Below are 142064 nucleotides of genomic sequence, written 5' to 3' on the forward strand. Positions count from 1 at the left end.
CCGCTGAAAATTTTGTTTCACTTTAACAATCCAGCCAAGATGGCGGAAATCTATCTATCTATCCCTCTGTATGATCAAAGGAATCCAACGATAACTTGTTTTTTAAAAAATCGCTAATAGCTAACAATTCAAAAGTTACATGCACAAAGTGACCTACACAACTTTGACCCGTTGGGTGGCACTATACCGTGTTACTGCCAACATGTAACTCGGTGAAATAAAGATACAACTGTCCTCAATGTGCAAAATTCACACACTTTTTAACCATACGGTTTCTATGGCCCCTCTTATGCCCCAGTCTACGGGCCTAGAGCATAACAACAAAAAAGGTGTCACAAATCTTCCCCGAGTCCCAAGTAGTCACTACAACAAGTTTTATGTTACAAAAGAAAAATGGTTTATTTACAAATATCAAAAGTCAAACAACTATAACTAAGGAATCTCTAGGGGTGGACCAAGGTCAAAACAAAACCAAAACAAACGATCTAGATCTAAATCTTTTCCCTCAGAAGAACCAAAATCACTAAACTGGACCTGCCTAACTAACAAAAAAAACGGAGAAAATAATGATCAATCAAATAGCAGTGCCACCCCTACTCTTCAAACAAACACAAGAAAACTTTTTTAATCGCAAACACAGAGGACTTCACAACGGACATGTGGCTGGTTTGGGAGAGGAGGAGGATGTGGAAATGCTGTTGTCCACCTGATGGCTGCCATCTTGGTTTCTTATTATACCAGGTGCTTTCAGCTGCAGCCAATCACAGGCTGGACCACAGCAGCAGCCACGATCCACGAGAAACTGCTGGACGATAGACGCACAGAAAACTCCAGGGAAAGAAGTTTAGTTAGTAACATGCATATTAATGAGACATGTATGTTTACAGATGGTGGTGGTAATGGTCTCACTATGTCTAATGTTGACCGTGTCAGTCTCCCGAACCCAGAATGGGATTTGTTCCACAGAAGAGGAGCCTGATAGCTGAAAGCTCTGGCTCCCAATCTATTTTAGAAACCACAAGGAACCACATACGGTGTGTGTTGTGCGTATAATATCTGACTAACTTCAGTATACTATGTGTGGTTCCAAATGCATAATATCTGTCTGCTCAGTATACTGTGTGTGTTGTGTGTGTGTGTGTGGGTGTGTGTACAATAAATATCTTTACTGCTCGGGATATACAAACAGTATACTGAACAGTAGACATCTTACTAGTGAAGACATACTGTCTGTGTGTGTCTGCCAGTAAATATGTCTACTTGCTCAGTATACTGTGTTGTGTACAAGTAAATATCATTTACTTCGGTATTAATATTTATACATAACATATTTACTGAATTCAGTTATACGATCTTATCTGCTATGAGATACTGTGCTGGTTGTTGTGTTCTGCTAGTAAATGTTACTGCTAGTATCTGTGTTGTGTGTGTGTGTTTACAGTAATATGTCTTCGTCTCGGGGATACACAAACAGTATATCTGAACAGTAGACATCTTTTCACTGCAGACATACTGTCTCTCGTGTGTCTGCAGTAAATATGTCTACTGCTCTAGTATAATGTGTATGTGTGTTTACGTAATATGTATTACGCTCGGGAGTATTTATAAAATCCAATATACTGGAACAGTAGACATCTTTACTTAAGACATACTGTCAGTGGTCTGCACTAAATATGTCTACTGCCAGTTTACTGTGCGTGCTTGTACAATAAATATTCTTTACTGCTCGGATATACAAACAGTTATACTGAACAGTAGACATTCTTTAACTGCAGGACATACTGTCTGTTGCGTCTGCAGTAAATATTCTACTGCTCAGTTACGTGTTGGTGTTGTGGTGTCAATAAATATCTTTACTTGCTCGATATACAAATAGTATACTGAACATAGACCTCTTACTGGAGAGGCATACTGTCTGTGTGTCTGCAGTAAAATATGTTACGCTCAGTATACTGTGTGTGTGGTGTGTGTTTGTGTGTGTACAATAAATATCTTTCTGCTCGAGGGATTACAAACAGTATACTGAACAGTAGACATCTCTTACTGCAGACATACTGTCTGTGCGTCTGCAGTAAATATTTTTACTTGCTCAGTATACTGTGTGTGTGTTGTGACAGTAAATATATTACTGTCGGGATATACAAACCGTATACTGAACAGTAGATATCTTCTGCAGACATACTGTCTGTGCGGCTGCAGTAAATTGTCTACTGCTCAGTATACTGTGTTGTGTGTGTGTGTACAATAAATATCTTACTGCTCGGATATACAAATAGTTATACGAACAGAGACTCATTTACTTCTGCAGACATACTGTCTGTTGTCTGCAGAGTAAATTTGTCTACTGCTCAGTATACTGTGTGTGTGTGTGTACAATAAATATCTTTACTGCTCGCGGATATTACAACTAGTATAGAACAGCAGGCATCTTTAATGAGACATACTGTCTGTGTGTCTCGCTTGAGTAAATATGTCAATACTAGTCTATACTGGATTTGTGTTTCTTGTGTGTGTGTGTGTGTGGTGTGGTGTGTGTGTACAGTAATATCTATATGCTCGTGGATTATACAAATAGTATCTGAACAGTAGACATCCTTTACTAAAGACATACTGTCTGTGTGTCTGCAGTAAATATGTCTACTGCTCAGTATAATGTGTGTTGTGTACAGTAAATATCTATACTGCTCGGGATATACAAACAGTATACTGAACAGTAGACCTCTTTACTGCAGACATACTGTCGTGTGTCTGCTCAGTAATATTATGTTCTTCGTATAAGTGTGGTGTGTGTGTGTGGTTAGTAAATATCTACTGCTCTGGAGGTATACAAAAGTATATGAACAGTAGACATCTTTACTGCAGACATACTGTCTGTTGTCTGCTACAGTAAATATGTCTACTGCCTCAGTATACTGTGTGTGTGTGTGTGGTACACAATAATATCTTTCCTGCTCGGGATATACAATGTATACTGAAAGTAGACATCTTTCCTGTAGACATACTGTCTGTGGTCTGCAGTAAAATATGTCACTGCTCAGTATACTGTGTGTGTGTGGTTGTTGTACAATAAATATCTTTACTGCTCGGGATATACAACAAGTATACTGAACAGTAGCATCTTTACTGAAGACTACTGTCTGTGTCTGCAGTAAATATGTCTACTGCTCAGTATACGTGTGTTGTGTGTGTACAATAAATATCTGTACTGCTCGGGATACAAACAGTTTACTGAACAGTAGACATCTTTACTGCCGACATACTGTCTGTGGTCTGCAGTATATGTCTACTGCCTCAGTATACTGTGTGTGTTGTTGTTGTATCAAAATAATATCTTTACTGCTCGGATAATACAATAGTATACTGAAACTAGAGACATCTTTACTGAGACATACTGTCTGTGTGTCTGCAGTAATATGTCTCTGCCAGTATACTGTGTTGTGTGTGTGGTACAATAAATATCTTACTGCTCGGATATACCAACTAGTCATACTGACAGTAGACATCTTTACTGCAGACATACTGTCTGTGGTCTGCAGTAAATTAGTCTACTGCTCAGTATTTACTGTGTTGTGTGTGGTGTGTGTACATAAATATCTTTACTGCTCGGATATACAAATAGCATACGAACAGTAGACATCTTTACTGCAGACATACTGTCTGTTGGTCTGCGTAAATATGTCTACTGTCTAAGTATACGTGTGTTGTGTGTTGTACAGTAATATTTTACTGCTCGGCTATACACAACAGTATACTGAACAGTATACATCTTTACTGCAGACATCTTATGTCTTGTGTCTGCAGCTAATCATTTGTGCTTACTTCTGGCTTCGTATCTGTTGTTTTTTTTTTTTGGGGTTTTTGACAGGTTTTTTTTTTTTACTCTTTACTGTCTGTTCTTGTTTTGTCTCTCTATTTTTGGCTTCTTATGGCTTGCCGTAATTTGTCTACTGCTCAGATATACTGTGTGTGTGCTGTTTGTGTGTGTGGTGTGTATACATACGTAAATCTTTACTGGTCGGGATTACAATGTATTAGCTGAACAGCAGAACATTTACTGCAAGACATACTGTCTGTGATGTGTGCCGTAAATATGTCTACTGCTCGATACTGTTGTTGTGTTGTGTGTTTGTGTGTGTGTTACATAAATATCTAGATGCTCGGGATATACAAGATACTGAAACAGTAGACATCTTTACTGCAGACATACTGTTCTGTGTTGTCTGCAGTAATATGTCTACTGCTCAGATGTATGTCTGTGTGTGTACAGTAAATATCTTTACTGACTCGGGATATACAAACAGTATACTGAACAGTAGGACATCTTTACTGCAGACATACTGTCTGTGGTCTGCAGTAATATTGTCTTACTGCCTCCGTACTGTGTGTGTTGTGTGTGTACTAATAAATATCTTTAATGCTCGGAATATACACAGTATTACTGAACAGTAGACAATCTTTACTGCAGACATTACTGTCTGTGGTCTGCCGTTAAATAGTCTATTCTCAGTCTTATGTGTGTGTGCGTGTGTGTGTACATAAATATCTTTACTGCTCGGGATATACAACAAGTATTTTACTGACAGTAGACATCTTTTCTGGAATATGAAACATACTGTCTGTGGTGTCGCGTACAATCAATCTCTGTTATGCTCGGGGATATACAAAAGTATACTGAACAGTAGACATCTTTACTGCAGATCATACTGTCTGTGGGTCTGCCGTAAATTGTCTACTGCTCATGTGTGTGTGTGTGTGTGTCAGTAAATATATCTTACTGCTCGGGAGATTACAAACAGTATACTGAACAGTGACATCTTTACTGCAGACATACTGTCTGGTGGGTCTGCAGTAATATGTCTACTGCTTCAGTATACTGTGGTGTGTGTGTGGTGCAATAAATATCTTTCTGTCGGAATATACAAAACGTATTACTGAACAGAGGCATCTTTACTGAGACATACTGTCTGTGTGTCTGCAGTAAATATATGTCTACTGCTCAGTATATCTTTGTGTGTGTGTGTGTGTACAGTAATATTTCTATTGCTCGGGCATACAAATGTATACTGAACAGTAGACATCTTTACTAGAACATCTGTCTGGTGTCTGCAGTAAATATGTCTACTGCTCAGTATACTGTGTGTGTGGTGTACAGTAAATATCTATAGCTGCTCGGGGATATACAAACAGTATACTGAACCGTAGACATCTTTACTGCCGACATACTGTGTGTGTCTGCAGTAATATGTCTACTGCTCAGATTCAGGGTCTCGGTGTGTGTGTGTGTGTGTTACAGTAAATATCTATACTGCTCGGGATTAACACACAGTATACTGAACAGTAGACATCTTTACTGCAGACATTACTGTCTGTGTGTCTGCAGTAAATGTCTATGCTCAGTAACTGTGTGTGTGTGTGGTGCGTACAAAAATATTTACTGCTCGGATTCATACAAATAGTATACTGGAACAGTCGCATTTTACTGAAGACTACTGTCTGTGTGTCTGACAGTAAATATGTCTACTGCTCAGTATTAGTGTGTGTGGTGGTGGTGGTGTACAAGTAAATATCTGTTACTGCTCGGATATACAAACGTATACTGAACAGAGACATCTTTACTGCAGAATACTGTCTGTGGTCTGCAGTAAATATGTCACTGCTCAGGTTACTTGTGTGTGTGTAGCAATAAATATCTGTTACTGTCGGGATATAAAATAGTCAATACTGACACAGTGACTCTTTACTGCAGACATATGTCTGTGGTCTGCGTACTATGTCTACTGCTCATGTATAGTGTGTGTGTGTGTACATAAATATTTTATCTAGGATATAACAAGTATACTGAAAGTAGACATCTTTACTGCAGACATACTGTCGTGGTCTGCATAAATATGTCTACTGCTCAGTATACTGTGTGTGTGTGTACAATCAAATATCTTTACTGCTCGGGTATACAAAAGTATACTGAACAGTAGACATCTTTACTAGACATACTGTTGTGTGTCTGCAGTAAATGTTCTACTGCTCAGTTTATACTGTGTGTGTGTGTCTAAATATCTGTTATGCTCGGATATACAAACGAGTATACTGAACACGTAGACATCTTTACTGCAGACATCTGTCTGTGTGTCTGCAGTAAATATGTCTACTGCTCAGTTACTGTGTGTGTGTGTGTGTACATAAATTCATACTGCTCGGATATACAAATAGTATATGAACATAGACATCTTTACTGAAGACATACTGTCTGTGTGTCTGCAGTAAATATGTCACTGCTCAGTATCTTTCTGTGTGTGTGTGTGTGTGTTCGTGGTGTAATAAATATCTATATGCTCGGGATATCTACACATTATTACTGAAACAGTAGACATCTTTACAAGACACAGACATTAAATGTCTTCATAAGATGTCTACTGTTCAGTATACTATTTGTATATCCCGAGCAGTAAAGATATTTATTGTACACACACACACACACACTCAGTATACTGAGCAGTAGACATATTTACTGTGGAACAAACTACCATTCTGGGTTCGGGAGACTGACACGGTCAACATTAGACATAGTAGACCATTACCACCACCATCTGTAAACATACATGTCTCATTAATGCATGTTACTAACTAAACTTCTTCCCTGGAGTTTCTGTGCTCTATCGTCCAGCAGGTTCTCGTGGATCGTGGCTGCTGCTGTGGTCCTAGCCTGTGATTGGCTGCAGCTGAAAGCACCTGGTATATAAAGAACCAAGATGGCAGCCATCAGGTGGACAACAGCATTTCCACATCCTCCTCCTCTCCCAACCAGCCACATGTCCTGTTGTGAAGTCCTCTGTTTGCGATTAAAAAGTTTTTCTTTTGTTTGTTTGAAGAGTAGGGGTGGACTGCTATTTGAGTTGATCATATTTTCTCCTGTTTTTTTTGTTAGTTAGGCAGGTCAGTTTATTGTGATTTTGGTTTTCTGAGGGAAAAGATTTAGATCTAGATAGTTTGTTTTGGTTTTTGTTTTGACCTTGGTCCACCCCTAAGATGATTCCTTAGTTATAGTTGTTTGACCTTTTGATATTTGTAAATAAACCATTTTCTTTTGTACATAAAACTTGTTGTAGTGACTACTTGGGACTCGGGGAAGATTGTGACACCTTTTTTGTTGTTATGCTCTAGGCCCGTAGACTGGGGCATAAGAGGGTCCATAGAACCGTATGGTTAAAAAGTTGTGAAATTTTGCACATTGAGGACAGTTGTATCTTTAATTTCACCGAGTTACATGTTGGCAGTAAACACGGTATAGTGCCACCAACGGGTCAAAGTTGTAGGTACATTTGTGCATGTAACTTTTGAATCGTTAGCCCGATTTTAAAAAACAAGTTATCGTTGGATTCCTTAGATCATACAGAGTGATAGATAGATAGATTTTCCGCCATCTTGGATTTGTTGAAAGTGAAACAAAATTTTCAGCGGTCACAAATTTTGACCAATTCTCACGAAAACCGGCACAGACTATCTTCAGACCAATCCACACAAAATGTGGGAGACAGATTTTTCAATTTTGCTTTCGTTCGCCCACTACAGCCAATCGGTGGCGAAGACGCCGATTTCTTTGTGAGCTCATATCTCAGGAACGCTTTGGTGAAACATAACGCCGCCAAACAGGAAGTTTGCTCCTATCTCGCCGCCACTTTGACTTTCGAAGACCAAATTTGGTCGCACGCTTTGAGACTCCCTTTGAAGCATGCGGGGGGAAACATTGTGTCATTCGATCACTAGGGGGCGTTGTAAGCAGCAAAAATGCTTTGCTTTTTTCTCTTGACGTGTTTGGATGTGAAACTAAATTTTCATGTCTGCTAATAATGTGGAATGTCGCATATATGGACATTACAAAACTTTTCATGTCATCATAACAATGCAGTGGCATATTGGATTCCAACGAACTATCGTAAGTTACATGATCGCCTGATTTGCATGGGCCCCTCATTGGTGCTTGCAGCTATATTTACATTGTGTGGTTGCTCCTTTTACTAGTAAAGTAAGAAACAAATTGGAGTACTTCTTTCGTCACTGGAAAATACTCCAATAGCCAATAGCTGTCAGCCTCTTACATATCATCAGCATGACCTAAAGATCCAGTGTGTAACATTTAAGGAGATCTAATGGCAGAACACAAATATAATATGCAAAACTATGTTTTCATTTGTGTATATTCATCTGAAAATAAGAATCGTGTTTTATTACCTTTAAAAAAGAGCTTGTTGCATCTACAGAGTCCGCCATGTTAATAATAATAATACATTTTATTTAAAAGCAGGGTACTCAAAGACACTTTACAGAGAACATTAAATCATCAAAACAATATAAGATAGTGCACTAAAAACACATTAGACATTAAACATTGAACTGTTATTTTTCTACAGTAGCCCAGATAGGACACAGTGGCAAACACTGGCTGTAGATACGAACTTTCCTGTTTTTTTAGCAAGTTTCTTCTTCAGGCTTGAAGGTGAGGTGAGCGGTATTCTGTTGGTTGCAATCTGCAACTTCACCACTAGATGCCACTAAATCCTACACACTGATCTTTAATTACTTTTCATATATATATTTCTTATTTATGAGTAATTACTTATCAGCCTTGTGTGCAGGAGCTGCTTTGGAAAGTTATTTTCCCTGCTGTGGGATCATTAGTCTTATTTTATCAAGTACGGTGCAGAAAACACAACTTTTAAATAAGAAGCTCTAATATCAATGCTCCCTACTTGAATTATCTGTAATATAAGTGCAATAAATAATCTAAATGTTTCTGAGGTACAGGTGCAAGTAAAGTTGACCAAATGTTCCAAAAATTGTTAGTCTCTCGCGTGACTTGGAGTGCGTGAGCTCTGCGCAATGAGATCTGCAGGTAGTCCGCCATTGCTGTATGAACAACTATCGGATTTGGCGTTTGGCTGTCAACAATAAACTCGCGGTGCCGGGACGCGGAGCTACGAGGTCGAGTGAAAGCTCGTCGGCTGCTCCATATACCTGTAGTCGCCCCCCGTCCCTCCCCGGAGAATACTTTCATGTGAATACAGAGCCAACGGACGAGGCAACCATGTCCAATCTCAGCAAAGGCGGCACCAAGAAGGACACCAAGATGAGGATACGGGCCTTTCCTGTAAGTGTACGCCGCAGTAGGCGCTCTGTCTGCCCGGCAGGCGGTGACTCGATCACCGTGGTCTGGGCTGCTGGCTAAATGCTACCAGGCTAACCAGCTGAGCAGCAGATATGACTTGCCTATCCGTAAACAAAGTGCAGCCGTCACTCGCCCCCCACTCTTGGTCACTTGTTCAGGTGGCTCCTCTTTTATATCCCCAGCTCATTGTGGATTTTAATTAATCACTTTTATTGCCTTTAATCACGTTTAACTCCCTCTCAACTCCCTGAACGTCAGCTAGCAGATCGGCTCAGCCGTTGCTAACGTTAACCCCGGCTCTTGACACTTGTTGTTTTGTTTGTGTTTGTGTCTCCTTTATTAAAATGCCCGACACCTTTTTGTGTCTGAGCTTTAAATTTAAGTTTACTTTAGCGCCTTTAAAAGCATCTAAATCTCTCTCTCAAAAAAAAAAAAAAAAAACCTGTGCAAGCAGCGTTACTACAGCTTGTAGGTGGAGGCTAACAAAAAAACAAACCGGCTGACCTAACGTTGATTCAGGGTTTGGGTTGATCGCTGTATAAACACTTGATCCAGCTCTTGTTTCTGTCGTTATTTGAGTATTAAACTATGATTTAGGACTTGTCCTCTCGTCCACCTGGCACTCCCTTTGTCTGCAAGTCATTGAAAGACCTCATTTATGAACTGACCTCATTCTGCTTTAAATGAAATTTCAGCCTGACTGTGACTGGCTGAGTGAGGCCGTACATCATCCAGATACTCCTGTGGTTACTCCTCTATGAGTAATGGAGTAAATCCAAAGTTGTGGCCACATAGCTTACCTTGTGTTACAACTACAGAGAGGACCTATGTGTGCCTGTTGAGTGTGGCCCCATGCAGTCGTGACAGAGAGACTTGCTTTTTTTTTTTTCCTCTTCGAGCAGCATCTTGACATGCATGTGTTTGGGCTTGTCTGCTGAGAAAGCAGCACACACTGTTCCTCCTCACCACCGGCACTGGCACATGTTGAGTTCACAGTTAGATTTTTTTATTTTTGGGGGGGTGGGGGTTGTAATCCAGTAATGCAGAACTACACATTTTCTTTAAATCCTGCATTTCTTGACTAAATCTGGACAAATCAAGCACATTCTCCCACATTTCTAGCTTTTAAATGACTTATGAAAACATAGAAAATCAAAGTAGCAGTGTACGAACTCTCGTTCTCGTTAGTAAAACCCAACCCAAACGTTTCAACATGCAAATCAACACTGTGCAGTTTCTCTCAGAGTTCATGCCACATTTAGAAATGTTTGAGGTTAGACGACACAGTCGTTCTGAACCACAGTTAATATAAATGTTTAATATTTATTGACTGACCTATATAAAGACTGGCCTAACTCATAGTCTTTAATTTCACATCATCGACATAGATGTTCTTACCTACAGCAAATGATGCAAACAGTCCTCTGATTGGAGGTGCCTTGTCGCTCTCAGCCACACTTCGTTAAGACATGACGGACATTGAACATAGATTGATAGACTAACCACTGTTCCGATAATTTACTGGATATATTAGGTTTTACAGAAGATGTCTGCGGTACCTAAGATTGAGAGAGGAAACAGGAAGCCTTGATTCAACCTGATTAAGATGGACATTCTTCAACATAACATATAAATATCCAAAGGAATTGAAAGGTGTCCCTTGACTCCTAAAGAGTGCTCAGTATCGTGGATCAGTTGTTACCTTAGGTCTTTAAATCAGAGTAGACATGTGTTACTTCAGGAAAGCATATGTGAAACTGAAGTCTGTGTTAAATGCTAATATCTAATATCTCCTGTTCATGGAGCCGGCGTGTTAACAGTGCTCTTTGTAGCTGTTCTCGTCGCTGTCATGTCGTGACCTTTTTAATGTTAGGCAGCCCCCCCGATTAATTCATCCAGGCAGACCTTTTCTGTCAGGCTAAGTAAAAACTCTTACATCATTTGCTATAATCAGCAGACCCTTAACGCCAACCAGGGGCTCAAATACCAACGCTATCCATCCATACATTAAAGCATATGTTTGGTGTAGAATCTTGAGGGCAGTATACACAGCAGGGGAGGAAGTATTAACTTAGAGTTTCAGATAAGGGCAAAAGGTCCCCTTACCAGCATATGTGCTATTATAATAAGTTCAAAGATGTGTGAACAGCAGAGATGTGGAAGCTTGTTAGAGGAGTGTTCAGGGGAAAATCTCATGTGTAATACAGTGTCCTGTCAGTGGCTCATTCTCAATAAAAATGTAAATATTTAAAGATTATGATTTGACAAATTGACCATTATTCCCACATTATGCCCACATTTCTGATGCATAAAGAATCCAAGGACAAAACCTTGCAGAAGTGGAAATCTATCCGTATCAAGAGGATTTATTTAGAAACAAGATCCTTTTATATAAGTGTTGGTACAAATAATCATAGATTATGGTCATCTTATTCACTATTCGCCACCTTTTGTAGATGACGATGGATGAGAAGTACGTCAACAACATCTGGGACCTTCTGAAGAATGCCATCCAGGAGATTCAGAGGAAGAACAACAGCGGCCTGAGCTTCGAGGAACTATACAGGAACGCCTACACAATGGTGCTCCACAAACATGGAGAGAAGCTGTACACAGGCCTACGGGAGGTCGTCACTGAACACCTTATCAACAAAGTAAGACTAACACAGATTTCAGGCATTTGCAAAACACTGGGCGTGATGCGGGATTACAGATTTTGACGTTCATGACAAGGTAATTACTCCTGTAGTAAACACATGAGTAATTCCTTAAACAGCCATAAAACTTAAAACAGTCCTGCACATAAAGGCTCATTTTACTTGAGAATATTTCTGTGTGGTTTGACAGGCAGATTTGCGTCTCACCCACAGCACTTTTTAAGTTTTAAAGTCATGATACATCAGACGTGTAAAGTCGAGCGGTGACACATTGCTAGCAGAAAGAAATGTAAACATGCTTCATGCTCCTATTTCTTGTAGTTGCTTAAAGTATTTGCTGTTTCATTCATGCATGCAACAGATGATTGTTGGCGCATCCTTGTCTGAAATATAAAGTAGTCTTGCGAATGGAAAGCATCTTCTAAGTAACCTCCTTGATGCTTCACAGAAGCTCCCATAGGTTTCATATTAAGATTCATGCTACTGCTTGGCCTGTGTGTCGTCCTTGGAAAACAGAGGTGATACCATAAAACATGAGCTGTTTCCAGTCATGAGCAGTTAGAAAGCTGCGAAATACAATTTCAGAGGTTGTTACTCGAAGTCGTACGTACTGGATATCTGTTAAACTCTATAAGAATCACTCAGACCTCCTTTTTGACAGATCATTTCTGTGACTGGCTAGTAAGTGCCCAGGTTTGTGGATTGGGTCCTTGAGTTGTAATATTGTTCTGGGTTTTCAGCTGTCAAAGATTCGTCATCTGTCTTTTCCCATGTGTGTTACAGGAGTGCAGCAGTTTTTGAATGACGCCTCTTAAATGTGTCATTTTGTTGTCTATCTACGTGGAGTAATCCTTTGTAAATGAAATAGTAGACGTGTTAGTGAATTGGATAGTGCTCAACAGTCGAGATACTCATTTTTAAATGGATGCTGACAAGTTAGTGAAGCCATCAGAATGTTTTTGCTGTCACTTGTTTTTCTTTGCATAGTAACAAATTAGGTTTGGCCATCGTGTCTGTCATGAATGCTTCTCTGCAGCTTAAAGCGTGAAGATACCCATTGAGCAACATTTCAGCAGCCTGCTGTTGAATACCAGCCAGATGGTTTTACGGACTGATTAAATGCACATTCTCAACTTGGCAGCTCTAGTTAATTAGCAGTCAAGGAATGTCAACAAGCAATAGTTCAAATAAAAGATACCTGAGTGTTTTTATTATCTAATAATGATCCAGATATGTCGTTCATCGTAAGGCAGTAATGATTCGCATGCATACTTATCTCAGACACTTCGACCAGACCAGATCTGTAAGATCTTAAAGATGTAGTGTGAGCTTATTCCTATGAGAACAGTCACTCTGCTTCTCAATTGGGTTTAATAAATAATTTCTAAATTGTTGACAGAGAGTTTAGACACTCAGCTTGAATAGCTGCAGCACACTGCAGGAGGCATGTTTTGAGGCCAACACGAAAGAGGTGACAGATAAAAGTTCCCTTAATGTCATCTAAAGAAAGGGTGAAGAAGAAATGGCCAAAATTTCCAATAATAATATTGAGTCATTTGTTCTACAAAATCTCCTTAATGGTTAATTTGACTTCTGCTGATGTTCCCATTATGACTCCACAAACACAGCCACAAACATTTGGCTCCACAATATCTCATTTCTAGAAACCAATAAATGAAATCACACTTGTGTTGACTATAGCTATTTTCAGTAGAGCATCACACCTCCTGTTTATCATTTTATGACTATATTACATTAATTAAACAGTTTAATATATGTATATTACTGTAAGTTAGGTATTATTTAAATGGTCAGAACACATTAACATATACCATCTTCATCTTATCAGCACCAAGCAACAATAGTAACTTCATAATGACTTGTATAAAGAAGCCATGAGTGTGCACAATGAGTCTTGCACCGAAGAATTTGGATGTGTGTAAGAAGGAGTTAGTGAGTCTGAGAGGGTTGATCTGGTGAATTAGTAGGAACAGAGGTGATAATTCATCATGTCCAGAAGGAGGAGGAAAAAAAGGGGGAGGTCGGTGTGCCCTTAAGAATCTTACTCTACAGAGACATTAGGTTTACAGTGCTGAGTCACACTGCAGTGTTACTATTATCAAGCTGGTTTATACCTGACTAGTAGAGAAATGGTATTAAGGAAACAGCAAAGTATCAAGTTAAATACTGCATTAAAGTGTCTCAGCTTGACGCAGGAGCATTTTCTTTCTCTTAAACAAGCAGCATTTTGGTTCTTGTTCAGGCACTATGTGATCACTAACAATACAGAACTTGAGGTAGTACATCCACATCATGCACGTATGTTTGTCCCCCCCCCAAAAGGTACGAGAAGATGTCCTCAACTCGCTAAACAATAACTTCCTCCAAACCCTAAATCAGGCCTGGAATGACCATCAAACAGCGATGGTGATGATCAGAGACATCCTGATGTATATGGTGAGTAGCTGCTTATTTAACACAGTTACACAGCTTGGCACGTATCAGCGAGGAGGTGAAAGGTGAATACTGGACGTTAGTGTGGAGGAACTTCACAACAGATACTTCTTATTCATGTGTGGCCTGACTAAAGAAGTTATCTGTCACAGTTTTACAGTTTTAGATGCACATGTAGATTTAAACCACAGTAAAATAAGACCTTTGTGAATGCCTCAGCAACATGGCACGACGCCTGTGAGTGTGACATGATTGACTCAACTTCGGAGGGTGCTAACACGTCTATGCAGGACTAAACTTTGTGTGGAGGGATTGCACCCCTCTGGTGAATGGACGGCAGTGGATTATATATGTTGTCAGTGCGTGTGGAAAAAATACACTATGGTCATATTTGCATGTATATCCCAACACAGACATATTTGAAAAATGAAACTGAACCAGTTTTTAAGTGTTGAATCATCACTGAAGAATGAACTTCTTGTCAAACTCGTCAGTCTTGTCAATATTTTAGTTGCTATGTCAATACGTAAGTATATGAAAGCTGAAGGCTGTTGTCCGAGACATCACTGTAAATTTTATATTTTGTGTGTTTGTCCCACAGGACCGGGTGTACGTACAGCAGAACAACGTAGAGAATGTCTACAACCTGGGTCTAATCATCTTTAGGGATCAAGTGGTGCGTTATGGCTGCATCAGAGACCACCTTCGACAGACCCTGCTGGACATGATCGCACGTGAAAGGAAGGGGGAGGTGGTGGACAGGTAGCCCAAAAACTCATATCAGTCACAGGACTGATTGCATGCAGTTGAAAATCAAATTCACGTCCTTCAGATTTAGTCAAAGTAAAGAATGTTAATTCATCAGTTGACAGGGTGCCTGCTTTTGCCATAGACAGTAAAATAGCTCTAGTACATCTTCTACAATTAAATCTGCTGTGAAGTCGTTAAAACACAGATTTTTCCGAGCCTCCTGCTCTGTGGTGTGTTGTTTTTTTTTTAGATTAACAAATAATCAAGAGTTAGTCGGCAGGCACAGTAAGTGTGAAATGTTGAAATCCTGAAATGTTTTTTTATTATTGCATCACTGATTGTACTTGCAACATTTGTTTGCTTCTCCTCTCCATCAGGGGGGCCATTAGAAATGCCTGCCAAATGTTAATGATCCTCGGCCTTGAAGGGAGATCTGTTTATGAAGAAGATTTTGAGGCACCGTTCTTAGAAATGTCTGCAGAATTTTTCCAGGTCTGTGGGTGTTTATCGTTTATTTTGATCATTATTAGTTGTTACCATGGCTACTTTCTACTACTACAACTAACACAGCTTATGTACACTGCAGTGTGTACTGTAGAATTGTGAACAAGCTTTTTTTTACAGCTTATAAGGGTTTCTTATTTTCGTTTAGATGGAGAGCCAAAAGTTCCTTGCAGAAAACAGTGCCAGCGTGTACATAAAGAAAGTGGAAGCCAGGATCAATGAGGAGATTGAACGGGTGATGCACTGCCTGGACAAATCTACAGAGGAGCCTATTGTCAAGGTGGTGGAACGTGAGCTCATCTCCAAACACATGAAGACAATCGTAGAGATGGAGAACTCTGGCCTGGTCCACATGCTCAAAAACGGCAAGACAGACGGTGAGAGTGCTGCAGCCTTATGCTTCATGTCTTTAGCATTTGTAGTTGGTCATTTAGTGTTTGAAACGAAATCCACACAAGCTACTGTTCACTCCAAAAAAGGAAAACATAAATCACAAATGTTCTTTTTTGAACTCTATAACTGTCACTTCCAAGAGATGTATAAATTTTACTGGATCAATAAAGCAGTCTTAGTGTTCCCCTTGCTCATGTCACAGGCAATAAGATACCGGGAATGTAATTTTGATGATTTAGGTTTAGATGGAACTTGGACTGTAGTGTTGTAGCTTCAGTGATGATGGGTGCCCTCGGAAAATATTCTCACACTCAGAAGTATTTTAGTTCACTCTGCACAAATAACCCTTTTTCTTCTGCATATCTCAGCTGCCTAGTGGTAGATTTCTAATGTGTGTGTGTGTGTGCTTGTGTGTGTATTCATGCGTATCTATCACAGATTTGGCGTGCATGTACAAGCTGTTCAGCAGGGTTCCCAATGGGCTGAAGACCATGTGTGAGTGCATGAGCTCATATCTCCGGGAGCAAGGCAAAGCCCTCGTGTCAGAGGAGGGAGAGGGAAAGAACCCTGTAGATTACATCCAGGTAAGACGACGGGTTATCAGAAGACATTCGAGTGCAGCGATGTTATTACTTAGTCTTGTGAATCTGCAGGAGCATCTCCGCTGCTGCAAGAGTAGGCCGTTTTGATGGTGTACATGCTCTGGCGAAGCACACTGTAACCTTCTAAGCACATATATTTTAAGTGAATGCGAGTGAAAAGGCATCAGTCCTAACATTTTACCTTGTTATAGTCATTTCTACTGCCTCACCATGCTTTAGCACACCATTGCGTGCTGTGCTTGAACCATAATGCACTTCCATAACTTCCCTGTAGCGGGTAACTGGTCTGACCCGCTGTGTTTGGTGCCACAAACCATGATGGTCTCTGCACTCAGCCACAATTTGCCGTTGCACTGTACCGAATTACATTTGCCGACAAGAGCGAAAGCACTTTTTTCTCATTAGGTTCATCTTTCAGTACGTTTGAAGCAGCCTGACTCTTTTCTGATGAGACCAGCTTTCCTCTGCTGGAGCTACTGTTGGATCTGTAATCGTTGCATTAAGCTACCGCTAATGCAAACTGCTGCTGTTTTATCCCAATTCACCTCTGTCTCCTTGCCTCTTTCCCTGCAGGGTTTGCTGGACCTGAAGTCACGTTTCGACCGTTTCCTCCAAGAGTCCTTTAATAATGACCGGCTCTTCAAACAAACTATTGCAGGCGACTTTGAGTACTTCCTTAACCTCAACTCTCGCTCGCCTGAGTACCTCTCACTCTTTATTGATGACAAACTGAAGAAAGGAGTAAAAGGGGTAAGCCCTTTTAATGGATAAGAACTTTTCTTTTAATAAAGGAATAGCTAACCTGTAAGATTTCTGACACTGCAACATTTTGTTTTTTGTCCAGTTGACGGAGCAGGAGGTGGAGTCTATACTGGACAAGGCCATGGTGCTGTTCCGCTTCATGCAGGAAAAGGACGTGTTTGAGAGGTACTACAAGCAGCACCTCGCTCGCAGGCTGCTCACCAACAAGAGCGTCTCCGATGACTCTGAGAAGAACATGATCTCAAAGCTCAAGGTGAGCAGGACTGTGACATAATTGTGATATGTTCTTTGGAGCAAATTAATGAGATTCAATGCAAGATGTTGATTGAATGGAAATCATTTAAGCTAGACAAGGAGGTCGTCTAGGTTTTCTGAGTCAGCGCATTACTAACAGGGTGGGTGGTGATGTGATTTGAGATCATTTGTGTGCTCTTGTTAATGTGTATCTAATCTTCTACAGTAAAGATTTAAGCTTGTCCACTGTCCATTCGCCACTGTTGACAAAGATTTGAACATGAATAGCTTTTGTGTAACTAAACTTGATGCTTCTTCTGGTCTTCATTGCTCAGACTGAGTGTGGCTGTCAGTTCACCTCTAAACTGGAGGGCATGTTCCGGGATATGAGCATCTCCAACACCACCATGGACGAGTTTAGGCAACATCTACAGACAACTGGGGTGAGACGTTTCACACCAAAACTCATTCTGTCAAAATAATGAGCCCACTTTGCAATCTGTAATCGGTACACAGCTGCTTGACTGACTGAGCATTGCCGTGTCGCTCTGTTACATGAAAACAATTATGCACCTCACTTTCCATATCATAGGAATACATGCTGCTAATTTGTGGATTGTGCTGTGCACAGGGTGTTTGGTCGCCAGAACATTTGTCACTGAATTTGATTTTCATTCTAGTTTGCTGAAACAAATGTGATTCATGTCGAGCAGATAATTAATTTGTTAACATGAACCATTTTGTTCTTAGTCTATATCTGAAAAGTACCTTTTTATAAAGTAATTAAATCAGTTTTCTCTAATTTATCTAAATTATTATTTAATGAAATTAAGAGATTTTGAATTTGTCGATGCAACGCTGTGATCTGTTTCAGCACAAGTGCCGAGTTTGTGTCGATCGTCGTTAGTAATTCAGTTCTGCCCCGTTTTATCTGTTTCTTATATCTTATTGCACAGATTAAAAAACGCTCTGTACATGGTTATTTAATCATTGACTGAAAACTGATGGTGCGTCTTATGTTTTTAATAACACCAGGTGTCACTTGGAGGGGTTGACCTCACTGTGAGAGTCCTGACCACGGGATACTGGCCAACACAATCAGCAACACCCAAGTGCAACATCCCCCCTTCACCGCGACACGCGTTTGAAGTCTTTAGAAGGTTAGTCACTTGTACACTTCAAGCACAGAATAAGAAGTTAATATGCTTACATGTGTGACTGTGGTTGTATAACCTTGTCTTAGCTGACAACCTTTTTCAGTCAAGGTCTTCTCCTCAGGCCTGTTGCAGAAAGTAACACTGAAGTTGGTTTGATTGTGGTAAATTGAATGTTCTCGGTAGATGTTAACCTAGAGCAATTTGTTCCTGCTTGTAGGTTTTATCTTGGTAAGCACAGCGGCAGACAACTCACACTGCAGCACCATATGGGCTCTGCAGATCTAAACGCCACCTTCTACGGCCCCATCAAAAAGGTGTGTGTCACCTTAAAATGCCATATTAGCACATTGTACTTTACATGAATCACTTTAAATACTTGACTGTATTCTTTGACAGTTTATGTGTTGCAATGATTTACAAACATAAAAATTCAAATCTTTAGTGGCATGTACAGTACAAAATAAATGACCAAGTGAGCCCTCTAGGGATGACTAATTATGACTAAACATCATTTCTTGTGAAGGGGATTTTGAATCACGTTTTTAGATTCTGATCTTTAATCCCAACATTTCAAAAGGAGGACGGGTCAGAGGTCGGAGTTGGAGGAGCCCAAGTAACTGGCTCCAACACCAGGAAGCACATCCTGCAGGTCTCCACCTTCCAGATGACCATCCTCATGCTTTTCAACAACAGAGAAAAATCCACCTTTGAGGTACACAACTTTAATGTCTCACTGCCCTCACATGGTGCAACAGTATGTTACAGTTCCTGCAGTATAACAAATATAATCTGCCATGCTCAGTAACACAAACATCCTGGTGATTTGATGGTGGACAATTTCACCTCAGTAAGGCATTTATCATACAAGTTTCAGATTCCTTATGTCTTGCTTGTTTCATCATGGCTGTGAACTTAATTTCTTCACCCTGTAGGAGATCCAGCAGGAGACGGACATCCCAGAGAGGGAGTTAGTGCGGGCGCTGCAGTCTCTGGCCTGTGGGAAGCCCACTCAGAGAGTTCTCACCAAGGAGCCAAAGTCCAAGGAGATAGAAAATGGCCATGTGTTTACAGTCAATGACCAGTTTACCTCCAAACTGCACCGTGTCAAGATCCAGACAGGTACGCAACATCATCAAGGTTATATGATGTCTTGAAGTAATATCATGTTTTAGTTTTATGTTTAGTTTCTGATGCATAGTCAAATTATTTAAAGCACTTATTAGGGAAAAGAGCATGTTCCTGTTAGTTGCACTACATGTCTTGTGTATTTATTTTTCTTTGTCTTGCATCTAGTGGCCGCTAAACAGGGGGAGTCCGACCCAGAGAGGAAGGAAACACGACAGAAAGTGGACGACGACAGAAAGCATGAGATCGAAGCTGCCATTGTTCGCATCATGAAGTCCAGAAAGAAAATGCAGCACAACGTCCTAGTAGCAGAGGTGAGATAGCTGACACACATTTTTCTTCCATATTAGCATAGTTTATGTTTCATTTTCTTCCCTTTATTGAGTGCCCTAGTGATGAACTTGGGCCTCATGAGCAACGAAGTTGAAACTGAACATCTGAAACAATCAATCAAAGGAAGTCTTACTACGACAAACTGTCCCAATTTAACTAAATAAGATGTAAAATAACCAGAAGTAAAGGCAAAAGAAATAAAACAAGGTGATGATAACAGGATGAAAAGTATGATATACTAATTTTGTTACTGTGTTTGGTGTCTCCACAGGTCACACAGCAGTTGCGAGCACGATTCCTTCCTAGTCCCGTAGTCATCAAGAAGCGCATTGAAGGACTCATTGAGAGGGAATATTTGGCACGAACACCAGAGGACCGCAAAGTGTACACATACGTAGCATAAAACAAGTGAATTCAATGAAAGCTTAACATCGAGTTGAGAGAAACTGAGAGCCTTGGTTTTTTTGTGGACTGCTATGCGTTTGAAAGAACTTGGAAGTGCTTTCATCATTGATTCTGGGAAACACTGGGAAGCTTAACTTTTCTTCCATAAAATGTGTAAAAAAAAAACAAAAAAAAAACATGCAAAAGATGGGGAAGTTTTCTAGTAATATTAGATTTCTTCTGCTGAGAGAAATTAAAAGAGGGGGATCTAGTTTTGTACAAAATCATGTTTCTTGTGGCCTTTGGAGAGGATTGGGCGAGCCTGTTTGCCAATTAACTACGTGCTGTCGAGAACCAGCGTAAACATGTTAAAAGCAAACATGCGGCTACACGGAGACCAAGAAAACATTCAAATTCACTCCCCTGTTTTAAATGTTGATGTCAATGTGTTATGTTTGTTTTTTGTGGCACATTGATGGCTGTACAGGTTGACAGACACTCTTGGCCTTTTCCTCCCTGAGGATTTTAAATTTAAAGACGAGGACAAAGTGTTTACTGGTACAGACCTGGTTTACAACAGCAGTAAAAGACATTTTGAGTACTTGGGAGTACAAGAGTACTTAATCTATGTTGCAATTATGTCTGTTTTTTTTTTTTTCTTTTGTTTTTTTTAGCTAAAATATTTAATGCCATTTTCAATATTTTGGCCAGGTCTGTACTAGTGGTTAGAGAGATCAAGAGCTGTAGCTTCACAGCATGCTTTTATCTAATGGATCAATCGAGGGTATAAAACGCACATAGAAGCTCCATAAATGGTGTTTGGTCTCTCATGACACATTTTTCACTTCAGGCCTGCTGTATGATCGGCCAAAAAGATTTATCTCCTCTCTTTGAATGGAAAGTTACTCGTGGTGCAGGTTTCAAAGAGGATTTTTTTTTTTCTTTCTTCTCCATTCTCGACTGCATTTTGAACGGGTGGAACCAGTCTAGCACCATGTTCTAATGTGTACAAATTGTAAAATAATTATTGTACTCACTGCAAAGGTGGATTGTACAGGGCCTTGTTTTCATCATATTAAATGTAGAATAAAAAAAACAAATGAAGGGATGGGTTTTTCTTTTCTTTTTTTTTAAACATCTTTCATGAAAAGGCCTCGGCAAACATCAGAAATACTTGCCTCTCTAACCATAATTAAAGCTTAATGTAAATGGTAAGCCACAGTGAAAATCCCCGTGATCACAAGAGGAACTTTGCAGCCTTCTGAAGATCATTGTTTACTGCAGTATTTTGAGATTTAAGTGTACCTTTTTTTTCCATCTTAAGAAAATACACTCAGTAAAAATGTTAGGTTTTGTTGAAATAGTTTTAGAGAAGTTTAGATATGAATCTAGTTTGTAGACTGTTTTTTTTTTTTGGTTTCTATTGCGGTTTAACTGTATTGTGTGACACTGGGAGGCATTTCTAATGTTTTGGTATATAAAACAAGTAGGTCAACTTTAGAAACAACACAAGCACCACAAACTGCAGCCTTTAAAATGTTGAGAAAAAAAAGGGGCATTGATTACATCAATACCCTTCTAAAGCAAAACATTGTAAATTTAAAGAAAGTGGAGCTCCAAATGTTCAATATTAAATAAAAAAGGAAGACACTATGAAATAATTAACCCAATATAGAGACAAAATATGTAACCTAAGGATGAAACTGTTAAAGGACCAGTGTGTAAGATCCATCTAGTTTTGAAGTTTCAGATTGCAAATTACTAATTACCGGTCACGTCCCACCCTCCCTTTTCAAGTACAAAAACAAAACCACAACGGCCACAAAACTTAGAATGCATAAATCTTACACATTGGACCTTTACGTAACCCAACATGTTTTCAAAACTCAGCTTATTATGATGAAATCTTTTGTCTGTTTCAGTTTAGTTTTCAGGTCATTTTTGTTTCACAGCAGCTATTTTTATTTCCAAAACTAAATGGTCTGTGAGTTAATTCAGATCAAAAAGTATCTACCCAGCTGGTCTTGATAGACAGACAAAGACTTAATGGTGAAAAGAGTTATTATAAAATAAACCCTTACAGTGGGGAAGAAATGTCATTATGGATTAAAAACAGACTCGGGACCGGAATTAAATTAAATGACTTATTGTGAAAAGAAGCAGGATTTCATCACAATAATGTGGATTTTCAACACTTGCAGGATTATTTTACAATGCGAGTCTCCATGCATGAAGTTATATTTTGTATTTATTTGATGTAACTTTTAGTGACTTTTATGTATGGTCTTGTCACTTCAAAAAGAGAGCTGTTTAGTGAGTTTAATGCTCTTAACAAGGTCTTAACAAACAATGTGTTTAATGTTCAGGTTTAGGGGGTGCCCTCCATACACGTCCTGCACTTTTAAATCTGTCCAGCCCGTCTGGACTGTCTCCTTTGTCCTCTCATATTGTTAGACGCATGCCATCTGCTCCATGTTATTATAGGCGGCTTTAGATTTAAAGCAGCATAACTTCTGCTGCTCCCTTTCGCCCGGTCGACTTTAGTTCACTTCCTAACTATTGTGCAGCATGCATTTGGTCTCTACTTGAACGAGGAGCACTGTCATTTGTACTTATTTCTTACATGGTGCTAAAATTATCCGGAGCTCATATTTTTAACATAACGGTGTATGGTTGCCTGGTGACGTCAGCGTCCCAGCAAGAGTCCCATTTTTCTTGCGGGGCAGGCTGTGGAAAGAAATCAAACAGGATGCTGTTCACTCTCATTACGGACTGCTGCAAACACAGCTTCAGTTCTCACGACCTGATGTGAAAGGTGTAGCGGGCTGATGTTTCGAAGAGCGGCGGTGTTAAAGAGAGCCGACGATGAAAACGCGGACTCCGGAGCTGAAACTGCCGAGTGAGTCAAACTGTTAGCTCCGGGGGCTAACGTTAGCTCCGCTAGCCACAACTACAATGGAAATTATATTGTGAAGGGGCTGGCATTTAAAACCAGCTTTGCTTTAACCTTCCAGGACACTACTTATTTTTTTTAATACACTTTATTTAGTTTTTCTCCTAAATTTGGCTTCTTTTTTTTTAAGCTCATGTTAGCTAACAACAGATAATGGGTTGTCATGGTGACCGAAGTTGGAGGGGCAGGGTTCCAAACCAACCGCCACAAGATGGAGACAGATTTTTGTCTCTCCTCCAGCGTGCGTGAAATAATCACACATGTGCTTTTTATTCTGTGTCTCACTCAGATCTGACTGCAGCAGGATGTCATCGTCTGCCAGTAAGTATTCACCTCACTCACTGGATACAGATGTTATACACTTTTAGGTAAAGGTGAAGGTCCAAGCTGATGAAGCAGAGGTCAAGGTATCATGAGTCAAGTTAAAAAAAAAATCCTAAATGATTGTTTTGCTCTCCCAGCCTTGGAAATGCCCGTTCCTTTCAAACTCAGTGCCACTAATGTGTGATTATAGTCCTAACATTCAAAAATGTGATGTCTCCAAGCCCATGCTGAGGTCTGTTTTGGCACTAAATGATGAAACACATGCTGCACTCGTAACTAATCATAAATGTATGAACTGTGAGGCTGATACTGAAACTAAATATTGCATGAAATTTAAAAAACACACATTTTAAGCTATAATCCAGCATTTTTTATTTTTTATGAATTTATTTCATTTTTCCAAAATTATTTCAGATTCCACCACAAGGAGGTCACGTACCACCAGTGGTACACATACCACAGATTGAGAACCAGTGGTCTAGAGATCACCATGTGACCTCCCTGTAGTGGTACTTGGGGGAATTGCTGAAATACTTTTTTAAAGAATGAAAACAAAACCTTTAACTATGAGATTGCTGGAATACGAATAAGTTCTGCATTTCGTGTAATTTAGTCACAAGCTGCAATGTGACAGCAAGATAGTAAACTGAGATCAAATTAATGGTTCAAAAACTCTGCAAACAGAAAATATGTGGAAGAGAAGTTTGCATCAGGAGTACCATTTTTCTTGAACCAGTGTTGTTCAGGATTCTAAACAATAAATAATCTTGAACTAAATGTAGCTGAACAGTGCTAAACTCTGATCTAGACATTTGTTCTGGACTGTGAAAACATATGCTGCCTCTTTTTTGCATGTGTGAAATATCTACGATTGTGTGTGTGATCCTAGTTGAGCTCATGACCAGCCGAGCCAGGCAGCAGCAGCGGCAGCAGCAGCAGCTCCTGTTAATGAACTTGCATCTGCTGTCCAACCCTGGAGACTCGCTGCTGCTGCAGCACACCCTGGATCGCCTCCTCCGCTGGCTCTGCCCAAGCCTCCGCATCTTCCACGTGTCTGAGAGAGCGTCCCCGTTCAGAAGTTACACTCGCCTCTGTCCTGTGGCAGGTAATTATCCTCACTGTGCAGTCTTGCATTTCTATACAGTTACATACACTTTGTTCTACAGTCAGGTCAAACCCTGCTGTTCCTGTGCATTTAACCTTATTTCATTTTCAGTATGTGTTTTTATAATAATTTCCATATGTGAGAGCAAGACATGTTTACAGAAATTCAAACCATTTTAACTTTCCTTTCATGCCATCTTAACTGAATATTACATTTATTCGGTGCATGGTGTAAACAAGCCATCCCAGAAGAGCTTCCCTTGTTAGAATTACATCTGTTTTTATTTAATTTGATTGCGAATAAATCTTTGCCAAAAAACGTTGCAGGCTACCCTTCTCTGGCCATCACATTCTTTCTCCATGAGGCATATGGAGAGGAGCGAATCCTCAAAGTGCTGGACTTCTTTCAACGTCCACCTTGGCAGTACCACCACACCGAGAGCTGTGGGAGACGAACTGGAGGAATCCACATCACCTCCAGCAGCTCCCCAGCCAATGCCCTGATGCGGCCCTACCTCCTGCCCAGCAGAGACTTTTATAGTTTGGGGGCTGGGATGCCCGTGTGGGGGGTTCGACCAGTGCACTGTGGAGGAGAAATACTACGTGTGACACTGTATAGTGGATATGACAACTATGAGGATGCAGTGCGACTCTATGAGACAGTGCTGCAGCGACAGGCAGAGGAGCAAAAGACAGGCTTCTGCTGGTTCACTCTCCACACTGGTACGAGTGTTTGTGATGTATTTATTCTTAATGTCTAAATCTCTATGTATATATTCTACTTTGTTTTTCTCATAAAAAAAAAGAAAACAAACAGGCAGTGAAGTGATTAAAAAAAAACACTTGTTTCCAATGCAAACCTACTCTACAGAATATCTTTGCATCTAGTGACATTATGTTAACATTAAATCATCTCTAATATTAAATATATTAGTTGTTTTCTCTCTTCTCTTTCACTTTTGTTTACTTCCTTAAAACCATAATTTAAATTTCCTCAACTCATTCCCTTCCTCTCTTTTCTGCTCTGCTATCTGTTCCTCTCACTTCTTCACCTTCCCACGTAGAGCCCGGCCTGTGCCTGCAGCTGGCTTTAAAACAGTTGTCACCAGGGGTTCGGGTGGAGCCATGTAACTCTGCCGTGCTGCAGTTCAGTGTGGAAGAAATCGGGCAACTAGTCCCTCTGTTGCCCAACCCCTGTACCCCCATCAGCACTACACGCTGGCAGACAGAAGACCTGGATGGCAACAAAGTTCTCTTCCAGGTAAGTGCACCCTGAAATACACCTCATTACATCCTGTCAGATATGTTTCATGTTGCCTGATGCCTAACGTCATACACATGATTGTTCAGTTCCTGTTTAATTGTATGCTTTACAAGCAGCCTAATTACTGATGTGCGTTTTTAGTCCTTTAGTCTGTCCCACATTCGCATGTTAGATAGAACTGAGAAAAAGCTTCCCGTTCATTGATTTATGTCCGGTCAGATCATGAGGTTTGTCGTACATCAGTGGTTGCGTCAGTCTGAAGCAGCCCTACATTAACTGTAAACACACAGCAGTCTGGAGGAAGGTTTACTCTGTAATCATCTCACAACATGCAGTCAGTATGGAGTCTGAAGGGCAGGATCTTTGTTCATTGTCCTGCTAAAATGTAGTTTATGGGAGATGTTGTTTTCTGCGTAGCTGCAGTTTGTCAAACACAATTTAAAACAGACATAAAACTGAATGACAGCATCTTTCATTTCTGCTGCTTTCCCTCCAAAGCAAACTCGCTTCTCCGATGATGATTTAAACGGGAATACATCAAGAAGAGGATTTTCTTCCATTCACAATTATTTCAGAATAATTAAATAAATTAAATCTAAAAATGTAAAAGACACACAACATCAGTTTTTGTTTTGTTGATTTTCAGCACGAAAATCACATTTTGTCACTGGAGGGGGTAAAAAATGTCTGTACAAAGAAAAGGATTTTTATTTGAAAGTAAATTTTGTCTGATTTTGTAATGAGAATTAATGTGAATCAATTCATGCACAGTATTATTTTACATCATTTTAGATTAGATGTATCCAAATACAATTATGTACCAAATAATTAGGAGCAAGTCGGGTGGGGAAACTTATGTGTGATAGCTGTTGTTAGTTAGTGCCAGTGTCACATGTTTACACAGACCTGATAAAATACAGTGTAACAGAGTCAAACAGGTTGTTTTGTTGAAACCATAAGGGCAGAGTCAGAACTGTTGACAGCACAGAATAATCAGTTTCAGCTCTCGCCATATGTTGGATGCGTGTATGTTAATTCTGTCAAAGTTACTTAACCTTCTTAAATCTCTGTCGTCCTGTTGTACATCATAATCCCTGTCGTCCTGTCCTTCTGTGCTGCAGGTGAAAACCCCAGCTCAACCTCAGCGACCTCTGACCTGTGCTTTCCCCCTGACATGCCCCAGCGTGTCCCCTCGAGGAATGCAGCTCAGGAGCTCAGGACAGGGCCACAGCCTGTCACCATGCAGCCTCACGACACCACTACCCTGGCAAACACACAGACAGGGTAAGTAAAAACCAGAGTTTAAGATGCTATATTCACCCGTATGTGTTAAATCTGCTGCATATATTAGTTTTCCACAAATTCACAGAGGAGCTCGAGGGAAGAGGCAGTTAGAAAGGTCTCTAAATTACGAGAGCTCTGAGGTAATAAGAATGATCTGACTCAACTCATGACAAGACTATTTTTAATTTTCCACACTGCAACAGTTCCTATTAAATGACCGTTTTTTTATGTGGGGGATTTATTATAATAATGAATCAGAGATATGGAAAGTTTGTCAAGTAAGCGTGAAGCCTTAAATGTTTCCTGTGGAGTCACTGACTTCCAACACCACAGTCTAGCACAACAGTAGTGTTTCATTTCGTAAGCCACATTTTTTTATTATTATTATTATTTGAGAAAGTCGTAGTTTTGTTTTGAAAGTGTTGTTTTCATGCTCCAGCGTCAGATTTAGGGGGATTTATTGACACAAATGGAATCGATTATTCATACGAACGTTTTCATTAGTGTATAATTATTTTGTTACCTTAGAATGAGCCTTTTATATTTACACAGGGTGAGGATCCTCTTCCACGTAGTCTGCCATGTTACTCCATAGAATGAACAAATCAGACGCTGCCTCTTGTTTGCCCAAAATAGTTTTTTCTACCCCTGGGACAGGGAGGGTGAGGCGAGCTGTATTTAGTTGTTTGCAATCTACAATTTTACCACTAGATGCCACTAAATCCACACCGTACCTTTTAAAAGATGTCAGTGCAATAACTTTGGCATCTAATCACTTATCATAATTATTATAAGAAATTATCAAAATATCAGTTTTACCCTCAATGATATGACCCAAAGATTATGTTAAGTTTACCACTATGCGCCATGTTCAGTGTCATTTGAGTATAATACAACAGCAGAGGCTTCTAATTGGCCGTGTTTGTGGCACTGCTTGATATGTCATTGTTTGTCAGCAGGCCACAGACCGCGTAGTGACCCTGTCCTCGAGAAGCTTCATGGAGGAAGTGGTGGAGCAGAGAGCCTGGGGTCAGGAAGCTGCTGCAGCACCCCTCCAGGCAGCTCCTGTTATTCATCCCAGCGCAGCAGCCCTGCACCGCTCTCAACCACCAATCATCCTGACTCTCCTCTGCGTCCATCCATCACCCGTTCTCTCTCCCATCTCCTTCTGGAAGAGGACGAGGAGGAGCCAGAGACCAACGTGGATACAGGAGTCCCCGTCTCACTTCACGCTGACGCAGCAGTCAAAACAATCACTCGCTCCTCCTCAATGGATCTTTTGATGAATCTCCGCTCTGAGAGACCTGCAGCTGTCGGGGCTTCAGCTGCTGAGAGTCTGGCCAAGGAGCTGATTGAATGTCTGCCACGGACACACATGCACCCTCAGGGCCCTTCCATGATGTGGAGCTCCGCTGGTTGTACAGATGCAGTCAGAAAGGGCTGCGACAGCAGGACTGTGGGAGCAGGACAAAGCCCCTCCAGAGGGCCCGTGGTGGAGAACAGGACTACTGCTGAGCTGCTGTCAGCGTGCACAAACAATGAAGAGCATGTCGATGAGTTCTTCATCTAAATTCCTGCCGCTTCGCCACATGCTGTGATAATAATCGCAGTGCAATTAAAAACATAAAGAGGTTGGACGAGATAAGAACCCTTTTAAAGAAGATCTGAAGTCATGCGGGACAGAAAAAAACCCAAAGTTCAGCTGCAGGTGACACTTTCCGCTCAGTTTGACTTGTCCCATTAATTTTCACGACATAGAGTAATTATCAAACTCTAACAGACCTCCCAGCGGACTGGTACAAAGTGAATGATATTTGAAGACTGTGCAGGTAATAATAATATTGTCAAATGTCTAAATCACTTTTATATTTAGATCCAACTAATGATTTGTGCAGCTATTGTGCTAAAATGTAGCCCTGTGAACAGCAAAACATGTCTCTGTGTTCAATGTTAACTGTCAGGGTACTAATGCCACTCTAGGTTTCTGTGCAACCCCTCAGCCGGGCAAGTAATGTCTTATTCTTTGATTGCCTTTGAAACAGATGAAGATGATCTCAGCGTGAAGTCGCTCTTTGATGTCTTTGTTGATCGTTATTAGAAATCTGATTTAGTCTGATTGCTCTCCACAGTGCAGCACTGTCAAGTCCTGAAACCAGTAGAACGTGTAGCCTAGTGGCTTTTGATTACATTTGTTTAAATGCACTTCAGATGATTCTTGCTCTAGCGTATGTGTTCAAATGTATTGTGGACTAGATCTGGTCAAATTTGATCACATTATTTTCATCAGAGGCTGAATTTGGACTGAAAATGATGTGTGTAATATATATGTCTTAATATTAATCTGACCATTAGTATGTGAGGTGTCTGAAACAGCCCAAATGTGTCCACAAATGTTAATTACTGTAAGGCCACAGTAAGCTGGGGATCAGCAGACAGATTAACTTAAGTGAAAACTTAGCCGATACATTGTGTATTCCAACAGATGGTCGTCACATCCACAACATTTTTGCACAGTGCTCATCATGAAGGACCTGGTATTCACTTGTGCTTTATGGCCAGTGTTTGATCAAATGCATAGAATATGTTATACTATACGTTGCTCATGTGGCAGTGCAGGGCAGCTCGTAGGTGTGAACTGTTTACTAATAATGGGAGTTACTGGAAAGAAGCAGGCGTCAGCTCAGTGTCCAACATGTTCAGTGATGCAGAGAGATGTCTGAAGGTGTAGTATTAAAAGACACATGAATAAAACAGCTTTCTGTTACTGTGTGTGTGTGTGCGTGAGTGTGTCCTGACGTCAAGTTTAATATCAGTGATGACTGTTCAAAATGAGTTAGCTGTAAGGGAAGTGTACCGTGTAGTGAGATGAGTAATCAATGATCTACGTATGCACTGGCAGACCACTGCTCCGCCTGCAGCGCTGGAAAAAAAAAAATCACATGCAGAGTGAGATGGTTGGATAAAAAAGGTCAGAGGTGAACGCCGGAGGTTTTCCTCACCATCATTGTTAATCTGCAACCGTTTCTTAAAATGCATCACACTGTTGACACAGCTGTCAGCTTTGTGATAATCCACCATTCATCGGCCATCATGATACACAGCAAAATGTGATTTCTTACAATGCCGGGCACCCCGGAAGATTAGGTAGAAAATATGGAGGGAACAGATAATCACAGGCGAAGGTAAGTAACATTACTTATACAATACGTTAGTGACATTTCAGAAGAAATGATAAAAACACTTTAGTTTCTCTGTCAGTGTGCAAATACTACAAGAGAGAAGAAGATGGTCTCAACACATTATCTAAACAGTACTAGTGAGGCTATAATTGCACATCCATATACAGTAATATCCATTGCTCTGCAATATACATACTAAATGTGCTTTAATGTATAAACCAAGTGTCTTTATTCATGATGAATCCCTTCATGGCATGAGTTTGCAGAGCTAGGCTCAGTCTGTAACATATAAACTCTGTGGGTTCAGACTGAGCACCTTTATGTTACAGGAAACGCCAACAAATTGCACTTTATCTAGGCTTACAGCTCCCTCTGCTGGTCAAAGGAGGTTGTTGCTCTCAGGAGCGTTGCTGCAACCAGTCCAGCTCAGATCTTTGGCCCACAGGCCCTCTTTGGTGATTCGCACCTTGACCGGGTCAAATCTCCAGAACCGCTGTTCTCTGAACAGGTAGAGGCGTCCGTCTGGGCGGGTCAGCGCCCCATTGGTCCCCTGTGGCACGCCAGTCCAGTCTGTCAGCCTGCGAGGGTAGTAGGGCTCTTGGCACAGGGTTTTTAGGTTAAGCACAGAGTAGCGGGAGCCCTTGAAGACGACCATGTGACCCAGAGGAGCGTAATAGAAGGCACAGTCGGGGTGGCGAGGCAGCCCCAACTCACTGATCTGCCTGGGGAAGCCAGGGTCCAGCACGCTGCCAGTGTAGCGCCACATACGTTTCCCTGCGAGTCACGAGATGAGGAGAAAAGAAGTTATTTTGATATTATATATTATATTTGATCATCATAGCAGCTCCACAAATCCATCCAGTAGGTCAACAGGTCAAACTCAATAGGGCCCCTGCTCTTTAAAAGATCAAAGATATTCATCTAAACACTCAAATGCAATAAGCTGTGCTCCTTTAAAATTAAGTATAACACTTTCAAAAGACAGTAAAGAAAGGTTTTTGGGTTTCAGTGTCTTCAGGAAATGCAACCTGATTCTCATGAGAGCAACGTGTCGACAGTGAGTCTTTGTCAGACAACAAAAGACAGAAAAAAGATGTAGATGATTTATGGAGTATCAGTAAAGCTGTTTGAGAGCGTCTGTATTTTGCATAAAGCTGTAAAATCTAGATAACACTGTGAGGCTTTTGGCATTTATCAGTGAAGCTGGCAGTTACTTGAAAGAAGTTATCAGCCTTTAGCACACAGGTGAAGCTACTTTAAAAACTACAGCTGAGGCTCCATTGCAGTACAGTCTTAAAATAGGCACAACTGGATTTATTTTAGGCCCTTTAACAGACGCGTGAAGTAAAGGCAATTATTTAGGGAATGTCTTTAAAAGGAAGCGTGAGTCACATTAATGAGTTCAGTGAAGCAGCACCTTTGAAAAAATACCACTTGGAGTCCAGCGGGGAGAAGGCAGCAGCCTCGATGGCCGGTGGGAGGTCAGACCAGCGCTGACGGAGAGGCAGCGGGCCACTCACAGCACCTTCGACCGATACAGTCCAGTACACGCTCCCCCGAAACACCAGCACCGTCTTATTCTGGTCTGAATACACAAAAAAGGAAAAGAAATATAAATGTACAATTAAAGACAGTTTATTCTTGACCTTGGAAATAGTAGTTCAACATGGGTAGTCTAAATGTCAGTTTAGTAGCTTTTTCCAGATCTTTCAAGTGCATCCTGTGGTCTTTATGTGTGAAATATTGTTTATAGCTTCAGGAAAATCGAAAAATTACAATACAATAACAAGATTTTCTTCTGTTTTCTGCAGGATTTTATTGTATTTTTTGTTTGTTTGTTTGAAGCCACACCAGTAACCACAGTCATGAAGGATGTGACTGAATGTTGTTTTCTAATAATACTTTATTTGGACCTCACCCATAGTGATGGCATCAAACACACCCTGGCAGTAGAGAGGCTGCCCTGTGGTCTCATGCCCGTTGTGAAGCTCTCTGAACTCCCACTCCTGCAGCGCAGCATGCAAAACCTGGCCCGGCAGCCTCACAGGGCGATCACCTGATGGTTTACCTGAGGGCAACAAAACAAAGCAACAAAACACAATGAGCTAAAAGGCTGCAGACGAGGCCACAAAAAGATTAATCACTTTGTGTTGGTGGCTGTATATCCGGCTTGACTTTCCCACGAAGCATGTAGAGGTGATTATTTAAGACCTACAGTCGCTCAGCACGGATCAGTCTAACTTCTCACGCATGCCAGGAGCAATTTAAGTATTTTGGACAGCATGGGAATAAATGGAAAGACAAACAGTGAAAGCTTCTCCTAAAACAGGACTTGGATAATGTTAACATTAAAATTGTCCTTACAGGATGTGGCTGAGTTGATGTATACTGTTGGATGACATTATACTGGACAGGAAATAAACAAATAAATACTGGAGTACACACTGGAACAAATTTATTAAATTTCTAGCACTATAAAAGAGCCCACCATCTCGTTTTTTTTTTCTCCTGGCACCTAAAAATCAAAAGAATAAAATAAGAGTTAAAGCTGAACTAAAAGAAAAGCACAACACACCGAAGCATGAAGACTAAACGAGGGTCCTTTGAAAGCGATTACAACCATTTCGTTTGCAGGGAGCTGAACAAACATTTGTGTAGGAGATGGATAAAATCAGCACACCCAAGAACAGGAGGAAGACAGCAGGAAAAATAGATCTACACAGACACGGTGTGTGTGTGTGTGTGTGTGTGTGTGTGTGTGTGCGTGTGTGTGTGTACAGAGAGCAGTGTTGTAAGATTAGAGCTGGATGTCTGACTTCACTGTGTTTACATTCATCAGTGGTGGAAACACTATCCAGATATTTTACTTCTGCTCACAGTATGTTACAGCTGGTCGAGCTGACGGAGCTCATTTGAACAACTTCATATCTGGTTTGAAAGTTTAATCTATAAAATTAATCATATTTTACTGAGCGATTGCATGTTTTGTAGCTAAAAGCTGAATCTGCACTGTAACTAATAACTGTAGCTGTGGGATAAATTCAGTCTAATTTAGTGGAGTAAAAGTATAAGTAAGCAAAATACTCAAATAAAGGGAGGGTCATATTGAGGCACTGGATGGGAGGAACAACCCTACCTATTCTGAATGGCACACAGCCCTGTCAGAGGCAGCCTCTTATGAGAGACTGATATACAAACTAACTGGGAATATGGACACTTAAACAAAAACACAGCTCAAGGAAACATAAACTAAGATAAGTCTGTTGTACATTATTCAAAACCTGCAGTGCACCGTGTCTGAGTGGTGGGACAGAGGTGGGATCAATACTTTTAGAATAAAATCCATGCACTCTGTGTGTGCTCATAAGTGAAACGTTTCCTTATAATTAAAGCAATAGTTCATCATTTTTAGGAAATATATTTTATATAAATGTACTATATATTATACTTATAAGTGGTTGCTTATGGTAGAATTGTTGGGTCTCTGTAAATAACTTCTGATATGATTTGCCACTATATAATTAAAGTTGTATTTAATTGAACTGAATTAAAGTAGTTTTACAGTTGATACAATGTAGTGTCAAACAAATGAGCTGTCTGACAGCAAAGTAAAGCATTGAGATTACGTTCACTATAGGGTACACTTAAAAGCAGTATCTTCTGCCACTTTATACATTTCAGTGGGAAATATTGCACTGTTAAACTACCGGACCAACTAACAGACTACCAAACTACAACATTAAAACTACAATAACACTCAGTGGAGCCACGCTGTGATGTTTTTTTAATAATACTTTATTTTTAACATTTGCAGTGCAGGACTTTTACTTGTAATCAAGTATTTTTTATATTGTGGCATTACTTTTACTCAACTAAAGGATCTAAATATTTCCTCCACTGCTGCTGTTCATCATACATACTGTACATACATACAGTACATTGTCTTAAAGGTCAGAGTCACCACATGCGTGTTACATGCCATGAGGGGTTTCAGCAATCAGTGGAAGTCAGGAGCTCTGGAGTATTCAGTATTCAGGCTGTCTAACCTCTGCTCCCTATCAGCTCACGATGCCAACACCAGGAATGGTTTACACACACACACACACACACACACACACACACACACACACTGCCTAAAGCTCATATCTTAAAGCAGATGTAACGTTTTCCCAGCACCGGCAGTCCTGTCAGTTGCGGTTGTCATCCATGTCTGTCTCTGGAGCTGCTTGACATTTACGTGGGAGCAGCTGCAGTCTGCAGAAATTACTGCCACGGGGTGGGAATCAGGTAGATAAGAGGACTTGAGAAACTCCACCTGAGTGGCAACTTAAGAATCCTTAATAACTTTTTGTGAAGCAATAAAGAGTTCACAGACTGAGCTGACGTTTCTTTCTTTAAGCAAACAAGTGGCTTTAAGTGCTGTGGTTGCTGAGTGTAACTGAGCTGAAAATGAAAATGTGTGTCTGAGTAGTGGCTTGGCTGAGGCAGCAGTGGTGGTCAGTTCAAATCTAGAGTGAATAAGGGAGGAGAAAAGGCTGGCAAATACCATTTTACGAAGCATAGGCCAGAATATCTCCAGAGGAAGAGCAGATGGGACTCCTCAGATATTAAACAGAAAAGGAGACATGTGGACGCGGCCTGCCTGCAAGCTTCTGTTGAGCTGAATGTCAAGTTTAGAGTTGAACTATCTAAATAAGCGTGAGACACGCAAAACATTCCTGCAGACTGTTGTGTCTTCACTTGCAGCTGTTTTACACCTCAAAGCAGGGAAAGTACTTTTGCATCTTGAGTACCATATCATCACAAAGGGAGGTCAAGTCTACTTTTGGTGCAGACAAGTTAGAAACACGTGTTCTTGTGCAACCTCTGCAGGGAAATCATTATCGTGGCAGCAGAAAGAAAAACACACAAGCAATAAGAGAACTCAGCACATGTGGAAACCTGCCTTACACATGCCGGGAGGGTCAACACACTCACGGTAAACAGAAACTATTACATTTGTCATACACAAAGACGTACGTAACGCTCCCACACCATGCAATCCATCACAACAAAAGTCTCAGGTAAACATCGTGTGGAGCAGCGAGAGGCTGGATAATAACAATACACTCACAAGCTACTGAGTGTAAAGTACTGTAAGAAACCAGCCCACCTGCAGCTGATGAACTCACTCAGTCTGTGTTATTTTGACGTTTACACCACCTCTGCTGCCCTCACACTAGATCTACTTCTCCCAGCAGCAAAGAGGCCACAGAAGTGAAACTAATAGAACAGACTTCCTCACAATGTGCATGGCAAACTCGACTAAAAACACAAAAAGAGGACGATGTTTCAGCTCTTTGTACAACACAAAGTGACTGTCCTTTCTCTTTTTGTCCCAGAAAACAAGACTTTCTCCTTCACAAACAATGCTGTCATGGACTTAACATTCATAGCTGTGGACTTTGTTTCATTAGGGCAGAAACATCCATCTATATGAAGTGTGGGAACCCTCGACAGGCTTTGCCGTTCTGCTCACTCTCATTCTGTGTCTGCAGCTGGTGGCCTTCAGGGCTATCTCTCTACTCTTTTCACAGCTCAGTGTCAGGACTCTCGCTTTAATGGGCAACAGAGCAAAAATGACTCCCCTTCTGTGTTTCCTCAAAGACAGTCTGGCTTCATAACAAGTCTGTAATTCATGTAATTGGTTCTATGCCTATCCATTAATAGCTCTTTCTAAACTACAGACTAATTTTACCAGCTTTAACTCAGCCGTCCCGAGGCCAGACAGTGAGACATTTGTCATCTGTCCACTAGCTTTTTTTGCCCTCAACCCTCCAGACTTTAAATCTGAGGAACAAGTAGTAAAAATGCCTCCGTGTGTCCAGGGAAGGTGCTACGTTTAACACTGCTCCTGACCAGGAGGACCACACACTTTCCATTTCACAAAGAAAACATGTCCCTTCAGTAATCTGGAGCACCATCATCTCACCATACAGCTGCTGCACTGCGATGATGTCGTCCCAGCTCAGCACCAGGCTGCGGCCCAGTTTCCTGTAGTACGGCGACATTAGGGCATGACGGACCGGGGAGTGCTCCAGTCCCAGTGTGTGTCCGATCTCGTGTGCGGTCACCATGAACAGGTTGTGTCCCTTGTGTCCGTTTAGTGTCCACCTCTCCGCCCTGTCGAAATGGGCCTCCCCACGGCGAGGCAGGAAGGCGTGAGCCAGAGTTCCTCCTGAAGGTCAGAGAGGAGGGAAACAGTCAGAGTCTGAGAGTCGTACAGAGTCAGAGTCATTTTACAGTTCAACAGTCAAATCTGATTAAAAGTTATAAAGTGGGGACTGTTTCCAGATTCCTCAAATTCATCAATGAAATAAGTTGATTAGTTGCAACTATAACTCCCAACCTGGAGGTCAAGACCCTCACAGACAATTACCAGTGAAGAACATAGGAAAACACTAAAACCCTTTTAATTTATTGAAGTTTTCTACCTTTTTACCTTGCACACTATATTTTTCATTTTATTTTAGCTTAATTTAAATTCCTATTCAACCCTGTGTATGTGTCTCTTTGTATTTATTTTTTAACCTGTCTTTTCGACTTTTCATGTCTCATGTAAAACACTGTGACCAAAAAACCATGGATTGCCTCCACTTGTGGCACTAATACACGCTAACCTGATTAGTTACCATGTTGTTTAAGAATTATGTAAACTCTTGTTATTGTGTAATCCGTCCTAGTGCAGAGAGTGTAATCAAACTATTGTCTTAATCTGGTTTAGCCACAGTAATCCAGTTACTGTGGACGAAAAAACTGTGGGACTTGTTAAGCCTTATTTATTCAGGATGTTAGGATCAAGACGTCTTTTGTAAGAGAGACCTGAGAACAAATTAAATACACGAGAACGTAACACACGCAGACTAATTAAAACAACTTCAGTGTTCAAAATGAAAACACAGAGAGGTCAGAGGTTTTCAAAGTGGGAAGCAGACCTCCCCTAAGGGGCTCCAAACTGTTTCAGTCTCACTGAATGGAAAAGAAAAATATTACGAGTTATAAAAAAGAGAACATATACAATAGCCTAAATGTGTATGATTTGTGGTAGTTTTAGGGAAGTTTACTGTTTTTCCCACTTTCCCAGAGTCTTAACCTAATAAATGGCTTTGGACAGACCTTTATGACGTGTTTGGTGAAGTCTGAAGTTACGTCAAACAGCAATATTAGGCTAACAATTGTTAAGTGTTGATGGGATCAAATAATATCATGGCATCTAAGAATCAAAACTAAGTGGGTAAACTAAAGAGGGGTGACTTTTCCAAGCTCTGTCTGAGGGAAAGCCCGCTGTCACAGACTTTAAAAACCAATCAACATGTGGCTGTCCTTAACCTGGCCCGTCAAAGGCATTGCCAGCCCCGTCGTTGTGGTCTCCCTCATAAAAGGCCAGTCGGATGTCTGCGGGACCTTCAGGGGTCTCCTGGAATACCAGGCCCGACACGTTGCTCCACAGCTGGAAGGCAGTGCGCACTGCAAGCCGCACAGAGCCCAAAGACAGGTGGCGAGGCCAGTTCACTATCTGGTAGGTCAGATGGCGTTTGTACCACTTTTCAACTGGAGAACAGAGAGAGAGAGAGAGAAAGAGAGAGAGATAGGAACAGAGATATGAGACACTCAGGTATGAACAATGTTAGTCTTTACAAACTTACAGCCAATACAACGGCAGATAAGCTCAAATCGCCGGATAAACAAAAGAAAACCTCTGGCAGCTTCCTGAGCGAGAATATTTCAACTATTTGGCAGAATAAGGCAGAGGATGTTGGCTCACACAACCATGCAAAGTCAATAAATGCACTGTGTCCAGCTTGTTTTAGCTAAAAAATGACTTTAAAAGTTTAAATTTGTGACTCACATCCATTTTTAAGTCAGTGTTCACGCTAAAGAGATTAAATATTGGCAACGACTGGATCAGGGGAACAATGAAAATATGGTTGGTGGTACAAAACAAATTAAAACTGTCAAACTTCATTTGTAGAGCCACAAAAATTGCAACAAACCCAGATTTTCTGCCATCTATGATGGATGCAGGATATGATAATTATACATTAATATAGACTTTACACATATATTTTGGGATAACTGATCTTAGATTTTTGGAACAATACTAAAAAGGAAATTAACTTTATATCTAGCACTTTATATACTGGTTATTTACCTCCTGATACTGTCAGACAGGGACTTGACTTGTTTACTGAGAATTCTGCTTTCAATAGCACAGAAAACAAATACAGCTTCCTGGTTGAAGCCACAACCCCGAACATAACAGAATGAAGATGCCTCATTTCCTCTTTTCTTTAGCTGAACTTTTTTTCTTATTGTAGTACATTTGATACTAAATGTATTTGGCCAATGCTACATTTGTTTGTCCGATAAAAAATTAGTTTAAAAAGGACTTCTGCAGTATAAATAAATACACTTGAGATTGATAGCCTCCTCAAATTTTGCTTACTGAACGTGCATCTCACAAAGTCCTTCAAAAAGTCCATCCCTCGTTTATATCCAAACTGAGACAGCATGCACTTTGTTTTCATGCTACTTTCTGTCTGTTTGAATGCAGCTTCGTTTGAATGCATGCCTGGTGCTTCTACTAGTTTCATTATTGACATTTAAAGTAGTTTTTATTACTTGTTTAATACGATTTAAAAAGGGGCTTCACTATTCAAACTATTTATATTACTACCTGCAAGAGCGGCTATGTATTTACATTTTGCATATTTGTGTCAGATATCTCATGTTCTGTCATATTTTGAAGTAGAGCTTTTAAACATCCAGGCAGAGCCAAAATGATAGGATGCTAACCATGTAAGCTCACAGCTGGGTAACCTAACAAGCACTCAGAGTACATGCTTGACTAAACAATTTACTTCAACACGTGTTTGTGGTTTTTCAGCTTAGACGTAATTACATGTGTTGCAAACTTCAGAAACGCACATTTGTTCAGTGATAGAGTTCAATTCAGCCGTTCTTTAATTTACAAAACGCTAATCTCTTTAATATATACATAGGATTTACCCAATGAAGCAGTCTGGGCACAAAGCAAACATACACAAGCTCTCAACCATGCAGCATGCATTCACAACAAGCAGACAGAGAGGCTGCCTCAGAGGAAACAGTCATTAGATAATATGAAGCTTTAGGGAGAGGCAGCTGGAGAGGCTGGACACTCACTCTGTACAAGTCCGAGAATGAACTGAAGTGGTGAGCACATTTTGAACTGAAAGATAAATTTTAAGAGAGTGTGCAGACTTTGTGGTAATAATCATCTGAATCATCTGCATTCAACAACATTTCTTAAGGGTTGACTGCTCAACGTTTTGTGGTAAAGAAAACCGCTAACCATTACATACTTTACGTTCTCCTGATTTTTTTCATATCAGCATGAAAATATTTGGAATAGAAGATTGTTCTTGTGTCGCATGCCAAATAAACTTAAAATGCAGGGTGAATACATCTTTAAAATCATTTTATTTTAAATAATAAATAAAGAATTTATACTGAATAATAATAATCCAGTGAACGACAATTGGACTGTATCTCTCAACGAAACTGGCATTTACCTTAAAGGTTCAGTGTGTAAGATTTAGTAGGATGTAGTGGCGAGACTGGAGATTACCATCAATACAACAGCATCAATACAACAGTATGAAAATTAATACGTATCATACTCTTGAATTTTACAAGATTAGTTCACAAATATAGGACATAATATGTTGTCTTAAAGTGTTTGCTCAACCAGAGGAGTAATTATATAACACCATTTTCCGTTATATGTGATGTTTCTCATACCATGAAAATTTCATAGCCTATATATATTTATAACCCCGTATTTTACATAATGTTCATATGGCAGTCTTTAGGTTTACACCTGAAGCCAAAACAAAGACTAAAACATCTAACTACTAAGGGTGTAATGGTATTTGTACTTTTATTGGTAAGAGGGCTTTAAAAGGTGAGAATGAGTCAAATTCACCAACTAATGCACTTTAGATGAATTGCCACGAGGGCCTTATACATTTACACATACCTTCACATTTGAAGCTTAGCCTAGAGTGGTAAAATAACTCAAGAACACTTACAGATGTCAAAATATTTAAAGGTGGCCGACGTATGTTTGCCATGATGGGGAGACCAAATATGAGTGGGAGGTCTGCGCACACATACGTCTGCATTACACACTTCATCATACACAGAGTCGGGTTTGAGAATGTGAAGTTGCCATTAGCGCACGCTTAAATAATATACAGCAGAGAGTCATGTGAAAGATGTGGGCGATAAAGCAGAGGTATGCACTGCATACTGTGAATTGCCATGAGAGCTCAATAGGACCCTGGAGAAAGGGAAATATCTGGATAACTGGAGTCATTAAGACATGGGTTTGGCAATGACATCAGTGTGTGTTTCTGTTTGCGTAAACACCCAAATAGAATTTGTGCTTCAGCAGCAACTCAACACAAAACTCTGTGTGAACTTGAGAGTTGATCTTTAGCAATTTTGCTCCATCGATCCACAGAAATATTAGATGGAGAGAGCCGAGGCGCCAGGGCCTTGAGCACTTCAACTGTTCACATCATTGACTCAACAAACGAAGGAAAGAAAATAAGACACAAGAAGTTAAGATATTCAACCTCAGGAGTAATGTCACTGTTTTTACAGCCTCCATTTTCCTTTGCAAGACTGATTTTACACAATTTGGGATCTGGTTCACTTTGCAGTAGAGTCATTAGGGCACTTGAACACACTCCCTGCCTCCAGCTTCATTTTTCACTCCCAGGTGAACAACATGTATCAGGCGTGTAGCCATATGATGTGTGCAGCTCTGTATTCTCAGTAGAGCTCCTTCGTAGGCGCCTTCTCTCCATCCCCAGACCTCCACCGAGTAAAAGGGTCCCCAAGGACGGCAGAAAAGGCCAGGAAGTTAGATACGCAAGACATTCCCCGACTTCCCTTATGGAAGCAATTACCATGATGCCCACTATAGCAGCAGTGTGGGGAGGGTGGGCTATCACAGAAATGAGGAAGTGACCGAGATGATCTGATAGCAAAAGTTATTGTTTGTGGAGGTTCAGAGAGATTTGGTTTGTTGCTGGTGTCAACTTAGACATTGTTTGACGCAGCTAAATGCTAAAGTGCACACAATGACAATGCCAATGTGCTATGTTGACCATGTTCACCATTTTTGTGTTTTAACATAGCTAATTAACGCTACCGACAAAGTACAGCTGAGGCTGATGGGAAAGTGTTTAGTTTTGCAGGTTGCATTGTTGATATGATGAATGTCTGAACAGAATTTTGTGCCAATCTATCAAGTAGACCAGATATTTATATTTGTTTCAGTTTGGTGAACTGGTGGACTAACATTGCTATCCCTGAAGCCATCGCTACAAATGCCCATCATTATGTCCCAGAATCCAAGGTGGCGCCATGACATGGCTTCGTTTGGACAGCTGTGCAGTTATCAAGACCGATTATTTTCAAATATATTTATCAAAGCCCTAAAATGTATGTTGGTAATATGATGTAAAATGGCAATGAAGCAGTTAACAGTTTCCAGGGCAGGGCACATACTGGACACCAGTGAAAAACACACACACACACACACCTATTGCACTTATAGCACTTATCTTAGACAAGGGTGGTGGAATTTCAGCTCTGTGAATATCAGTGGGAACAACCATGAGATTCAACCACAATTCAAGGTCTGTGTTCAGTTTCCAGGAAGCTCGGAGGCAGCCATGTTCACGCAGAACAAAATGACATCACACCACAGCTGAGAGTGAATAAACAGGCTGACTCATCTGCATGGTACCACAGCCTGCAGGCTGGGTTGAGCAGCCACTGTCAGCTGTCGAGGACAGACAGCTTGAAGAGTTAAGCAATAAGTTTAAGTCACACATACGTAATCCTCAAAGCAGTAAACTACAAGGATGGGCGGATCGATACCTAAAATATCAAGACTATTAATTAACTGTACTACTGTTTTAAGTATCAATACGAGCATGTTGTAGATAACTCCATGTGTTCGTTGCACAAAATCTAAGTTAGTGGAGCCAGTCTGGGACCAGCAGTGGTGTTATATCAGGTGATGAATGTCCAATAAGGGATTTATGGATGAAACTACAGAATGCAGTGGTGAGTGTCATAAGGGTCTCTGGTAATGACTCAGAGAGCAGAATACGATAAACTGAGTCTAGGGATTAGAGAGTGAAAGCAGCAGCATGTCTGTAGATTATATCACCATAATATAAGACTGATAGGAAGACTGACTCAACTATACTTTTCCTACAATGCACAGGGAAGCAAGGATGACACGGTTCTCTCCTATATGATAGTTGGTAAGAAGTAACAGTATTGGTATTGATTTTGGTGATTCTGGCCCTTGAAATATTAGTTACTCAGTGGAAGACAACTTTTGTGGTATTGGTCATTCAATGGGGAAAAAAGAGTTGGACATTAAAATAACGGAATGCCTGGGAAACACAGTCGTCCTCCACCAACTCAGAGACCTCAAGAGAGTTCTGTTGGAAAAACTTGATTCACTTTTTTATCACTCCCGAACAGAAGTCTAAACACAGATATGCTGCTGGGGGGAAAATCATGGCTGATCATGTTTTCTGCTTGTGTTCCTCTTTTTAGACTTTCTGTAAGAAAGGAGCAATAATCATCACATAAACTGTGGGCTTCAGTATCAACATCCACATCCATCTGTCTTGTGTCTCACGGGTTAAGTTAAGTCTTGCTAATCTTGCTGGCAGCGAGTGAAAAAGCCAGAAAAAACTGCCCCACTGCTTCCCTCTTTGTCAATATTGTTAAACACCTACTGTACAACAGATGACCTACTTCATATGACTCTGTTCCTTGCTTTTGCAAGTAAGCATTTTAGTTTAGTTTAATATCCAGAAAGAAGAGTCAAAGTCAGTAGGATTCATTCTCTGGGGCCAATATATGTTTTTACATCTGGGTACAAAATTTCATGTCAACTGTCCGGTAGGTGTTCAGACATTTCAGTCTGTGGTAGACCAACTAACCAAGATTTCCATCCACATAGTTATGCTGTTAACGTGACTAAAAACAAGGGCTGTAGATAATGGAGGCCTTTAAATCAAATGTTAATGCCACCTGAGTGCAAAGTAATTCAAAGTTTGGCTAACAAACTCCATCAGCTGCTCTATCTAAACATAAAACACTCCCTATAAACATTCTTCAAGTCACATGCAGAAACATATCTGCTACCACTAATGTTTGAGTACAAGGCGGTGGTTACACAGGCTCACTATACTACTATTTACAATTAAGCTACAGTATTACATTGCTAAACTACAGTGGATATATAAGAGGTTTGACCTGAGGGTGTAAAAGTATCTGCTGTTAATGCTGCTCTTTGTGTAATTATACAGCTATCTGTCATATGAGTCACATCTGGGACAAGACTAAAGAACAGTCGGTAATTCATCCACATAGTCAGTCACTCATTTAGCCAGTGAGATATCTAGCCATTGAGATATACAGTCTGGAAAACAACGTAACCCAGTCAGTCAGTTGTGGTTGTGTTTACCAGAAGGAAACATGTCAGGTACTGACATGAAGAGGCAGCGGCAAACATCAGCCACCGCTGCATTCCCTGAACATTAGCCAACCTTGTCAGTGACAGGAAGGAATGCAGAGGCTTCACACATTGTGAGGCTGGAGGCACCAGCCTGCTGCTGCCGCTGCTGCTCATTGACAACAAGGAGATTGAGGAATGACAGCACCAAAGAGAGAGACAGTAGGAACAAAACAAGAGATGAAAACACAAGTCATGAAAGACACAAACATCCAGCTTGTAACTCTAGAAGAGGCTGAAAATGGATCCAGAGCAACACAGGAAAATAATAATTTACTCCTGGGCATGTGCCACCAAGTTTCATCCTGAGATATCCTGCTAGACTCCGTCATGAGAGGGTCATCTTAATAGCCAATCCCCCAAATGACGTAAACAAAATCCATTATAGTTAAAAGCTCCACTCAATATCTCCCACGCATATATAAGTTTATAAGAAAGGAGAAATTACACCTCTTGGTAATTCTCAAGGATTTTCTGCAAAGCGCCTCCTTAGCTAGGAGAGGGACGAACTTTGTGCTCAATTACTTCATGCAGTCTGCAAGAAATTTGGCTGCTCAGCTGCAGCTCTTAACCACTGTTAAACACTTTAAATCCTGCAGTCTGTAGCCAGTTCAAATTGCAGCGATCTACTCACCAATGAATGCAGTTATTACTGTGTTTAAAGCAGAAAATTAGGATAATCCCTAACAGGATCCTCCAAAGGACAACCACAGTTTGGATCTACAGAGCCCTGACATCTCCACAGTCATTTTACAAACCGAAAATAACAATGCAGTGGGTTTAGAGATCTTTTTGAACTCCTACACTAAAGATAAAAATGCTATTGAGCAAAACTGAAGTGAGGATGATGTAATTGCAGCTAAAAGCAGGAATCATCCAGGCTGACACGTGCAACATCAGAAGCTCCACCACCTTTAATTACACTCCTCATATCTATTTAGTGCTTTAGTTTACAGAGACAGACCCTCCCAGTTAACTGTTGGCTCTTTATGACCACACCATAACAGGACACACAAAGCCTCCACATACGAGGCACTGAATGGATATTATAGCTTGCAAATGGAGGCAAAGATCCCAGTTAGAAACACACGTACTGTATGAACACATTCACACGTTACCTTGCAGGGCAGAGCTCCTCCTGCGGCGATGTGGTCGTCTCCTTCCAGTGAAGATTGCATTTACCCTCTGAGCCCAGATCTCCTGGCTGCCCTCATCCGACACCCCACAGCGGGGCTCAGACATCTGCCTCAGGGTGGCGCCGTCAAGCTCACCTGTGACGGGAAGCCGAGACAACCACTGGAACTCGCTGCAGAGGGAGGAAATGTTTGCATGATGCTCTTGGTGAAGAGGCTTTTCAAAGACATGATGATGTCTCAGGAGATAGTCACAAGTAAACTGACAAAACCCTGACCCATTGCTGAACAGTGCACATGACTTTTACGGTTGACATTGATCAACAACAGTGTAATCTAAAGCCAAAAGCCAAGATATTTATCCAAAGACTTCATGAAATGAACAACTATGTAACACTAAGTCCAAGCAATAAGTTTCCATTATAGTACAGTGAATATACAAGCCAGAGGGCGAGGTTCTTCAAATTCCTGGATGGTTCAGAGAGGGTTCAGGAGAGGTTTCCCAGTGCAGAGGTGAGGGTGTGTTTTACTGCCCTGCACTGACGTTCAGCCCCGAGGCCTGTCCCAAACTGAGTTCACCCTTCCCCCTGATGAACACGACCATCAGCTAACTCTGATCTGAACAGCGTTTGTCTTTACACCCTTAACACTCAAGTGTTTGACGTCTGATCACCTGTTGTTGTGATTTCTACATTGACAACATGTTTCTGTGATGAAGATCATTTTTGTCACCTACCAGACAGCTGACTGTATCTCAGCTGCATTGTGGATGTGGTTGTCCTGATGGAGGTAGCCGTATTTTTCCAGAAAAACCTGCAGTCGTTAAAACACTTGTTAGTACTGCGATAAACACATGAACCCAACAGAAAACTGCTTTCCAATTATGATTGGGTCCAAGGGCTCCTCTGTGAAATGTGCTCATATTTTAAAGACAGACCTACAATCTCACACTTTCCCATGAGGGAAAAAACAATAAATCATAAAAATGTAAAAAATAATTTTCCATATGTAGCGCTGCTGCCAAAGCGGATGTATAGATCTAGACCACCCATAAGAGAGAGAAACCCCTGGGGTGTCCCTGAAAATTCATAGTTATTATTTCACGAGAAATTTCATGCGAACGTGCAAGCTCTGAAGTTTAACACCAATAAAATACTGTAAAAAAAAGAACCAACTGGGTACATGACAACAGATGTTGTTTCATTGTGGTTTGAGATTAGCCATGTTGATGGTTTAATATTACGACCCCTCAATCACAGCCCTTTAGTGTGTGTGTGTAGCAGGTTTCATGTTCAGACAACAACAGGCGCAGCTATGATTACAGATGTGGTGAAGCTGGGATGGAAATTAAAATTGAGGAGATGACGGATGTGCTTCAGCAAACAAGAATGTGGAACAAAAAAAATGTCCTTTGAAACGTCGCAGGAGGGTTTGTTTTATGTAAAAATATAGATTTGGACACATGTTATAACCTAATGTTATGTGCCTTTACAGCTTTGATGAATGTGTAGCTTATGGACGGCTGTCAAATTAAAGTAGTGCAGTCCAAACCACAAAGACACGACTAAACTGTAAAATCCTAAAACACACTGAGACACAAACAGTTTTAAAAGTGGGCTTGGTCTACTTGTATGTCACTACATGCAGCTACAGTATATGGCTGACATGATCGAAATGTGTCACATTAATTGTTACTGTAGACAAGAAACTAAACATTTAACTTTTTCTGTGTTTAAATATATATTTATTCAGATGGATTCTGTAACATGGCCTGAAGGAAAATTATATTTTTTAAGGGACATAACCCAGCGTTTAACTTCCCCTAGGGTTTCTCCACAACAAAAAGTATGAAACGCTGTGCTAATCACTTAACAGTACAGTCATATTACACATTAAATTAAACATGAGAAATTTTGCTACAAGCACATGCAAGTCACATTACACACAACAATTTTGCTCTGCCTCACTTCATGAGACTCAAACTTGAGATAATGTCCACGTGTTGCTGTGCTTTGATTTAGATTTAGATCTGCAACTGCATCATTTCAAAGAGATACTCATTGTACAAGTGTGAATATTTATTAGGCGGAAATGAAGTCTTTAATTTACGCTGTGTGCCATCTTAATTTACTCTGAGCCAGTGACATACTTGCACATCTAAACAAATGTCACTGTCAATGTCAAGTGTTCCCTTTATTATAACACCTAAATTATTCAAATAGACCTTATAGTTGCAGATATATAGCCCATTAATTTGGGGTATGACATTTTCAAGCAGAGGCCTAAAAAAAGAGGCATTTCCATCCTCATATCACTACTGTATGTGGACAAATGTAAATAATTGCAAAACCATTTTTTCTTGTCTTCTGGACAGATGTAAACACAATATGTAGAAGAGTATTGAAGTGGTAACCATTCCTATTGCCACAAACTCAAAAAGAGTTTGCACACCTGCTGAAGGTCACAAACAATTTGCATAAAGTAGGAAACATTTCATGTTTTGTGTTATATGGGCTATAATACAGTGAATTTATATAATTTTATATAATAATACTGTTACTTTATATAGTGCCCTGTCTTATGTTTGGAGTCAATTATACTAAAAAAAAAAAAACCTAATAAAAGAAATCTTATCTTATTTTAGGTTTAGGAGGTAAAAATTAATAGATATTAAATACTTCAAAATGTGTTTTGTTGTTTGACAGCTGAGTTGTTTTTTTTAGAAAATTATAAAGGCGATGAAGCAATGTCATGTTTGTTTTTTGGGCTGTGAAAGAGGCTCCGGGTCTTAAATATCACTGACAAAACATTAAGGACAATGCTGGTATAAGTTCATGTTACATTATCTTGGTTTATGCTGCCAAACCTTAAAGAAAGTAGTTTTGACAGTACCTCTGGCTCCAGGACCAGCGGTGATCCTTCGGCAGTCTGAGCGGTGATGAGGGTGATCACAGTCAGTATCCAGGCTGCCCTCATGTCCCTTCCAGCTCCACACCGGTCCGGAGGTCGGCGGCTCCTCATTGCGGGACAACCACGCGTCTATCAGCACGCCTCTGCGTCTCTTGCATGGTTTGCATATTTCTCTTCAACTCTTAATATTTCTTTTCATTGCTGTCAGTGAGTGAGAGCATGCTGCTGCTCGCCCAATATCGTCTCCATCCCTGCGAGGAGTGCCGGAGCTTATTCAGGCAGCAGCAGGATCACAGGGGGAGGGCCAGCACCGCCCCTCCGTGTCCGCCTGCCTCCACAGGAGCAGGGCACAGCAGCCTCTCCCTACTCTGAGCCTGCTAAGGGCACTTCAGCATGTTGGGCTGTCTTTATTGGTATAATTTATGGGTATAAACTCACACGAAGCACAGAGAAAAGATCACAGTTTTTAATATTTTGGAGAAAAAAAAAAAGAAAGGAACCAAAGTAAAACATTTTTATTCCGTTCATACAAAAAACAATGGTACGAAGCCTACCTCACAAAACATTTGTAACTAGAATCTGAGAGAAAATTAAAAAGGATGTACAAAGAAATAAAACAAAGCAGGAAAACAAAAAAAACCCCAAAAAAAACAAACATGCCAACAGTGCCAATCAGCCCCAAAAGTCCCGTCACAGTAGCTCGACACATCCTTCCCTCACTCACAGATGAGCAGTAATAGTTGGGATGCACAGGCTACAAAAAAGGTGCACAAATCAGAATGTCTGATCCATCTCCCCTTTTCTCTTTTCACAAAACTAAACCCTCCTTTCATGGCGAACTCCAGGGCTGCAATGGTTTCCATCCGCTCGCCGCTTAGTATGGCCGGTCTCGTCTGTCATCTCTGCGGTCACCTCTGCGGGGAGAGGACAAACATGTCCGTTAGCAGCGGTTACGCACTTGTCATTGAATTAACCGTTATCTGACAGACGAAGACGAGGGTGAAATATGGCGTCGTTTTCTCGTTCACACACCCGTTGCCTTTTAAATATCTGTAAACGGACAACGTTCGCTTTCAACAAAAGGACGCTGTCCTTCCTTTTATGCAGCGATTCACCTTCAGCAGCAATTTATCAAAATATGCAGACCCTCAAGGAGGAGGGAGGTTGTGGCGTGAATGTTTAGACACTAGACATGCTTCTTGGTGAGCAGGGACTTGGTTTACTGGTTGAAGCACTGTCATTCTGACGAGCCAGGACGTCAGGATAATTAACTCATGTTGCTTTTCTATACACTTCCTGCTACACCCTCTACTGGTCACATTAACAAACTACACCAGCAGACATCCACAGATCATACAGGCATTATCTTACAGAAGGTCAGTTCACATCCAAACATCTACAATACGAAAGACAAAAAGAGGTTTCAACGAACCTTCCACCCATTTTGTAGCCCCCTCCGAATCCTCCGCCGCCACCGCCACCACCTCCGTAGCCTCCACGGTCTCCCCCGCGGAAACCACCACCACCACGACCTCTGAAGCCGCCGCCCCTGTCGCCACCATAACCACCTCTGCTTCCACGATCTGCGAACGCAACAACCATGGTCAGTAAAACCAAAAACATAAAGATTACAAGTCTTATGAATGAATGAAAGATACTGGGAAGCTCTGGGAAGTTACTGAAATCAAAGCGCTCACCTCCACCTCCAAATCCTGCATCTCCTGGTTTGGGTGCACCACACTTGTTGCACTCTTGTCGCCGTGCAAAGTTCATGTTGCCACAAGAGCTGAGGACAGAAATCAGACCGGCATGTCACACCTAAAAATCAACTCTTAACGGGGCCGACTAGGCTGTATATCCACAGCATAAAATGCAAAGCAATAAATGCGCACACACCTGTTGGGGCAGGGCCAGTCTCCTCCCTTAATGTCAAAATTGGGTCCTCCGCCACCACGACCTCTGAAACCACCTCCACGGCCCCCTCGTCCACCACCTCCGCTGCCACCTCCTCTCTGTGTGAACTCAGCTCTACGGGTGGCGAATGATACTTTGATTGGTTTACCGTTGAATTCTTTGCCTGAAATGAAACAAAGAGCTCAGCAGGATGTCCAATGATTCAAGTATTTGTGTTTGCTTGGAGAATCTGCTTTGTTCTCACCATCAAACCAATTAATAGCAGCTTTGGCAGAGGGCGGGTCATCAAATGACACTGTAGCTTCTCCCTTTGGCCGCCCGGTGGCCTTGTCAGAGTAGATGTTGATCATTGGCTGGCCAGTCTTCTTGTTTACCTGCAACCACAAAATGATCACATGCGATTGAACACTACAAACCAAAATAAAATGTCAATAACTTGCTTCACTTGCCAACATATGCGACTAATTCACCTTGATGATACCAATTTGCTTGAAGAAGTCGCCGACTTCCTGAACGGTGGCCTCTTCTCCCAGCCCCTGGACAAAAATGGTGTTGTTGTCAGAGTTGTCCTGCTCACCAGCTGTGGAGAAGATTCATAGAGAGAACACGTCAGCAACGATCTCAGGAACAGCTATACACAATAAGCTCACGTGATCGTCAAAGGCGGTCTTACCTGGTTCATCCCTTGAGCCGTAGTCTCGAGATCCTGTAAAACAGAGGAGAGGATGGAGGACAACACTTGAGCAAGGAACCTTAAAGACCATTCGCACTGTTTCACACAAATAATTATTAACTTCGTCCCTATCAATGCATAATGATAAAGAAAATTAAACAAATGTCCATGTTTACAGCTCTCTGATGGGTGTTTTCATACCGTTGCGCCACATACCAACACCTTGCAACAAGAACAGAATTGCTCTGTTTTATTTCTCTTTTTTTCTTGAGCTTACACCAGAAATGAAAACCACCAAAATGTCTCCAGTTTTTTTTAGAAAGTTTTCCTTCTTCGTCCTGGGAACACCTCTCATGTCATTTACAATCAGCCTTCGTCTTCATGCAACAATACCATTATTTTACAACTCAGGCTCCATGTTCTTTACCATATCTGAAGTCATTTATGAGAAATCCTGCTAAGAATAATAGGTGGAGTCCCTTCGGATCTGGACATGAAAATGGTGGCATTCACTGAGTTTAAATCCCCTCTTTTTTTTGCTAACTCAAGTTCTTTCCTCCCCCACCGACACAGTTCTGATGCTCGTCACTTACCACCGTAATTTTTGTAGCCACCACGGTCACCACCTCTGCAGAGGAAAAATTGGAGATATGATGGCTTTTCCTTTGTCCCAACTGAGAGCTCAAAGCTCCCCTACATCCCCATCAGTATGCACTCCTGCCAGGGTGTGCGACTATGGTGGAAATGTCTCACACGAGGAATGCGTTAGTCTTTGACATTAGAGATCAATGAACAGACGACTAAGTAGCTCTGACTGAACAAGCAGGCAGACGACTGAAGACAATTATTAACATGTCACTGGGTCACCATTTACAAAGAATTTGGCACTTTTGTCTTTTTACATGATCGGATTGGATACGAAGAGCTGAAAGTCCGGCTCAATTTGTTTTGGTTTTAGAAACATGAGCAGCCAAATTGGTGTGAAGGGGTGTAGCAACTGATAAAGCAATCTTCCACTTAGTGCGTTTATGAGATCCTTTAACTGAGGTCCAAGTTTTAGTTCAATCACTCTGAATACCTGTAGTATAAAATGTAGATCCATGTTAACACAACACACATGTTCGCCATTGTCAAATACACAACACTTGAATGAAACCTGTTGAATGTGAAGCAGCTGAAGATGTGGGCTCCAGGTCTAAAGGCATCGTTTCAGTGGAGTTTTCATTGTTCCAAAAAATAAAATAAAAACTATACCATGATCAGAGCAAACACTCTGAAACTCAGTTTCTGGGAAATTAAAAGTATGGCTGCTGGAGGATTAACGTCAACTACTACTACAAAAAAAAGGCAGACCAAAAATTCAGCGTTTAGATAAAAAGGTCAAATGACAAAATGTCAGAAAATCTCTTGTTGGAATTAAAAAAGGAGTTTGTCGTAATTTAGGATATATATGATGTACAATAAACAAACATTGTGCCAATTGGCTTCCCAATGTTATCTAGTGGACTAGCGTGCAGAGGTTTAAGATTGTACCGAAGTTGGTCTCCAAAAAAAATAAAAATTACAGATAGATCATTTGCTCTCCTCAGCAATGTGGGCAGTCCAGTCCTGTAGCTATGATCTTTAACACTGAGGTGTCCCTTCCAGTTTTATCATAAAACTGTCAACTGTTCAGTTGCAGACTGGACAGAATCTGCGATAATATGGTCGCACAACCGGGTCTCTGGTTCAGTCTCCATTCGTTAGGGCCCCTGTGATAACGAGTCGATCCTCAGTGGGTCAAACAGCTCATCCCTATACTCCACTTAACCACCACTTGTTTATGTGTGAGGATCCATCATTGTGGATTTAACGACGTGTCTCTGGTGTAAAAACTTCAGGTGGAAAAAAAAAACACTCTGAGAAGGTTCAGGCACCTGGAGGGGTGGTGAATATTACCTATGTGATCTGAAACAACTTTGATGAATTAGATTTTGAAAAACAAAAACTAGAGTTTGAGGATTTGGAGCACAAAGCAGATGAGTGGTGACAATTATTTACGTGGATGGTTTGTAGTTCATGAGTGATGATGTGTCGAGTGGCAACAAGTCATGTCTCATATTTCACAGTGTATAGAGGTACCTTGGGGGCAGTGGCACTATGCAACTTACCCCATACCAGGAGGTCCTCCTCTTCCACCACGGTCGAAGCCACCGCGATCATATCCACCACTGCGGTCATAACCGCCACGGTCGTAGCCACCGCGGCCTCTGCCTCTGAAGCCCCCTCCTTCTGAGCGGTCTCCTTGGTCACGTCCATACCGCCCACCCTGACCACCACTTTCACCTGGTGCAAAGAAAGACGTTGTGAACACCTGAACTTTAAAATATTTGTGTTACATGATGCAGGTATGTTAACTACAAATCCAGATATTTGTACCTTCACTCCATCTTCCATAGCTGCCACCGCCGCCTCCACCACCACCACCTTGTCCGCCGTAGGAGCTTTGCTGTCCATAACCACCTTCTCCTTGCCCCTGGGCACCATAGGAACTTTGCTGCCCATAAGCAGAAGACGACGACTTGTCGCCATACCTTCAAGTGGGTTTTGCAAAAACATTACAGTTAGCACAACAGACGACAAATATCTGAGTCAGCCGATCTGTCTTTATCTACCGGGCAGGTAAGACTAAATAAAATAGAAATTAAATAGTACAATTACAACATTAAATTATACACATTATATAATCAATTGTTTCCATAAATTATGACTAATGTTGCCAAGCCAAAAGGTGGCACAGACAAATCACTGTTTGCACTGCAGGTCCCTGAACAAGGTGATATTAGTGTCTTACCCAGATGACTCCTGTGCGCCGTAACCTTCATAGCTCTGTGGTTGAGGCTGGGCATAACCATCTGACAAAACACAGAGATGAGTCGGAAGATGATTCACAAAATTCTCAAACATCCAACTTCTTTCTATTATTTAATCTTTGCTATGTAATCAATCTACATCAACCATATCTTCCTAAGAAACCTAAAAAGCATCTTGAGTTCTTTCAAGTCAGCTTGGGGGTGTTTTGTTTGTTTGTTTTTTTTTAATTCAAAGCAAGTAATCTAATCTACAGACCTTACGTGACACTGGCTATAAGTGGTTCCTTGTAGTAATTTATCAATTAACTGAAATCCCTTGATGCAATAACCTCACAGCTAGGTTGGCCTAATAAAAAGATTAGCCTACATTCAGGTGAGAAGCATCAGCAGTTTACTGAACATTGCCAAGTTTCTTGTTATGTCTTGTTTTAACCCTCGAGCCAACTATTGAACACACAACCCAACAGGGTTATGTACAAAATACGCACCAACCGCACGACTGTTACTGTCAAAACAATGTCACTTACTCTTACAATCACGATTTCAATGACTGCAATATTTCCCATTTATATAGTACGTCCATACAGTAATACTTACAAACGTTCATATATTTGTTTGTTTTTAATAGTATTGTCTTCTTCGGCTCATTTCTATTCTTGTTGCACACTCACGTTGAGCTGACCGCCTCCTGTTGCCCAACACATTTCATTTAAACCTGAAACTCACTATTAAGTCAGACGAACCATACCTTGTGTCGCGCCTGGTTGTCCGTAGCCGCTGTAACTCTGTCCCCCGTAAGAGCTACTGCCATTCCCTTGACCATACCCCTGTCAGACAAAAAGAAGCCGGCCGGGTTAGTACATGTACGACTTGTGCTGAACAGATCGATGGAAACGTGGTGATGGGTTCTTACCTGTCCACTCTGCTGACCGCCATATGATCCATAGCTGGAGACATGAGACATAAAAGCTCATTAGTTACATGTAAAGCATGCTCTGAGGGATCATCTGCAAACATCTGAGGCGAGGCTTACCTTTGCGAGCCACCGTAGCCTGAATCTGAAAGAGAAACAAAAGTGGTTTAGCATGAGTGTCAGGAGGTGTTTTATGGTGACTAAGCAGTTCACGGAGCTCCAGCAGCATAACTGGGTTAGAGTTACTTAAGTGGGACGGTCACACGCGCACGGCCCGTCCCCACGCCAACCTTCCCAAAAATGGCGGTCAATCAGCCTGGGCTCGGGCTAAGTCATGAAACAAAACCTCCAGACTAACACACAGCTGTACAAAAAGGCCGTCCCATTCAGGGCACAGCCTGCTTTAAATACGTTGTTTTAAAGCAGGTATATCACCAGCTATGTTTGTGGGAGTGTTTGCTCTGCGTTAGGAGGCGAACAAAAGCATCGGTATAAACAAAAGACGCATCGGGCTAAGTTAGCCGAGACAAGGCCGTGCTCAGTCCGCGATGTTTCTATATTTCCTCGATAATGCGCCTCAAATGTGGTTAAACCCGCGCAAACAGTCTAATCACAAAGCATACTCTGAAACTATCGCTGAGTGCTAAAGAGCCGGATAAACGCAAACACGCCTCTGCTGATGAAACATGAGCCATCGTCCAGGAAATAGACGGAGCCCGTCCGGCCTCGCGGTTGTCCGCTAAGTTAGCTCCCCGATGCTAACCGACCCACTTTCTGCTCCCCGACAAAAACAACAAAAACACCACGAAGCACAAACACACGCTGCTTCAAAACACACGTCGACTTACCAGTGGCCATTCTGTGTCGTTATATTAAGTTATAGCTTTTTTTAAAAAAACACAATGAAGTCTGTTTCCTTCGCCTCGCTGATTAAAAACCGGATTGAAATGTGCGCAGCGCCGCAGGACTGAGCCCGACACACTGCGGCACTTCCCTTATGCAGCTTCTTCTTCCTCCTGTTTGAACCGCGGCTGCCAATCACAGCGCGCTGATCGTGGCGCCAACTACCGACCACATGTACAGACACACACACACATATATATATATACATATAGGAATACAATAAACCCTTTTTACAGCTTGTACCACCTCAGCATATATCCTGCTTTCCAAGTAAAACAGACAATAAAAATCAGGGGCGGAAAAGTTAGGACAATTCCAAGGCCCTAAAAAATAGTTAAACACTAATATAAAATGATGAAACCATCATCATTGAGTATATATATTTCAAATATCAAATCAAATCAATTTTATTTGTATAGCCCAAAGTCACAAAGTACATTTGCCTCAGAGGGCTTTACAATCTGTATACCCTCTGTCCATTTTCCTTAGACCCTCGGTTCGAGTCAGGAAAAACTTGCCCACAAAAACCCTTTAACAGGGAAAAAAGGTGGAAGAAACCTCAGGAAGAGCCACAGAGGAGAGATCCCTCTCCCAGGACGGACAGACGTGCAATGGAGGTCACGTGTACAGGACAAATCAACACAAACATATTGTTCAATTACAATGACTGACAAAATGACAATGAATCACAATGAATGATAAAATGACCACAGTAGTAGATATGGTAGCAATAATGACAGTAATAATATATGTAGTGGACGTCGTGCAGGATCACAGCAGCAGCCACGATCCACGAGAACCTGCTGGACGACAGAGTGAAATTATCTCTTTGTTTTTACGTGTTTTAGGCAGTAAAGGTTAAATAACAATGACCCTTAGCACATTTTTGTGGTGGCTTTTAATCTTGCCTCAAATAGTGAACTGTACAAAGCACCAGCAGTAAATATTGTGCTAGTACTAGTATTGAACTACAAGACGCAAAACAGTTGCAAGCCTTTAATTAGGGTTATGTAAAGCTTTTGGTGGTATAGTTAGGTCCTAGAGATGTGGTGACAACAGCTGCGCAGAGGGGGGCCCAATTAATTTTTTTTTGTCATGGGGCCCAAAATTCCTGGCTACACCCCTGATAAAAATACAGGCCCACCCTGTTCAGCTTCATGCAGGAGGAAAGTTTATTCCCTTGAACCAGAGCAACCGAGGTAGAAAAGGTGTATTACACGTTTCAGTGTTTTTGGATGTATTAGTGCTATGCCGCGGACTGTGACATAACCATGGAGGAGGATGATATTGACACAAATTATTACTAACTTTAAGTATCTTTAAGTATTTTCATTCAAATTCTTGTAGTATTGATGTAAGTATCTTTAAGTATTTTCATTCAAATTCTTGTAGTATTGATGGTTTTAAATGTTCAAAAATTCAGAGATTCCTCCATACTCATACCACTCAAGGGAGCTTGCGCACCACAAGTTGTACTTGTACCACAGTTTGAGAACCAGTGCAATAAAACAACCTGAAATAAAACACCCTGAATACACTATGCCTTAAACATGTTAGTGTCATTTTTTAAGTAGGTTTTGGTTTCAGGTCTTTTTTAATGGCAGACACCTAGACTTGATTAACCATTTTGTGGCCCATCTTTTTTATTTACAGAGTGGGGCTAGAGCCGATTATTGATATTTGCTCAAATGTTTGCACGTGTTTATTATAATGCAAGGACAAAAGTCTATTTAGGCGGTTCAACACTCACAGAAGGTTTTGTTATGATTAGGATACGTCTAATAAATGTGAGTCAAGTACCTGGAGAGAACCCAGGCAGACAAGGGAAGAACATGCAAACACATTAATATAATTCTTTTTCTGTCATTAAACAAGCTTGACTAACCTTTTTGTGGCTCATGTTTTCTGTTCACAAAGTGGGGTTAGGGTCGATTGTTACACTCAAATGTGTCTGTACATACTGTGTGTTTATACTAAGGGGTACAAAAACCCATTTTGTCTACACAAACACTTTCACCTCCTATTTGGGGCACACAAAGTAATCCATTACATTTTTTATGATTAAGGTAAGTCTAATAAATGTGAGTCAATGCAAAATTATAAGATGGACTTTATTGATACAAATGGGGATTATTCACTTGCTACAGCAGCTCATAATATACAAGGTAGATAAAAAAGTACTAATGAATAAAAAATAAAACGTAAAAAAGTCTAAAATATACAAGAAAAACAAACAAAATCAGTGTTATTGTAGGCTATATACACCTTCCAAGTATGTGAATGTGCATGTTGTGTCATGTTACACACACGGTGCGTAGCATTATGATAGACAAATTCAATATAACAGGGAGATTATAGAGATTTTACAGAATATAGGAGGGGGTAGTTGTACAGCATTGATAAAAAAAAAAGAAGAATAGCACAATGCAGTAAGTCACAGTGTAGTGTTATTTAAGTGAGATGTAAGTAAGGGTGCATGCGTACAGTGAAACAGAGCTACATCACGTCATGATGATGTTGAAATGACAAAAATAAATCTGTCTCTGTGTCTGTGTTGCGATAGACCCATTGGACCTAATCTGCATGCTATCATGCCTCTCTCTCCCTCTGTGAATTTGTTTGTTTGACCTAATGCTGTGCTGCCTCTGCTGTGTTTGTCTCCACATTGGAGAGGAGGTCATGTGGCTCAAGTCCTAACTATCTGGCAACACCTGAATTTGTCCTCTTGGAATATTACCTTATGTTATACAATCTACATATTTTCATTTATCCTGGGACCCTTCCTCTGTTGCTCTCCTTGAGATTTCCCTGTATAACTTGACATGTTACAACAATTAATAATTATTGTCTGTACTCTGTTTAGCTGTGTCCATTTCAGATTTTGTGGTAGTATACATACATACATACTTGCTCCCTGAGGCAGACATTTAATTGACACATCATCAGTCATCAAAACAATATTAGTTCAACCTGTGCTTTTCTAGCTTCGAGTCAATATGTCTGTCATAAAAAAGGTCTACTGGGCAAATGCAGGCATTTTGTTTTCATAATCTCTATTTTCTGGACTCATATACTGCACTCTATAGACAACATAATAAAGATGATGATTTCTTTGTAATTCAGAACAGGATTTGTCACCTCTGTCTTTTTGAGGACATTCAACAGTTCGTTGATGATAGGTCAGTACACAACAGGCTGCTGATAAGGTTACTATGGGTCATCCATGATAGAAGCAGCTGCTGATTCAATTATAATATCAACTCTCTGCAGCCACATGATATTAATCTCTCAACATTACCGCCTTGTGAATATTAGGAATGATGTAGCTGCAAGCTTGTGGTGACAAATGGCCAACAGATGATTACTCTACTAGAATTCATAGATAACACAATATACTAGTAGAGTAGTACTATACAGATCGTCTTACACTCACAACTATTGTTCACAATACTATACTATATCTCGATATAGGTTTCACATAGTAGTTTGCTCAAATTCTAATTCAATGGTTTCTTTTAGTTTTTACTACTACATTGTTGATTAATACTGAAGACATGAAGGTCGGTCAATCTGGAAAATTTCAACAACTCTGAATTTTTCCTCAAGTACAGTCACAAAAACCATCTGTGATGAAACTGGCTTTTATGAAGACCCCCACAGGAAAGGAAGACCAAGAGTTACCTCTGCTGTAGAGGAGAAGTTCATTATAGTTACCAGCTTCAGAAATCACCAATTGACATCACCTCAGGTTAGAGCCCACATAAATGTTTCACAATTCAAGTAACAGACACATCTGAACATCAACTGTTAGAGGAGACTGCAAGAACCAGGCCTTCATGGTTGCTTTGCTGCAAAGAAACCAAGACTGGGGGTGACCAACCAGAAGAAAAGAACGGCAGAAAAAGATTTTCTACATGTGTGGTTCCCATGGTGAAGCATGGAGAAGGGGGTGCAGTGATGTAGAGGTGCTTTGCTGGTGCACTGTTGATTTATTAAAAAATTAAGGCCTGCAAGGCTACCACAGAATTCTGCAGCAACCTACCATCCCATCAGGTTTGTGCTTAGTGGGACCATCATTTGTTTTTTCACATGACAGTGACCCAAATCACACCTCCAGGGTACATAAGAATAAGGAGAGTAATGGAGTGCTGAATCAGATGATCTGGTCTCCATAACCACCCAACCTAAACTCAGTTGAGATGGGTGGGGATGACTTAGACTGCAGAGGGAAGGAAAAGCAGCAAACAAGTGCTCAGCATTTACAGGAATAACTTCAAGGCTGTTGGAAAACCATTACAGGCAGCGACTCATGGATCTGAATAAAGTGTGTAAAGCCGTAAAGCTAAAATATCAGGCATATTTAGCTTTGTTCACCTCATAACCTCTACAATTTAGAAAATTAATATTTATAAAAAATAGAGAAACATATGAGAAGGTGTGTCTAGTGGTAATATATTTGACTAAAGCCACTGAATGTAAATAAACCGTATGTAGCATCTGTTAAATCTAATTTAATCACAAAAAGTAATCAACACGACAAATTATTCCAATTTTATTCATTAAAAAAATGCATGCCTTGATAAACCAAATAATTACAAAATAAAATAGAATGACATAAAAGTGACAGTACTGTGTAAAGTGACTTTTCTATCAAAATGTAAGCATGGAAGAAAGGAAACCACTGAAGAGACAGTGAAACGTCAGAGTTTTAATGCTAACATAATTATGGCAAGGCAGTGTTAAAAGGCACAGTCTGTACTTTAACTGGTCGGTTGTCCACCTCAAAGTCCATATATTCACATAAAAGTACTGGAATGTGCACTGACTGATGAGACACACAAAATGTTTTAATATTTTCTCCATGTAGTGGTGCATATAATTTTTCTTCTCTAATCACATAAGGTATAACAATCAAACAGAGGTGGTTACCACCACATGATAAACCTATTGATAATCCTCTGCTATCGGATGCATATAAAATAAACAATCACCATTTGGAAGGGCAGATCTGGTTTCAAGGCCAACATTTCAAAATATATGAACATTTTACAAATATAGGACACCTACAGATTTTTCATCATATTTAAAGACAGGCTTTCATGAGAAAATAAAAATGCACATAATCTCATATTCTTCTACAAACAATCTTCCCCCTTTGCATCACTTTGTGCCCCCTCGAAAGGTTCCTGTTACTGATTAAAATGAACAGAAACTTATGCATGAGAGGCAAAACCCTTTGTCAAAATACAAAAGGTAAACATAACTGTACCTACGACATCAGCTTGTTACATCAAACATTTTAAGTACTTTCCAAAGCACCACTACATACGCTCCTTTCATGTCTATAAAGCGTCTTCGAGTGTCCTCAGATTCACTTGTTACCTGCTGTGGTTTTACCGGGCTGCGGTTATATGAAAGTTACAAAGATGGAAAAACTGAATGAGCTATATAGATTTTGAATTTAAATGTCCACAGTGGAATTATATTCTGTACATCTAGAGGTTGGACGCAGCGAGTTGTTGTCTCATGAAACAGATCGGCTCATTAAAACAATGCAATCAAAATTAAATGTAAAATGTAGGTGAATCTTTTTGCATTTACAAAGTACGCCTCCTGATTGATGGAGGAATTTCAAGCGAGCAAGTTCTTACTTTTACATATCAGAGACTCTTGACAGTCCCTGGAAACCAGACAGGGTAACTGCTGTTTGGTCGGAGACCATGGCTCAAGTGAGGATCCAGATACATAATTAAGTGTACATAGGAAATTACTGAATGGGTTTATTAAGAAAACCTGCTGAGGTAGGGTTTGCCTAATGATATTCTGCTACCTGTAGCTCTCATAAACCAGGGCGATGCACAAGTGTTAAATGTTTTAATATTCAGTCCTGATAAAACAGGACATACAGTTAAAAATAGAAAATTTAAAACCACCACTTGAGTATTGAGACTGAGGCAGAGTTGGAGGCTCTTTAACTCCAGACATCTTGCGAGTAGCGTCCCTTGGTCATCAGTTTCTTGATGTAATCTGTGGCCTGGGTGCGCGTCATGCCTCCCAGCTCCTCTGCTATCTCGTAGAAGGCCAACTGCACGTCTTTAGCCATGTTCCTTGCATCCCTAAAATCAGGAGAGATCATTTAAGATGTATGGTAATCTTTGTTTAGTGTTTGTTTTTTTCATCATCAGCAATAATGTTCATCTCAAACATGGTGGCGGTTCTTTGATTTCTAAATGAATGTGATTTTCTTCAGTACATGACATTTAATGTTTCTTTTTCTCAAATGTGTTATTTACCCGCAGACGTAGATATGAGCATTGTCTGAGTGAATCAGTTTCCAGATGTGTTCCTTATTCGTCTTCATCATGTGCTGCACGTACACCTTTATTTTTGAAAATGGGAAGTGAAAACAAGGTTTTTACACAAGTCTTTCCACAGAAAATAATAAAAGGTTTTGCAGCATTATTTATATAGATTAGTGTTTTTATGTAATTTACATTTGTTATTTTATGTTTGTTTACCAGAGTTGCGATTATGATTCACAGAAAACAACCACAGAAAATTAGATGCAACATTCTGGTATAGCGGTTAGATAAGACGGGCGTACCTTCTGTTCCTGGTCTCTGGAGAAGGCAACATTAAGCTGCGTTATAACCTCATTCTTCTCTGCGTCCTGTAGCTCCTCCTGGTAGATAAAATCTTCGTCCTTATGTCTGCAGCCGAAATACAACACCGTCTCTCCGACTTCCTTTCCTTAAAAAGGAAACGACACAAACGCTGATTTTTTTCAGAAAGATAACTGACACAACTGCACACTTTTATCATGTTTTATAAGTAACTTTGTATCAAAATCAACAACAAACTTTATTCAGGGTTAATGCAGGAATCCTGAGGTCAAATTGAATACCGTCTAGTCATATAGCAAAAACAGGATCGATAAATGTTACTGTCAATCCCTTAGTTATTTACATTTAGTCATTTAGCTGACTTTCAGAGAAGATGCGATATCTGCAGTGGAGGTTTGACTGGTGGTGGGACTCGGTTGGAGCGGTGTACTGGACATACTAGCAGCACAGAAATGTGATATTAATGGCTGCTCTCCCATCAAGTTGTCAGTCTGGACACTGTAGATACATCTAACTACATAATCTGAGTTACTACTAGTTGCTACTTGAGTTGTAAAAAAATTAATAATAATATACTAGTTGATAACCAAACATCTTATTGAGAATCATTACAAAGTTCCAGGGCGTTCCCTTAACCATGGTAACTCATGGTAAATGACGATTTTACACAATAATGTCTGGACAAAGTCCAGAGTAGAGTCGTTATTTCACACATGAAGCAACAACAGGAGACTCTCTGTGTCAGACAAGTTCTCACATGTTGACTAAACTTTACAAACCGAGTCTCAAAATGACATGAAGTCCATGCTCCGTGTTTAGATACCAGCCTGGTGTGGGTCACACGTACACTGTAAACCAGTGGTTCTCAACTGGTCTGGCTTCGGGACCCACCATCACCCCTAAAGGACAAGCCGTGACCCAAATTGAGGAAAATTTTCAACTTCTCAAATTTATTTAATGAAAAGATGGTGCAGTTTGGTGGGTGTCTATTAACATTACAAGGCTTTATCGCCACCTACTGTGGCGATTGTGAATAGACGGCACTCCGCGGCATAAAAAATCCACTTCAAAATAAAAGCACAGGATTTTGTTCTTAACATTTTTTTCCCAGGCAAAGGCCCGCGACCCACTGAGAACGGGTCCGCGACCCACTTTTGGGTCGCGACCCACCAGTTGAGAATCACTGCTGTAAACAATACCACGGGCTGTGTGACAATCTGCCAATAAAAATATCACCACACCATGTGCGAAGGCGCAGTCCTTGCTGCAGAAGCCCAGGGTTCAAATCCAATCTGTGGCTCTTTCCCACATGTCATTCCCCATCTCTCTCTCTCCCCACATTTCCTGTCACTCTTCAGCTGTCTCTATCAAAATAAAGCTTGAAAAGGCATTTATAAAAAAAATTAAAAAAACAGTTCTTGAGTTTGAATTTAAAAATAAAGATTCAATGCTGCCCTCTGCTCTAGAAGACCGTTTCACTCATATAGACCATACTAACAGGATGGTAGTAGTATAAAAGCAAATCTGATAAACTTGTAGGGCCAAGACCATTAAGAGCTTTATAAACCAATAAAAGGATCTTAACAGATTGTGAAGCAGACAGACAAACCTACAGCAATGTGCCATTAAAGGTGAAGTAAAGGTGTAATACAGGAAGAGTTTTTTTTTTAATATACATATAGCACCTGAGGTCATTCACAACCTTGACTAGTGCCGTCTGCATTATTAAAAATGGTTATTAAAAATGGCAGATTGGATAATTTTCTGTCTTGATATAAAGTTTCCATTTAAAATTCTTCACATTTGGAGTCATACTGCCAGGCTTCATAAATACAGGCATGATTAAATGGAAATTAAAGTTATTCCGGTTGTCAGGGAATCAATTGTGAGACGTTAAAATTTGATAACTGACCGTTAACTTATTCTTTCTTTTACCACGGCCTGAGTGAATACTCGATTCCGACTGTCTGCTAATATAGGACACCTATGAAGTATTCAGGTTACAGCCAACAGCTTCAATTGTTCCAGAAAGTCATCACATTGGATAGCTCACTATTCCTGTTAATCATACTGTCAAATATTTACTGTTTGGCAACCGTTGTGTACTGCACACAATGTTATTGACTCTGAGTCTAATTAACATGTTTTTTTAATGTTGCATAGCCGAGGCTTGCATAAGCAACAGGAATTAGATATATCTCCAGGCTGTGAGCTGTATCGTATGTAGGCTTGTTTTATTTGAGCAGAAAACAACATTTGCACACGCCTAGTATGCAAATGTATTATGAGAAAGAGTTACGGCTTGTAAAAACCCAAAGGCTTTGATTGTTAAACACATGAAAATGTTAATTAATGGTTTTAATTTTTGATCTATATCCTTGATTCCTCATCAGGTATTATCATACAATAAAAAGCACAAAGAGGAGGGTCACATGAGAGATCAATAAAATGTGCAGCCACTTCTTTATTAACATCTTAGCTCTGTGTGCAAACTAATTATCCATTCAGATTTAACCCACACAGTGACGTGGATTTTAGGTCACATTACCGTGCAATTTATCTGAATGGATCAACACGTCCCCAAACCAATCACACAGCATTTCTCTTCATTGTTAGACATGTAAACAACGTGCTTGCATATTTACACAATACGTGACTAGTCTCACACCTGGTTTTCAGTTTGGTGAACGGATGATGCCGTTAGGCCTAAAGTTTCTCGTTATTTTGTGGCCAGAGAAGGGTACACAAACCAGAAGGACAGAAACAAGGACTTTTCCCTCCTCTTTGTATTCCCGGGGAGGTTATAAAAGGTCAAACAAACACCACACACACACTGCATCATAGTGCACAGCACAGTGTACCATCTACAAATACCTTGCTGTTTGAGCCAGCCCCTCTCCTGGATGAAGCCCATGAAGGGAGCGATTCCTGTCCCAGGGCCGATCATGATCACTGGGTTGGTGGCTTTGAAGGGCAGGCGGAACTGAGACTTGCGGATGTACATGGGAACGGTGGACTTGTGGCCGTTGTCTGTGACCAGTTTGTTCTTCAGCCAGTTGGTGGCAACTCCCTTGTTGACGCGGCCAGTTTTAGTGTTGTACTCCACCACTACGGCACAGATGTGGATGCTGTTGGGGTGAACCTGCAAAACAGAGGAGAGTTACTAACAGCTCTCTATTTTAACTCTCAGACCATCTTTATTGTGCATTTGCTGCTAATCCAAAAGCTATTTATTACCTTAGAGGAGGAGGCGATGGAGTAATAGCGAGCCTGGAGACGAGGCAACAGCTCACACAGGTGGTCAATGGGGGGCCTCAAAGAAGGCATGTCCTCCAGGATGGCGAGGATGTTTCTACAGGCGTCCAACACCCAACCCTGGTAGAGTGCCTATAGAGAAGCAGAAAAAGACAAGAACGAGGTATTAGAGGTGGAAAATAGTTTCCATTTTTTTTAACACAACCAATGAACATGTCTCTGACCTTGCCCTCGGGTGAAGAAGAGGCCATCTTGCGCATATTCTCCTGGTCTTTGGGGTCAGAGGCGTACTGTGCCAGCTCATAGAGGACGTTGGTGCGAGGAGGGTGTGTGATGTCCAGGTAGTGAGTGAGGGCCGTGCGGTAGGTGGTGGGGCAGGGGAATGGGTGCCTCTTGTTGGACTCCTCTGGAAAAAAAAAAAGAAAAAAAAAAAAAGGATTATTTATTTATTTCACAGTTAATTAAAAACCATAAATGTTTACTGAAGTTACCTTGACCTTCTGATAATTTATTTTACAGTAATTTCCTGTTTGATTGGAGGTCACAAAAACACATCTGTGATAACCTCCATCCATCATCGTTAGGCATTTACTGTCGTTTTCAATCATGTTAAACACTGAACAAGCTTCCTCACTCACTTATACAACCACAAAGTACATCTGATAACCATTTGTCGTGACAGGAAACTACTTAAATACAGCAATAACATGTAATTACAGTAATATAACAATATCCAATTCATATGCATTCAGTGAGGCCATACTCTAGATAGATAGGAAGGGAGATCCTCCTGGAGGCTTTCAGGGACAACTAGTCAAGTCAAGGTGTTTCAGGCTTTCAATACCGTACCGTCAAGGTTGTTGAGAGAGATAACCACGTCAAGGTCCACTCCAAGGATTTGTCCCAGCTTGTTCACCAGTGCAGAATCATTTGTAGGGAAAACGGCAACATGATCTCCTGACTCATATCTGAAATCACATAATGTGACAAATTGAGACTTTGACCCGGATTCATAAAACCTCCCAACAGAACATGAATCAGAGTTTTTTTCATCTAGTCATATAGTGTTTATAGGGTTTAAAAAAAAAAAAAAAAAAAGCATGTTACATATATCCACCTGATCCTTGAGCCCGTAATGTCCACTTCCAGGTGCATGAGATGTCTATCGCCACCTTTGTTGAGCCTGCGGTTGAGGGTGACTGTGGCCAGGAAAGGGTTTTTGGAATCATATGGCCTAAAAATAAATAACAAAGCAACACTTAAATGTGAAAATACAAGTAAAAATTGCTGACAATGTGAAGCCATTTGTTAACTTTAATAAGTCATTTATTTATTGATGCTGAATAAATAAATGACTTATTAAAGATGGGAGATGCCGAAACGCAACTCCCACATCCACTAGGGGTCAGAGAGTTTCACAGTGACCTCAAGTAAACTTTATAGTTGGTTATGAATGTAGGTGAAATGTGAGCATTGACCAAGCAGACAGCACTTAAGTGAGCGTCTCTGCTACAACACTTACGGCTTTTGGACCTCAAAACTCTTTAGACGACCGATCTCTCCTGTGAACACTTTGTTCATGTTGACGTCAGTGAGCTCCTTCAGCTCGTACTGCCGTATGCTGCAAAGGAAGATAACTTAAAGTTAGCCTTTTTTTTTAATACATCGCGACATAAACAGTGTAAATACTTTCTACATGAGGTTAATCTATTCAAGGAAGGACAGCTAACCTGAAAATCTGGCTGATTTATCTTACTGAAAAAATAAGTATAATGTGAAAATCTGAAAATTACTGATAATAATCTATTACTTAACTTTTACTTTAGAAGACATTGTTAGTGTTAACATGTTTAAATGCTTTTTTCTATCATCTGGTTAAAGTTCCCTTTAAGAGCTGGTAGACAAAAAGGTTCAATGTAAAGATGAAGACTAACTAAAAAGTAGTGAATTAACCTCGAGTCATCTCCCGAAGCTTCCACACCAAAGTGCTCACAGACGGCTGGCCAGAACTGCTCTCTCCATGAAATAAAGTCCTCTTCCAGACTGAAAGACAAAACCAGCCCAGTCAGCTTGTTCAACAAAGTATACTTCTTATTTTCAATGACAAATAAAATGTAGATTTAATTTTTTAAAATGTGTCCTAAATGAGAAAACACTCCAGGATGATGACAGACAGAAAACAGAGATGATTTTTTTTAATCAAAAATGTTGAGTTTGTCTGGAGAGTAGCATTACAGTGAAGGGTTTGTGTTATTTGTGCTGCACCAAGAGAAACGTCAGGTCACTTACTTGCCATCATCGTCCCCTAAACCAAGGTCAAAGATTCGCTTGGCCCCGAGTTCTTCCAGCCTTTTATCAACATATTTGCCCATTGCATTGTAGTGTTCATATGTCTTGTTGCCCAAAGCGAATACCTGGAGACAAAACAGGATATAGTGAGAAACGTGGTGGAAATGGTGCTGAGTGGTTTACAGTTATTAAAAGTTCTGAACAATTAATCTAAAAGTTGTTTTCAGGGAATTTAGTACAGAATAAAAACATGCCAAACTGAATAACCTCTGTGACTGTAATCTATGTAGTCGCTCTGAAACAGACCAGAGAGCCAACAGATAAAAACGTCGGAGGAAGGACGTGACTGTGCCTAAGAATTTAACTAGATTTCCTACAGTCAAGTTCTTCACTGATATGAGGCCAGAGGCGCTGCATCCTAACAATGACATAACACACAAAGCACTTTCATTCATGATGCACACAAAGACAAAATGAAGCTCATGCTATTGAAGCCTGTGTGCTGTGTCACAGACATGCAAACTGACATAGCATGACTCATAAAACAAAACAGGCTGTGAACATATGTGAGGAATGAAAACCAAAACTGAACTACTGTGAATCCCAGTAGAGAATATGAAGTCTATTAAATCAACTGAGCTCACTTGAGATGCAGCAATAAATGTGTTAACTCAAAGTCATTGAATTAATGATCGAACTGCCACTTTTTTCATAAAAATCTTTTTTTTTTTTTTATAGTTGCAGGTTCTCAATTGTGGGATTTAATAGGGGGTTATGTGTAATATTCAGTTTTCATTACTGTATAATCACCTGAAAAGAATCATTAGGTTTTTTTTTTAGTTTTTGTTAATTTAAAACAGGCTTTTTATATCTACAGGTACTGCGTATCCAACATCCAAGCACCGTGTTTCTACAGAAGTCCAGAACATTTTTTGTTTCGTGGCCACCGTAGTGAAGGCATTGCACTCAGCTAATACACCGTTAGATGCCACTAATATTATTTAACTGAGAAAATAGCTGATAGGTTAACGCACAATGAGTCGTTATTTGCAGCCCTACACCCACAGAACAGATAATGTAGCACAATCTATGTATGGTCACTGACATCATGCACTGTATGCATTTTGTGTCATGCTTATTAAATGTGAAATATAATTCTCTGTGGAGCCCTTAAAGTTTTTATGACAACCCCTAAGGCTCACACAATTCTCTGCATTCATGTAAGCTTGAACGTAACATGACCATAAAGACTCACAGTGTAGTTTAGTCCAGACAGGTCTTCGTCATCATTTTCCTGCAGCCAGTCATAGAAGTCCTGGGCATTATCTGTTGGGTCTCCTTCACCGTACGTGGCCATGCAAAAGATGGCGAGGGAGTTTTCAATCTCAGACAGACGGGACAGTTCCCCCTGAAACATGAGACATCAGAATTAAAAGGCAGTGAGTGCTGAACAGTTAACACTTTTAAGAAAGTTTGGCCTCGATATTTGAATTTAAGTTATTGGATCTTACATAATAATATAAAATGGATATAATCTATGCATACATTGGTTGTCATTGCTGGAAAACATTCTTGGATAAAGCCTGAGGTCTTGATATTGTACGCTTTGTATTATTGTCAGTGAAACAGCATACAGAGCGTGTGAGGTCCTTGGCTTTATCTGTTATTTATCTTTATTCATACGTGTCTGAACAGGTTTCATTTTAGCACGGTAAGTTTAGAGAGATCATATTACCTTGGCAGCAATAACAAACAGTCACATGGCTCATTGAGAATCTGCCATGGAATATGTATTACATCAGAGTTTTTAACACTACAATGATATTTTTCCCATGACACTATGACAAGTCATTGTGACAATCACTGGCAGTTTTAAGTAAAATCCAAAAGAATAAGACTAACAAGAGGCCCATCTCAACTCTGAGGCTTGTCTGTTCTTCCACTGATGCAAATTACCATGTCGTACTCCTCTGGATCGGCAGCCATTCCTTTCATGCCGTACCGCTGAGCGTCTTTGGACAGTCTGTTAGCAAATTCCTCTCCTGTGCCCGTCTGGGAGCCGTAGAACACGATGATGTTTTTGCCCTGGTTACAAACAGGCAAGACAAAACATTTACGGGTCATGTAAAGGCTTTCTTTCACAACTACAACAGAAAGCTTATTTGTCTTTCATGTCTACAGGATGCATTATAAAACACAGACCATGTGTGCAAGGACAACAGACACAGCATCTTTTGTAATTTAAACTAAAATATATTCACAATGCAAATCCTGAAATGCTCATTCCATCAAATATTTGATTCACGTCTACAATGCTGCCGTGATTCTTCATAACAAAGAAAAACAGCACTGGGGCCCGATGTTCTTTTCTGCCACCATCATGGTATCTGAACTATTTGTTGCAAAACCACATGATGCAAACCAAACCAAAAGCTTTTTTTTCCCCCCCTCAAGGCTGGCTCGGGCCATTAAAGTCAAAACAGTTTTTCTAAACGTAGCTCCATACAGTACAGTCACATTAGCAGGGAGACCATTGTAGTCATCATATCATCGTACTACGAGGGTACATTTGAGCATTTTACTGAATGTTGACATGACAGCTATGTGCTGTAGGTGGTCAGGGAATAAAAACAGAAACACAAATACATAAATGAAGCTGTTCAAATGAAACAACTTGAAAGTCACCCTACATGTTCAACATTCTTTATCTGCGACTCCAAATGGACTACAGCCTTCTTTAAAAACAAAAAACAAAAAAAAAAACCTGAGTAATGTTTTTACAGTAGAATGAATGAATTTACAGTACAGTACAGTTGACACCGGATATATATCTGAAGCAGAATGAAAGGTTAATTTACTGTAATGTATGGCTTGTTAAAACACCACTCACCGTTTTCTTCATTTTCTCGATGAAACTTGTCTCTTTCGTGGTGGGTGCTCTGGAAAAGAAAACAGAATAATAAGTCAGCCCCGATAATGTGAGTAAAAACTTTGTTCACCAAATATCAGCTGTAGGAAATACTGTATACATTAATCCAAACGGAAAAACACATTTGATTTTCTTTCCTCAGAAAATAGCTGCAGTCAGATAACCTTAATAGCGGAAAGGTGAAAGTACTCCTTAATGTGTAATGGTCTAAATAAAGCTTTGGTCTGCATAAACTTGAGCTGAATTCATGCCATAATGAAGAGTGAATGCCTGATAATAAATTAAAATATAGGTCTGTTTTCCTTACAGCTTAACAGACATTAAAAATGAATATTTAGTATTTAGCGTAACCAAAGAGAAGGTTAGAGAACACTGGAGCACAGTAAGCTCAGAGTGAGGCCAAGACAATCAATGATGTGTGTTTTAGAGAGCAAAAGGGGGAGAGAATCATGACTGATGAGACAGGTTACATTAAACAAGCTACTTTAGAGAGCTTGACTCTCATTCACTTGACTGTCATATTGACAAAGTGTACAGGGTCAGATTTAAGAGACCATCTGATTTTAAGTTGATACAAAGAAAGATAGTGCCACATATAGATAAGGATGGGGGCTGAAGGGTGGCTTGGGTTAACAATTAAAATGAAATGACGTATTAATTGTGGACAAAAACATGACAAACATTGTGCACACTGCGTTACAAAAACAAGGAAAAGCAGAGCTGTGACTCACTGTCACAGGCATTAGTCGCCTTATGTGCAAGCTCGTAAAAGGCGTGAGCATAGATAACAAAATGCTCAATATTAAAAAGAGCGTGAAGTGACTGACACCTAATCACTACGGGTTACACCTCATGGAAATTCTAAATCTTTATTCAGATCTGTCCAGGAAGTAATTACTGGACGTGAACAGATCAAAAAAAAAAAAGAAAGAAGGTAGACAGGAAGTAAAATCTATTATCAAGCTAAATAAAAGACAACACCGCTTCATTCAGCATCAAAGGTCTGAGTGGACATCTGCACTGAACAAGGGATAAAAACGCGAATGCATGTAAATCAGAAATAGCCTGCTTTTGGATATGTAAAATTTATATTCATCTGGCAGAAAAGAGACAACGCATTCATACAAGGAATGAATTCATTAGTAAGGAGTCACACACAGAGCAAAGTGTGAACTCCTGACTGAAATTTGAGAAAAGCCTTTGCCTCTTAAACTGAAGCAATCCTGACAGCTTTGGCAGGATCAGTGTGAACTGTTATCAGCTGAGCGTCTGCCTCGTCGGCTCCACAATCACTCAGCAGGCACGACTTCAGTTACCAGAGTTAAAAATCTCTGCAGCATCTCGACAACTGTGACAGCAAACACGAGGATCTTCAAAGAAAGATTTTCCTTTTGATCAGTAAACCAGCTCTTAGTCACCACTCCCGAATGTCGTGGGACTACTTTATGCAGCCTGAAAGTGACCAACATTATAAACAGGAATTAAAGATATCTGCCAGGAACTGCTACTTTGTCTGTAATAACATGCAAATGGTCTCATAATCTCGAACATCCTTTTCCATCCTGCACTCGCTCAAGTGAAAACACATGAAAACAAACTTGCGCATGCTGGTATTAAGTCATTGTTTGAGCCAAATAGTTCATTTATGTATACACACAGTCAAATTTTACTTTCCGTTCATTCATTTCCCTTCACCGACTAAACACCAAGTTCAGTCTTGCTCTGCAGTGCAGGCTCATTCAAACGTAGGGGTCTCCTTATGATGCTACAATCAATGACAGGTTTTTCATGGAATGAAATGCAAATTAAACTCATGCCACGACTGTTTACAGACTAAATTGAAACGTATGTGTAACACAATGATGGCTAACACGGTAACAGCATCTGAGGAGCTTGTGGAAAAAAAAAGAGGTGGGGGGCATTATGATTAAATTAAAGTGGGTTTGTAGTCAAACAGATTTTACGACCATCTGTTACATAACATGCAGGAGAAATTGTATTGTATCTTGCCAGTGTGTGCTCAAATAACCCACTGTGTGTAGAGTTAACTGTGGAAACAAGCCACCAGTTCATCCTACAAGAAGTTTCTTCTTAATATCTGGTAGCAATGGTTTTTAATACAATTTCAAGCATCTTTAAAAATCTCTTGTTGTTCCCGAGACTGACCAGTGATCATAACACTTCCACTCACCTTTCAGCAGCATCTCTCCTGTCTTCTGGCAGGGAGAAGACACAGCCCATGGCATGCAGCCCTGTAGCTCACCACTGCCACTAGCACCACTGGCTAGGCCACGCCGGGAACCACCACGCTCAAAATCAAAAGCGGGACGTTAACACTCCAGAACCACAAGATGGAAAAATAAAAACCCGGTCCAGAAAAGGCAGTCGTGGACACTCTCAGTGAGTGGAAGAGCTGTCTGCCTTCACCACAGAGGCTCCAACACGATCTGAACTCTGCCTCTTCCTGTGCTGCTCTCTGAAACCAGCGGCGTCTGTTCTCCACACACGCACGCACGCACACACACACACACACACACACACAGCCTACAAGCCCTGTCAGTGTCTGGCAACCACTGAGGACACAATGGTGGGAAACTGACTTTCCCATAAAATGTAGCCGAGCTGCAGACCCACACTTTTGACTCACACAAACACACACTGAAACACTCTTGAGCTGAAAATGCCTTCCTCCTCATCCCCGCCCCTTTTCCTCTCCGGTCTGAAAGGTGTTGGGAACGAAAAAGTCTACAAGATCCATTCTGAGGATTTTTGGCTGGTTATCAGAGCAACTCCACGGTGGACCACTGAAGAGTGTGTGTGTGTGTGGAAAGAGGGGAGGGGGGCGTCTGTGAATGGTAGTTTTTTTGTTTTTTTTTCTGAAGTATCCCCCGCCCCCATCTCACTGGAGGAGAGAGGGGAATGTCATTGCTATGGCAACCTCATTTATCATAAAAGGATTCCATTTGTGACACGGCCCTACTCCAATGGCAGAGCAGCTCAGCCCACACACACACACACACACACAGACACACACACACATACAGAAAAGAAAAACAGGGGAGTGGGGAAAAGAAAAACTCAGGGAAAAGAAAGGGTTGCTTGTCTTTTGCTTCAACTTTCCACCTTTGGAGAGGGCTTACAAAAGGAGCTTGGCTCGCCGTCTTCGCTTGCTCTCCAGGGAACTTTCAAAATGGGTTCAGGGCCAAAAACAAAAGCACAGGAAAGACATGGAAGACTACGCCCCCTTCATAACAGTTAGGTAATCACTGCTCTCTTTAAAAAAATGGGAGGGGAGACCAGCTCTATGCTCTCTTCCTGTATTCCCGCCCTGCACAGATACACACTCTTCCCCAAGGCAACACATGCTCTACAGGGGTCTTTCGGCCCTCTTTAGCCAACCTCTTGCATTCACACAAATGGTTTGGATCTCCCCCGCTCAACCTCCAACACTGTCTCCATTCACACAACCACGCAAGACCTCAGCCACACAGCGAGAGTGGCTGCCGCTGCTGCTGGCCCGTGGCTTTTACTCTAGTGACCAAAGAAAATTGTGTTGTGGTTGGGGAGGGACTAAAATCGTGGCCAATGGACGGAGAGTCCATTGAAACTAAGCCAGGCGTCTATAATTCCACTGATATGCGACGAGGGGAGGGAACAGAGAAAGAGAGGCTTACATGCACCAAGAGAAAGAGGCAGGCGGGGAAAGAGTGAGATCAGATAAGTTTCGGTGACAGAGGAGAGAGGGAGACAGACTGTGTTAAAGAGCACCGCAGGGGGAGAGAAAACAAAGGTCACTAGTGGAACGTTTACAATCCTTAAGCCGTGCACTCTCACACACTTCAAGGATCATATAGTGACAAAAAGTACACAGAAGTTGATGAGTTTCTTTCTAACTGTAATGTTCTTGCAGTAAAGACCTATTCTCACCAATCTTCTCTGTGCTGAACTACAGGCAAAGCCCAGTGAATATATTTAAAAAAAAGTTTTATTTCATAGATTTTTAACATCTACATTTAACATTATTTTACGCATATTTAGTGAATTGGCATTATTTAATTAATGATGAGCTTTTGCGTCATTTAGAAAAGGAACTAGTAAATGTTACGATACATCTTGCCTGCAATGTGAGGGATGGTTACGACTGGCGGGGTGATGTGAGGCCAAACACTGAGGTGATGTAACTGTTGAAGCAGACATTAAAATGAAAAGTCACTGTGCTTTTTCTTAACCCACAGCCCGAAACTTATTTAATTCAGTAAAAAAAAAAAAAAAATAAATAAAAAAATCAAGTTTATAGTTAACGCTAAGAGTAACCAGTCTTACACTATAGTATAGACAAAGATACTCAATGAAATATAACATGTCTTTTGCTATTCCATATGACTGCACAGTACTTTATAGCTTTTACATAATCTACATAAGTGAAAACAATTACTTACTTGATCTCAAAGTATAATTTTAAAATAAATAATACAAACAAAACACATATTTCCAAAGTAACAGGTCTGAAAGCAAACCTGTCCCAAGTATATGCAGAGTGAAAATAGGACGTCATCACTAATGCTGGGTTACAGCTCAGTGGAGAACCATGATGTCACAAAAATCTTCACTCAAAGTAAATATGACGCTTCTTTGAAAAGTTTCTTCAACAGAAACTATTGTCAATGGTGTAAAAAAAAAAAAAAAGTTTCTGGATGAATACAAGGTGCCATGTCAGCTAAGGTAAGGCTGCCCCTAAATACAAGATTAGAAAGTATGAGGGGAAATTATACAGATCACACACAAATAATTACACTTTTGTTTTTGCTCCCTTTTTCCCATGTGACAATATACTTTAAGAGATTTCTCACTGACACAGAGGAACTGTGTCACAGTAAAATTACACAATTGCGTCACACATCCACATTCATGAGAAGTGTGATTCCTAAAACGATGTCATCACGACATAGCTGCCCGTAGGAGCTTACAAGTATGACTCAGTGATGATACAGCATGGAGGAGGTTATTTTATCATTATTTCATGACCCGTTCCAACAGCCCGGTGTCATGCAACAGGAAAGTAAAAACAAGTGTTAAACACCAACTTCCAGATGTAAAAGGTAAGAGAGTGCATTTTTGAGAAATTGCTGTTAATGGCAGCCAAAATCTGCAACAACAACAACAAAAAAAAAGTGCGTTCAATATATCTTCTCTCAAATAATATTCCAAGAGCTGAACCCAGACTTTGATCAAACTTTGTATCAACAATGAATCTGTAAAATCAACACAACACCCGAACGCTATGAGATCTTTTTATTGACCAAAAGTAAAAGTACACACTATATGCTCAAGAGGTTCAATTGTTTCTCTACCTTTGCGCAGCCTTCCTTTTATCCTCCAAAACTGAATAAAAACCATGTATAACACTGAAGGGTACTCACGGTGTTTCGAGCTTCTTGAATTCGGGAATGGGCTCGGGCTTCTTGCGGGACATGAACCAATAAACGAGGAGGCCGGCAATCAGGGAGAAGAGAAAGAGGTCCAGGTTGCCGAAAAGAGGCTCCTCCTCACCCACCATGGGCTCGCTGTTGGCGGCGGTCTCAGCATCCATCTCGGTCGTGTCGGCACGCTACATGGGAACAGAATGAACACGACAATTAGACCTTGCGAAATAAATTTTAAAAGATTTACACTGCCAGAGGGGTTGTAGTTTGCAGTGGTAGTAAACTGGGCTGCATTACAATAAGAGAGGGCCATAATATTAGAAACATATTTCAGTAAAATGCGTGCTCAACAAAACTGCGACAACACACATGCTGCATGGAGCAACATAACTGCAAACATATGTGAGCACTATTCTACATGCCATACAATGACAGCCTTTTTTTGAAAGCATTACTGAACAACTGGCTATACATACTATAACATCGTGACCCTCTGCTTTCCATACATGAAGAATTTCTTGTGCATCGACAGCAGCTCTTTTCACACGGAGCAAACTTCATGTTCTGAGCTCTCGAGTTTCAGTTTGGTTCGAGGAGTGAACAGAGCGAGATCGGGCTATTGTTGTTCTGTGGAACTGGCTAATCCACAATGAGAAAACAAAATGTGACAGCCACGTCAAAGATTACTAAACAAAAAACACCAGCTTGTTCACCAATAAACTGCTGAGTCACTCTAAACATTAAGTAAACGTCTTCAACTACTATGTACAGAGGTACCTGCGTGTCAACCCTAGTACGTACATAAGTCACGATCACTTCAAGGGTAGAAAAACCTCACATCAAAAACACTTTCTGGTAACTGTTAAATAAAACATTTCAGACAAATCAGCATACTGCATTTGATGTGTAACATTTTCTCTAGTCACTTTCAAACCAAACCAGACACTACATTTCAGTTTTTAGGCCAATACTGACACTGACAGTTTTAACAATCTGGCCAATAATCACACCTTTTTGCATTAACACACATAATAAAACTAAAGTGAAAAACATCCTGATCAAAGGTGTTTTAGTTTAGAGTTGTAACATCATTTCTAAATGACATCTAGCATTTCTGTACAGACACAAATGTCTCTCTATTAGCTGACAGAAAAGATAATATCTGTGATTATCAGCCAAAATGTGTGTCTGGCCAACTTATAAACGGAGGTTTGAGGACTGACCTCGGGTGTCCTTGAAAGCAGCAACCCCACGCTGTCAGTTTATTAGGTTCACTTAGCTAAAACATCACTTTTTTTTATATTAAACTACAAATATAACGTCCATCCAATTTATATCAGAGATTATTGCAGTCGATCAGATGATTATTATGATATTAGTTGCAGGTAGACGCACCTACTAAACTGCCACGCCATGTTAAGTTTGATTATCCAGGAGCTAAAAGTATCAGTCTGATCCACTCTGTTGTGATACTATATGACACTAGTAACGTGTCACTAAGCACAACAGTCACCATGGATGTGCGTACTGATCTCCCTGCAGGGTTAGTTAGCAGCTTAAACTCCTGCAATGTGTCATATACATGTATATGGTAAGTATCCATAACAACAGCACAGCACAGGCAACTTGTATCTCATCATTTAATGACTAATTGTATATTTTCGGGTTGGTTTCACACACTCTAGTGTATTAAATTATTAAATAAGTGACTATTATTGGTAAATGGCCCTAATCTTATAGTTACAGTGTTCCTCTTAGGTTTTCCTGGTCTGGACAAGCAAGTAGTCACGTACCACTGTGGTTAAATCCTCCCACACTTGGCTCATACACTGTAGGGTACTCAAAGTGTTTCTGCCATGTGAGACTTTGGTTAGTTTCTAATAACGTCATATTATGGACAGGTCTTTAACAGGTGGTGCCTCAGGGGGAGTTGTGAATGATCAATGAATGAGACACACTGAACTTTAAAGCAAATAGTTGTGCAACCGTCGACACGGCAGAGGAGACCGGTTACACATGCCATGTACACACTAATTAGAGTAGTTGTGTTGGAGTCCAGTCATAGATAATCAGCTAATGAGTCGTTTCCACTTAGTAAACAATGTTAATGCTCAGACAAACCACAGACAGACAGCGGGGGAGAGGGGACTCAGGCCCCGGACTAATGTTACCCCCTTGAACCGTGACAACACAAGCTGAAAACATGATGAACTAAAGCATGACAAAGCTCGTCAAAGTTGGCGTGTTTTAACTCACACACACGCCAAAAACAAAACACATGATTCATGAAGTTAGCGTCAGTGTGCGCAACGCCGGAGCTCAACGCTTCACCGATGGAAAACTCAATGTCCCCTCGGGTTTTTAAAAAGTTTCTAAGGTCGGTGTGAATCTATCTTTGCCTAGGTGTAATCCCCACAGACTGCCAAGTGCTACAGGTCTGTGTAAAGCAGGTAAAAGCAGGTATGTGTCTTACCTTTGCCTCCCCTCTTTGTGTGTCACGCTCACACTGCTTGCTCGACGCGGAAGGAAACTTTACGCCATGGAGGGTCGTACCAAGTCGAGCCTAGCGGCGGGGGTGGACTGTTCCACTTTGAACGCCCACTCCATAAAATGTAGTCAAATTTTTGTTTTGTTTTTAACAAAAAATGCTGTGTATTTTATTTTATTTTTTTTTAAAGAAACGCTACTGTTAAAATTAAGTGTAATTATTTATAATTTCGATGTACGCGTGTGTAATTTGGACCGGTCTAGAAAGTCATTATCTAATGACACTCATGCTCATGTAACCCGGTACAACAAATAACTTTCAGCCATGGCTGTAGGCTGGGGTTCATGGTTATGTAATGTCAGCAGGAGAACAGACTGAAAGACAGACTCATCAAATGAGTCCTTATCATCTTAAATGGTGTTCATGTTCACAGTACCAAGGCTATATGTTAGATAGGCACGCTCAGATGTCCTGTGGAAGAAGACATTACTAAAAGACAAACAACAAACAAAAATAAATACATTTAGTGATAAAGGATGTTTGTAAGTTTGTTTGTTATCACAATGAAGTGCAAACATACTAGGAAACAAAGAGACAAAACAAAAAAGCCGTTGTGTGTTCTCTGTGTGTAGGTGGGCATCTGTTAACACAGTTACAAAATATATATTTGTACAATAAACAAATGTTGAACTAAAAAAAGTATATTTGTACAGTAAACAAATGTTTAGCTAAAAAAAGTAAGAGCTGTTGAGACGTCTTGAGGGCCTCCTCTGTGCTGAGATATAGTCAAGAAAGGGTTGCCATATCTGTTTAAACCTGCTTGCCTTCCCTGACAACTCATATCAGATCTTCTCCATGTGCAAAGTGCTAGATAACTCTTTTGCAATGATCAATCATCCCAATGGAGTCTGTGTATGACCTTTATAATGGATTAAGTGATGTCTTGAATTGATTTAACAGGAGTGTATACTCTGAAGACATTTCGTCTATGCTACTTCAAATATTTACACACTAATTTCATTCTCCCAGGCTGTCCTCAGGTTCAGCTGTCACTAAGCAGTAAAGTTTGTCAGGAGGGTTATACAATGTTCCCTCTAACATGATTCCTGATTTATTTAAAAGTTGAATGGCAGCAGTGCAAATCCATCCTGAATCTGATCAAATGAGGAAACTATATTTATTGGTTAATTACCAGACGTTTTCTTTTCTAAGCTAAAAGAACAATAACTAGCTGTGAAGGAGGGAATATGTGATTGTAACACATGGGGGATAAAATGCAAGTGTTCAGTAATTGAAGTGCTTTTTTATTTGATACCAAACCTTTAATGAGTTTTTGATGAGAAAACCAGTCCCTATAAATAAACCAAGAGGCCTTTTGGACTTATCTAAATTTACATATGGCCATATTACTGACAAAGGGGAAGTTCTCCAGTAGTCAATATCATTCATGAGTTTATCAATTATAATTTTATAGTTGAGTTCATAAAACAGCCTTGAATGTTCTTTATTTAGTCAGTAACTTTAACTGGAAGACTGCTGTGAAACTCAGGATCCTCACTCAGGGGCAATAATTCACAATTCTGCCAATTTATAGTGTAATTTATATTGTTAAATAAAATAAAAGTCCAATTCAGCGTAAAGAAAAAAAGATGCACAAATGCAGTTTTTAATACCTGCAGGGAAACTACACACCCACACATAATAACCCAGGAAAGGAATCAAAGTATTCACATACATGTATGCACAAGTACAAAATATGTAGACAGATTAAAAACACTTTCACAGAGGCGTCTAAGGTTATGAAATGATACATTTTATTGGAAAGTGCTCACTGTCTTTTATTTTCACTAATTATACAAAAACAAGAACATGGCGATACTGCAGAGCATAATTCAACCTTTAATGACAAATGAATAACATTTTTATATTTCTACTGTACATGTATTAGAATTAATAGCCAATACATGTATAATGATTTGAAAGCAAAACATAGCAGTGACATAGCAGTGAATGATGATATGAGCCTATTTGTAGAGGAGCATGCATTTAGACATGTTTTTATTAGTAAGTATCACAGTGTCTTTGATTTCCTGCTCTTGAGCTTTTGACGAACCACAGCGACGGTGGTAAAGAAGTTTCCCAGGAACAAAACTAGGAAGCAGAGCCCACACATCAAGACCTGGCATCATGTGAAACAGAGAGAACGTTACATGAGTAAGCATAAAAGCTTTACTGCATGATCATTTTCTTGATATATGGAGGGGATCAGGTGGGGATAATGTGTTCAGCAGTAATGCAGAGATACTTTTAAACATGTAAATACAAATACTTGAGGATCATCTCATAGAGAAACTATATTTACACAAAAAAATAATCAAAAAACAATTATGATAGGAATATAATAAAACATTTTAGTGGAGTAAACATACAGAATACACATAATAAGAAGTGTCAGTGCTGGCTAGAACCGGGTGAAATAGTTAAACTTGGTCATCATGAAAGTACTGACCTGCCATTCCTTACAGTCTGGGAGCTGAGCCATCCTGAAGAGGCACAGGCTATTGAAGAGCTGCCAGAACTACAAACACAAAACATGAAGACCTCATGAGGGCTTATTTTGTGGAACATGCTCTAGAATGCAACACAGAGACACGGTAAAGGCAAAACTGTTGCCCAGGAAAACCTAAACATTGTGTCAAGTCATGTCTACATTTTAGTCTAGAATGACATCAGCATTTTCAGTCAGTCTAAACCATGACAAAGCATGCTTTTTGATGCAAACTCAGCAGTAGTTTGAGGATAATTTTGAGTGATTTCAATGTGTTAGACTGTACTCACATGACCAAAAAAGAGGAAGGGCAAAAGAAACGTCAGCCCTTTCCACATCCAGGACTGAAATCCTTCTAAAAAAAAAAGGAACCAGAGAGTTCGAATCACTTTCTTTTTTACACCCACAGTTGTTGATGATGGAGACACATCCGTGACTCATGGAGCATCATCAATTCTCAAAACCGAACATTATTTTAGAAAAGATTTAATTATGCTGTGTCTGACTAAGTTCATCTGTGTTCTGTGTCCTTGGCCGGTGTATCTCACCCACGGTCAGATCCATGTTGTGTCTTTCTCCCAGAGCTCGTAATCTGTACAGACACCCGCTCTGATAATAGCACTGTAGACACTGAACAAAGCCTGTGTGTTTCAGATGAAAGAAATGCTGATGATTTAGAAAACTGAACCACAAATGTATTTCAAATATTTTGACTTACTTTGATACAAGGTGTAGGCAAGGAACTGGTTCCTGAATGTCTTGTACAGAATCCCATCTGGCCTTGGGTGTGAAAGGGTGGAACAAAATGCAATTTGAAGAATGTGTTTTTAGAATCAGCGGCAAGCATCATGTGACAAGAGATTTATTTTTTTAATGAATGAATTTCTTATACTTCCATTTCTTCTTAATCTATTTATGTTTTTTATCTTCTTCTACTCACCATGTTAGCATCACACCAGACAAAAAAGCTGAGACATAGTGATGAAAAACCCACCAGCCTTTGATTCTATGATACAGAACATGTTTTATTAGATATTTATACTATGTTTTGACACTTTTAAAGATGATCAATGACTAGATGCTTTTAATAATGTAAGAAGAGAAAGATCAGAGAGCTAAAAATATGTCTTTATGAAATATAGTGGCATTTTTTTTAGCACTGGCATGGCTGACCTGGAGCCGTTGGTGATGAGGATACTTTCCCTGATAGTTAGTGTACAATAGTACCAAACCAGCAGGAAATTGAGAATCGCATCAAGAAATCTGAAGTCAGGAACATAAGACAATTATTGAATTTAGTTATAGAGTGCATACAGTGTCTGTATGCCCATATGCTGATGAGACTTACCTGTAGCTCACAAAGAAATAGCATATGAAGGAGCACAGCAGCAGGAGGACTGTGAGGCACAGCTTGAACTTCTCATATTCATCTTTGTAGGCAAATCTAAAAAGGATGTGACAAAGCCAGATTTCATATACAGAACACGATTGTTTGAAATGAACAAAGAAAGAAATTCATCAGCCAAGGAAATGTTTGCTTTGGGCTATTGGAATCAGAAAATCAGTGTTGGCTCTGACGGTCGTTGCTTACTTTGACTGCTTGCTGAGAAGAGTCACATTCACATTTCCAAGAACCAGACTGAGATACAACCTGAAATATGAAACAATCATATTATTTTCTCATTTCCTTTCATATAAGGCAATCAATGAATCTATTTAACTTCTGGTTTCGATTAAATAGACATCATCACCCATTTTTCTGTGGAAGAAAAGCTTCCATTTCAAAGAAAGCATTTGGTCGCGTCTTTATCTTCTCTTTGATTTCATCCAGGGTCTTAGCATCTTCTTCTGATGGTCCTGTGCTACATCTGAAGGATGATATAAATGCATTAGAAAAGTCCACATTATTAACACAAATCCATGTGTTTGTGTGTGAGCTGAGAGAGGCCCACTTTATTCCACTGTGTCTGTACGTACCTCTTCACGAGGTGGGACACCTCCTTTAGTTTTCTGCGCTGACTGGAAATGGAGGAAGAGCAGCTGTTTTGTAGTTTGGAGATTTCATTCAGCTTCTGCAAGTACATTTGGTGTTTCTCCTGGACGAGAAGAGCATGAGGTGAAATAGATCATGTAGAATACAACAAGCGTTTAAACTTTTTGAACTATTTTGGAATATGGTACGTTACAATATAGAGCACAAACAAGATATTAAAGATATTAACAGGTATGTGTTAGTTCAACAAGAGGCTTCCTGGATATTGAAAACATTTCATCACAAAAGAAAACATTAAGCATGTCATATACAACTGCTCTATGTAAATAATCAGATACGGTAAGCTGGTTTAGGTCAATTTCTTACCTGCAGTTGTTGATACTCTTCTTCCAGACATTTCCACTCCTCCAGAATGACCGTTAAACCTTTGGACATTTTGTGAACACTAATCTTTCACTTAATTTACACTGCTATACTAGCAGAAAAGTCTTTAACCACCAAGAAAGGACTTGCACATAATGCTTTGTTGAAGTATTTCTCTCCAGGGTGTGTATCACATCTTCATGGTCGGTTTATTGCATAAGATGAACTTTGGCTGGGCCGAATGTGCAAGATTTTGACTTGGACATTGCACTGTGTAATCCCTCTGGTTAACATATTGTTCAGTAATCACTCACAGAGTTAAAAGCTATGTTACACACAGTGCAAGGACTAGAGGTATACATTTTTTTCCCTTTTCACCCAGCTTCCTGTGAGCTAGATGTTGTTTTGTGCATGCTATATCTATCATTACATGCTGTTTGTCACTTCCACAGTGGTACATTAGCGACATCTAGTGGATGAAAGGTCTAAATCTGTGAGCAACTCCCTTCACCATATACAGACTGGAGTTGAGTTGCAAGGCACAAATGACAAATTAATGGAAACAATAATACATTTAAAAAATACATATATATGTTTTGAATAGATTAATATGAAAATACTATATGTTCTTTCAAATAATAAATCCTGCACACAATAGACTAACAACAGCCTTGCACAGAGGTGTCGTTAATTAAACTTAACAAGCTGTAATCTCCTGGCATGTACAGCATCCTCAAATTAAAATTTAAACTTAAGATTTCGAAAAAAAACAACAATAAAAAACACATTTAATAATCATTTTATCCATGTATGGTTTGTAAACCTAAGTAAGGCATACTGACTAGATAGGGGTGTATAGATACAGGTAGGCTATACAGCATTTTCAGGCATATATGTATGTACATTATGAAATATGTTGTGTATTTTTTTAGATATTTTATTTCCTGGTGTAATTTCAACCGCATTGTTTATTGTTAGACTGATAAATAAAAAGAAACTGGAAGTGTCAACTGTACATTTTACATAAGATAGATAAGATAAGAAAGCCTGGCTTTTATTTAAGTTGCCATCTTATTCACTGCCAAACTTTTAAGTCTTGATCATCTTCTCTTGTACTTTTTAACCCCTGTATGTATGTATGTATAGCTGAATTGCTCTTTCATTTCTATTCTAATTGCTCTCAACTTCTTTTTCTTATTTCTTCTTATTTATTAGAACATTTTATAAATGTACAACTTAATGTTATTTATGTATTATCTATTTTGATGGATTAAGTTCATTGTTATCTATGTCTGTTTTTTAGTTGCTCTGTGAAGCACTTTGGGCTGCATATTTTCATTAAAGGTGGTACAGTATATTTTCAGCCGAGGACCCTTTGGATGAGAGACGAACAAAACATGTCACATTTTAATCCTGGCCTATAATATATATTTTTTATATTTACTTTATTCACCTTTTATTTCACCTTATTAACCTATTTATTTATTAGCTTATGTGTTTATGATTGAAAAAAAAAAGTTAATGCATAATTATTATTGGTTATTAAATGCCAAGAGCCAAAATGTCGACTGATTCGTACAAACGGAGTGCAAATGCCTCTGCTGTTTGTAGTTTCCCCCGATTATCTGCACTCTCACATTCACCTATATTTTGGTGAAAATTGTCAATGATTATGACAAGAATTGAGGGAACCCCCTGCAGTACCTCTGCGAACCCCCTAGGGGTCGTGGACCCCTGGTTGAACAGACTTATTAGAAGAGCGAGCTCTGTCCTGGACTGTCCTCTGGACTCCACAGAGGAAGTGGGTGAGAGGAGGATCATGGATACCACCTCTCACCCCCTACATGACACTGTGGGGTCTCTGAGCAGCTCCTTCAGCAGCAGACTGCTACACCCACAGTGTAAGAAGGAGAGGTTCCTGCTGCTGTCAGACTTTACAACACCTGCACCTGATCATGTTGTAGTCTCCTGTTCATGTCCCATTGCAATTTATTTCTATTTTATTTCATTTATACCTTGCAGTTATTATTTATATTAGGGTCACCACTCTTGCAATAATATTATTATTTGTATCATGGTCACTTTCTTTGCAATATTTCTTACACTATGGTCACTTTACATTACAATACTCTTTTTATATATCATGCCACTTTTATCCTCAGCACTTGTCTGTTTTGAAGGTTTTTTTATGTTTATTGTGTATGTTATAGATATTTCTGTCTGTTTAATGTTTTGTTTTTTGCCTTTTCTACTTTTTTCTAATTCTGTAGTGTATGCTACACTTTCCTCTGCTGCTGTAACAAGTACATTTCCCCGTGGTGGGATGAATAAAGTATATCTAATAAGTATATCTAATCTAATCTGAAGACCACTGAAATAAAGTTTTATTTTGAAATCTTCCAGCGGAAGTGCCTTGTTGACGCTGACAGCAGCCGGTGCGTGTTGTGACGGGGGGCAGTGTTGTAGCTGTAATGTAGCTGGGAGCAGAGGCAGGTCGGTGTATCTCCACACAAAGCAGCCTGCTCTACAGATTCCTGGACACTAACTAACTCATATTGAGACTGCTGAGACTAGTCCACTCAGAAAAACAGAGAGAAAAGCCGGAGGAAGGTAAGACTGATCTGGATTTACTAGCTCAGCAAACGTTAGTCTACGTTAGCTGTCGTGCTATCGTCAGTAAGCCGGTTCATGTTGTTGTTTGTGTTGATGGGAAGAAATGATGTTAATGTCAACTAATATATTAATATAAACAGTTAATACAACACTGAAAACAGCCCGAACTGTCCCTCTGACAATGAATGAGTAGACAGAGACAGTGTGACAGTAAACTAAGATATGTTTGTGCCTGATATATGAATAAACCTGTATTATTATGATAATAATAAACCTGTATGATTATGATCTAAGAATGACAAATCATTGATTGCAGTTATGATAAAGTAATTGTAAAGTATGAAAACCTCTGCTTGGTACAGTTTGTCACTGACAAAGAGTTATCTCCATTTATATCAATGTAAATGTGTTACTTTATGATTCAGGGCAGACTAACTAAACAGTTATTTTATTATTTTATTAAGTGATTAGTAACTTTGAAAAGTGGCAGCTCTGCTCTAGCTCTATCTAGTCTGTGACCTTAATGTTATCTAACATATTAATATAAACAGTTTCTCAGCCACAAAATAAAAGCCCACTCCACATACATCAACATAAATGTATTATTTTGGGATTGTGGCTGTTGTTTTTATTTTATTTTATTAAGTGATTAAGTGATGCAGTATCAGGAACAATCCCAGTGCGACACCTGTATATTATAAATCATTATTAACATTTATTAACATGTTCTTTCAGTATGTAAATATCATTACTTACATGCAATCTATTCATGCTGTGCATATACTGTAATATCTATGTTGTCTATACACAACACAACCTGCTGTATAATTCATATTTCACGCTTTGCACGATTGTCTGACTGTCTACAAATGTTAACATTGTTTCTATACATACAGTAGATACATATAAAATTATTTATATGCTTTTTATCTGTACATAATTTTTATGTTTACCTGGGTAGCTCCTTGTTTTTTCTAACTCTAAATGCTGACATCTATACATACATGAAAAGCGATGTGTAACCAGAGTCAAAGTCCTTGTGCAGGTACACACACCTGGCCAATAAAGTGATTCTGATTAATAACTTGGAAAAGTGGCAGCTCTGCTCTCACTCTTCCTGTATCTAGACAGAGACAGATGCAGACAGTGATCTAATATTAACTTTGAGTAGGTTGTGTTTGTTTTCCTGCAGATTGATAGAAGATGTGTGCTGCTGTGTACGTCCTGTCAACGGTAACGGGCTATGTGCTCACCTCTGCCCTGCTGCTGAAATGCCCCACACTTTTGCACCGGAGGAAGCGAGAGACTTTCCTCGGCAGGCACATTTCCCATCGTGGAGGTAAATCCATCGCTCTCATCCTGGTTTCAGCATGTATCTTGTTTGATTTTTGTTTTTCTTTCTCTCAAAATAACCCCCTTGAGTAAAAGGGTGTATGCCAGTATATTTAAAACTGTTGTTCAATAGTTAGCATGGTTATTATTCAGGAAGTGATGAGTTTGTATGAGTTTAGTTCTCACTGAAAGCTCATGTACAAAGTAAGAATTAGGCTGTTGACATTTATGTATATGTATTTATGTATATATGCATTTGCATGGTTTTGGTTATATTACACTGTTTTTACAGCTGTGCTTCCTTCAGACAGGAATTTCATTGTAGTTTATTATCTGTCATGCTGCAGTAGTTACTACAGGAAAGTTACATATACACAATTACTTGTCCAGGTATGGCTATGGGTGTTGCTGTTTGGCCGTTTCTAGCAGTGAGGGCAGTGTTCCTGCTGTGGGTCCCAAAAAATGCAAATATATGTTTTTAAAAAACGTTACCACGCTTCACATTTTTCTGTCTTTTCAGGAGCAGGTGAAAACCTGGAAAACACCATGGCAGCTTTCAAGCAGTGAGTAGAAACCGTCACAATGACAAAGCTCCTTTGATTTTCGCGTGTATGTGTGGTGCTTATACTTGTGATTGTGGGCAGCGTGTGTCATATGAGCTTGGAAGTGATCTGTTTGTGGTCCGTTTTGACTTCATCTTCAAGAGACAGGCAGCAACGCCTTAGATAACTGTCCATGTCAAAACCTCAGACGGCATACTTCTGCATATTGATTCCCTAATGGAGCCTGAAGTGAACTTCTTCATGATTTTATTGCATTTATTGTATGTGTTTCATAGTCACTGTTATTTGCTTGACCTCACTGACCTCGGCGTTTAGATTAATGATCAACAAATCCCCTCAGGTACAGTCATAAATACAGTATGTGTACTGTCTGTTTGTTCATGCAGCGCGGTGGATCTTGGCACTGACATGTTGGAGTTAGACTGCCACCTGACGAAAGACGAACAGGTAGTGGTTTCGCATGACGCCAACTTGCGGAGGTCCACCGGCATCAACGCCTACATCTCCGATACGGCATATGCTGTGAGTTACTGCGGTGTCCCCTCAGTCCCTTTCAACTCCAAATCTTGAATTGTTTTCCTGTCTTGTTTGGTTTTTCTAGGCAAGCTGAAAAAGTTTTATCATAATTGAATCTTGATTCGATAAATGAATTGGATCTTACAGTCTGAATTAAAGGTTTCCGTGTGGAGTTTTAGACCTCTGGCAGTGCTATGAGTACCTGGCTGTTTGTGTTCAGTTACACCAGAAGAGAAAAGCAAGACTGTTAGCCAGTAAACATTGATATAGACAATGCTGGAGTTAGACTACTTAAGGAGTCAGTTTTGCAGATGTTCTATAAAGGAAGGAAATGTACTCGGTACATTTGTTGAACGTCAAAAATACAAACCGCAAACAAAACCTTTTAGGTCCCTTTAACACGTTAAAGACATAAGGGTATGTTTGGAGCTACAATTTGTTTGTGTCTAGACTTTGTGAATGAGGCAACAGCACAGATGGATCATGCTTTGATCATGTGAGATCTATACCAAGTCACCTGATAGGTCACATGATGACCTTTTGCCTGATTTCAAAACAATCTGAACCATCAGATATTTTTGGTGAGTCAGCGCATTAATCTGCGTTGCTCTGTTCCCCACATCTTGACGGGGCTACACTTTTGTTTCCCATGAAGAACTTGATATCACACTGATTTGTGGAACGATAAGCTTCACAGTTTTACTGCTCTGTGGCCTTGTAGTACAGAGAAGCCTTTGTCGTACCCTCGCTGGGCTCCTACCTTACACCTTTTAGTCACACCCATGTTACATCCACCGGTTCTGACTATCAGCAGCATTTCCTGTCCATTAACCACTGCTGACTGCTGTCAAAGTCAACTTTATTGTCAATGCTGCTATGTGTACAGGACATACAGAGCATCGAAATTGCGTTTCTCTCTTGTCTAAAACAGTATGGACACAAGTGTAGTAAAAGATGTAAAAAGAAAAGTATATAAAATATATATATATATAATAAAGATGTACAAATCTAAAAAATATATACAGCAAAAGACATCTGTGAGGCAATATGGTTGCTATAAATATAAGTATGGTGATATGGTTTACATTATATATGTACAGTCAACAATAAAAAAATATTTGAAATATTTAAACATTAGACTGTACACAGTGCAAATGTGTTCTCTTTGCAGGAGCTCCCTTCGTACCTCTGCAAGCTGGGTGTAACTTTTCAGAGGGGTGAGCATCACATAAACACACATGGCTGCAAAATGCAAACAACACCCACATACAGATGCATATCAGCAACATCAGTGATCGGAGTGTTCCTCAGGGATATCACATAAATGTTGAAGTTTTAAGTTACAAAGATCTACTGTGTTTATTCAGCAGATAACATAGTTTAGCTTTACAGTCTTTTGGAAAAGAAAGGCCACAGTTAAAACGATACATACACTTTGGGTCAGCGTGCCCTCACTTGTCATTCTCAGTATGACATGAAGCTGCCTGAACTTGCCTAACTTAACTCGTCCTTGTTTTTTCAGAGTGTTTCTGTGAGGGGGGAGAAGACAAACGCATCCCTCTCCTCAGGGACGTTTTTGATGCATTTCCTAATACGCCTGTCAACATCGACATCAAGGTCAACAATGACACACTCATCAAAAAGGTTTGTGTGTGTGTGTGTGTGTGTGTGTGTGTGTGTGTGTGTGTGTGTGTGTGTGCGTGCGTGTGTGTGTGCATCTCCTCCTGATTTTTTTGGTCCTTCAAACCGCTTTTAAAACAACATTTTCTCTCCGTTGTTTTTTTTTTGCTTATTTCCCATGTCATGTCAACAGGCAGGCGTTAAAATTAAGATCCATCCTTCACTGAGTTAGAAAGTTATGACAATATCTGGAGCAAGAGGAAGGTCAGGCATTAGAGAGGCAGCGGGGAAGCATTTTTAGATTCAAAGATTTTATTTGAACCAAACCAGAGTTTTGTTGAAACAGTGGAAAGACAAAACCAAAGGTTTTGGTGAATTTTAGTTTGTTTCTGTCGAATTTGATTGACACATTACAAAATAGACTTAATGTTTTCGTCAATGCAGTCTGGTTGCTGTGAACGCAGCGATATATAACTGCTGTTTCTGGTTAAACAAAAAGTTTTTTCTCTGTTGTCAGACACTTATCCTAACAGTCTGAGCCTGTCGGTGGCAAAAACAAGCACTTTTAGTGGACGTACATCAACACTGCACAGTTGCTCTGGATTATGTTTCAGACAGTTTCATGACTGCAGCACTCTCTTTCAATACTTTCAAACCTAACTGCATGCTCCTCAGTCATCAAAAACAGTTGGCCGTATTGAATGACACCATAACAATTTTGATTTGTGTTTCTCATCAGTGCTTCATGTTTGTTTCTGTAATAATGACTGACTGTTAATTTACTGTTGCAGGTCTCTGAGCTGGTGGTTAAGTACGACAGAGAGCATCTGACTGTCTGGGGCAACTCCAGCAACCAGGTTGTAAAGAAGTGTTACCAAGAAGTACGTATACATGAAATTTAAAGCTCAGTTTACCTTTAAAAACACTTGCACTTATTAGTATTATCTCCATCTCGTGGGCCTTATACGGGCATTTCTATGCTATTATAAGTACTAAATCTGTGATATACTGTAGGTGTCTCACTGTCGAATACATTTCAGACATGTAGAGTATAGATTCATTCACTGAATTCAAGAGAGAGGACCCTAAATTCAGGTTGTATGTTCGTGTTTTGCAGAACCCTCGTATTCCAGTCTTATTCAGCCTTCCCAGAGTGTTGCAGCTGTTAGGCCTTTTCTACACTGGTCTCCTGCCGTTTGTTCCCCTCAAGGAGCAGTTTCTGGAGATCCCTATGCCCTCTATTATCAACAAGTAGGTATACACACACATATACCCATAAAAATACCAATAGGATTCAATTAAAAAAAGAGATGCACTTATAGAGCTTTTTGGGGGAACAAGTTCGACACTGGTACAAGTCCTCTACAGTTCTCGTTTGTCAGTATGATACAGTAACACAACACTCCACCACAGGTGATCAGTGTCAGTATACAGGTACACAACATTTGATAGCAGTAGGTCGGTAGGCTTTGTCCTTCTTCGGTGTGGCTCAGGTCAACAACCAAACTCTAAAACTCGGAACAGGAACATAGCTATTGTTAAATTGACAGTGCTGGTCAAAGAGCCGTGTCACAGATGACTAAATTCCAAGATCTTACCTAAAAAGGTAAAATTGGCATTGACGACACTTTTTATGGCTGCTGCTCATTAATTAGCCAGAGGTAATAGTGCCCTTAATGTCACAGTTTGATCTCTGTTGGTAGTTGAGTGGTGATAATTGTTTTCGTCAGAGGGAACAATTTGTTTAACTGAGCTTTAAGGTTCATTATCGACCTTAGACACACGGGAGTTTGAGGCAAACTAATGTCAACACAGTGTCTATTTGCTGGAACATTTCCTGACCTTTCAGCCACATCTTCATCAGGAGATAAGGACAAACCTCAAACCATATTTAACTGTATAAGTCAGCTCTATGTGTTGCTGAAGGCCAAGAGATGTGGCTGAAAGCTCTGGAAACGTTGATGTCGACGCAATAGTGATTTTTCATTGTTCTCTTTAATTAAACGTCCTTGTACTAAAAATGGCAAGAGCTCCCCAACTTCCTTGGCTCAGGTGTACCCAGTTCACCGCTCGACTCTTTACTCTCTGCTTTGTGTCCTTTCTGTCTCTGTTATCTAGGCCACGATGGTGTTTGAAAGATGATCTCACTCACTAATTAAGTCATTGAAAGAAACATTTACAACCCTGGCCTGTAGACGTGTGTGTTAGTGAGTTGTAAACATAAAGGTCATAGAGCAGATTAGACATGCTAAACATTTGTTAGGGATTAACAACAACTGCAAGTCCATCCACAAACACTCTCACAGTCTTATTTTACCTACACGTATCACCAAACTGTGCTCGACAAGTTCTTATGTCATTATTTTTTGTTTGACATCTGTTTGGTACATTTTCTCCTCTGGCTGTTGCATTTGCATCTACTTTTGTCATGTCTGTATCAATTACGCCGGAGGGATGTCACACTTTGCCTCATTTACTTTTCATGTTTTTTCTTTCAGACTTAAGGATCCCAGCAGATTAACAAGGAGTCAGCGAATCATCACCTGGCTGGCAGACACGTAAGTCACTAATTTGTCCTCTTTTTGTTGATGACGGAGCATCTGTGGGTCACTATTTTAAACTTTTGCACCTGTATAGCCGGGCTTTTTATTTGTGACTACTACTCTGAACATAGACACTGGGGTCTCGTTACAAAATAAAACACACACACGCTTTTACAACTATACAAGTAAACTTCTGTCTAGCTTTGCTATGCTTGCAGTTTTTGCCTGCAGTGTTTATTTTTTCTCTTGCAGTTTGCTGATGAGGAAAGCTTTGTTTGAGCATCTAACTGCCCGGGGAATACAGGTAAAGCTGCTTTTGTGTACCTGTTGTTATATAGTACGAGGAAAGCCTCTATATATGGATGATAAAATACAGTGTGTGTGCAAAATGATGAATGTACATAGTGTAGGAGTAATAACTGTACTCTGTTCTCTGAGCTCCAGACCTCTTTGCTTACATTATAGGGTCTTTTTATATACAACGCTGTATCCAGTGTTGACATGAACATAGCAACTACAGACATATAAATGTGACTTTATCTGTTTTATCTTCCAAGAATGACTTTTCATAGTATAAAATATCAATACCGAGCCTGTCTGCATGCTGAGAGCTGTTTGTTGTGGTTGCACTGTTACGCTGTAGTTAAGAGCAGTTACTGGGAAATGTTCCTGCACATTCAAAAATAGGCTAGAGTGGCTGCAAACGCTGCTGTTGGACTACAGAAGCATTCTTGAGCCTCGTGTGACTCCCTCTGCCGTGATGTGATGTGTGCGTGCGTGCATCTGGTTTCAGGTCTACATTTGGGTGCTGAATGACGAGGAGGACTTCAAGAGGGCGTTTGACTTGGGAGCCACGGGAGTTATGACAGATTTTCCCACCAGGCTTAAAGACTTCATGGACAGGAATGGCATTTCTAAACCCCAGTGACCTGCCAAAATCTACCTCAACCCTCCCCCCACGCCAGTGATTATCCTTCAACCTGACTTGACCTGCCAACAAAACCACCCCCCGCACCCCCTCCGCGCACCCACTTTCATGCATTCCAGCAGGGTTGCTGCTCTCGCACTGCGTATTACAATCGGTAGGGATCTCCATCACGTTCTGCATCCTGCGCTGGTTTAAGGACACTCTCCTGTATCTCCTTTTAAGTGGTGTTCTTTCTAGATTCTTTGTCCCTCACGGCACACCTATCAGTATGACAGTGCTGCTTCAAATAACACAATCTCATAAAATGGCCATTCAAATATAGTGTTTGCAAGTCTTATCGGTCTTGAATTTCACAATATTGACTTGTTTTAAAGTTTTACTGATGTAAAAACATTGATTTCGCAGAAAATAATGTTTGCAGTATTGCTGCATTGGGCCAGTAAAAACACCAGCAGCTACATTTTTTTTTTTATGTTGTCATGTCATGTTAATTCACCAGCAGCTCTAAAGTTTTTGTTTTCTTGCATTTTTGTTGGCACATGCAATAATTCACTATTGTGTTGTAAAGTAACCTTTCTTTGTGTGCCAGATCCATCCAAAAAGTCATAAATAACAGGGTGTAGACACAAGTCCTGGGTGGGTAGAGCCACTGCTGCATATTTAAAATTGACCTTTTTCACAGCACTTTGATATGAAATAGTAGGGACAGCGCTGTTGTTACCAATGATACTAATTAAAGTCCAGTGAGCCGACATGCACCACAGCAGCACCCTGACTCTGTTTGACCTGAATGGAACTGAACCTTAATTAGTATCATTGTGTTTACTGTTTCATGTCTAAATGGCTGCTGCTATTCAAAGGCTGTTTAAATCACTGTTTTTATATATTATTTCTATATATATATCTATCTATCTGATCTTATATATATATATATTATATATATATAATATAATATTATATATATAAATGTATATATGTTGTTCTTCTGATGATATGTTGTATGTTATATTGTTTATGTGTGGTTACTTAGTCTCTAGTTTTCCTCTGAATCAAATCAAACGGCTGAGCCATTGTTTGTGTATTAGAGAGATTTTGCACAAACTAAGAAAGTTTATAATGTTTAAGTGATGATTTATACATTCGTAAGGTGATCCTAAACAACTTTGAACTTCATATTTTTGAGAAATATGAACGCGTTGAATGCGCAGGCTTTAAATTGTATTAGCAATACAGTAGAAGCACTGACACGTGTTGATTGGTTGCTTCATTGCAGTGACTTGAAATTGAAATATATTAGAGTATATAAGACAGTGGTTGTTTTGCAATTCCTGACTGTGGGTGTCACAGTTTGAAAAGTGTAAAGATTATTCGGGATTATTATAATCCAAACTTGTGACCACACACTGAGGAACATTAATGAATGTAGTATTGGATGAATGTATTGATGAATGGTATTTTACAGTCAAAAACAATATTGCTGTTTAGTTTTCTTTGCTTTCTTGTGGGACAATGTATAGTAGTGCTGTTACTGGATGGTTTTCATGTGTGAAATAGTGTGCAAGTATAATTACTGATTTGACAATGTTAAGAGAACACTTGCAGGTCCAAAGATAATAATTATTTTTTGAAAAGAAAAAAAAAAGAAGACGTATGATCTGACATTAATGAATATATTGATTATGTTACATGTGCTGTACTGAATGGACATTTGTTTTGCATGCTTAGATGAATATTTGTTAAGCTGTTTGAATATGTTGTGAAGTTCAAGTTCAAGTCAACTTTAGTGTCAATGCTGCTATATGTACAGGACATACAGAGTATTGAAATTCGTTTCCCTCTTATCCCGTGCAAACAGCATAAACATGACATATAAAAATGCCTTATCCCACATTAATACTTTATGGAATTAAATGTGATTTGATAGTTATTGAACAGGTACTTTTCTTTTCTTCTTTTTTTTTATCAATAAACACTGAAATATTGTGTATGTATAGTATAATAGCAGCTTAGATAAATATTTGATGAACACCTGTAGACTGACAGGAGATGGCGCTGCAGACTGGAGGGATTTTTTTCCTCAATAAAGGGAAAAAGTGAATGATACTGGACCTGTTTTCTTACATCAGCACCGATATTTTTGATACTCATTTCTACGGTAATTGATAAAGTCTTTGTGCTCATCCCCAACTTTGGTCTTCTTTCATAAAACTACACACGCGGTGCACAATCTAGAGAAGTTAGTAAAAAAATAAAAATAAAGTGAGTTTCCACTGAGCCTATTGGTTAATCGCTTTTTACCGTCGACCAATAGGCTCAGTGTTGCTATGCCTTATCGGTTAGCTGATTGGCTGATACGGCTGTCAGTTATCCATCAGGTCAACGGCTTTTCTTTTTTTTTTTCTTTTGGCCAACTCGTAAATTTGAGCGTCAAGATAGTTCACGTCCTACAAGTACACTTTATATTAGTGGCTGGGCTCCCTCTACGAGCATTAAAGTAATAATAATATTTAATATATTAAATACTATTTGATCAAAATACCGAGCAGGGTTGTGGTCGTTAGCAACCGTGCTGCTGTTATTTGAATGCTCTTGTGATAGTGACCGTCTTGTTTGAGCTGGTTTCGTTTTTTATAAAAACCGCGAACACGACTCAAGACAGCCATGACTAACAAAAACAACACAATGACAGCAAAATCCATACAGAGTTCATTAACTGACTGTGTAATTAATTCATATTAAAATGTAATATAAGTAATAAAATCAACAAACGGCTATGGCAAACATCCGCCACTAACTCACACTGAGCATGCGCGGTACGATGTTTTGCCATCATAACTTAGTGTTTGTACGTGTTTACAACAGTGTACGTTTCAAACAACGTCGCTAAACGCCTTAAACGAAACATAAGGAATCAACACATCAATGCACCACGCCATTTGTAATCAAATAAGCCGTCCTAAAGCGTATGACGGGTGTTTGTGCAAACCGGGAAGTGTTGAGGAGTGAACCCTCTCGCTCCGGCTGGTCGCTTCATCGCTCTCATCCTCTCTGTCTCCTCTAAACTCTGCTGGGCATCATCGCGCGTCAAAACATTGCGTCTCTGCAGGACTTGTCAGGGCCAGAGAGGAGAGGAAGAAGAAGAAGAAGAGGAAGAAGAAGAAGAGCAAATTTGCCAGGGAAGGAATGCGAAAGGGGGTTTAAGGATTGGCACTGCCACGAGGAAAAACGAGGAGGTGCGACATTTCCTAGGCTACGTGGAGATCCGTTTTTTCTCCCCTCCAAAGGTAAAATGTTTTCCTCTGCGTTATTTTTCACTGTGGTGCATATTTGTTTTTGTGATGAGGCTCATTCCTGCGTCGATGCTGTCATACACAGCTTTGTGCAACACTTTTTTAAAAACCCGAGGTAACTTTTAATACAGACTGCAGGTACGCATGCTGTAATATCACAATAATAACAACTTTATTGATTTGTTTATACCATGACTGTCATGACTATATTTCATGCCTGGGCTGGTGTTTTCTCCCTGGATGGGATGCTGAGGTCCACTCCGCAGTGGAGCTACAATATCTAGTGGTTATTATTAGGACACATGCTGTTTGTGGTGGCAGTCCCGCACGTATGCGCCATCATCCTCCTGTGTGTGCGCGCACATAGCCGTGATGGCGCACGTCAGCGGCGATCAATGCGGTTTATCGTGTAATACGCTCATGTGATTATAAACTCTGACGACAACCACCTGATTGTCATCGATCTGCCCAAGTCACTGCAGATGTTAAAGCTATTTTTTCATAGTGTGTGTGTGCATGTGTGTATGTGTGTGTGTGGGTGTGTGTGAGTAAGTGTGTGTGTGTGTGAGTGTGTGTGAGTAAGTGTGTTTGTGTGTGTGAGTGTGTGTTTCAGCATTACTGAGCTGAGGCATCCCCGCCATCTGTGCTCTGTGTGGTGGCTGAAGTTCTGCCCCAGATGAAGTGCGCCACTGCCTGTGACCTGATTCATACCAATAATCACACACACACACTCACACACACTCACACACACACACACACACACACACACACAGTGTGTTGATGTGTATTTACTGAAGTGTTGAGGCCTTGCCATCCCACAAAATGCTCCATTTCCGCCACCAAAACATCTACTAAATAAAGTGAGTCCATATAGACAGTTTAAGAACAGGCACTTTTATCAAGTCACAACCTTTGCTCTCTTTGCGATCTATTTTCATTGCAGGGCGTGCATGCAGATAGTTAATGACCACGCGAGGAGTCGATACACAGAGATCGAAGATGTTGTGTTCTGGGAGTTGCAGAGCAGGCCTTGAAACGGGATCTTTCACAGGCATAAACAAAAGTTGTGTACAGTGTGTCCTGCCTGTAGTTTCTCTCTTTGACACATCGCCCCCTTTGTTTGTTGTCACTTTTTATGACACTTTCACTGTTCACTTTCGTCTGATAACCGCACACAGAGGAGGGAGATACAGAGCTGCTTCTTCTTTGTAGAGGACGAAACTGAGACAGACTGAAGAAAATTAGAAGTGAGTACAGATCAAACATAGTAACAGTAACCAGACACACACACCTGGGATGCAGGAGCATCGCTTCATCAGTGAGATTTGATATGGAGAGGGGGAGGAGAGAGGAGTTTTATTTTTTTCCTCCTCTACTCAGTGATGTCATGCTGCTGTATTGGCCTTGGTTTATGACTGAATGGAGAGCAGCGTGAAAGTACATGAAGTACAGAAATCGTAGCTCGTGGACAGTGTTGCACTGATGAGACAACACACACTCTTCCATCTTTACTCCTCTGCTCGTTTCAACTCCCCGTCCCTGTCCGACTCTCATCCCCTCTGTCTTTCTCCTGCTCTCGATCTTTGTCAGGAGCAGCATCAGCAGCGGCAGCATCAGTGCGTTACATAACAAAGGTTTTTTTGTTGGGACACAAGGGCCCTTTTGGCTGTTGAGACTCGTGGCACGTAGCCTTTTGTGATGACACCCAGAAATGACCAGAATGGACAGCTCGGTGACCTCAAACCACCCGTGGCAGTGCCGATGAATGGACAGAGTAACAGCAGACAAAGTAAATATACAAACAGGCTGGGAGGCGTAGAGACAGACGAAGAGAAGACACACGCAGGCAGGCTGAAAGATAAACCGAAGGAAGAGGGACACACACTGAGGTTGTGCAGACAGTCTCCATCCTGATAACATTTTCCTGCTGTTTGGATCGTCGCGATCAGTTCCTCCAGTCATCTGATCATTTATACGATTTGTTATTCTGTCAAAGTTTTTCTTTTTTTCAGTGCTAAGCAGTCCGGATTGACTCTTTGCGTCAGCGTTTTACAGCTCGTCAGCAACCTCCTCCCCACAAACAATGTTGCCTTGCAAAATAACGTCCTCCCACTCCAGACGAGTGTTTGTCTCGTTCTTGGAAACTAATTGTTGTAAAATGTCAAACAGCGTCACAGTTCAGCCTCAAACAGGTCCAGGACAGTTTTATGTGTTTAATGTGCTACTAAGTTCCTGCTCTCTCTTTGTACTTCATGTTTAGTGGCCTTCTCTTTTTCACAGTTACTTATTTTCTTTGTTCAATGTTGTGAGTCAGCCACTAGAAAATGTGTGCAAATTAAACCTAAAGAAGCTTCTGATTGTGGTAACATATAGGCCATAATGCTGAAACTGCAAAACTGCAGCTTAATTAAACATCTCTATGGTTATTTTCATTATCACTCACAGGCTCTCTTGGCTTTTTTGTCCGTAAAATGTCAGAACAGATTTTGTCAGGAGTATCAGAATGTCTTGTTTTGTCCACTGACGGTATAAACAATGGGCAGCCTATGCGTGATGTCACCCACAGGTTTCTGAAGAGCCATACTGAAGCTAAAAATCTGTGGTGCCGCCATCTTGGCAGCCCTCTTCTGCCTCCCAGCTAATAAAGCAGCTTAAAATCGGCAAAGACATGGATCATTGGCGGACCAGAGCCGAGCTGAATGCCATCTGGGTGATCATATAAGCAATCTGTAAAGGCCCTGTCAATCAAAATGTTCACGCTGTTAATTATATGTAATTTTAAGCCATAATATAATTTGAACATGTGAGTTAAATAGAAATTCAGCTGCAGTACAGTTGTCATGAACAAGGAAAGTAGCTACAGAGACTCAAACTGTTTTTCTACCAGGCATTTTAATATGGGGATGTATGGAGATTGACTCCCTTCAGGAGCCAGGATCAAGTTTTCAAGATCAGTTTTTGGCACTTCCACATTGGCTTCATTTCACAACCACAGAGGTTGGTGTTTGGTTTTGTCCGACCTAAAAGATGTTCAGCTTACAGTGATAAAAAAAACAACAAAAAAAACAGCGAATCATGACAGAGGAACTAATGCGTGGATATTTTTATGACATAATCAATAAACTGATTATCAGAATATTTCATCATACAATGACAATATTACGTTGTATTTTTAATCATATGAGTAAGAGGTATCAGTTTTCATCTAAAGCCACTGACCAGCCCTCTGTTGTTATGGCAGTAATAAAGTGATTCTTCAGAGATAATACACGGAGAAGACTCCACATGGATTATGTTTGACCCATGACGAAGTGCAATACTATAATCCAGCACCACTGTAGAAGATAGATTAGTACCATGATACCGCTATACATCGGCATGCTGACAGTTTAGTGTAACAGCATCCTGCAGAGCTCTCTCTACAGCTGAGAGTTCAAGTAAACATCTTGCCAGGTCAGCTGTGATGGACAGGTTCTCGTCTATACATATCTATCTATACACATTTACACTGTTTAGATGGTCATTTATATCTTTAGTAATTGTAGCAAGTGCAGTGGTAAGGCCTAGAAGAAGAAGCTTAAATTTAATGTAAGTTAAAGTTTGAAGCTTCCCAGATTACTTACAGTAACTAGTACAGTACAAAGTGTATCAAGACTAATTACTGAGCTATAATCAGGCAGCTTTATGCAGATTTTCTTGATTGTTTTTTCGATAAAATTTCTTTATATTGTTTTTTGGTCTGACCAACAGTCTAGAAATAAAATATATTAAACTTACTATTACATAAAACTCAATGAAGCAGCTACATAGAAAATAATCTAAAAGATTTAAGTGGCAAATGTCTCTAATTAGATCACAGTTGAGGTGTCCATTCTGTATAGCACTCAAATCACAGAGGACTGGAGGCTACATACACTTCCTTGTCCTCAGTCCTGAAACGACCGAGAGGATAAAACATGCTTTGGGTTAAACATCAGTGTGTGTGTGTGTGTGTCAGAGGTCAATTCTGACAACTGTACTGAGCGTGTCTTTGTGCCCCAATCCCACGCCGCTGGCACCGAGTCAGAGGAGAGAAAACAAGGGCACGTCTCACTGCCTTATTTATTTATATCCTCCCCGGTCCTTCCCATCAGCACTGGATCCTTTATCAGCCTCTGTCCGACACTAAAAACAATCATATTGCAGAGCAGTAAAGTAAAGAATCTCTCTCTCTCTCTATCGTGTTTGTCTTGAACTCACTCAGGCCTCCTGCTCCCATTCAGTATTTTATTAGTTTTTCCAGATGGTTCAGTAAAGACAGACAGGAAGTAGACGAGACAGAACGGGACAGCGTTATGTGAAGGTGATGAAACGGCTCATAAAAAACAACTTATAGAAATTGTCATTGTTCTTTATACTGTAGAGAAAAAGTCTGTTTTAAATCAGGTAAGAACAGTAGCTGAATGTAGACAACATAATATCCTGTTGTGGTGAGGCTCCTCAACAACTTAATAGAAAGTAGCACTGGGGAATAAAACTAGATTACATTTTGTGATAGGTTGTGTATCAGTGCTGAAATCACAATTAAAGTTGCATTAAGCAATAAAAACACACTGCAGCATAAGGTAGAGGAGAGCCCCCCTGAAGCATTTAGTCTGTCCTGTACAGTTAGTCAAAACACACTCCTGCCCTCCTGGCCCCGAGCCTTTGGGATGGCTTCCCAGGCCAGCTCACTAATCTTCTCAGTCACCAGGGCACACCAGCAAAAGTATTTTAAGGGCTCGGTCTATTTGGATATCATGGAGCGAGCAGAGCACGATCCTCACAGTTGTGCTCGGCTAAGCAGATTATCTCAGCAGCCTCATAGACTTAAACACAGAATGAGAGCTAGCCCTGCTGGCAGTGTGCATTATACAAACTGGACTCAGTGCAGAATGGTTTTTACCACCAGCTGCAACCAATCATTAGTTTTATTATCAATTGTCTGCCATATTTTCCTTAGTTAATTCATTCATCGCTTGGTCCAAGCTGACATTTAAAAATGTCCAACCAACAGTCCAAAACCCAAAGGTATTCAGTTTACAGTGATATAAAACAGAGGAAATCTTTAGGTTTGAGAAGCTGGAGCCAGACAATGTTGCTCAATCAAGACTAATGCCATGACATAATCCCACTGACATAAAGAATGGACTATGTATGGGTTTTCTTTATTTTTATTTTTTAATTTAGAAGAGATACAGCACATTATATAAATACATAAAAAATTAGTTTTCTTTAACCTTATTCAAGATTTACATCTTCTTTACCCCACACACCTTTCTAAAAACATATTCATGAACCCAACATCAAATGTTTGTGCGATAACAAGCCTAGCATAGTTTAGCATAAAGACAGCTTGGTTCTGTCAGATGCAAACAAAATCCGACTACCAGTGCCTCTAAAGTTCACCAACACGTTATATCTCATTTGGTTAATCTGTACAAAAACCAGAAGATGATTTTGTTATGTTTGGACCAATGACCACAGTATGAAGAATGGACCGTATTCGAGACTTCCCAAACAGGTTTCCGAAAAGACGCTTTGAAGCTCAAAATCTGTGGCTCTGGTTGCTGCCATCTTGACCTTTTAAATGTGTTAAAAAAATTCAGACTCAGTTGTCATGAACGGGGAAATTAGCTATAGGTACCAAACCAGGCTGTAAACATGTTTATTTCTGCTGTGAAGTTGGACATTTCGGAGAGTGTGTTATGCTTGACTCGTTCTGTAGCCAGCGTCAAATGGACATTTAAGGAACTGCAGTTTTTGACACTTGGCTTTACTTCACAGACACCTCCAAAAAGGAGGACTGGACATTTGGTATCTATAGAGCTATGCGGCTAGCATGCCTAAAATTACTTAAACTAAGTAATTAGATAAAGTATTTATCCGTTAGTTTTTTGTCTGTTTCAGCTTTGATGATCTGAACTGTTGTCTCGACCAGCTAGGACTTGTGTTTGGCCATTTGCTTGAATTTCTTCTCCGTTTTCAGCTTGAAAACTAAAATGTGAAATTTAGTGACTCAGCCTGAAACACAGGCTCATTAATAATGCATGATGTTTCATCACACCCCAGCTTTTTGTGGTTTTAAGAGTTTCACAGCAGACTGTAATCCCTTCAGCAATTATTCACCTGTGGCTCAGTTTGCAACACCAGCTGTTACACAACCATGTAACCATTAGCTGCACTTTTATCCTCCCTGTGCTCAGGTGTTCGCCTCCCAACCCACCGCCCACCACGGCCCTCACCTGTGTGTTGCGGTGCTTCCCTTGTGAGCCGACCTGGGCTGGCAGTCCCTTCTTGCACCGCCCGCCAACTCCGCCCATGGTCAGAATGACGCGCTCCAAGACCTTCCAGGCGTACCTGCCGAGCTGCCACCGAACCTACAGCTGCATCCACTGCCGAGCTCACCTGGCCAACCACGACGAGCTCATCTCAAAGGTAACTGGTGGCAACAGCGGCACTCCACTCCGATGACTTGACTCATCTTACCATCAGCGTTTGGCCATGGAAACCATTAGGCCAGACCAGAGCTGAATGGAGTTCAAAGGCAGATGCATTTACACAGTTAATGTTGTTTTACTTCCGAAAGAAGCAATTTACTGCGTTGTTTATGTTTCTTTCAATTTGTAGCAGTTAATATTACAGAATATATAGTGTACGAGCATCAACTGCAATAAAAAAGACAAGCATTGACGATTAAAAAAGGGGGAAAAGGATGAGGAATTATTCAAATAAACACCTGTATGTCTATCACGCTATCACCTGTGGATGGATTATGTTACAAGCTGGTTAGTGAATTGGATTATGAATGCACTGTCACTTTTTCCACGTGCGATCACGAGAAGACTTCTCTCACCTGTGTACAAAAAAGCCCTTTAACCGGTTGTAACACAGCTGCACGGCACAGCTTTTCGTGTCGTGGCAAATATAGGTCTGCAAGAAAATGACTGCACCGCCTGTCATGACGCTACTTATGCATTAATTAGCCATGATGTTATCAGTAACATATGGGCTGTTACTGGGAGACTGTGCACCATTTTAAAGTATATGTTAAAATAGATTTTCTCCACAGCTTTTAAAATAAGCTTCTATTAAAGTAAAGGCTGGCCTCAAATCAACATGTAGGCGTTTCTATAAAGGAAACCAAACCAGGCATCTCATTTGACTGTGGCATTATGGCAATATAATAGCATGCCTATATGATTTAATAGACCATATGAAAGGGTAGATTCTTGTTCAGCCTTTTCATCTTCGTCTCATCTCGTCTTTGCAGTCGTTCCAGGGCAGCCAAGGCAGAGCCTACCTGTTCAACTCAGTGTGAGTATTCCTCTAACAGGTATTTTCATGATTCGTTTGTTTGTAAATTACTTTGCAGTTGACGTTATAACTGTCCGGAGTCTGAATTTAAGTACATTCAGACAGAATTGGGCGTTGTGGCAAATCACCACAGGGTTGTGCAGCAGTGTGTCTATTTGTTCTGAGCGTAACTGCTGTGAAACAATCAGGAAATAACTTTATTTCGCTCATTAACAGCTTTATCGATGCCAGCGCTCACTCACTCTCATTCACTGTCTGTGTCTCTCGAACCACTGCTTGCTAGCTCTCTCTGAAACCATCAGATGCCACCCAAATTAAACTTCTTCATGTCACTATTTTCAGCGTGACTCAGATTCGGAAGCTGGTACATGAAATAAACAAAGCCAGAACAAAACATATAGATTATCAGAGTTTAGTCCATGAATCCAACTGGATAGTCTCAGTTTCAGAGACATGCGCACCGCTGCAGCCAAAACGGACAACCTCCACTCAAATAAATGGAAATACCAGCGATTTTGCCACAGCCCAGGATCCTGTCTGATTGCACCCTTAGACAGGAGACAAATGATCTAACATACTCAGGTCTTTTAAAATAGGGATTGCATATTGTTCCACACAGTAGTTGTGTAGCTGTTGAAGCCCTGGTGTACACGGAGCTAACCCGTGCCTAGGAGCTCTATTGTTATCAGCTGAGTGTGAAAATTAGGCTGTTTGAATCTGCAGCCCAGCGGCCTATCAGCATGTACTGTGAGAGTGGGTGTGAGGCAGTGACTCACTCTGAGCACATCACACATTACACCCAACTGAACCACTTGAGCCACTTGCACAACACTAATTTTTTAACTTCCGTCTCCCTGTCTCTGCTTGTCTCGTTTCTCTCTACTTTCCTTCCCGCATGGCAAACCCATCGCCCCTTGATCAGGGTGAACGTCGGGTGTGGCCCAGCAGAGGAGAGAGTTCTGCTCACAGGCCTGCATGCTGTAGCAGATATCTACTGTGAGAACTGCAAGACGACACTGGGCTGGAAATACGTAAGTGTCCTTGGCTGATTTGATGCACGGCACCGCAAACTGCATCCAAGGTTGGAGGATGATAAACTGGGAGGTTGTTATTATAGCGCACCCTAATTTTATTTGCACCCTAATTATATTTGGACTTCCTCTTCTCTCAGGGTCAGTGCAGTGGTATGTCTGTGGGCTGAATTAATTATGAGATGGGAAAAGAAGGAGAAGTCTGTCTCTGAGTTTTTCATGTTTTTAGACGTAAAAACACTTGGATCAGCTGTATTTGTCACTCAAACCTGAAGATTTGCATAGATACAGTTTATTCCTTAGGTTAGTTTCAATAGATGTCGACCATTGACAGTATAAAGAATGGACAGCGTATCTGTGACGTTACCCGTAGGTATCTGAAGAGCTGTTTTGAAGCTCTGGTGGCTATAGTCGCTGTCATGTCTCTTGGCTAATCTAAAAATTGGCAAAAGCGAGAGAAAGAACAAGCCATCAGCACTCACTTGTCAATCAAAGCGGCAATGCTGTTAAGTATGCATAGCTTTATGCATAATATACTCTGTACAGTTGTCATGAACTTGGAAATTAGCTATAGAGACCAAAGCTATTTTTTGTACCAGGCTGTAAACATGTTTATTTCTGCTGTTAAGTTGGACATTTTAACATGGGGGCTTATGAAGATTGAGTCGCTCTGTAGCCAGCCTCAAGTGGCTGTTCAGGAAACTGCAGTTTTCCACATTGGCTTCACTTCACAGCCATGGAGGTTGCTGCTTGATGGCAGCTTATACTCCACTTCATAAGTCTGATTTAATCACAGCTGTCATTGCTAGATGTTAATAAAGTTGAGTGAACGTATACAAACTGACCATGTAATTCATTTTAACAGCTAACAAGTTGAGCTGTGATATAGCATGTCAAAATACACGTTCGGGATCTATTTAGTCTAGTTTGACATTTTAGATACTGATCAGTATCCACCCATGTTAGCTGTCCTTGTATATCAACAGAGCTGAGCATGTGCAGCTGTCACTGGTGAGGCCTGTCAGCATGGAGGTGAGAGTTTACACTATAGGGCACGTGTCAGTATCCTTAAGGGGTTAACACACACACGTACACACAGTACCCTTATTGTCTGGCTTGAGAAGGCGCCATTGACCAGCAACCTCTAACCGTAACATTGATCGCCACATGTCAAACCTTAAATCTGATTCTTTAACCTTCCAGCCTAAAAATAACTATTTTCCTTATGACGGCTTGTAAACAACTGGTAAACCAGGGTTAAAAGTGGATACTTTTCTGGGTAGTCTCTATTCCTGTCAGGACCCCACAAGGCAGAGAAGCCACATGCATGGACAAGTGCACAGACATTAGATAGGACTTAATGGAGGGCTGCCATTAATATCATTTGCAGCAGTATTGGTTTTCTGCAGTCGTCAAAGTTCTATTGAGAGGCCCGCCTGACCTACTGCACTTCTAAACCGAGAAATCGGATAACGTACCTCTGCTCAGCTTTGAACCAAAATAGCCAAAGACAAAACAAGGTACAGAAGCTCCACAGTGAAAGAACATTTATATCAGCCGCCTCTGTGACAGTTTTAAGGGGAGAGTTATACAGTGAGTGAGCACAGACTTGGACTGGAAACACATATTTTTTTTCACACATTGTTTTTTTTCGGCATTGATGAGCAACTGTGCTGATAAACAAGAGCCGTGGTGAAATGACTTAAAGGTTTATTGCTCGCTGCTATCACTGTAAGTTACTGCCACCAGAAATACCTAAATTTAGAGACATGGGAGTGAACTAGAATAAACTGAGGTGGGATTATCAAGCAGCAGCAAAAGCAGCTGAGTGTGATCACATGACCACCATGAGAGACATCTGTTAATTAAAAACATATGCGCTCCTAACACACTCCTGTTTCGACCTTTAAATCTTTCAGCTCAACATGAAGACACACGTTGGAAGAAGGAAAATTAGCTTTTGGGGAATTTCTCGTAGAACAGTCTGCAACAGCTCAGTGGGGCTGTACTTCATATATATATATATATATATTCGCTATGTTAGTTTAGCATGTTAGCTAACGTTATTAACATTAAACACAATGAGCACGCAGCTGAGGCTATTTATCCATTAGCCATTTGACAAACTTGCCAACTTTGGGGTCAATTATTTTGATTTTTTCATTTCCATAACTTCTTGATTACCTTACTGGCTATATAGTATCTTAGTAAGCTATCCTAATGATGTTATGCTTTTCAGGCGAGTGCCATTTTGCAGTCAAAATATGTATGCAAAGTTAATTAAAGGGTGAAAATGGGTGCTTATGAGAATCACTTCAACCTCTAGTTGTTATACCCAATGGCATATGACAGCTACAGTGACTAAGCTTGGAAAATAGCAACATGGGGCACTAAATTTGATTAATTTACTGTTTATCAGGATTAGGTTGGAAAAAATAATTGTTGCTATTGGAGTGGAATATTTCGGGGTACTGACTACTGTAAAAAAAAGAACTTTTATAACTTAATTTACTATCTTTGATGAAACTGGGTCATATTTTACGGAGAAAATAGTTTCTGGGCTACTTCTGGCTGCAACTTTCAGTTTCCTGATGAAAATATTGCTTGATAACGTTAGCGATTAACTACTTTAGCCACTAACTGCTGCTAACTGTGGCCTTTAGCCATACAGCTTACGTTAGCCATCCTGACATTACCAACAAGTCAAGATATATATCCATCAATAACCAAAAATCACCAAGAGTTCATAACGGAAAAAGCCCTTTCTGTGAGACATACAAAAATCTGGTTATTTGAAACCTTGGCCATGTTTAATATGAATATCCGACGTTATAACATTATATATAACAGAATAGAAGGGAACACATTGTATGTCCCCTTGAATGACTACGGAGTTAATGTATTTCACTGAATTAAACAGTACTAAGTGGAGCTAATAAGCTTTTATGTAGCTCAGCCTTTCCTTCCTGGCGTTTCATATAAATCCCATTCATATTTTCCAGGAGGAATTTTGGATTACACACCTAACTTAACAGTACAAATACATGTTATAGCCTGCAAAATTAGAGCAGACTCTACATCTGTGCTGGCTGTTGCGAAGCTCCATCCTGTGGCTTTTTTTGTTTTTGTTTTTTTGAAGTTTATTAGTGGATAGAGACGCATTTGTGCCAGAACGGTCTGGTCTGACGATCCAGTCTGGTTTTGGTTCTGCAGGGTCCTCTGCAGTGTTTAGTGACGGACGGTTATATAACCAGCTTCCAAAGTGAGAGCCAGTCGCAGGGACATGCCAGGACTGAGTCAAGGATTTTCATATACAGCTGAAAAGGCTGTCATGAGTAGGTTTTTTTTTTGCCACTTGTGTCTTACTCTCTGTCAAAGATGTCATTAATCTTTGTCCATCTGTCACTCTCCTCTCTCCTGTCCTCTGCCACACCCTCCAGGAACATGCCTTTGAGAGCAGTCAGAAGTATAAAGAGGGCAAGTTCATCATCGAGCTGGCCCACATGATCAAGGACAACGGCTGGGACTGAGAGGGACGAGCAGCAGCCGGGACACGAACGCAGCGAAGGGGAGAGTGGGGTGAGGGGGGTGGGGGACTAGATGGATGGACAAATTCATGGATGGGAGGGAGGGAGGGAGGGAGGGAGGGAGAAAGGGAGGGGAAGCTCATAATTGGTGGGTGAGTGTGTGACTTTGGTTTGGCTGATTTCCCATTAACCTCTGTAACTCTCTGCCCATCCCTCCCTACCACGCCTCTTGATGTAAACACACACAAACACACACACAGAAACACACACATCGAGGTCCCAGACATCCCAGCTTGACAGAGAGACAGACTTAGGCAGGCTTGTGCGCAGCTAGCAGGACTAGGTGGCTGGCCGGCAAGACAAAAACGTCTCATTTTCAGTTTTTTTTACTGAAACATTTGAGAAGGTATACCTGCTCGGAGAGATCATCATGCGACAGTAATGTTAAAAACAGGTCACTCAGTGGAAATTCAGCTAGAAGGAGGCGAGCTGGGGCGACCCGGCAGGGTTCATTGGCCCTGGTTGAAGAGCTGATGGGCATTCACTGCGTCTGAATGAGATGACCTAAGATGATTATAGCAAATCCAGCTGATCAGGGCCATGCCAGCTGGGCCAGTGATGAGGCCTGGCGCTGAGGCTTGGCACGGAGGCCCGAGCACATGGGTGTTGAGTTGGTGCAGGGGTTGCCGCCCACCAAGCCATGGTGGGGAGAGGAAGATCCTGATAAAGTTATATGCAGTGGCTTCGATGGCTTCTGGCTGGGATCCACTCCGTGTCTTGCCAGCAATGCAGCTCAGGGTGGACCGAGGGAGAAAGAAATAGCCATCAGCTTGTCCCTAAAAACCTCACAGGAATTTTGCCCTCGCAGCAGCAAAGCAGCTACCCTTCGATACGAGTCATGTAAAGTGATCTGCTGATCCGTCCCCTGTGTATGTCTGGTGTCAGTGGACGCATCGCTGGGACCAACCTTTGTTACTTGGCCAGATAGAATTACACAACATAAGCGTGTCTCAGGTGAACAACTTTGGCTGGGATTCCCAAAGGTTTTGCGAGCACTGTGAGCATCTTTCTGCTGTTGTAGGTCAATGAGCGAAGGTGACGAGGCTCTGCGGGCTTGGTGGTGGTGGTAATGGTGGTGGTGGGGGTGCAGCTGGTGATCACTCAGACACAAGCACAACCCCCCGGTAACATGCAAATAACAGTTTGATTTGAAGAAACTGACAAACAAATGGCCAACGCATGACTGTTTTCATGGGCCAAGGGAAAAGTAAGTTATTACTTTTACTGATGTAACGAGGTATATATATATATATATATATATATATACACACATGTCCACAGAGGTTTGTACTGTAGATGCATATGTATAAACGGTAATCCTATCACTCTTAGGCTCTCTTTCAGTCTGGGATGACTGCTGTTCAACTGCTGTTACACTGATCTTCACAATACATAATACATACGTAACAAACCTACTGGGCAACATTACAAAGCATTGTTTATTCTTTTGTCCCTTAATGCACCAGCACATTATCTTTAGGTTTTCTCCAACCTCGGTTAGCTTACTAAATATTCCTCATGCATCATGGGCCTGTGAGTTATTCAATATTTGAGGTAACATTAATGGGAAGCACTGCTCAGGGTGCCTTGATGCTAACTGTTCTTTGCTAAGGCCAGGATAATGTGCTGGATATGTCATTCTCTGATGGAAATGGTATTATTTTTAGATGAGAGAATACTTTACAGCTGCCTCCATTATGTAGAAATGCAACATCAATGCATGCACGTAAAACAAGTTCAGACCAGTTTTGTGCTCGGTCCTTTTTGTGTAACAAACTTTGTGCTGTAATACAACATCTTGTTTCAGTTTCATCTCTACAGAAGCCCTAAGAGGTCATACATTCATACATTTTATTTCCTCTGTCTTCTCGTGATGACGGGTTAAGTTAATTTGTTTTCGAGTTTCAAGTGTTTGTGGGTTACTTATGTCGTTAAATAAAATAATGGGAGAACGATATAATGAGAATAATGGATAGTTTTCCTGAGATCTAAAGTTAATGATACATTGCTTTCCCGAGATAACAACATAATTATTTCAAGATCTCAAGAAAAAATAAAAATAGTTTACATATTAAATCGTTGCAATTGCAACTTTCTTCTGCTCCTCTGAAATTGCTACACTTAATGATGCTCCCTGCAATAACATGAGAAAATGATCCCTTTATCACGGGATAACAACATATGACGTAAATAACTCGAGATCTCGAGAAAACAATTGAAATAAACTTTTGTTATCCTGAGATATCTCAAGATAACGAAACTGTGTTTTCCCAAGGTAACAACTATAATTAATTTGAGATCTCGAGAAAACAAAAGAATAGTCTAGTATGTTAAATCATTGATTTAATGTTTGTTACCTCAAGATTTCAAATTAATTACAGTTGTTACCTCGGGAAAACACAGTTTCGTTTTCATGAGATCTCGACAAAATGATCCCATTATCTCAACATAATGACATAAATAACTTGAGATCTCGAGAAAACAAATAAAAAAAATGTTCACAAGAAAACTGACAAAAATAAATAAATAAAATGTACAAATGTATGTCTATTCAGGGCTTCCATACATCTCAGCACAAAAGCATTACAGATGAAATGCGATCCTGGTTTAGTAAAGTAAAAATTAGTTGCCCGGTTTGTCACACATAGTTTACCGTTACGTTTCCTTAAAGAAGTTGCCCTGTATATGCCGAGTCCAGCTCAATACTTTCCGGTTACAATGAAACCTAAAGATCTAACTCTCTTCAGTAACACTCAGCAGCTGATAGCTCAGTTGGAGGCTGCAACATTAAACCCAGCACAACCAAAGAACCCACCCATCAACAATAAATTGACTAAACAAAAGATCTCATTTTGCTCGGGCAAACGAGGGGGTGTGTATAGCTGAAAGCCAAGGTTGTGGATAGCCTTTCTCTGTGGTTATATATAATGCATTATGATTTTGTAAACAAAAAAACTTAATATATGAATATATTCTATTTACTGTATTCACCACGAGGATTACCATTCATGTCAACCTCTGTGTTACAGACTGTAAATAGTGTTAATGTATTGTGTTTTATCTATGATCCATACGATGATGAATGAATATGATTTAGGTCATGTCATGCTTTCTCTCTGGTACCCCACATTGGCTGTACGATACTACTTTTTTACTGAAAATGTTTCAATTTTAATGTCTTTTGTAAAGGAGGATGCTGATGTTGACTATATATCATTGGATCTTCATCTAATAAAATGCACCTTGATATCTGTATGGAATATAAACTAGTGTATGTTTCTTCTCTTGCAACCCTCTTGAATCTTGATATTGATGGTGATGCACTTTAAAGGGGCACTACAATGATTCAGCATTGCATCTTAATTAAGTTGCATGACTCACAAGAGGCAGATTTTTAACATTTACTTCTAAATTTAGTCATTTAGCTCAGCGGTGGCCAACCTTTTTTGCTCCATGGACCAGTTTCATGTAAGACAATGTGTTCACAGACCGCACTTCAAGGTTTGGGGGATGAATATGATGGAAAAAAATGATACAACTGACATAAAAACAAATATAAAGTGCATAAAAAATACAACTCACCATTACACTGAATTAGTTGGAGCCCTGAGCTTGTTTCTCTGCATCAAGCTGGTCACATCGAGGGGTTTTATGAGACAAGGACACCCGAAGTGTGTTCCTTATGTCCAGTCTACTCCGTAATTTTGTTTTGGTTTTTCCAAATAAGTTCTCCAAAGACGTTTGTTTTTTACTCATTTTTGTTAACCTGTTAGTTTTGTTAGTCTTAATTAATGTCATTTCCATACATGATTTGTAGCAGGTGAAATCATGAAGTCCACTAAAGTCAAACCCTGCAGAAATGGTAACCCTAACCGTTCAGATCAACTTTGACCAAACATTAAAAGTAGGACTCTATTATCCAAAGTTAGCTAGCCATAAACGTTACCAAGGCTGTGCATCAAGTTATGTTGCTTACAAATTCAACCTTTACCTGTTAGAGAAAGTGTTATTGAAGATTATGATGTGTTATTTCTTCTTTCAATGGTTATTATATATTTACACGAGCATCACATGTAAAACTGAAGAACCAAATTTGATCATGTGTGCATATTACCACCTTGTCTGTGACATAGATAGCTCAGTTGAACCCTAGGTAACATTTTGTTTGTGTGAACTGAAGCATCATCAGACAGCGTGGGCACAAATTTTCTGCAACTCAACTATGATATGTGATGGTGCCATTTTATTGTCCCCATGGTAACAAATGCATCATCTGTTACTAGTGAAGGGGGGGGGGACAACAGCAGCACCATATTACAGAAAATAACATGCGGATGATGCTGATTTGACGACGTGTGTGTGTGTGTGTGTGTGTGTGTGTGTGTGTGTGTGTGGAGGAGGGTTATGAGTGGGCGGTATAAGAGTCACACCTGTTAGTCATACATTAATCAGTATTCTCGTCATGCTTACTTTCCTACTTTGGTCATGCTTTCTTGCTTTTCTTTTCACCATTATCACATCGTCTCCTCCCTCTGTCCACTGTCCTCCTCTGTCTCTCCCTGTAGCGTTGTTTCCAGTGATCCTCCTGGGTTGATTCTCTCTCTGTCCGACTTGGCTAACCCACTCCAAATATCACTGCAGCAGATGGTGCTGTGTTTGCATTGGGCCAGGTCTCCTAGCAACCCTGTCTCTCTCTCTCTGTCTCTCTTTCCTAAAGCAGAGCGGTGGAGGAGTTGGTGTCATGCACTGTCTGGGTCTGCCATGCCCACCCCTCCTCTGTCTCTCTGATTGACCCGACTGCTGCTCGGTGTTATGTTATGTCTATGTTTACGTCTGTGCTTCTGTCTCGCTCTTTCTCACTGATGCAAAAGTTGGACAGGGGCTGACTGTCTGGATTACAATATACGTGTAATGATTAAATTTGATACAAAATAGTCAAATCAGGACACAACAACCAATGTGATTTGAAACCATGTGACCTAGATTTTTACAGATGATCATTTAGGTTGCAGGGGAAGATCAGATCTGGGTCATTTTGCCACAGTACCTTCCTCTCTAGCTGCTGAGTATTTCAAGTATCATATAAATATATTATATAAATATTTAATAAATATTAGTATTTTCTTTATCATCCCAGAATCCAATGTCTAAAAGGCTTATCATCACCACCCTGGGAGGCATGCTAATGAAAACACACCATCAGGTCTGCATGGATACAGTCCACCAGGCCATGACATACAATTTGCTCTGCCTGCACACACACACTGGACTGGCGTCCCGACAAGGCATTGGTGTTTTCATGCTGACTCTGCCCTGAAGTCACACTCGCTGGTTTGTCTCAGTTTATTGTTTTTAATTAAGAAGACATACAGTAGATAGATAATCATATATGAACTATATATTTATATATATATAAAGGTAATGTATGCATTTAAGGTTTTCTTCTTCTCAAATCTATTCATGAACACATGAACACAACATCAAATCTTATAAAACAATAATCAGATGAGAAGATCAAAACAACTCTCATGCTTGTGCGATAATAGGCCACCTAGCATAGCATAAGCATAAAGACAACTAGCCTAACAAAATACGACTACCAGCACCTCTAAAGTTCAGCAACACTTCTCATTTGTTTAATCTGTACAAAAAAACAAAAGTTGATTTTGTTACGTTTGGACCACTGACAGTATGGACAGAATGGAAGAAAGAATGGACAGAAAGAATGGACACTGTATTTGGGACGTCCCCTATAGGTTTCCGTGTTTGAAGCTCAATATCTACCATGTTGGCAGTCCTGCCTCTTCCGCCTCCCGGCTAATCTGAAAATGGGCAAAGACGTGGATCATTAGAGGACCTGAGGTGGGCTAAATGATGCCTTGGTGCTCAAACAAGCCATCTGTAACAGCACCTACCTGTCAATCAAAGCAGCTATGCTCCTTATTATGTATAACTTTAAGCCATAATATAATTTTAACAGTTGAGTTAAAAAAAAATATTCAGACTCAGTACAGTTGTCTTGAACAGGGAAATTAGCTATAGAGACCAAAACTGTTTTTTGTACCAGGATGTAAACATTATTATATTATTATTATAATTTTTGAAATGTTGGACATTATAACATGGGGCCTTATGGAGACTGACTTGTTCTGTAGCCAGCCTCAAGTGGACGTTTGACAAACTGCAGTCTTTGGCACTTCTGCACAGACTTCACTTCACTATATTATGCTAAGCTAACTAACCAGCTGCTTGCTCCAGCTTCATATTTACCGACCGGGCTTGAAAAGTTACTAACTATTGTTATTCTTGGCAATAAATCTCAGCAAGGAAGTGAAAAATAATATATCCTCAAGCTCTTCCGTTAAACTCTTTGTGCTTATGTTTTTATTGTGGCAACATTTGGTCCTCACAAATGCAGAGGTTCAGGAGTGCGCTCACACAGACGCCTCTAATGGCTCACAGAGAAATCATCCATCATGTACAGACAGACAAACACAGAGTCACACACACACACAAACCGCCACCGCGACACTTCAGTATAGCTGAGGGAAAAAAACACAATAGAAATGGCAGCTACATGCCATCTTATGATGCCGCTGTCCCTGATTAATTGCTTTAATTTACTTTTCCAGCTGCATCACACAGACAACACAAACGCTTAATCATTCTCCTTGAAGTCTGTTGACTCGCAGCACAAAGAACAACAACCCACTCCTTGCACTGGACAACTTTTTGTGTATTTCAATGGATAAAAACACGCTATCTCACTTCTCTCGTTATACACCTAAGTGGCACCAGATGTTGATAATCGATCGGGTGCTCAGTCTACACCAGCATCTAAAAGCTGCTCTTGCTTCTTTTTGAGGGGAATCATTGGCCCCTGTGGGAAGCAAAGAGCCGCCTTCTTATTTGTTTACTTGGGTAGAAGTGCCCACAGGCCTCTACGGAGAGGAGAAGGCTTTTTTCCCCTCCTCAATCCTGTGACCTCATATCTGTATCAGACATTCAAACGGCAGGCTGGAGAGCAATGTGCAAGGCAAGCACAAAACAACTAATTCAAAGCCCTTCAGTGAAGGCAACTTGAGTGATGACACACTTCTATTCAGATAAACTCTAAAACAGTAAGAGATTATAATGCCAAGGTTGTTCCTTTCAGGTATCCGTCACAACCTGAATGCCTCTTCTTCATCACAAAGAAACTGTTACAGCAGCTTGATATGTCAAAGATCCATGAGAGGTCACCAAATTATCGATAAAGAATCAACAAAATAGAGCTTTTTATCAATTTTCATGATGTTTTCTTAAGAATTTATGCCCATCCACCAATGATCAGTCAACAAAGAAGCTGCTTTTGTTGAAGAAGTTGCATGTTTTATATGTGTGAGGGAGTGGCTCAGACATCTTAAAGCTATGCACAAGAAAACAAATGAAATATGCAAAAATGAAAATTCAAGAATCGAGAAAAAAACAAATGCTAACTCACTAAGCTGCCAAAATGGGAAAGTTTCTTTATGCTCTCTTTAAAGTCCAACTGAAATTAGAAGGAGACTAAAACACAACATTCACCCCAGCAACACAAGTTCACCCTGCTGTCATCTGCCAAGCAATACAGAAGTATCTGCTGATAAACTACTTGACTACAGAGCAGATTCTTTCCTCAGACACTCCTCATAGGGGAGAGGTATCCATAGATAACCTTATTATCTGACTTATAAACATAAACACATGTCCTGTCCTGCAATCTGCAGCTTGTTAAACAAGCCGCCAAACAAACATTATGTGCATTTCTAGTGTGAGCTTGCAGGCCAGCGCATTAAACATCATGTAAATGTACCTGCAAATGTCACTTGTCATGTCCAGACCTTTCCTCAGACACTCCTCAACTTATCCTCTGCAATTTTTTTTCTTCTTTATATCATGAAGGGCTACAACTTGCATTCTGTTGTACAAACAAGTGTTGCAGACTGACAAATAAAGTAATCTTGAACATCATTCGGCCCAGACTACTGATGATCTACATCTTTGCTGATTTTTAGAGACGGAAGAGGCTGCCAATAGGGCAGCAGCCAGAGCTGCACACATACACTCGGAATGAAGTAGGAGACATTTTGACATTAAAAATGAACAAATGTCCTGGTTCTCACGAGATGAGAGCTGGAGCGGCTAATAAATATCCTCGGCAAGTGTAGAGGATGACTTGTCTTGTTTTTTTAGGGAGCTATTTTTGATTTACAACTCCTTAAAAAAGCTGAGGCAGCATGTTATTTTATTGGCCTTGACTGAATGTGGTTTGGTTTATTTGGCTTCCTAACACAGTAATCCATTGTGACCAGGAGCAATTTCAGTGGGAAGGATAGACATGATCATCGAATGTAATCCACAGTGCTATGTGCCACTTCAAATTAGGTCTTATAAAATAGACAGTTTAAATGTTTTGTCTCGTGGGCTACACCTGTACCTTAACTCCATGACCAGGCACACAGGTGCTGATAAAAAGGCAATAAATTACAATGAAGATAACTCCTGTATCCAGTCTAATTCAGTAGTAACGGTGAAATGATCATCAGGGTCTGTAATGTAATCCAAAATCCAACAATCATTGTAAGGAGAAAGCTGAATAATTGAGTGTACAGTGTGAAATAATGTTAGTCTGAATCATGCTGCAACAGTAAAATCAGAAGATTATGTTCAATACCACAAGTATTTACTGTACATCTTTGTTTGCTGAAACTGAACGGGTTGCACGTTGGAGCCAAAAATGTTCTCTGAAAATGTGAAGAAAAAAGTTCTGATTTATGTTAGATAAAGAGTCAATTATAGATTTTGAGAAAGTATGCCTACCCTGGTGTTATGTGATCATGCTCCTGTTATGGCTGCTAGGATATGCTGGGCCTGCTGACAAACGCAACACCGGGTCACACGACCACAGAAATAAATTATGTAACGCAAATATTTTCTTTGTGGTTTCATTTTATCCATTTTACTAAAATCTACTTCTTATCAAGTCATGTTTGTTTGTTTGAGGCTTTAAAGTCGGAGTCAACTTTAAGTTTCAGTGTTACTTTATTCGAGTGCAGCAACCTACTAACTTACTTAACACACTTATTCCTGGAAATTATCTCAGTGAAATTAGAGCTTTGTCCTTTTTTGATGAAAATAATATTTCAAGGACTCGATTTTAGACAGAGAGGACTTGATGGGATGGAGATTTCATTGCTCTTAAATTACATTTTAATAATTTAAACCTGATTTGATGGTTTTAGAGTTAGCAGACCCCATTGTGCCCATTTCACATCAGGGGAAAAATCTGTAATACATGGAGCCTTCAAATGGAGAACTAATATCCATCTATCTGTTTTCCATAACCACTTATCGTTATCAGGGTCACAGGGGGCTGGAGCCAACACTAGCTGACAGTGGGTTGAGAAAGGCGGGGTACACCCTGGACAAGTCACCAGTTCATCAAAGGACAGACACAAACAACCATTCAAACTCACATGCACACATAGTTTTAGACATTTCACCAGTTAACCTATTAACTTGCATGTCTTTGGACTGTGGGAAGAAGCTGGGATTTGAACCAGGAACCTTCCTGCTAACCACTGTAGTGTGGAGGGAAACCAGATTTTGGCATACAGTTTGTAGGTTTTCAGGTCATATTATTACACCACCCTACTAAATGTTGTTTATGTTGTTTCAGCGACAAAAAGAAGATCAGATACCGGTTCACAGAGGTCCATAAAAAGACCTTTATTGCCATCTGTGTAGCCACACAAGTGACAATACTAACCCTACCTGTAAGTGTACCTGCTGATTTAAAGCAGTGATCTCTGTGAGTCTGGTTACTCCCTGTTGGATCCTGCTTTTGTTGGAGAGCAGAGGGGAGACAAACACAGACACTGCTGCTGCTAATGCTGCTGTTGCTGCTGTTGCTGTTGCTGCTGCTGCTGCCAGGAGACCTGCTGTAAAGGCAGCCCAGCTCAGGACTGCAGAGACTATAAATAGCTCGGCCTGTCTCTCTAACAGGCACCACCCACCACATTACCCATGTGGCAGAACAGCAGCACAGAGCAAAACAACACTGCATACTGTACTACCAAATCAGATCAGAGGTAACCTGCTTACTGCTCAATGTGGACATGAGGGGAAGCCGAGAACCGGACATTCATCACACATTTTAAGTTAGCCAACACATTCTTATAGTTGTGTTTCCACTATAACAACTGATGCTGACCATCAGTAAAGTCCACCAGGAGAACACACTGCCAACGGCAAACTAGAGTAGCTGTAACTGAAACTACAGTCATTTATACAATACGGATACTGTATTTTTGTCCTGTGTGCCTCCCTCATTTCTGGAATTTCACAATGTTCTCAGTAAAATGTCAGTGTGCCTTCGACTAGGCTTCAGTTTCATGGAAATTTTCTGCTCACATAGTACAGAGCCCTGAAACTAACAAAATGTCATAAAAGGCAGAAATCAGTTGTTAAAAAAAACAATACACAGATAAAAAAAATAGTATTAGTAATTATCAGTAAAAACTGACAAGTTATATGTTTCCTTTTCCACCAACTAGCTGGTACAATTAATACGATCTTCCATGATTGATCATTGATATGTGTGTGTGTGACATCAATCATCTGTATACTGTACAGAAACTTTCATAACAGCAGCTACTGCATTTTAGCCGCAAGGTAATAGATTATATAGATTAGTGCCTCCCAAGAGTTGTAATTAGGTTTAAGGGTTATTTAATTTTCATTAACTGATTTGATGGTGGTGAAGGAAAAGACAAGTCGTTATGTTTGTGTTTTCACGTGCCAGTTCAATTAACTAACTTGATGTATGTTATATTTTTATTGCTTATGTAATAATCTTTGGCTTTATTTCAGGACTCCAGAAATGTGAAGCTGTAGCTCAGACAGTGATGTTTTTCCACTATGGTACACCCACACAGTTATCTAGGTGATTTCACCTGCAGCTCTTCTCAGGACTGTGTGGGTTTGCGCAGACTGTCAAACTGTCTCTGCTAGCTTTGTTGCACCTGTTATGGTGTAGGATGAATTGATCATTCCTATTGGTTAAGAGCAGCTCAGCCCACGTTTCACCTAAGCTGACATCTAATCAGTGAAAATGACTGAAAACTCCCATGGCAGCTATGCAGGGCCTTTAAATACTTGGTAACTAGTACTAAAGATAATGTATTGTAATGAAAGCTGGTCTGAGACACAACCTGCTGCTAGTTCTCCAAGAATGTAACAACCATTGATTGCATTCACTTGGAAACTACATGAGAGCTTCTAGATTAGGGAAGTAACATTTGATTTATCCTCACATGTCAGTATAATAAGCTTCCTCTCTGCAGCAACACTTCCTCAGCCTGTTGTTGCTGATGTTGATGTTGGCTTTCCGGGTTTAATAAACAGTGAAAAAATTACTGCTGTTTTGGACTGGAGTCCTGCTGTTTATGGTCCTCGCTGACGCTTAACGAGGCACACCTGGTCTGTGTGTACCTGGTAGCAGGTGTGGCTCGTTAACTGTTCCTGCAGGTCACCTGTCCGCTTTAAATGTGTCAACCACTAATACGCTGTTTAAAATATGTTATATTGTTAATATGTTAATATATGTTAATATGTTATATTAAAATACAATGCAACATATGCACTTTTTAAAGGTAGATATAGGTAGATATATCCCTTTGGGATGGTAAAAGATGCAAGAAGTTCTTCAAAGAACCATTTATTATAAACTTCTCTCGATTTCATATAAATAGTATTTGTCCCTGAGTTGCAATCTATAATGATCTAAATTAAGTTATTTAATTTTAAATGCAACATTTTAGTTATTGGATCCAAATGCCTGTTGTTATGTAAAGTATCAACAGCTTCAGAGCTAGCAGCTGAGCTAGTCCTCCTAAAATGGTCGCTAATGGTACAAATGTAAACAAGCCAGTAGCTGTTATATTTTCTTGTGCTAGGATTTGGCCATTTCTGACTCCCCATGTGCAAATGTTTAAGCTCTCCCTCTGAGGAGATTTTTATTACTTATTTCAAAATAAGAGCAAAGCATTCTTCAACTTCATCCAGGATGAACAAACCAATCCTCAAAATGCTTTTAAAGAACTAGATTACTTGGATAAAAATAAACAGGAATAAACACGTTAAATGACATCTAGAGAACAGGACCTGGTCTGAGATCAGACATTAAAGTACTCACTCTTTCTGTTTGTGGCAGGTGACGTACTTTTGGACATCTGTTGAGGAAATGTATCATGATGATGAGGTGGTGAGGCTGAAATGCTGCATGTGATTGAGTTTAACTTTTAACTAATTCAGTAAAGTTATTTATTACTTCCTATAAATTATCAGATTACTACCTGCTCTCCCTGAAAAGTAGGTGTGAAGAAATGGCGCTATAACAATAATTTCTACACAGGGCCACGTTAGTCAATAGATTAGGCATATAGCAGCCATTAGTTAAAGACAAAGGTACTTCAGGTTCACAAAAAAGGTTTTTCGAAGGTGTTTAGACTGTCACATTGCTGCAAAGGGTGGCTTACAGAACCGGTAATCAGTATTTCAAAGAACCTTTAAAGGTCTGGTGAGTAGGATCTAGTGACATCTACTGGTGACGATGCAAACTGCAACCAACTGAATACCATTCCCCCCCCCCGAAGAGTGAAGGAGAAACTATGCTGGCCTCAAAACAAATGGAAAACACGAAAGGTGCCAGTGTTAGTGTGTTAATATCTGAGTGTTGTACTGTAGATACGACAGAATAAGACGCTTATCAGAAGATGTGGTTGATCCTGGGGCACACTTTAGCCCAGATTAGGGATTTCTGTAATCTCAGCACAGTGGTTTCAGATTACACCGATTCATTTATTCCTCTAACATATCTGTGTGTAGAGGTATATTATGTTGCAATTTATTTCTGCTGTGGGAAGAGCAGGTAGGTTAGAGTAACAGCAGCAACACGCTTTCTACAAAGTTCACATTTGTATCTCTGATTTGACAGTGTTTTTTTTTAATCGAATGCCAACAGAGCACTTTAAATTGCATGACTCAGTGCTTTTACTGGAAAAGAATCTGCCTCCCAAAAAAAAAAAAAAAAAAAAAAAAATCAATTATGTGCATTAGGATGATGTGAGGTTATTGCTCCTGGAAAAGTCTGGTGGAAAGCTAACACATCCCACTTTTCTTGTGCACACATACCCAAACAACTGGCCGATTGTGGCTCCACTGAAAACTCCTTAATCACATAAACATTATCACATTATCAAATGTAACCTTTAATCATTTTCTAAGAAGGTTTTGCTGAGCGTTGCATCAGCCAGTTAAGAGGATTAATAAAACAGAGGCTGAAGCAATTTATCAATCAGTGGATGTTATGTAACATCCAACTTTTCCAAGAATAATACAATGTGGAGGAAAAAAACGAAAGCATCATGTGAAACATAAAAATGTTGTCTACAAGCTGAATTATCCAAGAATAACTTGTCTAATCATCTCAGCCTCCCTCGTCACTTCCCTACAGTACCAGTACCAGACATACCACTATGGTGAAACTGGCTCTCTTCCTGTCCCAGGAAAGGAAGACCAAGAGTTACCTCTGCTGCAGAGAAGAAGTCATCACAGTTACCAACCTTAGAAATCAACAATTAACAGCACCTCAAACTGGAGCCCACATTAGTGCTTCACAGAGTTCAAGTAGCAAACATATCTTAGCATCAACTGGAGAGAGAGTGAATCAGGCCTTTGTGATTGAGATGCTCCAAATAAATAAATAAATAAATAACATGACTGAGGGAGCCCAACAACAAGAGGACTGCTTGAGCCAAGAAACACAAGGAATGGACATTAGTCCATAGGAAATCTGTAGTTTGGCCTCCAAATTTAAGATTTTTGGTTCAGTCTTTGTGCAGAAGGTGAACAGATGATATCTGCATGTGTGGTTCCCACCACAAAGCTTAACAGGGGTGCAATGATGTAGGGCTGCTTTGCAGGTGACACTGTTGATTTATTTAAAATTCAAGGCCAGCATGGATACCACAGCATTCTCCAGCAACATGCCATCCTATGCGGTTTGTGCTTAGTAGGATCATCATTTGTTTTTCAGCAGGACAGTGACCCACACCTCCAGGCTATGTAAGGGATATTTGACTAAGAAGGAGAGTAACAAAGTGCATCAGATGAACTTGATAATCACCTGACCTAAACCCAGTTGAGCTTTTGAGATGGTTTGGGATGAGCTGGACTGCAGAGTCAAGGAAAGGCAACAAACAAGTGCTCAGCACATATGGAAACTCCTTCAAGACTTCAATATTAATTTGCAATGTAGTGAATGATAAAAATAAACCACTGAATGAGATGGTGTGCCTAAACCTTTGTCTGATACTGTACACTTCACGTAGCGTCATAAAAACCACAGTCACACCTGGCTCTGTATTAACGAGTTGAAATATTTATTTCAAAAACTGAAAAAATAAAAACAAACCCACCAACATAGTTTTTTAGTATATCATACAAAGACATATTTCAATGTTGCTATGTGAGTATTTGTTTCTCTTTGACTACAGTGTGAGGCAGTTTGAAAGGCTGGCCGAGCTGGTAGCACTACAGACACAGACCCGAGAGAGAGACAGAGAGAGAGAGAGAGAGAGAGAGAGAGAGAGAGAGAGAGGAGGGGGGTTAATAAAGAATATTTGGGCAAAAAATACAACCAAACATCACTCAAGGTGCATTCAATTCATCTTTCAAGACACTTGAAATACCATAAAAAGGAGATCTATCCTTTTTTTTTTATTGTATTTTTTTGTTTTATATTTCAATTTCTAATGAAATCACCAATTTGCCCAGGTGTGGAAGAGACAACAAAAATCATTACAAATACAAAGACCTCGACCCAACAGTACTGTTTGTTTGAACTTGGTTGGAGCAACAAGTGGTTGGTGCCAAATGGGAAAATTATTTCCAACTCTGATTAACAAAACACTTTTCTCGTTCATCTGCTTCTCCAGAGTGATTTAAAATATATATTTTTTAAGTAAAATGATTGGAAAATACTATTTAACCAGCGTCTGTTAAATAAACCAGTGTCACAACTTTGTAGATACACAGCTGAAGCGGAGCATCAAAACTAAGTATGTTAAGACACAAAGAGAAAGACCAAGAGAAGCATCACTTCCATCGTCAAACAGAAAGAGGAAATTCAAAACGGGATGCCTGCTCGTCTCTAGGCATGATCAGTCTTCTCAGAGAGTTCACTGGCAACAAGCTGAAAGTCAGTCCATCAATCTTAGTAGGAAATTCTGTTAAATAACAATCTCTTATGGAAAAAATAATGACTTATATTGGTTACATGTGGTGTTCATATGAACCATTTTGTATCCCTAATTCAATTAAACTGAATCCTTACTTGCAAGAGATGCAAAATGTGAATGCTTGTAGATGAAAAGAAAGCAAACGATTATTTCCAACAATAGAAGGCTTGTAGTTTATATACACAGCTACTTGGTCTTGAGGAAGCTATGGAAAACACTGCAGTCTGTGTGCTGCATACTACAGAGTCCACTGTGGTCCTTTGCAATGCAGACTGTTAGTGAAGGATTTAGAAAAACTGTAGTCAACCATCAGACCTGTAGGTTATTTGAAGAGGCAGGATCATGTGATACACCAGATAAATCTTAAACATTTCATGAATAAAAGGTTTGTGCAGCCTTAAACCCCCCCCTCCCAAAAAAAACCCAAAAACTGACATTCAAACGAGCAGTCCTGTCTCCAGGAGCACAGTCGTCCTGCTGGCAGAGTCATTACGTGTCCAGGAAATAACCGAGCAAACAGCTCAGATAGCCGTCTGTCAGAAGACAACATCGTTAGCAGTTCATTATGTGACTGGATCCAAAGCTGCTGCTGCTGCTGCTGCTGTGACAGATTTGTTGTAGTGCTGCGTAACCACTGACATTTGTAAAAAATATGCACCAATGGGGCTTAAACTTTATTACAACCTTTCTGCCAAAGGAAGGAAAGACAAATTAGCAGACCCCAAAGTGTTGTTGCTTTTTTCTGTATATATATAAAAAAAGATTTCCTCCCACTAACCTCTCCTACTTTTTAAACAATAAAAGGGAAAATGACCCCACGTCATTAGTGTTTGGGCAACTTCCATCAGACCCACCCATGATGCACTGCTACCTCTGAAGATGTAGCATGAGGTAGTTGGGAGTTTCAGAGCTCACAAGGAGACGGATGGAAAAAAAACAAAAAACGGTTCTATTTTCCTGGTCGCAAACGACTCTCTGACTCCAGTTTGGAGCGATTTTAAGAGTTTCCATGTAAGCGCCTGTTAAAATCAAATAAAAAAGAACGGGGGTCGGCTCAAGTTAACAGTCACAGGTCGTTACAATGGTGGAGAGGTGAAAGGCAGAAAGTCCAGTGAACCAGCCAGTGAAGCGGTATGGACTCAATAAGGTGATAACTCACAGTGAGACAAAAAGATTAGGAAGAAAACATAGAGAGGAAGAGAAAGACAGATAGAGCAGCTCAGGCTCCAACAGCTTTATAAGCTCACAACGTGGAACAAACTGGTCTAAACAGGAGAGCACGCATGCCATCTATGTTACACAGAGACAGGATTTTAGGGCTGGGAAACGGCATACAGTCACTGATCTCCCCTCTTGTGCAGTGTATCCTGGGATGTCTCGAGTACAACCTGTGCTCATAGCGCCATGAAGCGCCATTATTAAAAACCGGGGAAGGAAAAAAAGAAAAAAACAGACAATAAATACTCTGTAGAACGGATCCACTTCACTTCGACTGCTTTTCACCAACACAGTTCATTATGTGGCTGGAGGAGGAGGGAGGCTGTAAAATCAGGGCTGTATCCTTTCCTTCCCTGAATCCTTACATCCATTTGTTCCTCCCTTCACTAAGCCCTTGGTGCTGTCCTTTATGGAAGCTTTCAGACACGGGCGGAGAAGCAGGATTAGAAAAGAAGCACCTTTTAATTTGGCTTAGAAACAAACAAAAAAAGAGAGAAGAAAACAAAGGGGGGAAGAAAAGTGTGTGTATAAATAGAAAGAGGCAGACAGAAGCCGGTCTTCTAGTAGAGGAGGTGGACGACAGGAGGGCAGATCTCAACCTGTGCCTGTGGAGTAGAAGACTGATTTTAGTCATTTTACATATAATATGTGTATAGTCATATTGTGGTTGTCCTCTGTCTTTACCCTCTTCTTCCTCGCCCCAGCCTTCCGCTACCCCAGCCAGCTCGTAATGTTTCTTCCTCAGCTCGCCGAGACGCTCTCGCTCCTTCTGCAGACGAGTCTCCAGCTCCAGGACGAGGACCTGAGGAGACACAGACACTCGTCAGGACAAACACACACTCGTCATTTCCCTGTGGCATTTCATTTCCCCTCACAAACCAAGGAAAACCTAAAATCTAAAATCTACATGTTTTAGTCACATACAGAAGGAAGTTACATGAAAAACAAACTAGAAGGGAAGAGCCTATTTTTTGCTGCACAATAAATGATTAATGGCTGATTTTAATTTGTCATTTAAAGCACTTTAAAAGTTGTAACTACATCTTAAATATAAGCCAGAGCCTAGCTCTAGCTATTGATCACTACTTTCCCTTTTATATTATATAATGTTAATATTTTTTCTTGCATGATGTTGCACGTGATGAACAGACTCCTTGTTAACTATTTTATCCTTCATGATTATGATCAGCTAGCTGTCACATGAGGCCACTTTTCATGTACAATTAATTATTCATTCAAGTTTAAACAAAAGTTAGTGTGCTGGATCAGATTCTTGCTGGCTTTCCGACGTGTCTGTGGACCTTTCTGTCTTTTTCTTTTTCAGCGTCAGAGAACACAAGAGTGTTGATGTGTTTGCAATTCATTCTAAAAACATTCTGGCTTCTATCTTCTCGGATGTATTATGGAGATTTTCACGTAACACTGTAAAGACTTCACCTGTTGGCCCTCTGGGAAATTTGGGAAATTTGAACCCAAATTTCCCAGAGGGCCAACAGGTGAAGTGTTACGTAAAAATCTCCATAATACATCCGAGAAGATAGAAGCCAGAATGTTTTTAGAATGAATTGCAAACACATCAACACTCTTTAGTAATTTATACATCTCTAAACTCCTAACTAGTTATTAAATCACTTATTCTAAAAATAACTTCCCTAGATTGAGGTTGCTTCTTCTGCTCACCTGTGCATCCATCTCTTGTCGTTTGATCTGGGTGAGAGTCATGCTGGAGAAGTCCATCGTATCTGGGCACAAACAACAAATTATGATCAAACACTTTCTGAGAACTTCCACAGGAAATTACAGCTTAAACATAACGAATAAACATCAATGACTCTCAATTATTAAACCAAACATTGTAACTTCTTCTCTCACCTCTGTCTTCAATTTGGGACTTTCCAGACTTGGTGGAGGCCACGACAGCCGCGGTGGCCTGTGTGACGCCCCGGGACGCCTGCTGCAGACGGTGCAGGTTGGTGCTGTCTTTGTCTGCTTTTACCTGCAACAGCAACATGATGAGAGACAACATAAGAACGCTGCCTACACCTGTATTCCTCCCACTTTAGTAGCTCGGCAAATTCCAAACAATTTAGACCATCCGTTCATAATAATATATAAAACAAACAAGTATACGCATCGAGTGTAAGAATGTATTCTTTACTGACCTTAGAGGCAGCAACTAGCTGTGCGGTGCTGGCAGCTATTTCATGTGAACACACCATCAGCTCCTCAAACTTCCCTTTGCCCTGCACCACCAGATCAGCCGCATCTCTGGAACAACACAGCACAATATAAACTCGAGGAGGACACAGCGAGAGCAACATGATTTATGCATGGCCTTCCACGCTTAAAGCCTGATTTACGGTTTTGTTTTTTCTTTATTTATTTCCTCGCAGAAGGTCACCTCGTTCATTCTTTGGGGCATTAAATCAACAGCTGCTTGCAAAACAACTTTCCCACTTCAAACTTTATGAACATAAGCACTTCTACACTGTCAGAGACGACTGATACTTACACCATGACAGTGGCGCCCCATCCCACTGCTTTGGAGGCAGAGATCAGGCCCTCGGTCCAGCGGGAGTTCTTGGCATAAAATTCCTTCATGGAGGCTGCCCCCTGGTGGACAACAGAGGATATATATTTATTAAGATATTACTATAAAATGTGAAACTTTTCAATAATCTGACATTTCTTCTTTGATTAATTAATCCAGAACAGATGAAAAAAGAGTCAAAGGCAACATTTAAATCTTGTTTTGACCAACTAATCGATTCATCTACTACTGTGGTAGGTATGTGATCACAAAAAACTATATATAAAACTATACTACATAGTGAGTGGAGGTTATATGGTTTAAAAACTCTACAATTGTAGCTCCAAACTGAAAATACTAGAAAGAAAAGTGCAGATCAGGAGTGTCATTTTTCCACCACATTAGCTCTGGTTCTTGAAAAGGTTGTGTTCAGAACAGTCAACATTAAATGATCTTCTTATGAAAAATAAACCTGCCTCCTGTCCTGATTGTGGGACTTGGAGAGACAGGCATTTTCTGAGGTAAACATTGTGACAGATGTACTGCACTAATGGTTTCAGCTCTAGTCTGGATCTGTTCAATGAAGTGACATTGCATTAAATACACTCCTTGTTTGGAGTGTGTCAGACACTGATTTATACTGTAAGGACGTCCTAATGTTATTATTAGGTACCAAGGTATCCTGGGAGATATTCTGATTTTAATTACTAAACATGAACAATGCAGATTCGTTGAAGCATAAATTATAAGACAAGACAAACTGTATGCTTCCTTTGGGTTTCCATACAGTAGATCCAACGTTTTGTCTCTGATGTGGTCTTTAACATACTGGGTGAAGATGGGGAGAGTGGAGGGCAGGGAAGCACGTTTAAAGTCTCCGGAAATGAGGAGGAGGGACTGTTGATGTCTGCTGCTGTGACACTAGATTGTAATGGAGCTCACAGGCCGCTGAAGAATCAGCCGAGGGTGGGATGTAAACAGTTATTGTGATGATGTGTGAGATAATATAGTTGAATGCCAACTTAATGTATCCATTACAATAAAAAAATAGTGTAAAAAGCTGCATATTCGAATCAGTCAGTCTGTAGATATACAGCAGATTTTATTATTGTGCTAATAATAAAACCCACGTCTCAGTATAACTCACCCTGCCACTCTCCACGATGTCCCTTTGCAGATTTTTGGAAGACAGGATGAGCTCCTTGATCGCCTGCATCAGCTCTGTGCAGGAGGCCAAAATCCTGCAGGGGGCGACAGAGCAGAGGACACAAACACTGTCAACAGCTGATAGGAAGCATAACATCAAACCCTCTTAATACTGTCAATGATCGAACCTGTTCAGTGCCTGCAGTTATACAGAAAGTGACCTTGTTCTGGTCCAGTCTGCTCAGCTTGAATCCAACCTGAGACAGAGTGGCTTCATTTTCTAAACAGAAAGCCTCCTCGCTGTTAAAGAAATGGCCAGTTTGTTGCCACACAGTCGAGTTACTGCAGGACAGATGCACCACTGACCCAAATTCTCAATGAAGCATTTGTAGCTGCAGTGGTTGTTGTTGTTTCTTTTCAGAATTGTTTCTCACAGCAGCTGCGCCGCAGCTTGTGAGAAGACGACTTTTTATTTGACATTAATAATTAAGTCAGCGAGGAGAGATGAGATAAAAGGGCTTTAATTGGCTTGCTTTGCACACAAAGAGAATTATTACACAGCCTGCATGAATAAAACATCGGTTTCTCTTTGAGCTTCAGAGTTTTAAACATGAAAAGATACAAACCTAACTACCAGACGACACGCGCTTACATCAGTGTGAGACGAAAACAGTAAGTAAAAACCTCAACAAGACAGAGCTGTTCACGGTTTAGTGAAGATTTATGTGCAGAACAATTCACTGATGGTTAAGTTTGGAGCGGAGAGCAGAGCTCAAAAATGTAATCAACATATTTCTGAACCTACTGGAGCAAAATAGAAACTAGAATGTGTGTCACAATGTCGCATTTATTTAGCACTGAGGTTAACAGACCACACAGCAAGGTGTGCGTCTGGCCCATGCTATATATTAATAACAGAACTAGTTTAAGTAAGTATTGATACCACAAGCTGTTTCGTAGGCCTCATAGCTGTATCCTCAGGCTTTGCTGAACATGTACCGGTATGTATAAAATTCGTGTGGCTAAAGTTAAGCCAAAACTCTTAAGTGTGACAGCTTCAGCGGGCTTATGTGAGCGACCAGCACAAACTCTCCTACAATTTGATGTTAAAATGATGTCTGTAGAGGGAAGTTTGTGCCACTGGGAGCATTTTTTGGACTGATGCAACACACATTACGTCCATAAGCGTCCATGTTAAATTCCCCTGCGCCTTTTCACAATTTTCTCGAAAACCGTTCAGCGCATCACTTAAAAAAGTGATAGGATACCGTTCCTGTCAGAGCTACACATTTTGATATATATTTTGCGTATGTGCGATGAAATCTGCAGGAGTAGCACCATAAATGTCAGTTATGAATCTTATTAATAAAGCCACATGGTGTAAGACGTCTATAATATGATTGAAAAAGGGAACAACAATTTTAAAACTTCTATTAAAAGACCGACTAGAGAAAAACATTCAGCTCTGTATGGTTGCTTCAGATGTCACAGTTTGCACCATCTTTGTGGCTGAACTGATGAAACTCTTCGCACGTCCGAGTGTGGCAACAGCACTGAAATGTGACTGCTACTCTACGTTTCTGAAAATCATCTCTAGTTTCCTTTTGCAGTTCATTGCTTTTGTTTGCATCCATTACAGCGTGCAGTAAACCCTTTCACAAACAAATAACTGGAGTAAATTAACTGGCGTCGCATCTGTAACTGATCATCTATAACTGAATCAGTTCCTCAGTATACAGTAACACTTTCATTTCTCTTTTTGCGACTCATAGTTCCAGTTTTCTGTCATTTTAACACGACTTTTTGCTGAAGGAGAGAAGATAAAGCCGTGGAAAGTAGAAACATTTGTGGGTCAACTGTGTTTCTATTTTGGGAAAATGTCACACTTTTATGTAACGAGGTTGATCCGGTTTAAATATTCTGCCGAAGGACATGAGACGTTTTCATGTGAACAGTCTGCCTCCCTGCAGCTCTTAAAACTCATCTGGGTTTTACCTCTCATTGACCTCCATCTTGATTCCTGTATCAACTGCTCGAGACTTGTTGAGCATTTCCTGTCGGGATTCAGAGAGACAAAAAAAAAAAAAAAAGACACTTTGAAGTTAATACTGCTGTAAAGTGAAACTAGGGGCAATGTTTTCACACAGCGTGCAAAGAGTCACACACTCTCACACACACAGCAAGTATAAATACACATCTGCTGTCAGATGACCACGGATAAACACACACACACACACACACACACACACACACACACACACACACACACACACACACACACACCTCTATCCTGGCAGCTGCTGATTCCACAGCGGTGGAAGTGGCAGCCATTTCCTGCTCCACAAGATCTCCCAGCTCCCCCTGCTGTAGCTCCAGACCCCGAGGACGCAGTTTCTAAACGAAGACAGACTCGAGTCAGAATTAAATGGTCTTTTATGACTGGTCTAGGTTCAAGTTAAACACAGCAAATGTGAGGACACTTTGACACAGTTCATGTTCACATGTATGCATGAAATATGGACCTCTGCAGTGGCCAGGATGGCCTCAAGAGCTGCCTTCAGCTTGCCGTTGTCTGCTGCAGCCAGGCTGTCCCGCTGCTTCATCTGGCCCAACAGATCCAGAGCTTCAGCCCCGCATGTCTTCACACTCTCTGACAGAGCTGACAGGGGACAGAGGCAAGGACAGGAACAATGTTATCAGGCGTTACAGAGAAAACCATCTCCATTTAAAGCTTAACATAAAATTCCACTTTACAGATGTTTTCTTTAGACTTTGGCGTGTAACAGTGCCACTAGTGGCTGCAGCTGGTGTGTTAATTATACTCGCATCTCCTCAGGCAAAGTGTCAACTCAGAGCTGAAGCAGCCAATCTGGTGGGAGGAAGTGGGAAACCAAAACTACCTCGAGAGCAGCTGATTCGTAGCAGAGTACGGACACAGGAGTGATCCATTGATTTCCAGACAGACAGCGACAGAAAACACGATGCAAACCGCAGCGTGAACACTGAAGCAGGATGTTCAGATATACAGACTGCAGACTCATACCACACTACCATCAATGTATATGCCAGAAAACTACAGAGACCTTGACTTACAGTATACTGCCCAGCCTTACTGTACACACATGCAGAGACATGAACTACTCACAGACATGTCAGAACATGTGCCTGTGCCGACTGACTCAAATGACTCAGCCCACAGATTAATATCACGAGAGAGGAGCAGACTGCAACAGCTCTCTGTCACACATCCAAACTCACCATCAGCTTGCTCCACAGGCACCATGTGGGAGGTGGCACTACCCTGAACGATGGTGTCGCCCACCAGGTGGCCGCACTGGGTGACCACTCGCATCAGCTCAGATACACCTAGACAAACAGATGATAAAGCATGTAAACCGTTACCTTACGTCACTACTTTACTGCAGCTGTGAACAGATACAGATCTACAGCTTATTTATTTGAACTTGTTTCATGTTTTTACTCCTCCAGGGGCGTCATTGTTACACACTGTTGTAAATATATGAATATATTCTTTAGCACAGGATGCATATGTTGAGAATAGCATCTACATAAAACATTACAACATCTGCATCAGCATTGCCAGAGATTTTGAGCATCAAAATGGCTCTTCATAAACCTGTAATTATGTACTGGCTTATAATAACTTTATTATACATAGCGCCTCCTTGACAGAGCTAAAATGACTCACCTGTGTTGTCAGCCAGGAAGGCCTCTCTGGTAGGGTGGAGTCTGTCCATACAGTCTAAAGAGGCCTGACATCTGGATGCTAGGTAGTCTGCAGAGATTAAAAAAAGAAGAGAGAGGTAAGATAAGACACAAACATGCATGTACGCTAATTAAATTATCTAATTCAAAGCACTGACTAAAGCATTAGTTTTGGACCTGCGGAGCTGGTGCAGCTGATGTGTGCCGGGTCGTCTATCTGAGCCAGCGAGTCCCGGATGATCTTCTCCGCCTCCTCCACAGCTCCTTGCAGACTGGACCAGCGAGCTGCCACTAGCTGGCTCTCCAGTGCCTGCTCCCTGCTTTCCTACAGACACAAAACAAAAACACCCATGTGCTTCAACTTATCACATCAACTTCTATTACGAATGTCAGAGGGTCCAAATGTTCATTGGACTTTCCCTTGTTTGATTTATTACAGCTAATTAAAGATAATGGGGGGAAATGACAATGCTCCACCTTCTCATTGAGCTGATTCTGCAGGGCTTCCGCCGTCTTCACCCCGCTCTCCCTCTCGGTCGCCAGAGATGTTTGGACTCGCTCTAGCTCGTCCCCACGGACAGCGAGCTCCGCCTCCACCTTCGACAAGGACTGCACCAGCACCGCCTTCTCGGACTCCAGGGCGACGAGCTGCGTGCTCAGCGCCTCGCTCGACTGCAGGGAGGAAATAAAAGAGTTAACAATAGAAGAAAATAATTTCGAGGCACAATGGTTAGGATAATGCGTAGCTGTCATGGCATGTCGGGATGTGGTATGATGCGAGTACGCTGACCTCACAGTAAAGAAACACTATCCTCAGCCACTGATTGTAACAATACTGTCTCCATTTAAAAGTCTGCGGAGGGGTGTACAGTCTCCAGAGAGGTTTGGGTTGAGGTTAAGTTTACAATCAAACAAACACTGGGAAGTTGTGGTTGCGCAACTCGGCTGCAATGCAACAATTGTGCGAGACTTACATCAGATCCTGTGCACTGGAGGATTGTGAAATGACTATTAAATATCTTCATTTTTGTACGTGCTGTGCATAAAGAAAGTGTTGTGCAGGTAGGAAAGAGAGACTTACAGCCTGGGTGACGGCAGATCCAACAGAGAAGGAGAAATGTTGAGAGATGGAGGAGAAACAGAATAGTTAAGAATGTGGATGTAAGCAGGAGCTAGAGAGAAAGAGTTGGACAGTGGAGGCATGTGACAAGAGAGATAAAACGTGGGCTGTGTGTGAAAAAGGACTATAGACAGATAGGGGAGGAGGAGGAGGACAGAAACTGACAGAGTTGATAAGTAGTGGATGCAACAATAAGATGTCAGGAGTGGGCGGCAGAGATGGAAGAGAAGTACGGAGAATGCTGCATGTACAGAAAAACCTCTGAAATTGGTTTGGAGGGATTAATCCACGACCTGACAGTTCATTTCTGCCGCTCCTCTTTTTATCTGAGAATTTACTGCTACTGTGTTTTCATTCGCCTGTGACAAACATCAACTTGGAACGCAGGGGCAAGATGAGTAGAGGGTGAACAGTCTAAAGAAATGTATTAGCATATCAATTCAGTCGAAATCTGGATGTGTTTGAGATTCTGCTGTAGGAGGAAGAGTCAGTGACTAAGACGGGGAGATGACATAACGAAAGACAAAAGAGAGGAAGTGACAGTTGTCTTATTGATGAAAGACAGCCCAGAAGCAGTTCAGCTCAGTTTTTTTAAACATTAGTAAGGATCCAGGATCTGTTATTAACACTCAGGGTTTAGTTTTCTACTTGTATGTAGGCCTCAAGATTGGATAACGTCACAAACACATGTACGTGCAGAAACTAACGTTACAAAAGTACGAGGTGGGGATCATCAAATAATTGACGATGACAAGGAAAAGAGTTACGCCAGCGGCAACGTTACTAGACTTTATCTATTCAGTTGGGACTAAATTAGTTTGGTATCTTTTCACAGTAACAGAGAATCTTTCTGTGTAACAGAGGGGAGAGTGACCTGTTGTGACGAAGCCATGTTGGTCTTCAGGGAGTCCAGCTCCACCCTGCTGGACACCAGCTCTCTTTGGAGCTCCTGAAGCTGTTCCAGCTGGTCCCTCTCCTGAGAAAGAAAAAGTCTCACTTTAGACAGCTCAAGTCAGCTCGAACCTCCAAACCAAACAAAAAGATACAATTCTTCAAGGCAAGTTTGTGTTGTTTGGCTCATTTTGAGCCTGAAAACATCCAATTTTTCCTCACGACTGAAGCTCTAAATGCAGGTAGTTGCTGTTGGACCCAAAGGAAACCGTTTGGCTGTTCAACACTGAGTTGATAAGTTCTGACTGCATTCATCTCATGCTCACCTGTCGTTCTGCAACCTCCTGAGCGGCCTTCACTTTCTCTTGCATCTCTCTCCTCACTGCTTCCACTTCATCCTGTGCAGCCCGAGCCACCGTCATCTGTCGGGTCACCTCTGCGTTCTGAACACACACACACACACACACACACACACATATATATTTATATTTATATACACACACACACACACACACACACATATATATTTATATTTATATATATGAAAGGACATGAGACACAGATGCAGACACGCAGAGAAACACCAAAATAATAAGAACAGACTGGATCTTCAGCTTGAGGGGGGAAATATAAAAGGACAGTAGGAGGACAAAACCTAATTTAACTTGGAAGGGGGTTTTTTTAGGACATAGAGGAGGAGGTGATGAATATGAAGAGGAAGTAAGACTCTCACCTTCCTCAGCAGGTCTGCATGACTCTGAACCAGCTCTGTGTACTTCTCCTTCAGTTTGGTGTAGCGCTGCTCATTGGCCTGAGCTTTTTCTGACAGAGAAGGATGAACACAGTTATTAGTGGACACAGTAAATGATTGCAGGAACTCCTGGTGAGGAAAAATGCAGGTAAATCATTACTAGTTTAGTAAATTCTTTTAGTTTTGATTTGATTTTTTTTCCTGCCGTCCAACCATTCCTCGAATACTTATGCTATTGACTCAGGTAACAACTTCTTTAATGTGTGCTCAAAAGTTTCCACAACTTTTAAATATATATAAATATAAATATATATAAAATCGATTGATTCATGGATACAATCAAGACCAAAGAATCAAAGCAATGAAAGAGCTTAAACATAAAACAAGTTCTCTTCACAGACAATCATTATTTAAATAATGTCCCTTTTTTGTGTAAGGATACATTCAGATAGTATCAGGGTTGTCTGGTAGTGTGTGGGGGTGAGGTGAGGGGTTTGGCTACAGGAGGGTGTGTCTATTTGTGTTGAATGTAACGGCTGTGAAACAATCGGGAAATAACTTTTTATTTCACTGATTAACCGGCTTTATTGATGCCAGTGCTCCCGCACTCTCATTCACTGTCTATGTCGCTCAACCACCAAGTGGAAATTGTGAGTCAGACTCAGATTTAGAAGCTGAGTACATGACATAAACAAAGCAAGTACACAACAGCTAGAGTATCATAGTTTAGTCCATGAATCCACCTAGATAGTCTCAGTTTTAGTGACAGTTCATGCCGACTGTGGAGAGTTTGACTGGTGTGAGCGTCTGATTGGCGGCTGCATCATGATGTTAGGTTGTGTTTTTCCAAAAGATGTATCCATCTCAACTTCTCCACTGCAGGTTGCTTCATTTTCTGGCGAACACCCCTCAAATAAATGGGAAAACCTGCCGGCAGCGCCGGATCCTGTCTGAATGTGCTCTAAGTGAGACACAGAATCTATTGTGGAGCAGCCTAAAATATTTGTTATTTATTTCTAAGAATAAACAAAAAGCTCCAACAATTGGAAATAATAATGTGATAATTGTGACCAAGAAATGACAGATGTGCATTAAGGTCCAGCCTCACTCTCTATCTCCGTCAGGCTCCGCTGCTCCTTCTCCGTGTCCTCTCTGACCCTCCGCAGGTCGTCCAGCTCCGCCTTCAGGAACTCGCTCTCCCCGGCAGCCTGCAGCCTCAGGTGGCTCTGCTCTGCAAGCTCGGCCTCCAGCTCGCTGACACGCCCCCTCAGCGCCTGACACAAGCGGCCACTCTGACGTGACAAAGCAGAAAAAGAGAGTTGGTGAACAGCTGATTCATTTTTTTTCTCTTTACAGTTTGTGTGTGAGACGCTTCACCTCAAGTCTGAACGACTCCAGCTCTTCTTTGAGGGCCTGGATTTCCCGCGTCAGCTGTTCAATCAGACGATCTCTGATGGGTACAGACAAAGTATGGATTAAAAGTAAAATCAGAAAACTGTCAGACACAATCCGCTAGATGCATGTCTGTCTTGCTGGTCTTACTTGTCGTCCTTTCTCATGCCATTCTGACTGTTGAAGTTGAAGGGGTCTATCGGTGCCGAGGTGCCAAATAGGTTGTCAAACTTGGTCTCCAAAGCAGCCTGAAAGTTTAAAAGAAACACGCATTAACTATTCAAGTTTGTACACGCGATCCACCTCCATACTTTCATGTCTTGATCCAACACCTCCACCTGTTTTGCAGCTGGATTGTGGCTCCAAAAATGCCATTAATTACCTCATTATCTCACATTTTTTCAATCTGACAAATATGCCTTTTTTTGTCCAAGTTCAGCTTGAACAGCCAGCTATGTGACAGTCGATATAATTAACACCATGATGTGCCAGTATGAATAATGAATATATAAACCAGATGTTTGGAGTAGTCTTACCAAGAAACATGTGTTATCGCAGGGGAGTCTATTAATATCTTCACTGCTGGCAGGTTATTTCCTGTTTTATCTCCTTTAGTTTTGCATCTGTTCCCTCTCGTCTACTCCCACAAACACAACATCCCTCTGACATTTTTGGTCGCTGACTACAACATGTGAGCCGGAAAGCCAATCATCTACCAGACAAACTGCATTTCAGGAGGCGCCATTCAGGGATACTTGTCTTGTTTAGTTACCGGCAGCACGGGGACGTCTGTGTCCACCAGGTCGTCTGTCTCCACCACATGCTCCGACTCTGGAGACGACGACTCGGCGGGGATCACGACCACGGGACTGATGTGCTCCGACAGAGCCGACGCGCGGAGGAAGTTAGGAGGGTTCTGCAAGAAGGACAAAGCAGAAGTTTAATCTCTCTATTATTCTTTAATATTTTAAGGGAAGGATGTGCAAAATGCAGCTGGTGTCCAGTGTCCAAAATGTGTTTTCACTCAGATTTAAATCACAAAAATGAAAAATCAATCCGCTTCCTACATTTAACATGTGAGTGAGTGCAAGGCTCAAAGTCAACATGAAAGGGAGATAATTATTCACCTTTTGTCAAAATTTTTGTGCCCACAGCAACTTGTCAGATCAAGGTTTAGCACAGTATGATGCGATGAAACAGCAAAGATGACGACATTAAAAGCAAACTTCAGCCTGTCTATAGAAGAATGGTATGATATCATTATGAAATCTTTGAATCACCTCTGTGAGACTGCAGAAAACTAAATTTGAGGAAATTTAGGAAAAGTAGAAACTGTAAATCGTCCCTGAACATTTTGTTTAACTTTTGGTAACTTTTTTTTCTCTTCTTAAAATGTCTTATTATTTTTGTGATAAAAAAGAAACACCCCTTGTTTGCTCTTTGCTTTTGTAACATTTGTATGAACAAACAACGATAATACTGGATTCCAAATAAAGGAAAAGATGCACTCCAAAACACTGAATGAAATGCTGAAGTTTTTGTCCTTGCTCAGTCATTTCATGTCAGTGATGATATGGGTTAGACCCTCAAATAGATGTATGCAAATTTAGGACAGAGTGAGAGCTGAAAATACACACTGTGGCGGCAGCATACATTTCTCTCTTCTCATTTCCATTTATATCACACATAGCAGTGTATACACAGGCCGACCACTTTATTAGGTACACTCATACAATTCAATGTGATCAAACATAACAACTCTGACATAAATTAAACGTGTATAATGTTTCAGTTTTTGTTGACACAGTCGAAAAGGTATAGTATGTTTACTACTGAGGTTGTAGTTTGCAGTAGTGTTAAACTTGCATTATATTAAAAGTGTTTCTAATATTTTGGCCATCAATACAGACAGTATATTAACTGCTACCGCCATAACATATCAGTAAAATGTAGAAGGATAAGATAAAAAAAAAAAAGATGTAATAAGATATTTCAAGATATAAACAAAGGACTAAAAGATGAATGAACTAACTGGAAAACAGAAACAACCATCGTCGGTCAGGTGTGGTTAAAATGTCTTAGTGAGGACGGCCATTACCTCAGGCAGCTGTGGGATCTGAATCAGCCTCTTGAAATACTGCAAGTTACTGGAGCGATAGAACAGACTCTTTAACCTGAAACAGAGACGACAGGAAAATCAGAAATACAGAGCTCAGTCCTTGAGGTCACACTCAGTCAGTGAGTACAGGGAAAACATGACCGGCTGTGTGTCGTACTTCTTAAACTGTTCTTGGAAGCGATCTCTGTGGCCCTGGAGAGTGTCTGCTGGAAGGCCTGCAAAGCACACACAAATCACAAACATGTCGGCACTCAGACACCAAAAACTATCCAGGTACTCTGTGTATAATGTGTATCGAAATAATGTCTCAGTGCACACGTGGATGATGGGATTTTATGCACGAGTGTATCAAGTTTCCGAAAATGAGAAAAGACTTTTTGAAACTGACCTGAATGTGTTTTTGAGTTTATCAAGCGAGGCTTTGAACGGTTTCAGGAGCCCAAAGAGGCTAAAAAAAATCTTTAACTCTGAGAGGAGCATGTCATCTGTGAATCTTTGAAGTGAAGCTTCACCCATTTTAAGGTTTCACACACTTTATTTCTGAACCGCAGGATGTTTAAGAGCTTAAAGTGAAGCCAGACTCTGGCTAACAGCTCCTCACCGATCAATGGATCTCTTGCCAATGACTGAGACGAGTGATTCTAGAGGATTTGTGGCATTCAGCGATACATTTTCTCATGTTTAAATTACTCAGTAAACTAAATTGTTAAGCGGTCCAGACTTGTCGTGTTCAGACAGTCTGCCTTTCTCCGTGTAATGCCCTACTCTGAGTGGATTATATAATTACATTGTTTAGTTCCAGTTTAGTTTTCGTATTAGTATGATTTTATTGATATATAGTGCTGCATCATCGACGAATGAAGTTATATTTTTTGTAATACAACAACTGACTGGAGCTGCAACGATTAGTTGATCAGAAAAAAAATAACCAGCAACTATTTTGATTATTATTTCTTCTTCATCAGTCTTTGCTGGTCCAAACTTCTCAGGTATGAGGCTTTGCTTCTTGTTTTTTTATCACAGATGATGGTAAATAAAATATTTTTAGTTTCAGACTGTTGGTCAGATAAAAGGAGCAATGTAAAGAGATCATTTTGGGAAGTTGTGATGGATAGCAACTGATGACCGCTGATTTTTAGCTTTAAATAAAGAACAACGACTAACTGCCCTGTGTTAAAAGTGAATTATTATATTGGGAGTTTTTCAAGGTTTTTTCTAATCACAACACAAAATCTGCACTCTTTCTACTGAGCCTGCAGTTGTGCTATTTGACCAACAGAGGTGTGTGTCACTCACATGAGTGCAGCTTAAACAGCAGCTTGACTGTGTAGTCATACAGGTGGCTGCAGTCCAGGATGACTTGGATGAGGGGGGCCAGGCGACACTGGCCTGCCGCCGTCACAGACACCGATCGAGACATGTCTAGAGAGCTGAATACTGGAAAGAGGACAGAGAAACACATAACCCAATCAATGCGATGTATTCGCAAAATCAATATGTACCCATCAGGTATCGTAACACAGCGGGAGTCACCACACACACATCAGAGATTATTCATGCACACACACACAGAAACAGGCATGAATTTTTCATGAATCAATCAAGTTGCTCTGAAATTAACCAAAAGCAACACACAGCTCACTCTTGCTTACTGAAAAAAAAAAAGAAGCAGAGAGGAAGCAGCGACCTGAACACTAACAGGATTGTCTGACTCCCTCTCTGCCTCCATCATTCATGCCCCTCTTTCATTTGCCTGCCACCCCTGTTCACGTCGCTCCCAAATCCAGGCCCAGAGAGCCTCTGTGCACTGCAGAGGTGTGGTTTCCTGCTACAGCTAGAAAACACACAAACACACACACACACATACACACACACATACACACACCTCAGGCCTGGCCTCTTTACCCCATGGGTGACGTGATGCTTTTAAAATACACCAGACCAGAAGGGGAAAGCTGACAAGGGCTTTGAGATTTGGCCGTGAGGTAACACAGACCCTCAGTGCTGTGGATTTTTTTTTTAAATATCTCATTTTGTCCTGGATGCTTATGTAGTGATGTGTTTCTACTAGATATCTCTGATTCTTGACAAAGAGGGGAAGACAAGAGTGTAATTTCCTCCTGTCCATTCATGCGTTTTCCAGCATTTCTCCTGAGCTCCTCGTCACATCCCAGCCGGCTATTTTTATCCCTGTTCCATACTTTAAGAGACATTAGGATGACTCACCCAGACAACAACAAGGCTACAGTGCACTTTGTAACCACCAACTGTGTTGTGTCAGATGAGGTGTTGTGTCTGTGTTGTCTCTGATGATGCTGTAGATGTAGTCTACAGCGTCTATTTCTGTCAGACAGTGTCTTCCTGTCTGCCAAAATGTGATGTCATGTTTGTGTGTTACTTCACGCTCATGCAACAGAGCTTTAAGTCAGATCAGAGCAGCTTACCGCCCAGGAAGAGGTTGAGCTCGCACTCCAGGTAGTCAAACATCTCGACTGTCAGCTGGAAGCTAAAACAAAGAGGGGAGATACAGGAAGAGAGGTGACCAACACACACAGATCTGTGTTAAACAGAGAGAGAGAGGCAGCTTTATGTCTTTCGCACATGACAAGACCATTGATGCTTCAAACTGAATCCACCTGCTCGGTGAAAAAGTACCAGAAAATTTAGTACAATTTTTTTTATATAGAGCCAAATCACAGCAGAAGTTATCTCAGGACTTCATACAGAGCAGGTCTAGACTGTACTCTCTATAATATTATTCACACAGATCCAATAATTTCCACCATGAGTAAGCACTTCTCAAGGAAAAACTTCCGTCTCGTGGTTTCCCAGTTGCAGATGAGTGTTTTCCTGTTTTTTTTTTCCTCATTACTCAAATACCGGATCACTTCATTCATGCATTCTGCATTGGTTGAGTCATGATCAAAGCAGGAGTGAAAATACCTAAAGCAATGCACACCTGTGACTGTACAGTACAGGGGATCCTAATATGGGAATAAATCTGAGGGGGGTTGAATGTTTG

General features: G+C 40.5%; 9 protein-coding genes across 16 annotated transcripts in view; 4 read left to right on the forward strand and 5 right to left on the reverse strand.

The window, feature by feature from the left end:
- Positions 1-8845: 8845 nt before the first annotated feature.
- LOC104924156 (cullin-3) lies at positions 8846-21615 on the forward strand. Of its 2 annotated transcripts, none has more exons than XM_019268290.2 (16): positions 8846-9142; positions 11617-11814; positions 14161-14274; positions 14873-15033; positions 15399-15513; positions 15674-15902; positions 16357-16502; positions 17094-17270; positions 17365-17535; positions 17852-17959; positions 18552-18676; positions 18891-18987; positions 19254-19385; positions 19606-19792; positions 19967-20112; positions 20403-21615. In XM_019268290.2, exons 1-16 carry the CDS (start codon positions 8906-8908, stop codon positions 20532-20534), a joined length of 2475 nt encoding a protein of 824 aa, XP_019123835.1. In that variant the 5' UTR covers positions 8846-8905; the 3' UTR covers positions 20535-21615. The 2 variants fall into 2 exon arrangements, with proteins under 2 accessions (XP_019123835.1, XP_010735711.1); XM_010737409.3 differs by having other exon boundaries at positions 8847-9142; positions 19251-19385.
- A 1358-nt stretch (positions 21616-22973) lies between these two features.
- fam124b (family with sequence similarity 124B) lies at positions 22974-30203 on the forward strand. Of its 3 annotated transcripts, none has more exons than XM_027280256.1 (7): positions 22974-23414; positions 23758-23789; positions 24682-24897; positions 25224-25619; positions 25961-26157; positions 27344-27444; positions 28404-28529. In XM_027280256.1, exons 1-7 carry the CDS (start codon positions 23344-23346, stop codon positions 28417-28419), a joined length of 1029 nt encoding a protein of 342 aa, XP_027136057.1. In that variant the 5' UTR covers positions 22974-23343; the 3' UTR covers positions 28420-28529. The 3 variants fall into 3 exon arrangements, with proteins under 3 accessions (XP_027136057.1, XP_010735712.2, XP_010735713.2); XM_010737410.3 differs by having other exon boundaries at positions 22982-23414; positions 27282-27444; positions 28401-30203; XM_010737411.3 differs by having other exon boundaries at positions 22983-23414; positions 27282-27444; positions 28404-30203.
- A 224-nt stretch (positions 30204-30427) lies between these two features.
- mmp28 (matrix metallopeptidase 28) lies at positions 30428-48703 on the reverse strand. Its single transcript, XM_019268287.2, has 8 exons — positions 48285-48703; positions 46129-46205; positions 45378-45565; positions 37992-38213; positions 36595-36840; positions 32542-32691; positions 32041-32208; positions 30428-31397 (listed from the first exon to the last, which is right to left on the reverse strand). Exons 1-8 carry the CDS (start codon positions 48411-48413, stop codon positions 31003-31005), a joined length of 1575 nt encoding a protein of 524 aa, XP_019123832.1. The 5' UTR covers positions 48414-48703; the 3' UTR covers positions 30428-31002.
- Positions 48704-48802: 99 nt separating this feature from the next.
- On the reverse strand, positions 48803-55681 carry taf15 (TAF15 RNA polymerase II, TATA box binding protein (TBP)-associated factor). The gene is made up of 15 exons (XM_010737412.3): positions 55503-55681; positions 54775-54799; positions 54655-54688; positions 54490-54568; positions 53723-53783; positions 53308-53462; positions 53040-53214; positions 51483-51517; positions 50890-50922; positions 50687-50796; positions 50461-50590; positions 50199-50379; positions 50000-50088; positions 49735-49885; positions 48803-49216 (listed from the first exon to the last, which is right to left on the reverse strand). The coding sequence occupies exons 1-15, from the start codon at positions 55510-55512 to the stop codon at positions 49177-49179; spliced, it is 1308 nt and encodes a 435-aa protein (XP_010735714.2). The 5' UTR covers positions 55513-55681; the 3' UTR covers positions 48803-49176.
- Positions 55682-60096: 4415 nt separating this feature from the next.
- On the reverse strand, positions 60097-78661 carry porb (P450 (cytochrome) oxidoreductase b). 2 transcript variants are annotated; one of them, XM_010737413.3, is made up of 16 exons: positions 78550-78661; positions 76074-76261; positions 70615-70663; positions 69681-69809; positions 68980-69132; positions 67725-67849; positions 67389-67478; positions 66958-67056; positions 66553-66669; positions 66285-66403; positions 65660-65841; positions 65418-65567; positions 65055-65322; positions 62162-62307; positions 61851-61936; positions 60097-61673 (listed from the first exon to the last, which is right to left on the reverse strand). In XM_010737413.3, the coding sequence occupies exons 2-16, from the start codon at positions 76241-76243 to the stop codon at positions 61529-61531; spliced, it is 2028 nt and encodes a 675-aa protein (XP_010735715.3). In that variant the 5' UTR covers positions 76244-76261; positions 78550-78661; the 3' UTR covers positions 60097-61528. The 2 variants fall into 2 exon arrangements, with proteins under 2 accessions (XP_010735715.3, XP_019123834.2); XM_019268289.2 differs by lacking the exons at positions 76074-76261; positions 78550-78661 and adding an exon at positions 72845-73129 and having other exon boundaries at positions 61529-61673.
- Positions 78662-80222: 1561 nt separating this feature from the next.
- On the reverse strand, positions 80223-83688 carry LOC104924161 (transmembrane protein 120A). 2 transcript variants are annotated; one of them, XM_027280674.1, is made up of 12 exons: positions 83472-83688; positions 83090-83208; positions 82864-82980; positions 82704-82763; positions 82461-82556; positions 82286-82375; positions 82053-82118; positions 81831-81892; positions 81661-81742; positions 81403-81467; positions 81074-81142; positions 80223-80743 (listed from the first exon to the last, which is right to left on the reverse strand). In XM_027280674.1, the coding sequence occupies exons 1-11, from the start codon at positions 83538-83540 to the stop codon at positions 81123-81125; spliced, it is 846 nt and encodes a 281-aa protein (XP_027136475.1). In that variant the 5' UTR covers positions 83541-83688; the 3' UTR covers positions 80223-80743; positions 81074-81122. The 2 variants fall into 2 exon arrangements, with proteins under 2 accessions (XP_027136475.1, XP_010735716.2); XM_010737414.3 differs by having other exon boundaries at positions 81661-81753; positions 83472-83684.
- A 2202-nt stretch (positions 83689-85890) lies between these two features.
- On the forward strand, positions 85891-94044 carry gdpd1 (glycerophosphodiester phosphodiesterase domain containing 1). Of its 2 annotated transcripts, none has more exons than XM_010737416.3 (11): positions 85891-86078; positions 87253-87420; positions 87934-87976; positions 88363-88498; positions 89664-89709; positions 90015-90136; positions 90904-90993; positions 91230-91363; positions 92611-92670; positions 92908-92959; positions 93449-94044. In XM_010737416.3, the coding sequence occupies exons 2-11, from the start codon at positions 87285-87287 to the stop codon at positions 93581-93583; spliced, it is 954 nt and encodes a 317-aa protein (XP_010735718.1). In that variant the 5' UTR covers positions 85891-86078; positions 87253-87284; the 3' UTR covers positions 93584-94044. The 2 variants fall into 2 exon arrangements, with proteins under 2 accessions (XP_010735718.1, XP_010735719.1); XM_010737417.3 differs by having other exon boundaries at positions 87274-87420.
- Positions 94045-96450: 2406 nt separating this feature from the next.
- Positions 96451-112086, forward strand: ypel2b (yippee-like 2b). Its single transcript, XM_010737418.3, has 5 exons — positions 96451-96867; positions 103098-103329; positions 104165-104208; positions 105131-105239; positions 108680-112086. Exons 2-5 carry the CDS (start codon positions 103213-103215, stop codon positions 108767-108769), a joined length of 360 nt encoding a protein of 119 aa, XP_010735720.1. The 5' UTR covers positions 96451-96867; positions 103098-103212; the 3' UTR covers positions 108770-112086.
- Positions 112087-123268: 11182 nt separating this feature from the next.
- Positions 123269-142064, reverse strand: part of hip1 (huntingtin interacting protein 1) — a 55126-nt gene continuing 36330 nt past the window's right edge. For both annotated transcript variants that reach the window (XM_010737421.3, XM_019268286.2), the window contains exons 7-31: positions 141487-141548; positions 140339-140479; positions 139200-139257; positions 139022-139097; positions 137696-137839; positions 137074-137171; positions 136909-136981; positions 136640-136823; positions 135514-135602; positions 135107-135223; positions 134764-134865; positions 133247-133441; positions 132947-133094; positions 132753-132839; positions 132302-132409; positions 131566-131702; positions 131327-131437; positions 131039-131097; positions 129045-129138; positions 127880-127980; positions 127530-127635; positions 127240-127363; positions 127048-127109; positions 126052-126169; positions 123269-125972 (exon numbers count right to left, since the gene is read on the reverse strand). In XM_010737421.3, coding sequence (XP_010735723.2) covers positions 125962-125972; positions 126052-126169; positions 127048-127109; positions 127240-127363; positions 127530-127635; positions 127880-127980; positions 129045-129138; positions 131039-131097; positions 131327-131437; positions 131566-131702; positions 132302-132409; positions 132753-132839; positions 132947-133094; positions 133247-133441; positions 134764-134865; positions 135107-135223; positions 135514-135602; positions 136640-136823; positions 136909-136981; positions 137074-137171; positions 137696-137839; positions 139022-139097; positions 139200-139257; positions 140339-140479; positions 141487-141548 — 2605 coding nt within the window. In that variant the 3' untranslated portion in view covers positions 123269-125961. The remainder of the gene's footprint in view (positions 125973-126051; positions 126170-127047; positions 127110-127239; positions 127364-127529; positions 127636-127879; positions 127981-129044; positions 129139-131038; positions 131098-131326; positions 131438-131565; positions 131703-132301; positions 132410-132752; positions 132840-132946; positions 133095-133246; positions 133442-134763; positions 134866-135106; positions 135224-135513; positions 135603-136639; positions 136824-136908; positions 136982-137073; positions 137172-137695; positions 137840-139021; positions 139098-139199; positions 139258-140338; positions 140480-141486; positions 141549-142064) is intronic.

Source organism: Larimichthys crocea, chromosome VII, assembly GCF_000972845.2.
Source record: "Larimichthys crocea isolate SSNF chromosome VII, L_crocea_2.0, whole genome shotgun sequence".
Lineage (NCBI taxonomy): Eukaryota > Metazoa > Chordata > Actinopteri > Sciaenidae > Larimichthys > Larimichthys crocea.

Bases quoted from the DNA above. Each gene is read 5' to 3' on its own strand.
- LOC104924156 (XM_010737409.3), top strand. From the start codon at position 8,906: ATGAACAACTATCGGATTTGGCGTTTGGCTGTCAACAATAAACTCGCG. The intron at 11,815-14,160 runs GTAAGACTAACA...CCCCCCCAAAAG, and splicing joins CTGAACACCTTATCAACAAA to GTACGAGAAGATGTCCTCAA. The intron at 17,271-17,364 runs GTAAGCCCTTTT...TTTTTTGTCCAG, and splicing joins TGAAGAAAGGAGTAAAAGGG to TTGACGGAGCAGGAGGTGGA.
- fam124b (XM_010737410.3), top strand. From the start codon at position 23,344: ATGTTTCGAAGAGCGGCGGTGTTAAAGAGAGCCGACGATGAAAACGCG. The intron at 23,415-23,757 runs GTGAGTCAAACT...TGTCTCACTCAG, and splicing joins TCCGGAGCTGAAACTGCCGA to ATCTGACTGCAGCAGGATGT. The intron at 24,898-25,223 runs GTAATTATCCTC...AAAACGTTGCAG, and splicing joins TCGCCTCTGTCCTGTGGCAG to GCTACCCTTCTCTGGCCATC.
- mmp28 (XM_019268287.2), bottom strand. From the start codon at position 48,413: ATGAGGAGCCGCCGACCTCCGGACCGGTGTGGAGCTGGAAGGGACATG. The intron at 46,206-48,284 runs GTACTGTCAAAA...TAACGACTGCAG, and splicing joins CGCTGGTCCTGGAGCCAGAG to GTTTTTCTGGAAAAATACGG. The intron at 45,566-46,128 runs GTAGGTGACAAA...CTCCCTCTGCAG, and splicing joins GAGATACAGTCAGCTGTCTG to CGAGTTCCAGTGGTTGTCTC.
- taf15 (XM_010737412.3), bottom strand. The intron at 50,797-50,889 runs GTAAGACCGCCT...TCTTCTCCACAG, and splicing joins CGGCTCAAGGGATGAACCAG to CTGGTGAGCAGGACAACTCT. The intron at 50,591-50,686 runs GTGAATTAGTCG...TTGTGGTTGCAG, and splicing joins AGCAAATTGGTATCATCAAG to GTAAACAAGAAGACTGGCCA.
- porb (XM_010737413.3), bottom strand. From the start codon at position 76,243: ATGGATGCTGAGACCGCCGCCAACAGCGAGCCCATGGTGGGTGAGGAG. The intron at 67,057-67,388 runs GTTAATTCACTA...CTTCCTTTGCAG, and splicing joins GCTTCGGGAGATGACTCGAG to CATACGGCAGTACGAGCTGA. The intron at 61,674-61,850 runs GTAAATAACACA...TCCTGATTTTAG, and splicing joins GCTCATATCTACGTCTGCGG to GGATGCAAGGAACATGGCTA.
- LOC104924161 (XM_010737414.3), bottom strand. From the start codon at position 83,540: ATGTCCAAAGGTTTAACGGTCATTCTGGAGGAGTGGAAATGTCTGGAA. The intron at 82,981-83,089 runs GTACGTACAGAC...ATCATCCTTCAG, and splicing joins GTGTCCCACCTCGTGAAGAG to ATGTAGCACAGGACCATCAG. The intron at 81,893-82,052 runs GTGAGTAGAAGA...TTCACACCCAAG, and splicing joins TCTGGTGTGATGCTAACATG to GCCAGATGGGATTCTGTACA.
- gdpd1 (XM_010737416.3), top strand. From the start codon at position 87,285: ATGTGTGCTGCTGTGTACGTCCTGTCAACGGTAACGGGCTATGTGCTC. The intron at 87,977-88,362 runs GTGAGTAGAAAC...TTGTTCATGCAG, and splicing joins ACCATGGCAGCTTTCAAGCA to CGCGGTGGATCTTGGCACTG. The intron at 90,994-91,229 runs GTACGTATACAT...CGTGTTTTGCAG, and splicing joins TAAAGAAGTGTTACCAAGAA to AACCCTCGTATTCCAGTCTT.
- ypel2b (XM_010737418.3), top strand. From the start codon at position 103,213: ATGGTCAGAATGACGCGCTCCAAGACCTTCCAGGCGTACCTGCCGAGC. The intron at 103,330-104,164 runs GTAACTGGTGGC...TCGTCTTTGCAG, and splicing joins ACGACGAGCTCATCTCAAAG to TCGTTCCAGGGCAGCCAAGG. The intron at 105,240-108,679 runs GTAAGTGTCCTT...CACACCCTCCAG, and splicing joins CGACACTGGGCTGGAAATAC to GAACATGCCTTTGAGAGCAG.